At 40.5% G+C, this 144,179-nt stretch overlaps 5 protein-coding genes across 7 annotated transcripts in view; 3 read left to right on the forward strand and 2 right to left on the reverse strand.

Moving 5' to 3' along the window:
- The window catches only part of LOC143860459 (MLO-like protein 1), a 14,335-nt gene extending 12,212 nt beyond the window's left edge, over positions 1–2,123 (forward strand). Inside the window, exons 11-14 of the mRNA XM_077371125.1 lie at positions 328–537; positions 1,271–1,338; positions 1,436–1,496; positions 1,590–2,123. Coding sequence (XP_077227240.1) covers positions 328–537; positions 1,271–1,338; positions 1,436–1,496; positions 1,590–1,835 — 585 coding nt within the window. The 3' untranslated portion in view covers positions 1,836–2,123. The remainder of the gene's footprint in view (positions 1–327; positions 538–1,270; positions 1,339–1,435; positions 1,497–1,589) is intronic.
- A 22,896-nt stretch (positions 2,124–25,019) lies between these two features.
- On the reverse strand, positions 25,020–28,159 carry LOC143861281 (uncharacterized). The gene is made up of 3 exons (XM_077372221.1): positions 27,737–28,159; positions 25,758–26,882; positions 25,020–25,352 (listed from the first exon to the last, which is right to left on the reverse strand). The coding sequence occupies exons 1-3, from the start codon at positions 28,157–28,159 to the stop codon at positions 25,020–25,022; spliced, it is 1,881 nt and encodes a 626-aa protein (XP_077228336.1).
- Positions 28,160–53,181: 25,022 nt separating this feature from the next.
- On the forward strand, positions 53,182–70,144 carry LOC143860547 (guanosine nucleotide diphosphate dissociation inhibitor 1-like). Its single transcript, XM_077371237.1, has 13 exons — positions 53,182–53,384; positions 58,817–58,879; positions 58,998–59,081; positions 61,637–61,744; positions 61,849–62,021; positions 66,659–66,770; positions 68,223–68,303; positions 68,393–68,455; positions 68,600–68,701; positions 68,941–69,065; positions 69,233–69,443; positions 69,522–69,596; positions 69,880–70,144. The coding sequence occupies exons 1-13, from the start codon at positions 53,298–53,300 to the stop codon at positions 69,928–69,930; spliced, it is 1,335 nt and encodes a 444-aa protein (XP_077227352.1). The 5' UTR covers positions 53,182–53,297; the 3' UTR covers positions 69,931–70,144.
- A 2,721-nt stretch (positions 70,145–72,865) lies between these two features.
- Positions 72,866–101,312, reverse strand: DEG14 (Trypsin family protein with PDZ domain-containing protein). Of its 3 annotated transcripts, XM_077373075.1 has the most exons (12): positions 101,172–101,279; positions 100,772–100,844; positions 95,900–95,984; positions 95,519–95,626; positions 95,242–95,421; positions 95,018–95,145; positions 93,197–93,408; positions 92,649–92,730; positions 87,181–87,323; positions 73,796–73,916; positions 73,531–73,623; positions 72,866–73,300 (listed from the first exon to the last, which is right to left on the reverse strand). In XM_077373075.1, exons 3-12 carry the CDS (start codon positions 95,922–95,924, stop codon positions 73,184–73,186), a joined length of 1,209 nt encoding a protein of 402 aa, XP_077229190.1. In that variant the 5' UTR covers positions 95,925–95,984; positions 100,772–100,844; positions 101,172–101,279; the 3' UTR covers positions 72,866–73,183. The 3 variants fall into 3 exon arrangements, with proteins under 3 accessions (XP_077229190.1, XP_077229189.1, XP_077229191.1); XM_077373074.1 differs by lacking the exon at positions 95,900–95,984 and having other exon boundaries at positions 100,939–101,312; XM_077373076.1 differs by lacking the exon at positions 95,900–95,984 and having other exon boundaries at positions 101,172–101,251.
- A 20,104-nt stretch (positions 101,313–121,416) lies between these two features.
- LOC143862623 (acetolactate synthase 2, chloroplastic-like) lies at positions 121,417–137,898 on the forward strand. The gene is made up of 2 exons (XM_077373681.1): positions 121,417–121,980; positions 136,054–137,898. The coding sequence occupies exons 1-2, from the start codon at positions 121,462–121,464 to the stop codon at positions 137,482–137,484; spliced, it is 1,950 nt and encodes a 649-aa protein (XP_077229796.1). The 5' UTR covers positions 121,417–121,461; the 3' UTR covers positions 137,485–137,898.
- Positions 137,899–144,179: the final 6,281 nt, after the last annotated feature.

The raw sequence follows: 144,179 nt of genomic DNA on the forward strand, positions 1-144,179 counted from the left end.
ACATTAAAGGCTTCTTTTAACTTGTTTTTTTCCACCTGTTTACTATCCTTTATTGGTTTCAATTGCATCTTTCTTGCTATTCACATCATTTTTACAGCATCTATCACCAATGGATCCTACTAGGAAGTTGCAACCTATCACAACCTTGAGTAATGGATGCAGTGCATGCTTATTGGGATGCAATTAAAAGAGTGACACTAGATACTCCTATGCATGTGTATCCTATATTCATGTTAAGAGCATATTGTACAGACATTTACAGTATGTGTCATATATGACTTTTTTTTCAACAAACTGATTTTCGGCTTCACTGAACTAATTTTGCAGCTCCTACTTGCTGTGGGCACTAAGCTAGAGCATGTAATCACTCAGCTAGCTCATGACGTTGCTGAAAAACACACAGCAATAGAAGGGGATTTGGTAGTCCAGCCTTCAGATGATCACTTCTGGTTCGGTCGCCCCAAGATAGTCCTCTACTTGACCCAATTCATCCTCTTTCAAAATGCTTTTGAAATTGCATTTTTCTTCTGGATATTGGTAAGCAAGCATGCATGCCTTCTTTGGGATGATTGTTTTACGACATTTATATTGGTTTTTTTTCCCTGCTAGCTTACTCCTCGACTTGGCCATTAATTTGTTTCAGTTTGTTTGATATGAACTTATGTTCTCTTTGGACAGAGAGAAACTATGGGCCTCTCGATGCCCATCAAAATCAGCCCTAATTTAGAAATCAGATATTTTAAGTTTATTTTATCTTTGAATAGGGTTTTAAGGCCCTCTTTGGAAGCCATCAACTATATTATTTATGAAACCATTTTTTTAACTTCAAAATCATGTCGATATAAGATTGTATGCAAATTGCAAATAGTTTCTGAGGTATCCAAAGAGGCCATTAATCTTTTCCCAGAGAAAGAAACTAAGGGCCTCTTTGGATGCAACCAAAATTTGTTCTAATTAACAAGATTAAGTTAATTTAATCTTATTTGCAAATGGGACATTAAGGTCTCCTCGGAAGCCATTAGCTACATCAATTTCAAGATTATTATGACCATTATTTGCAAATAATTCGAAGGTACATATACGATCGTACCCAAATAATTTTACTGTTATCCAAATAGGCTCTAAAGCTTTTGTCACAAGTAGATAATTTTGTGGAAAAATCCCCTGCATCTTGATGTAATTGCAATTTAATGCTGTGAGATTGTAATAACTTAAAACGCTGGTCTTAAAAAATTGCTCCAAGCTACTCATTTAGATGTTTCCTGTACAGTTCACCTATGGCTTTGATTCCTGCATCATGGGACAAGTTCGTTATATCGTCCCAAGACTTATAATTGGGTATACCGCACTCACTTGTTTTTTATGTATGGATCGGTTAATCCTTCTGTTTTTTAATCCCTACTTACACCTTGGCGTTGTTTTTGCTGGTCTATAGGGCGATTATTCAGATACTCTGCAGTTACAGCACCCTTCCACTTTATGCCATTGTCACCCAGGTCAGTTACAGATCGACTTAAAGTTTTCTTTTGGCATTTGAGAATCAACGGGCTCTCTACTTATGGCAACTATTTTTTTTTTGTCTGATGAAGATGGGGAGTTCGTTCAAGAAGGCCATATTCGAAGAGCACGTTCAGGTGGGCCTTGTTGGCTGGGCACAGAAGGTAAAGAATAGGAGGGGTTCGAAAGCCAATTCCAATGGCCGGGATGGTTCCAGTGAGGTGGGATCGGTGACGGGAATTCAGTTGCAGAAGGTAGGGCAGAGAGAATCTTCGATGGAAGAGGGAATTGCTACAGATGATCAGTCAACAAACAGCTCTAAACGAGCAGTCCCGTGAGGTCTTGAACAGTAACTATGTTTTGATTCTGGCAAATATAAATTATTGAATGAACACAGTTACTCGATCATACTTTTGCAAGTGTGACAGATGGTTTAACTGAGAATTAAGCCCGTCCCATCTCGGAAAAGGGTCGGAAAATATACTGTTTTTGGTTTTGACATTTTCCTGAAAAGTTTATAGAAGCTTTGACAAAGAATTTGTAATTTTGTATAGAGTTCAACTCACACAAGTCAACATTTTGTAATTTAGCAAAGTAATCCTACCGTCAGCCTTCAACTCACACAAGTCAACATGCCTATACATTTCGATGGGGAGGAGAGAGGCTCCAACTAGCGGGATTTCTTTGTTGTTCGGCTTGGTACAACAAGAAGCACTCCCGTTGCACAAATATATCGAGTAAATGATGTCTGGCACTGCAGTTTAACAAATCATCATGGTCTTTCTTTACAATTTACAAAGAGAGCTAATAGCAAAGCAGAAATGAGAATTGAACTATTAAGAAAAGGATTAGTATTCAATCTTATGAATCCAAAATTAAACATCTGCATGGCTAAATAAGACAAAGGAAGTGATCAATCTGATCTCAAATCACATTTCTAATATATCAGAGGCTGCAAAGACCTGCACAGTGTAGCAAAATAGTAGCTTGGTATATCAAAGAGTTATATGGATTGATTGCTAGAATCAGCTCGTTGCAAGGTACTGAATGGGTCTCAGAACATCCATACAAGTTGCCCTGCAGGTTCACTTGGCTTCAACTCTCTTTTGTCTTTGTTTTTATTTCTCCTATGTACCATCAACAGCCTCTTTGTTCATAATTCATGTATATACTCCAATACCAGTGTTGCTTCCATAACTCTTCTGGCATTTCGTGGAACGGTATTGCCTCCTTCGTTAATAGGAAAGTGACAAACATAACCATGAACATTGCACTTGCTGCGAAGATGAAAATGATCATAGCAGCATTCATTTGACACATCATTGATAAGAAGGTTTGAGCTATGAGAAAGGTTGTTAAAGTAAATAACGCCTTTCTCCAACAGCTTAAGCTTTTGGAGAAGTTGGTAAGTTAACATGATATCAGAGTCAAAGGTCTCGAGTTCAAACCCCCATATAGAAAAAATCCACATGCGATAGTCGGCCCAAAGTGGGACCACATATACCGCGTGTTTGCCAAGTGAGCCACACATGCAGGGGAGTGTTAAAGTATAAAAGATAAATAACGCCTTTCTCCAACAACTTAAGCTTTTGGATAAGTTGGTAAGTTAACAAAGAACACATTAGATCTATTTGCAAGGTCATAACTCTCGGTTTTGTCTGGAACCAACCATCCTAGAGGCCCCCATGACCGTTAGAAGGAAACGAACCAGACCATCATATATGGGTATAACAGAACAAACAGGTCCTTTGTCAGCATAGAGTGCAAACAAGGCGGAATGCTTCCAATTGCAGTCTGCATCAAAGTTCGGAACCAAAATTTGATTGTGTGAGCTACAAGCCTACAACTATAGATTGTTTTTACACTGCCTTAATATATTAGGCTTCGCTTAAGATTCTCCTAAGAGTAGCTAAAGCGTTTATCTTTGTAGGCCTTGACCTTAGGGATGTGATGATCCCTTTCGGTATTGGTCCTATAATAATGCTAAATTGAAGGGTGCCCTTGGAAAAATCAGCTGTAAGGGCACGCCCATTAGATTCATGTAATCAAAATGCCTTTATAATTGCACTGAAACATGTCAAAGTAAAAGAATAATCAAAATGCCTTTACTCCAAAAGCTTAAGCTATTGGAGATGGTGTTATTTTATCTTCTATAACTCCCACTCACATGTGGCCCCTCTTTTTTAGGGTTGGCATACACTCGGCACATGCGGCCCCTCTTTTAGGTTTGGCCATTGCATGTGGATTTTGCTATCAAGGAGGTTTGAACCCAGGCATTTGCTGGAACGCGTACCTTGGCAATCGCAGATAAACTATCTATATACCTCAGCATTGATAGAAGTTTTATGTGACAGATAATTCGACGTTCAGTTAAGTTAAGTGCTCTGATACCATGTTAAACAACCAGTTTACTCCAAAAGCTTAAGCTATTGGAGAAAGTGTTATTTTATCTTTTATACTTTAACAGACATGCACACTATTGCCAACAAATAAGAGGTGAAAATTTCAGGAAAAAGTCTCACCTGAGCAATGCACCCCATGATGCAAGGTGTTAGGCCTAAAATCGGTAACAGATACGGCAGTGACGTAAGAGCTGAGCTGGAGAACCCGAGGAACCGAAGTAAATGAGCTGAGTCCTGCACAAGAGCACACGAGGTCAGAAGACCAACCTGGAGTCGTTACTTCGGACAGGCCCTTCGACACTCAAGTCAGTACGAGCAGGAGTGCAGAGCGAGTTTTTTAAGAGTGGTAGTTCAGAAGTTATTACCTCTCGATTTGAGCCTTGAAAGGCCTTTTATAGAAGGGGACCTGGGGTGGTTGGATTACCTACCCCAGGACAGGTGTCGGACCCTCTGTGGGTTTAGGTCCACCAACTATTTAGGCAATTACCAGATTACCCCTGCGCAGCAGTTGGGCTTGTGGTGGGCCCTCCTGGGGCCACGTGTCGACAACTCATTAGTTGCTGTTTTTTGTACCCCATCAGTTGCCCCCCAGCTCTCCAAGTCATTGTAGTGATTTGGGGAAGTGTGAGGAGTTGTATTCTTAAATGGTAGAATGAGCCGGTGTCCGGGATGGCTTGATGGAAAGTCTGTCCGGCTAAGCCGTCTGTCCGGCCTAAGAAATCATTCCGGAAAAATCTGTCCGGCTAAGCCGTCTGTCCGGCCTGGGAAATCTGTCCGGCCTACGAAATCTGTCTGAAAAATCTGTCCGGCTTAGGGAATCTGTCCGGCTAAGGCGTCTGTCCGGCCTAAGAAATCTGTCTGGAAAAATCTGTCCGGCTAAGCTGTCTGTCCAGCCTACGAAATCTGTCCGGAAAATCTGTCCGGCTAAGCCGTCTGTTCGGCTTAGGGAATCTGTCCGGAAAATCTGTTCAGCTTGGGCCGAGCAGATTTTTGTCGTGTAGCGAATGCGCCATATTCTGTCCGGCTTGGGACGGGCAGCCTTTTGTCGTTTAGCGAATGCGCCATATTCTGTCCGGCTTGGGCCAGGCAGATTTTTGTCTTTTAGCGAATGCGCCATATCCTGTCCGGCTTGGGATGGGCAGACTTTTGTCGTTTAGCGAATGCGCCATATTCTGTTCGGCTTGGGCCGGACAGACTTTTGTCGTTTAGCGAATGCGCCATATTTTGTCCGCCTTGGGCCGGGCAGATTTTTGTCTTTTAGCGAATGCGCCATATTCTGTCCGGCTTGGGCCAGGCATATTTTTATCTTTTAGCGAATGCGCCATATTCTGTCCGGCTTGGGCCGGGCAGATTTTTGTCGTTTAGTAAATGCGTCATATTCTGTCCGGCTTGGGCCCGGCAGATTTTTGTGTACGGTTTGGACCGGACACAACTACTCCAAAGGTATCCCGTGCTCAAGCAGTTTTAATAACCTGACCGTTTTCCGACTGTACTGTACGCGCGTTTTCCGCCTCGGCACGTGAGCCCTCCATTAATGAGAAACACGTGGCACCATACAAGGGCCCTCGAAGCGTGTGCCTTCCATAAATGCGAACCGCCTTAAGCCAAGGCCTATAAAAGGGGGTTTTCACTTTTCACATTTCACTTTCACTCTCTCTCTCTCTTTCTCTCCCTTTTTCTTTTTCTTTCTTGCTCCGCCTGTTCGGCTCTGATAGCCCCAGGCTGTGGTCGTTCGCGAGTTAGGAGCCTTTCTCTTCAGGCCGGTAATCCTTCTTTTAGTGTAGCTATTTGATTTCTTTCAGCGTTCTTTATGTCCAGTATTGCTTCAAGTTCTGAGTCCGGTTCTAGGTCTGATTCAGGGGAGTCCGGGTCCTCTAGTAGTTCGGCATCTAACTCGTCGGAGAGGACTCGAACTATTCTGACCGGAATTCCCGGCCCCTATATGGCAAGTCCTGAAGTTAGCATAGAGGTCATAGATAGTGGGGACGAGGTGATTTTGGATTTGAATAGTACTCCGCCCCCGACGGATAGTTACTTTCGAGCAGAGGCGAGCGTTGGTAGTGACGCCGCCGAGGCGTCCACAACATTCCCCCCGGGCCGGGCCGTTGAGGTCGTAGCTAGGGCCCAGATGGACGCCAATCCCCAATACAACGTTCAGGCTCTTTACGAGGAGAATATCCTTGATGAGTCCAGGCTGGGGGACATTAGGGATAGGTACTGTATTCCCCAAAGGTTTGGTCTGAGGGCCGCGATAGAGGGAGATAGGGCTTGCAATGTCAGCTCCGACGTCTGTATATATGACGAGTCGTTGAGGGCCGGGCTCAGGTTCCCTCTGCACCCATTCATCGTCGCGGTCCTTTAGTATTACGGGCTGGCTCCGGCTCAGGTCGCACCGAACTCATGGAGGACGCTGATCGGGTTTATATACCTTGTCCATGGCCGGCTTCAAAAAAGTTTGTCTGTGCCCTTGTTATGCATGTGTGCGCACCTGAAGAGGCACAAGGACGGGGGTTGGATTTACATTAGCCAGCGCCCTGAGGTGAAAATGATCACTGGTATTCAGTCCTCCATACATCTATGGAAGAACAGGTTCTTCTATGTCGAGGACAGGGAGTCCACCGAGCCCTGGCCAGTTCCTCTAAAATGGGACACCCTAGACACACTTGCGTTGAGCCGCAAACCGCTCCTTGAGGGCAAAGATATGAGAACGTTCGCCCTAGTCAGTGAGGAGCTACACCGGGAGGGCCTCATTCATTTTGCGGGATTCTCTGGGGAAGAGGTTCTGGTTGGGCTTAGCATTAGTACTGTGACCCCGGCACGTATGTGGCTAGTCTTGCTTTTAAACTCTTTTTTTCTCCTTTTTGCTCCTGACCGATTTTGTTCGTCCATGTTGACTTTCAGAGATGCAGACACAGTCCAAGCTGGAGAAGCTGAGGCAAGGAGCCTTTGGAAGGGCCCAGCAGGGCCAGAAAAGGAAACCCGCGGAAATCTCGAGTCCTGCCCCGACCCAGGACACACCGCCCCCAAAGGGCACGCCTTCAATGAAGCTGGTCGGCGCTTACGGCCAAGGAGCGGGGTCTTCTAAGTCGGAGGGAGCATCCACCGGAGCCCGCCCCCCGACGAAGTCTGGGGATAATGTTTTTCGGCCCAACTGGGCCGTTCAGAAGAGCGACACCAGCTTGGGTGAGAGCCGGGTAGCTGTGGAGATCGTCACTATGGGTCTACTGAACAGAGACAAGCTGCAGGTTCTAAACGAGCCTCCAGTTGCGGCCGACGAGGCCATCTTCTCTTCACTTTATCAGGTAAGATGGCCTGTATTATTATTACATATTATTATTATTATTATTATTATTATTATTATTTTAACGCTTGCCTGCAGATCGGACTGTATTATAATGACTTTTGGGAGAAGAGCCGGAAGTTTTCTGAGGCGATCACTAAGTCCGAGGAGGAGAGCGGCCAACTGATGCAGGAGGCAGCCGAGCTCCAAAGATCAATTGGGGAGAGGGACGTGGAGGTACAGCGGCTCAAAGATGACATGGCCGCCCAGAAGCAGAAGGCCGCTGAAGCCCTTAATGCACAGAGGGAAAGTGCCCGGGAGAGACAGACAGCGGCCGTCTGTGGACCCCGATCCGGAGAGGACGAGTGCGGCGAGGGACGCGAGGTCCCCACAGCAATCCTCTAAGATCTCCACAATGTGAAGGAGAGCTCTGCCAAGGAACTCTCGAAACAGATGCCACCCTCACAGCATAGCACGAGTGGCGATACAAAACGAATGAGATATGTCTTGATCCGGAACCGGGGTTCGAAACCGAGACATACCTATAATAACTCAGAGTCGCCATCCATGGATAGGCCATGGAACCCTAAAATCAAATCCTCTGTGCAATGGATAACCAGAAATATATATGGGTTCGTGCCTGGTTACGAATGGGGAAGGTCTGAGAGCACCCCCAATTCGCCCGAGTGCAAGCACTTGGTCTCTTATGCCATTTTCATTAACTCCAAAGAAGTTTGGGTAAAAATCATGTGAAATGGGAACAATCCTCAGGAATCGTCTACCTAAGCATGCATTTCCTGAGAATGGAGAAATAAACACGTAAAATGAAATGAAAAATGTGTCACCTAAGCAAAGCTAGGTTATGAGTGACATGCCTAATGGGTGTCTAAGTTTCTGGTGGACACGCACATGCAAGCTACAACCAAAGGTATAGTATCAGTACAAGAAAGTAAGAAAACATATCAAAACATGAGACACAAATCTATGCTATGTATGACGGGACAAGACAAGTCCTAACTCTAATGCAGGACTGGACTCGGACCAGAATGGCCATCCATCCTAGCTGCGCTACGTATCCCGGCCTCGGGAAGAATCGGAGCCCACGTAGTTCGATGCCCTATTCTAAATTATGATGCCTAAGACATCTAGCCCTCTATCCTAGACTCGATCTAAAAGACCGAACCAGTTATTAAAGCTTCTTGTATGATTATTAAAATTCCAGTGAATTGTGGATTTTAGGACACCCTATATGCCCTAACTAATGCAAGTTGATTAGCCTTAGGCTAATGCAGGTGGTTCCTACAATCCTATGTGTAACTAGGCTGTGCAACCTAATGAAAACCACGGGCTGACTATATGCCTAGTCTAGCCATCGGTTCAACTAAATGTCTAACCGATCGACTCGAGGCCTCCTAACTCTAGGGACACTCACACGACAGGACATACCATATCAATACAAATCAAGACAAACTCCTAACTCTAGAACACAACCTAAACAGCTAGGACATACTCCTAACTCTAGAGGAAGATCTTTTTGAAAATGGTTTGAATATTTTTGTAACTTTGAAAGATTTAAAATTTTTATTTTTAAAGGTTTGGCTGGACTTGGGATGTGGATCCCAAGCTGCACTACGTACCTCGTGGAAGAGGATCAAGCCAACGTAGTTCGAAACGAACTCTCTACCTATCAAACACTTACGTCAAATCAACTATGCTCTAATAATACTATTATAAGAGCAAATGAGTCAAAGACTCTCTAATGACAGTAACTGGAGAATAAATGAGTCAAAGACTCTCTAATAAAAGCGACTAAAGGATAAACGAGTCAAAGACTCTCTAATAAGAGCAACTGATAACACTGAAATGAGATAACGAAGTCAAAGACTCTCTAATAATACTGCAAATAAAACAGATGAGTCAAAGACTCTCTAAAAACGGAAACACGAGTCAAAGACTCCAATGACACCAACTAAAAGATAAATGAGTCAAAGACTCTCTAAAGGAAAAGAAACACGAGTCAAAGACTCCACTAACATTAACTAAAGGATTAATGAGTAAAGACTCTCTAAAAGAGATGAAAAACACGAGTCAAAGACTCCACTAACACCAACTAAAGGATATATGAGTCAAAGACTCTCTAAAGGAAAAGAAATACGAGTCAAAGACTCCACTAACACCAACTAAAGGATAAATGAGTCAAAGACTCTCTAAAAGAGATGAAAATACGAGTCAAAGACTCCACTAACACCAACTAAAGGATATATGAGTCAAAGACTCTCTAAAGGAAAAGAAATACGAGTCAAAGACTCCACTAACACCAACTAAAGGATAAATGAGTCAAAGACTCTCTAAAAGAGATGAAAATACGAGTCAAAGACTCCACTAACACCAACTAAAGGATATATGAGTCAAAGACTCTCTAAAGGAAAAGAAACACGAGTCAAAGACTCTACTAACACCAACTAAAGGCTAAATGAGTCAAAGACTCTCTAAAGGAAAAGAAACATGAGTCAAAGACTCTACTAACACCAACTAAAGGATAAATGAGTCAAAGACTCTCTAAAAGAGATGAAAACACGAGTCAAAGACTCTACTAACACCAACTAAAGGATATATGAGTCAAAGACTCTCTAAAGGAAAAGAAACACGAGTCAAAGACTCCACTAACACCAACTAAAGGATAAATGAGTCAAAGACTCTCTAAAGGAAATGAAAACACGAGTCAAATCAGATAATATAAGATTGAAAATCTGTGATCAAGATGAAATGAGATAGCATAAGATTGCTTTCAACGGATGGATCATGAATGACTAATCCTATGAGATCTTTGGAAATGAATGGGATTTACATCCTAACCCCAAAGGAAAAGTTTTTTAATCTTCGCACATTTTATCAGTGTTACCTGAAGGCATCAACCCTAACCATAATCTAGCGGAGTGGAGAGAGGATCTCGACTCATGACTTTGTTTGTGTACCTAGGACCGATCGTAGCCATTGGAAGATGGACTACGGCCTAATCTAGACACAAATGGGTAGGATATCCTAAACTAGGCTCACACACGTGATGCACATGTGTTCGTATACTACATGCATGTGTGGGTTAATCTAGGGGTAAGGCCAAGAGTTCCCTTAGCGCGAATCCATGTTCGATATACTGTACCAGTGTCCGGCGTATCAGTACGTGAACAAGAGATCCGTTTACGTACCATAAAGGTACTAGGCTAAGGGTGGAATGCTTCTCTAGCACAGAGGCACCAGGTGATGAAATCCCAGTCAACCATGCTAGATAACACTCCGGGTTCCTAAAATGGGACGTGTGTGCATGTGAGATGCAGGGGTTTAGATGAAAGTGATGTAAGTGTGTGCAATAAGTTCGCGCAATCTATGATGCCTTCAGGTTTTGTTAGATTAAGTTTGAGTAAATGTGATTTTATCAATGGATTTTATCAATTTTAATTTCGAATTTCGAATGTTGAAAATCACTTGGTAGTAATTAATTTCGAATTTTCAATGGATTGTATCAATTTTAAGCATATGAATGATTTTACAAGTGAAATTATTGCAAACGAATTCGAAATGAGTTGAAATTTCTACAGCAGCAAGATGGGAATGTATGTAGCTTAATAGATGAGTTTTGCAGATTTTTACATTAAATTCATATTTAATCTTGATTTAACAATTAAATGACCAGATTGCCAAATTAACACAGAAACTACAAGAAATAGACATATAAATTCTATGAAATTTCTACAGAAATAAGATATCAATAAAATGAGCATGCGATGAGAATTTCATAAATTATAAAGACTATTTACTACCGATTTCGGATTTTACAATTTTCATACCAGATTAAGAATTAACACTACATCCCATATGAAAACAGATCCAAATCACTCGAAAATTTTACAGTAACAAGAAATATGGAAGATAAGACTACTGTAAAAATTTTAAGAATTGTAAGGGTGATTTGATGTCAGTAACAAGTCTCACAAAATCTGATAATTTTCAAAGAAAGCATTAAATAATATACCAAATAAACTCCAAAAATCCTTAAAAATTCATGGTAAAATAAATCAGTACCATATTAATTTCCCACGAAATTGCATTAAATTTGGAATCTGTTTGGTATATAATTTAATTTTTCTTCGTCAAAAGATGTTTTTTTGAAGAGTTTTCTATTTTTAAAACACAATTTGCGGAAAAAATCAGAAAAATTCGGAAAAATACAGAAATATTTTGAGAAAAATGCACCTACCTGTGGTGAAGATCTTGCCGCCGCCGATCCGATCCGCCGTCTTTCGCTTTCTCTTAGAGGGAAGGATTGGGAGAGATAATGGAAGAAGAATATAGGGAAAGGGATTTGAGGGAGTGATTGGAAGAGATAATGGAAGAGAAAGAGATAATGGAAGGTAAATCTCCTTTTTTTCTCCCCTTTTTTATGGATGGGAAGGAAGATATATATAGGGAGAGAAAGAGAGAGAGAGAGATGTGTTGGTGGAGAGCTCATCATGTTGTCCCTCTTAGTGGAGAATCCATCATCATTCTTCTTAGTGGAGGGCCCATCATGTTTCTTAGTGGAGAATCCATCATCATTCTTCTTAGTGGAGGGCCCATCATGTTTCTTAGTGGAGAATCCATCATCATTCTTCTTAGTGGAGGGCCCATCATGTTTCTTAGTGGAGAATCCATCATTATTGTTCTTAGTGGAGGGCCCATCATGTTTCTTTAGTGGAGAATCCATCATTATTGTTCTTCATAAGAGGCCTCACAAGAGGCCCTACTGAGGCCCCACAATGTGGGCCCCACAACGCGGGCCCCACAACGTGGGCCCCACAATGTGGGCCCTCGGTTGATTCGAATTTTAAACAAATGTTCAATGCGGGCCCACCAAACGGGTCCAAATTCTCCCTCGCTTGGATTCTTATGAATAATCTCTCTCAACCTCTCACGGAAAAATGCGAAACATGGCGGAAATGATCGGATGGGATTTCTCCCAAGCATAGCGAACTTGGGTCCGGTCAAAATGGGGTGTCTACAGATGCCCCTCTTTGGCAGAGCGTGTGTAACACGCGAATGGCAAAGCTGAACAGACGACACATTTTGACTGACCCGAAACCAAAACAAAGCAAATTTTTGGGTTTTCAGTTTTAAAACGATATTCACAAAGATAAAACTCTACTAACAATAGGGAGATAGTCTCTCACCGACTCTTAACTCGGCAACTAAGACATCTCAAAGAGATAGTCTCTCCCTAATACTCATGACTCGACTAATTAATAAAAAACGAACGAACGATTACAAAAACACAAACATTTTTTCTTTTTCTTTTTTTTTTATATATCAGGCTAAGCCAAAGTAAACATAACAATTGCTCCAAGAGCACCAACCAAAGAAACAAGTTAATCACTTCAATCACTCAAAGAGCTTCCATTTTCTTTTTAAATTTTTTAGAAACCACATTGCAATTTGTCCAAGACAAGTATAATTCGAAACACTCAAAGAGTTTTTTTTTTTTTTTAGAAACCTGCAAAAATAGGCCAAAGACCAATGTATTGAAACTCGTCCAAAACAAGTTCAAAACCAAACACTCAAAGAGTTTTTCCTTTTTAGAAACCTGCAAAAATAGGCCAAAGACCAATGTATTGAAACTCGTCCAAAACAAGTTCAAAACCAAACACTCAAAGAGTTTCCTTTTTAGAAACCTGCAAAAATAGGCCAAAGACCAATGTATTGAAACTCGTCCAAAACAAGTTCAAAACCAAACACTCAAAGAGTTTTTTTTCTTTTTAGAAACCTGCAAAAATAGGCCAAAGACCAATGTATTGAAACTCGTCCAAAACAAGTTCAAAACCAAACACTCAAAGAGTTTTTCCTTTTTAGAAACCTGCAAAAATAGGCCAAAGACCAATGTATTGAAACTCGTCCAAAACAAGTTCAAAACCAAACACTCAAAGAGTTTTTTTTCTTTTTAGAAACCTACAAAAATAGGCCAAAGACCAATGTATTGAAACTCGTCCAAAACAAGTTCAAAACCAAACACTCAAAGAGTTTTTTTTTTTTTTTTTTTTTAAATCATGCCGATCAGTCAAAGACTCGACCAATTATTAGGGTAATCGAATATTCAAGCTAAACTCAAACTTCTAATACCCGAGGCGAGACTAAGTCTCAAGCCCAGCGATAGTTATACAGATCATTGCTGAAAATAAATCTGTGTAACTATCCGAGTAACTCTGACTCCTCTCTTTCAAGGTAGCGAATCACTCCGGATCATGCGGTTCTGCTAAACAGTTCCACGTAAATCCAAATTCGTAGGTCCTGCTAAACAGTCCCCTACAAACCTCTTCGCAGATACACATGACTCCTAACACGTTAGGAAGCTGCACATTGCGGGACGATGATTAGGTAAGTCACCACTTGACATTACACTACTAATCATCTGGGTACTAAGTACCAGAGGCGAGACTAAGTCTCAAGCCTAGCGATAGTTATACAGATCATTACTGAAAATAAATCTGTTTAACTATCCGAGTAACTCTGACTCCTCTCTTTCAAGGTAGCGAATCACTCCGGATCACGCGGTTCTGCTAAACAGTTCCACATAAACCCAAATTCGTAGGTCCTGCTAAACAGTCCCCTACAAACCTCTTCGCAGATACACATGACTCCTAACTCGTTAAGAAGCTGCACATTGCGGAACGATGATTAGGTAAGTCACTACTTGACATTACACTACTAATCATCGGGGTACTAAATACCCGGGAGAAGGAAGAAAAGACCAATCCGTGTAACACAGGATCGGAAATATTTTCCTTATTAAAACATTTCAAAAAGACCAAACCGTGTAACACAGGTTCGATAATTTCCATCTCTATTAAAATCTTTCAAAAGGACCAAACCGTGTAACACAGGTTCGGTAATTTCTATCTCTGTTAAAAACTTTCAAAACGACCAAACTGTGTAACACAGGTTCGGTAATTTCAAACTCTGTTAAAATCTTTCAAAAAGACCAAACCGCGTAACGCAAGTTCGGTAATTTCAAACTCTGTTAAAATCTTTCAAAAGGAATGAAGAATTTACCATCTTTGATCGATTTCACTAATGGGCCAGTCATCTCTTACCAAGAATAACTAGGAGCGCATGATCTTTGCTGAAAGCAAAACTCAAATAGATTGATGAGATTTTCAGGTGCTGACTCTCTTTAACAGGTGAGAAGCATTTTGATGAGGTTTGAAGGATGCAGGAGTAGATTTTATACTCCGCTGGGAATTAAAGTTTTTGAAACTGACTCCAAAAGAAACAATTGGATCAAGGAATTCAACTCAAAGAGCATGTTCAAGCTTCTCTGCTTTCTATTTGCTAAGAATAGATATCCCAGTTATCATTGTGTAATATCTTTTATGACGTAAGTCATAAAAGATGCCCCTAGTATGATGTGCTTCCATGACAAAGTCTTAAGAAGGCAAAAGCAAGGTAAGTAGAAAAAATTTGAGTTTGCATGGGTTCTTTCTTTGGTATAGTGGTAAAACCATCTCCACAAAGGCTGAATGTAAGAATTCTTCATTTTGCTCAGTGCTTGAGGCTTTGATGTTTCAGGCAGGTCTGAATAACAAATCTCTTGCCCTTCTTTGATTCTTAAACCAGGATCTACTCTAGATTTTTCTTTACATTTCGTAAGGTGTACACCCATTTTCTCCAGTGCCAAACACTTTTGATTCTAAAAGGAAACAATGATAAACAAGGAACAAACTCCTGAGGACTCTTTCAAAGAAGACACAGATTATTCAAGGGACTTGACTCACTTTCGATTCACCCTTAGATAAAATGTATTATTTTGTTATGGTAAGGTTAGCCACTCTTAGAGTACTCTCAAAAAAAATGTCAAGAAGTTCTAATTTCCTCCATCGGGATCTCCGTCATGGTTATACCCCTTCGGATTGCTCGGTTTTAATGCCCCTAGTTTAAAAAGATATTAAAGTAAGTCTTGTTGACACTACTCGGATTCCAGGATCTTACCCTATGTAGAGGTTGCTTCTCCGCCTCCTTGATTTCTCTTTTCGGAAGAAGTCAAAATTAATGTCTTCCAAGTTTTCAGTCTAAAAGACCACTTATCTCAACTTTTGCTTTCCAAGCTTTCAGTCTAAAAGACTACTTATCTCAACTTTTGCTTGTACTCAAACTTGGGAATTCTACGTAACTGATGAACTCCTTCTGCTTCTATTCAACTCAACTTTTCATGGGAAGTATTTGCCTCTGACTAGATTGTCTTTTCAAGTTTTCAATCCAGCAGACCACTACCCTTACTTTTTGGTAAGTCAATCCCTTTACTTGTTGACTTAGCAAGAAAAATGACTTTCACCTTTCTCTAGGCCGCCCTTTCGGGTTTTCAACCTAGCGGGTCTTCAGACTCTCATTCTTTTCTTTCTGTTTTTCTTTTCATTCGCCTCGAACCTTTGCTTGTTTCACCAGAAGGACTTTCTAGGTGAGCTTGGGTTCCAAAGGGTTGAATACCTAAGGTTCTAAAGATTTGGACCGAATCTGGTCTAGCCAGACTACCTACGTACCCCAAAAATGGAGGATCAGGTCCGCGTAGTTCGCTTTGGGATTTTTCAAAGAATGGTTTAGCATTTAGCTTCAAAATTTTCAAAGGGGATTTTATCCCAAGGTTTGACCGAACTTGAATTAATCAAGTTGCCTACGTACCCCTGAAGAGGTGGGGATCAGGTCCGACGTAGTTCGGGTGCATAAATGCCCCGGGTTTATAATGTGTTTGAAAAGAAGTTGTTTTAATTTTGCTTTTGGCCCAAAGGGTTTACAAATGGATTTTAAAACATTAGGATTTTGGCTATAAAAGCTCAAACGATCAAGGATGGCCTCCTGATGTATTTGATGTACAAGCCCTTTTGTTTAAGGTTCAAAGCCTTTGAAATTTTTTTTTTTTGAGGAGTCTGGTGGTTTTCTGGCAAAACTTCAACCACTGTGCTCCACTCCCGTCTCAAAGATCTTGAATTTATGCTCAAGATTCCACAACTCTGTCTGAAAATCTTCTCTCAATATCTCATCAGCTCCACAGGATGCCTGACGCTTATTTCTTTAAAATTTTATTCCTCAACTGGATGTCTAAAGCAGATGAAGTCTTGCTTTGATCAACGACAGGGCATTCCCCTGGTTTATCCTTATAGGATCAAGCAAAACTACCTCAAACCCCTCTAAACAGGTTTATCAATTCTTTGCGCTCCTTAGGAGATAAAGTTTTTCCAATCCATCCATCCCGAGTTTCGGATTTCGATACCACTATCAATGGCTTTGATTTCTTCTTTAAGTGGCTATGCTCGACGCTCTTCCTCTCGTTCGACCATCTTTCAGATCTCGAGGTGAATTTCGTCTGCATTCTCATCCGAGAAGGGGGTCTTTAGTTGTTTAAACATTAGATCTAAGAGTGAATCATAGAGTATCAAAGATACGAAATCAACAATTTTATTGAATTGAGGACTGTAAGTACATTGATGATTTTTGACACACCTCATTGGGCTCTTCATCAGTTCTGATAGAAAACAGAATACTGACTCCATATAAGAAAGATTGACAGACATGACTTCTTTTTTTTTTTTTAACATCCACATGACTGAACTTTTTCAACTTAGAGAGAAGAAAGTTGATGTACGCTCAAAGACAAATCTAAAGATACAGGACACTTCTTCAAAGGTAGTGAACTGACACTGAAAGCTTATAGGTGATACACCTTTCCTCATGATAATGATAACTATAAAGTTCAATCCCGGAGTAGAAATCCCAGAAAAAGCAACTCCACAAGGTCTTGGTTAAATGGGGCAACAAAAGGCTTATGTTGACAATGTGGGTAAAATAATAGACTGCCTAGATCAAGTATGATTGGAAATTGTCAGTCTTTAGAAAGAATGGCCTTTCGCTAAACACAGACTCTTGACTTGGAAGCACACACACTAGATCAATAGTCATGGGATAAAGATTCTGAACAAATAGAGAAAAGAGTAATCTTGAAATACACCAAAGGGTATTTTATTCTAAAAATCAAAGAAATACTGTCTATGAAGGTCAAAGCGAAATAGACAGTGATATTATGACCTACATCAACAGGGTTTCAATGAATTCTCAATCCACACCTTGAAGTCTCATTTGAGTATAACTGCTCTTCTTTTTGGGAATGAAAGAGTCAGGAACGATAAACATCCATAATCAAAATAAATTTCGATCTCAGCAATGATCATGCACTCAAAGAATACAGGTAAGATCAAACTTTTCCATTAATGATTTCGATATGATCCAAGGGTAAAAGATATATGATAGGTAAACATGGATCAAAAAATCAATGGCTCAGATAATAGACCATGGCCATAAGAATGACAAAAGTAGGGTCAAAGACCAGATCTAAAATCTGAATGATGGATATCAACAACTGTACGATCAATATGATCAGAAATGATAGACCATGGTCATAAGGACAGCAAAAGAGCCATCGGCCAGGTCTCAAGATAAAACAGGTAGACAAAGAAAAGGATCTAATCCCACTGAGTGATGTATATATGAGAATCAAGATAAGGCAGACTGACTCCAAAGGATAGCAATCATGCTTAACATGCTTTTGGATAAAATCCAGCAGCATAACGGCTATACGAGGAGGTCAAGGTCCAGACTAAGTAAACTGACTCTAAAGAGTAGCCGTCATGCTCAAAATGTTCTGGATAAAATCCGGCAGCATAACGACTATACAAGGGATCACCCTAGCTCAATCGAAAGGTATGAATAACGGTTACTAGAGAAGGGTGATCAACAGATGGACTAACCAAAGGTGAGAATATACAACAATGGGTCAAACCCTATAATCAACAGATCAAGGGCTAAACCCGGCCAAGGTAATGACGGTCAAAATCCACTGACTAGATCTAGATCTAAATTCGGAATGGATATAACCGACTGAAAGGAATAAGGAATCTCTGACTAAGAGGAGAACCATAATATACATAATCAGTATATATAAGTAAATACACATACACACAAATCCTAACCAGGGGCACCAGCCCTAATTCTAATCTAGCGGAGTCGAGAAAATCTCGACTCAAGACAGACTAATGAGTGTACTAGGACCGTACTGTAGTCATGTAAAATGAACTACCCTAGTCTACAAATGGGGCAAAGCTCCTAACTCTAGGCTTCACATGTGTAAGCAACACATGTTCGACCCTATATGAATGCAATATACACACGGGTACTCCCTAGTTGGGCTTCACTAGGTCAGTAAGTATATATATATAAAACAAAGTAGGGCTCCGGACTCAATCTAATGGGTGCTATGCATATGAAACATACTTAATATGTAGCGCTGGCGCATAGCTTGGAAATAGATTCAACAGTACCATCAGGATGTAATAACATCCCAGTCAGGCACGCATTGAATCTATCCCATGGAGCCAATAATGAAAAACAATGAAAAACAATAAAAGAAATAAAAAAATATGACAATGCATGATGTGCAGTGTGTGAATCCTTTGTTTTAATTACGCACCTACCTGGTGCCCCTGGATTCTAACGATTGAGTTCCCATTTAAAATGATTTTAGCTCAAATTTCTCCAAAGTTAATAAAAATGGCATTTTTAAAGAGTTAGGCAATGTTTCAAGAACTCCCCAGCAGAGTCGCCAGCCTGTGGACCCCGATCCGGAGAGGACGAGTGCGGCGAGGGACGCGAGGTCCCCACAGCAATCCTCTAAGATCTCCACAATGTGAAGGAGAGCTCTGCCAAGGAACTCTCGAAACAGATGCCACCCTCACAGCATAGCACGAGTGGCGATACAAAACGAATGAGATATGTCTTGATCCGGAACCGGGGTTCGAAACCGAGACATACCTATAATAACTCAGAGTCGCCATCCATGGATAGGCCATGGAACCCTAAAATCAAATCCTCTGTGCAATGGATAACCAGAAATATATATGGGTTCGTGCCTGGTTACGAATGGGGAAGGTCTGAGAGCACCCCCAATTCGCCCGAGTGCAAGCACTTGGTCTCTTATGCCATTTTCATTAACTCCAAAGAAGTTTGGGTAAAAATCATGTGAAATGGGAACAATCCTCAGGAATCGTCTACCTAAGCATGCATTTCCTGAGAATGGAGAAATAAACACGTAAAATGAAATGAAAAATGTGTCACCTAAGCAAAGCTAGGTTATGAGTGACATGCCTAATGGGTGTCTAAGTTTCTGGTGGACACGCACATGCAAGCTACAACCAAAGGTATAGTATCAGTACAAGAAAGTAAGAAAACATATCAAAACATGAGACACAAATCTATGCTATGTATGACGGGACAAGACAAGTCCTAACTCTAATGCAGGACTGGACTCGGACCAGAATGGCCATCCATCCTAGCTGCGCTACGTATCCCGGCCTCGGGAAGAATCGGAGCCCACGTAGTTCGATGCCCTATTCTAAATTATGATGCCTAAGACATCTAGCCCTCTATCCTAGACTCGATCTAAAAGACCGAACCAGTTATTAAAGCTTCTTGTATGATTATTAAAATTCCAGTGAATTGTGGATTTTAGGACACCCTATATGCCCTAACTAATGCAAGTTGATTAGCCTTAGGCTAATGCAGGTGGTTCCTACAATCCTATGTGTAACTAGGCTGTGCAACCTAATGAAAACCACGGGCTGACTATATGCCTAGTCTAGCCATCGGTTCAACTAAATGTCTAACCGATCGACTCGAGGCCTCCTAACTCTAGGGACACTCACACGACAGGACATACCATATCAATACAAATCAAGACAAACTCCTAACTCTAGAACACAACCTAAACAGCTAGGACATACTCCTAACTCTAGAGGAAGATCTTTTTGAAAATGGTTTGAATATTTTTGTAACTTTGAAAGATTTAAAATTTTTATTTTTAAAGGTTTGGCTGGACTTGGGATGTGGATCCCAAGCTGCACTACGTACCTCGTGGAAGAGGATCAAGCCAACGTAGTTCGAAACGAACTCTCTACCTATCAAACACTTACGTCAAATCAACTATGCTCTAATAATACTATTATAAGAGCAAATGAGTCAAAGACTCTCTAATGACAGTAACTGGAGAATAAATGAGTCAAAGACTCTCTAATAAAAGCGACTAAAGGATAAACGAGTCAAAGACTCTCTAATAAGAGCAACTGATAACACTGAAATGAGATAACGAAGTCAAAGACTCTCTAATAATACTGCAAATAAAACAGATGAGTCAAAGACTCTCTAAAAACGGAAACACGAGTCAAAGACTCCAATGACACCAACTAAAAGATAAATGAGTCAAAGACTCTCTAAAGGAAAAGAAACACGAGTCAAAGACTCCACTAACATTAACTAAAGGATTAATGAGTAAAGACTCTCTAAAAGAGATGAAAAACACGAGTCAAAGACTCCACTAACACCAACTAAAGGATATATGAGTCAAAGACTCTCTAAAGGAAAAGAAATACGAGTCAAAGACTCCACTAACACCAACTAAAGGATAAATGAGTCAAAGACTCTCTAAAAGAGATGAAAATACGAGTCAAAGACTCCACTAACACCAACTAAAGGATATATGAGTCAAAGACTCTCTAAAGGAAAAGAAATACGAGTCAAAGACTCCACTAACACCAACTAAAGGATAAATGAGTCAAAGACTCTCTAAAAGAGATGAAAATACGAGTCAAAGACTCCACTAACACCAACTAAAGGATATATGAGTCAAAGACTCTCTAAAGGAAAAGAAACACGAGTCAAAGACTCTACTAACACCAACTAAAGGCTAAATGAGTCAAAGACTCTCTAAAGGAAAAGAAACATGAGTCAAAGACTCTACTAACACCAACTAAAGGATAAATGAGTCAAAGACTCTCTAAAAGAGATGAAAACACGAGTCAAAGACTCTACTAACACCAACTAAAGGATATATGAGTCAAAGACTCTCTAAAGGAAAAGAAACACGAGTCAAAGACTCCACTAACACCAACTAAAGGATAAATGAGTCAAAGACTCTCTAAAGGAAATGAAAACACGAGTCAAATCAGATAATATAAGATTGAAAATCTGTGATCAAGATGAAATGAGATAGCATAAGATTGCTTTCAACGGATGGATCATGAATGACTAATCCTATGAGATCTTTGGAAATGAATGGGATTTACATCCTAACCCCAAAGGAAAAGTTTTTTAATCTTCGCACATTTTATCAGTGTTACCTGAAGGCATCAACCCTAACCATAATCTAGCGGAGTGGAGAGAGGATCTCGACTCATGACTTTGTTTGTGTACCTAGGACCGATCGTAGCCATTGGAAGATGGACTACGGCCTAATCTAGACACAAATGGGTAGGATATCCTAAACTAGGCTCACACACGTGATGCACATGTGTTCGTATACTACATGCATGTGTGGGTTAATCTAGGGGTAAGGCCAAGAGTTCCCTTAGCGCGAATCCATGTTCGATATACTGTACCAGTGTCCGGCGTATCAGTACGTGAACAAGAGATCCGTTTACGTACCATAAAGGTACTAGGCTAAGGGTGGAATGCTTCTCTAGCACAGAGGCACCAGGTGATGAAATCCCAGTCAACCATGCTAGATAACACTCCGGGTTCCTAAAATGGGACGTGTGTGCATGTGAGATGCAGGGGTTTAGATGAAAGTGATGTAAGTGTGTGCAATAAGTTCGCGCAATCTATGATGCCTTCAGGTTTTGTTAGATTAAGTTTGAGTAAATGTGATTTTATCAATGGATTTTATCAATTTTAATTTCGAATTTCGAATGTTGAAAATCACTTGGTAGTAATTAATTTCGAATTTTCAATGGATTGTATCAATTTTAAGCATATGAATGATTTTACAAGTGAAATTATTGCAAACGAATTCGAAATGAGTTGAAATTTCTACAGCAGCAAGATGGGAATGTATGTAGCTTAATAGATGAGTTTTGCAGATTTTTACATTAAATTCATATTTAATCTTGATTTAACAATTAAATGACCAGATTGCCAAATTAACACAGAAACTACAAGAAATAGACATATAAATTCTATGAAATTTCTACAGAAATAAGATATCAATAAAATGAGCATGCGATGAGAATTTCATAAATTATAAAGACTATTTACTACCGATTTCGGATTTTACAATTTTCAGACCAGATTAAGAATTAACACTACATCCCATATGAAAACAGATCCAAATCACTCGAAAATTTTACAGTAACAAGAAATATGGAAGATAAGACTACTGTAAAAATTTTAAGAATTGTAAGGGTGATTTGATGTCAGTAACAAGTCTCACAAAATCTGATAATTTTCAAAGAAAGCATTAAATAATATACCAAATAAACTCCAAAAATCCTTAAAAATTCATGGTAAAATAAATCAGTACCATATTAATTTCCCACGAAATTGCATTAAATTTGGAATCTGTTTGGTATATAATTTAATTTTTCTTCGTCAAAAGATGTTTTTTTGAAGAGTTTTCTATTTTTAAAACACAATTTGCGGAAAAAATCAGAAAAATTCGGAAAAATACAGAAATATTTTGAGAAAAATGCACCTACCTGTGGTGAAGATCTTGCCGCCGCCGATCCGATCCGCCGTCTTTCGCTTTCTCTTAGAGGGAAGGATTGGGAGAGATAATGGAAGAAGAATATAGGGAAAGGGATTTGAGGGAGTGATTGGAAGAGATAATGGAAGAGAAAGAGATAATGGAAGGTAAATCTCCTTTTTTTCTCCCCTTTTTTATGGATGGGAAGGAAGATATATATAGGGAGAGAAAGAGAGAGAGAGAGATGTGTTGGTGGAGAGCTCATCATGTTGTCCCTCTTAGTGGAGAATCCATCATCATTCTTCTTAGTGGAGGGCCCATCATGTTTCTTAGTGGAGAATCCATCATCATTCTTCTTAGTGGAGGGCCCATCATGTTTCTTAGTGGAGAATCCATCATCATTCTTCTTAGTGGAGGGCCCATCATGTTTCTTAGTGGAGAATCCATCATCATTCTTCTTAGTGGAGGGCCCATCATGTTTCTTAGTGGAGAATCCATCATTATTGTTCTTAGTGGAGGGCCCATCATGTTTCTTTAGTGGAGAATCCATCATTATTGTTCTTCATAAGAGGCCTCACAAGAGGCCCTACTGAGGCCCCACAATGTGGGCCCCACAACGCGGGCCCCACAACGTGGGCCCCACAACACGGGCCCCACAACGTGGGCCCCACAATGTGGGCCCTCGGTTGATTCGAATTTTAAACAAATGTCCAATGCGGGCCCACCAAACGGGTCCAAATTCTCCCTCGCTTGGATTCTTATGAATAATCTCTCTCAACCTCTCACGGAAAAATGCGAAACATGGCGGAAATGATCGGATGGGATTTCTCCCAAGCATAGCGAACTTGGGTCCGGTCAAAATGGGGTGTCTACACCGTCGAGGAGGCTGTGCGGAAGAAAGAGGATGAACTTATTAGTTTGTCCAGTGAATCCTACAAGCTGGGATTCTTTGATTGTCTTGAGCAGGACAAGGAATCCAACCCGGCTGTGGTCTTGACGGGTCTCGTCCTCCTTGATCCGCTGGTGGTTGGCGACGACGAGCAGGGCACTGCCGCTGCCGCAGAGGTCCCTGGGGCACATCCATCACGGGGTGTCTTGAGCTCCTCCTCTTTTCCCCTCTTGGGCACGACTTCCCGACACCTTTTTTTTAATGGCCCTTGGAGGTCTTACTTTTTGTAATGGCCCTTGGAGGTCCTATTTTTGTAATGGCCCTTCGAGGCCCTACCTTTTCATGAATAGAAATTACATTTTGCTGTCCACTTATGTCTGCCTCTGGCTGATACTGCTTGATTCTAATACTGTGGGCCAAAAATACTCCGGGCAGACATTTAACCTCCAATTGACCCGAGTCTTTGTAGAGGCGAACCGAGGTGAACCAAGCATCGAGTACCCAAGTTTTAGTGAACTGGGTTTCCAAGATGGTTTGGTTTTTCTGTCCGGGCCCGTTCCTGACCAGGAGTGCGCTCCCGGTCTTTGGGGAGGCGGGCTGGGACGAACCAAGCAGCGAGTACCCGAGTTTTAGTGAACTGGGTTTCCCAGATGGTTTGGTTTTTCTGTCCGGGCCCGTTCCTGACCAGGAGTGCGCTCCCGGTCTTCGTGGAGGCGGGCTGGGACGAACCAAGCAGCGAGTACCCAAGTTTTAGTGAACTGGGTTTCCAAGATGGTTTGGTTTTTCTGTCCGGGCCCTTTCCTGACCAGGAGTGCGCTCCCGGTCTTCGTGGAGGCGGGCTAGGACGAACCAAGCAGCGAGTACCCTAGTTTTAGTGAACTGGGTTTCCAAGATGGTTTGGTTTTTCTGTCCGGGCTAGTTCCTGACCAGGAGTGTGCTCCCGATCTTCGTGGAGGCGGGCTGGGACGAACCAAGCAGCGAGTACCCGAGTTTTAGTGAACTGGGTTTCCAAGTAGATTTGCTCGGAGATTTACAAAGAAACAATATCCTCTTTATCATTCATATTCGAGCGTTACAACTGCATTCGTTTTTACGCCAAGTGGCCGTCTATTGATACTATTTTCGGAGGTTCTTTGAATTCTAGGCGTGAGGTAGCAGGTGATCCCCAAGCGTCTCCAGTTTATAACTTCCCGGGCGAATCACCTCTCTTACTCGGTACGGCCCCTCCCAGGTCGGGGAGAGTTTTCCGACCTTCTTCGGTTGGGAGATAGCAGCTTTCCTTAGGACTAGATCCCCTGCTCGGAATTCCCTGGGGCGTATCTTCAAATCATGATAGTTGGACACTTTCTGTTTGTAGGCGGCGACCCTGATTCAGGACTCTTCCCGGGCTTCTTCCAGTAAGTCAAGATTTGCACGGAGCCCATCTCCGTTGAGTTGTTCATTGAAGTTGGTGACTCTGGGAGACGGGGCGCCCACATTTATGGGTATTACGGCCTCCGTCCCAAAGGACAAGTTAAATGGTGATTCCCCCGTTGATGTGCGCGGGGTGGTACGATATGCCCATAGGACATGATAAAGTTCATCTGCCCATCGACCAGCCTTTTTGTCCAGCCTCTTTTTGATCCCCTGAAGCAGAATTCTGTTCGTTACTTCTGTCTGTCCATTTGTCTGGGGGTGCGCTACTGAAGTGAATCTCTGTTCGATCTTCAAGTCAGAGCAGAATTTTCAAAAGTTTCGGCAGTCGAACTGTCTGCCGTTGTCCGTTATCAAGACGCGGGAAATCCCGAATCTGCAAACGACCGACTTCCAAAAGAAGGTCTGTACGTTTTGCTCTGTGATCTGAGCCAGAGGTTCGGCCTCCACCCACTTGGTAAAATAGTCAATGGCCACCACGACGAACTCACGTCTTCCGGAGGCTGGTGGAAAAAGGCCCAGGATGTCCATCCCCCATACTGCGAAAGGGAGTGGGCTAATGATCGGGGCCATGGATACAGCATGTTGGTGGATAGTGGGAGAGAACTTCTGGCATCTCTCGCACTTCTTGACCAGATCCAGGGCATCTTGCCTTAAGGTAGGCCAGTACAGGCCTCTCAGCAGCACTTTGATTGCCAGGGCCTTGCCCCCTAGGTGTTCCCCACAAATCCCTTCGTGCGTCTCTTGTAGGGCGTATGCGGCATTGCCTGGCCGGAGGCACTTTAGGTATGGGAGGGTGTACGACCTTTTATACAGGCTCTCATCATCGAGGGAAAATCGGGCTGCTCTCTGTACTACTTTGCAGGCTTCCCTCTTCGCTTCGGGAAGCTTCCCGCTACGTAGGTACTCGACGATTTCGTCCATCCAGCACGGCTCGCATTCGACTTGCATTACCTCGACGGCCTCATTCTCGATACTAGATTTCTGCAAAAACTCCATACATATACTTCCTAGAGTGGTGTAACCGGATGCTGCCAGCTTAGATAGCACGTCCGCCTTTGCATTTTCCGTTCTAGGAATCCTGACGACCTCGAAGTCTTTGAACTTACTAGCCAACTGGCGGACCTTGGAGAGATATTTAATCATGCGCTCGTCACGGGCTTCATAGACTCCTTGGATCTGGTTCGCAACCAACTGGGAGTCGCAGTATGCCTTCAGTCTTTGAGCGCTGGTCTGAACTGCTAGGTTCATTCCATCGAGGAGGGCCTCATATTCTGCCTCATTGTTGGACGCACGGAATCCGAACCTTAGGGCGTAATCCAGAGCGAAGTTGTCAGGCCCGGTAAGAATTAAACCGGCTCCACAGCCACCCTTGTTCGAAGATCCGTCCACGTACACTTCCCAAAGTGGCTCGATGAACGATGGATCTTGTTCTGCCGATACGGGGACGATTTCTGTGCTTACTGGTTCAGTCTCGGCTTCTGTTCGTTCCCCAGTTACCTTCTCCACAACCGGGGTTTGGACAGTTTCGGATTCGGTGCTCCGCTGGGGGATGGTGCATTCAGCCACGAAGTCTGCCAGCACTTGAGCTTTCATGGCTGGCCTAGGTAGGTACTGGATATCAAATTCGCTCAGCTCAACGGCCCATTTCACAAGACGCCCTGAGGTGTCCGGTCTGTGGAGAACTTGCCTGAGCGGCTGATCTGTCAGGACTTTTATTGTGTGGGCTTGAAAGTATGGCCTTAGTTTTCTGGCCGCCATGATCAGGGCGTACGCCAGTTTCTCAACCCGCTGGTACCTGGTCTCAACATCGTGCAGGACCTTGTTGACATAGTAGACCGGTTTCTATTGGTTGTGCTCTTCTCGAACTAGCACGGCTGCCAATGCCATGGGGCTTGCGGATAGGTACAGGAGGAGCTCCTCCCCCGGCTCTGGCTTTGTCAACAGCGGTGGAGAGGAAAGTACTGCTTCAACTCCTCGAATGCGGCTTGGCACTCCTCTGTCTAGGGTGTTGTCTTGATTTCTTTGACGGCGTTGAAGAAAGGCAGGCATCTCTCTGCAGACTTTGAGATGAAGCGCCCCAGCGCGGCCACCATCCCAGTTAGCCGTTGTACTTCTCTGATGGTTTTCGGTGGAGTGAGCTCCACCACGGCCTTGATCTTCTCTGGATTGGCCTCTATCCCTCTTTGGCTTACCATAAACCCCAAGAACTTTTCCGAGCTGACGCCGAAAGTGCACTTGCTAGGGTTGAGCTTCATGTTATGCTCTCTTAGGACTTGGAATGTTTCTCTTAGGTCGGAGACATGATCTTGCACACTTCGGCTTTTGACCAGCATATCGTCCACATAGACTTCCATGTTACGGCCGATCTGTTTCTGGAAAAGCTTATTGACGAGCCTTTGGTAAGTGGCCCCGGCATTCTTTAAGTCGAAGGGCATGACGCGGTAACAATATGTTCCATGATCTGTTATGAAGGAGGTCTTTGGTATATCCGATTCGTACATTCTGATTTTATTGTATCCGGAGAAGGCGTCCATAAAGCTTAGCAGTTCGTGACCTGCGGTGGCATCTATCAGCTGGTCGATTTTTGGGAGCGGGTAGCTGTCCTTAGGACAAGCTTTGTTCAAGTCGGTGAAATCAACGCAGGTCCTCCACTTCCCATTGGATTTCTTTACCAAGACCACGTTCGCCAGCCAGTCCGGATATTGAATTTCCCGAATAAAGTCAGCTCTCAAGAGCTTCTCCACTTCTTCCTTTATCGCCTGCCGCCTTTCAATGGTAAAATGTCTTCTTTTCTGTTTCATCGGCCTGCAGGTCGAATCAACACCAAGTCTGTGCGTGCTGACCTCCGGGTCTATGCCGGGCATGTCAGCGGGAGCCCATGCGAAGACGTCTGCATTGTCTTGAAGGAACTGGGTGAGGCTATGCCGGTAGTAACTGCCTAGAGAGGAGCTGATCTGAATGACTTTCTCATTATCGCCTTTGCACAGAGGGATGGAGATGAGGTCTTCGGCGGGCTGAGTCCCCTGGGCTTCGTTTCTCAGATCAAGTAGTTCAATCGGCAGCGATTCCCCCGCATTTTTGCCCTTGAGTGCCATGGCATAGCACTCCCTGGACTGTGGTTGATCTCCCCTGACTTCTCCCACGCCATTTGGCGTTATAAACTTCATCTTCTGGTGATATGCTGAAGCGACGGCGCTGATCAGATTCTGGCCGGGTCGTCCCAAGATAGCGTTATAGACCGAAGTGGCCCTCACTACTAGGAAGTTAACCATTGCGAAGGCTTGATAGAGTGGCTCTCCGACGAGGACTGGGAGTTCAATCTGTCCTTCCACTTTTACGACCTCCCCTGAGAAACCGAACAGATCGGAGTTCGCCGACCTTAAACGGTCGTCACCTATCATCATTTTCTTGAAAGCATGATAGTACAAGATATCTCCCGAACTCCCGTTGTCGACAAGGATTTTCTTCAATTCCCAGTTCGCGACGAGCATGTTAGTACCAGGGCGTCGTCGTGAGGCAGTATCAAGTTGTCGAGATCCGCATCTGAAAAGGAGATTTCATTCTCCGTCTTCATCTCTTTTGCTGCATGTGTGCACGGCGTTGACTCAGCGTGCATATGCCTTTCGAGCAGCAGATGATGTGCCTCCGGCTGCTGGCCCGCCCATAATCGTGTTGATGACCCCCTTGGGCTGGGATCGGCGCGCCTCTGGCTGTGGACTGGATGGCGGAGGAGATTGATCCCGCGCATGAGGTGGCTGTGACCGTCGAGGGCTCTGGCCCTGGAGACTCTTCTATCTCCGCTCTCTTCTGTGGCCGTCATCTTTGACATACTTTTTCAAGTATCCGCGACCAATCAGCTGCTCGATTTCTTCCTTGAGCTGCTAGCACTCGTCTGTGTCGTGCCCGTGGTCCCTGTGGAACCTACAATACTTCGACTTGTCTCTCTTATTCCCCTTGGAGATCATTCTGGTCGGCCACCCTACGAACTCTTCCCCTCTGATTGCGGCCAGTATGTGTCCAGGAAGTGTTGAGAGGGGTAAAGTTTTCTTCCCTCCTCTGGGGGGGCCTCTCCCTTCTGGGGGCCTTATCATCCCTACGCTGCTTGGTAGGGTTCTTTTCTTCGGAGTTTCTCCTCCGGTTTGAGTCTAAGGCTACTAGAGTCTCCTCCATGACTATATATTCCTTGGCCCCTGCCATCAGATCCGCCAGTGAGTGCGGGTTTTGGCTAGCGACTGGTCGGCGGAAGTTGTTGGATTTGGCGCCTATGAGGAGCGCATTCATAGCGGCCGGTGGATCCAAGTTTGGCACTTGAAGAGCCTCTCTGTTGAAACGGCTGACGAATGTTTTCAGAGGTTCATTATCCTCCTGTCGCAAGGCCATCAAGAATGCTGTTGTTTTCCTTAGCCTTTGGCTGCTGATGAAATGGCGGACCAAGTCGTCCCCAAAATCCTCAAAGTTGCTAATGAAGTTTGGCTTGATCCTTGAGTACCAGTTCCGGGCTGCCCCGGTCAGTGTGGTCGGGAATGCTCTGCAGAGGAATCCGTCAGAGGCGCCGTGGAGGAGCATCATAGTTCTGAACGTTTCCAGGTGGTCCACAGGGTCGGTGGTTCCGTCGTATTGCGGAACCGTCGACATTTTGAACCCTCTGGGTGCTGCCGCGTTCAGAACATTATTCGTGAACGGAGGTCTGCTCGAGTACGTCTTCACAGCGGGCCGGCCCTGATCTTTCGCCAGCTCTTCTATACGGTGATCTATTTCTTCTATTCTCCGTAGCATTGGGTCAGCCCTCCGGTTTGCTCGGTCCAACGACTTGTTTCTCTTCACCGACGAGCTCGCAGCAGAGCCGGACTAACTTTCCTGACTCCTTCGATGAGGCCGGGATTTTTCCTGCGGTGCGCGGTCTTCCTTGGCTCGGTGCCTTCGCGCGGAGCGGGACCGTGACCTCCAACGGTGGTGGGGCTCTGTGTGGGCATGCCTGGTTCTGGAGTGATGGACTCGCCTTGTGGAGTGGTGGGTCCGGTCTCCACTGGGGCGCGCTGGTTCTCCCCTGTGGGCATTCGACCTTTCCTGTACAGGTCGTGGAGCTTCTGGAGGGTGTTGGGGAGGCGCTTGGATCAGGCGTTGGTATTGACCGACAAGAGCTATCATTTGTTGAAAGAGAGCTTGAACTTGATCCGGAGTGGGCGCGGGATCGAGGTGTCCTGAATGAGCGTGGCTCTGCTCTGCTGTAGCAGAGGGAGCCACCACCTGGGAGGCGATTCGCTCGCTCCGAGTCCTGCGGGGTACTACGGCTTGGGTAGTTCGTGCAGTCGGTACCCGAGCACTCTTCTGCCCTGCCATTTTGTATAGGGGATTCGAACAGCTTTTAGTTCGGGGTCCCACGGATGACGCCAATCTGTTAGGCCTAAAATCGATCGGTAACAAATACGGTAGTGACGTAAGAGCTGAGCTGGAGGACCCGAGGAACCCCTGCACAAGAGCACATGAGGTCAGAAGACCAACCCGGAGACGTTACTTCGGACAGGCCCTTCGACACTCAAGTCAGTATGAGCAGGAGTGCAGAGCGAGTTTTTTAAGAGTGGTACTTCAGAAGCTATTACCCCTCGATCTGAGCCTTGAAAGGCCTTTTATAGAAGGGGACCTGGGGTGGTTGGATTACCTACCCCAGGATAGGTGTAGGACCCTCTGTGGGTTTAGGTCCACCCACTATTTAGGCAATTACCAGATTACCCCTGCGCAGCAGTTGGGCTTGTGGTGGGCCCTCCTGGGGCCACGTGTCGACAGCTCATTAGTTGCTGTTTTTTGTACCCCATGATCACAAGGCAAACGGAGAAAGATCCTCATAAACATTCCAACTCTTTCAGAATTTATGAAGATCAACTCGCCCCCAGAGCGTACGAGGTTAACAAATCCAAAGTAAGCCGCTAGCAAGAACGAGTCATTGGTGTTAAGCCCAAGCATCTTGAAGAAGACAGGTGCCTAGAGCATTATAGCATTCATCCCTGTCATTTGGCATAAGAATTGAATTATTGTGGCGATGATGAGCACAGGCGCAAAGGGTTGTTGCTCGAATTGTCGTCGACCCTCTTCTCTTGCTATCAGAACCTGCTCATTCTGCTTGCCAAGGCAATCGATCCGAGCCGAGGTGGCTGTGAATAACACAACAATTGATAGAATGATCGCGGGCAAGGCTGCAATGCCTAAGGATAGACTCCAATCGCGGGGGTGTTGGCGATTTGCAATGGTGTAATTAACTAAGTTGGCAATCAAAACTCCACTTGAAATGCCGATTCTGGAGGAAATGTGAGGATCTCCCTGCAATGCAAATTCCTTGTTATATCTACTTCTCAGATTTTGGCCATGCTATACATACATGTATGATGTACCATGTGGATGTCATACCACTATTTGCAAGTGAAAATATCTAGTGAAATCATATTTCCACCACTCTTTTCAGCATTTTCACCCCTTTTGTTTGAAAAATTCCTAAACATGGGATTTTTTCCATCACCTTTTGTTTGTCTTTTCCTATAAACTGGTCTTATTTTCTGAAAATGACAGACAAATGGGGTGAAAATGAATGAAGCAATGCGAGAAAAAAAAATAAAAAAATAATGAGGTTGATGAAAATGAAACAAAAATTGGCAATTAGGACAATTTAATTAATGAAAGCATTGGCCCATTCAATTATCCACGAAGCATCAATTACTTGGAAGGGAGAGATTGTTTAGGCCCTGTTCGTTTGAGATTATGAGAACCGATTGCGAGTCCCAAACATATTATTGGACTCAAAATTATGTAAAACTTTGAGTCCAATAATAGGTTTGGGAGCCACAATCAGTTCACATAATCTTAAACAAACATGTCCTTACTAATAGCATGCTATATTTACAAGACAATAATGCCCTTTGTAGAGAGTGAATATTGCGATACAAATATAACATGCTGTTACTTACTTTATACACTGATGTTCAGTTAATGTTGGTGACGATTCATCTCTTATTATTGGGGCTGTTCTCCATTTATTAAGAGAAGACAATAAAATCAATGAGAGAGAGAGAGAGAGTAGGTACCTGAGTAGCAAATGTAGCACCAAAGCTTTGAAGGATCCTCCCTATGATGAGCATGGCCAAATTCTAGGCTGCTTCAGTTAAGAAGGCACCCAAACCAAAAGAAAACACACGCAACAAAGATAGTCAGTCTTCTCTCTACCATATTTCCCGAAAGTCCATGTTGCCATGAAGCTCGATACAAACGTTGCGAGATAGAAAGAAGTGAAAAGTTGAAGGAATGCATTATCATAATTGAAAGAGTTTTAGCTTCCTTAGGATCGACATGGAAGAATCTATCCAAGAAATCATCCATGCCTGTCACCCCTCCTACATTGCAGTAACAATAATTATAGAAGTTCTAATTTTACACAATGGAGATACCATAGTTCAAAGAGATCGTTTCATCTCCGTCGCAACTAAGTGTGTCGCTCAAGATTAGCCCATTCACTCTTTCGTGGATGACAGAGATTAAAAAAACATGATTTGCCATTTACAAAAAAGTAAATGGGCGCGATGGAGGTGAAATAGCCTCTAGTTCAAAAACTTGAAAAGTCAAATTTGTTTTGGAACGAAACCAATTACTTATTAGAGAGATGAGGAATGGTATTCAAGAGAAGAACAAGGGTACTTTTAAGTGATCCTAATCCTGTAGCCAATGGACTGTTTGTGTGGACTATCGACATTGACTCTTGTTAACAATTAAATGTTTGATAGTGGTTAGGGAAGTTCAATAAGGGCATTGCATGTTTGGCAACTATGAAAAATCATTCTATAAAATATTCATTGGCCCAATGGTGAAAGACAAGCTAAGTAGGGGGGGGGGGGGGGGGAGGAGAGATTTGAGAGGGCCGGAGCAGAGAGAACTTGAGAAATCTCTAAAAACACTAAAAACACTGCATTACTCAAAATTGTTTTTTTCCCCCTATTTTCCAATGATTTTTCATGCTCCCCCACCCTGTTACGTCTCTCGCATTTTCCATCCCTCACAACTAGCCCTACAAATATTCCCGTAGGATAATTTTTTTCATGGTACCCAAACATACCCTAAGAGTGAATTTCAGGCTAAAAGCCTTGGATGGTGTGTCTTTCAATTGCTTTTCCCTAAAAACTGTTAAAATAACAGTGATAAAAGACATGGAACTTATGAAGAAGGTGATTGGGTCCAGTCACGGCCCCCAATTCTTGATCCCACAAGTCTTGACCTATTGTTTCAGTGACGTAAAAAGGCATCTAAAGCCTTGAATGTTCCATGTGGATCTCAGAGTGATGTGGGCCCAAGGGGTCTACACATGTGATGTGGGCCCGAGGAGTCTACACATGTGCATCTGGGTCCCAAATTGGGGCACTACATATTATTATACCTGACATATATCACATGCATGGAGATTAGGCACATGTACATGCTTGCTCATGTCTCATGTAAAGGGATGATGATGTGGGCATTGCATTAAGATTCGTGTAAAGTTGGAAATGTGCATGGGATGAGAGATGATGCCATGTGGCATGCATCTACACAGAAAAGGAGTTCCTCTAAAAGAGAGCTTGTTGACATGGGAGAGTACTCCCACTCCCATATTTGGATTAAGAGTGGAGGAAGATCTATTTTCCTTATTACTTAGGGAGGGAAATCACTACAACAACTAACATTATTTCATGGTAAAGGTGACCTAGATCCTATTTTGTAGGATCCTTCACTACTTTTGTATGTGCCTGCATGAAGAAAGAAAGACAGTTGGACATGGAGTTGGGAGTTGCCTAATTCAATCATGCAAGTTTCAAGAGAAAATAGAGGGAGAAGTTCTCTTGGAGGAGGGAGTATAGACTTCCTATTGTCCAGCTTGAGTTGAGAAAAATATCAGCTCCTAATTTATAGGCAGGGAAAACCTACAACTATACATGCGTATTTATTTAGAGGATTCTCCATAAAATTTGACATGGAAAAAAGATGCAAGATTCTATTCCGTAGTAGATACCTCTCCCACGAGGACAACGAGGCCAAGTTAAGTTGCATCAAAGAGGAGAGTATCCCTTCATTACTATCACTCTATCCAAGGAGGGCTGCTCCAAATACTGCAAATCTTGATCGAAGAACCACCCTAACCTCCGCCTCGTTTGAATAATCATCCCTGTGGGGCCCCGTCACATAGCAGAGACGAATCTAAAGGATGGAAGAGATTTGACCCAAGGCTATCCTTTGGTGTAAATGAACTCCGTCCTCACCAAGCCCTTAAATTACCACCCCTCCCCCCCCCTACACACGTGCACAATAGGTCGGCACACCTCCTCCCATCTTACCAAGTGGAGTTTGCGCTTGTTGTTTGACCCGCCCCAATGAAATTTTTGTTGGGTATATCATATAACCCATGTATGTTCTAATATAAGCCCAATAGGTAATGGACCAGGTGTAGTGGGCCCATTTGGGCTGGAGCCCATTAACCTCTTCTAACCCTAGTGTATCTCTATATATAGGGGCTGGAGGCAACAAACTTGGTATTCCAAATTAGATACCTTGGGTGTAATGCTTTAAGCATCCTTGCTTAAACCCTAATAACCCTAACAATCTTAAAGCATTATTGTTTTAGGGTTTCATCAACGCCCACAAAAGGAAGAAGACGGATTTCTCCCACAGCCTCCATCTCTTTCTTTCACTCGACAGAGACTGATGTTCTTGCGTTTTATTTTTGAGAGAGAGAAGCATACGAGAGATCAAAACCCTTACCCAACTCTCGTTACCAAAAAATAAAAACAGAGAACCCTCGTTGGAAAACAAGATTGTGGGTGTGCCTCTCTCTACTGTTTAAAACAAGGGGTGGCCAAATCGTCAATCGTTTGGAGAAGGGCACGAATTGGCCGTGGGTTATATTACTCGTCTGCCTTATTTTCTTTCTCGTGGTTTCAAGACAGAATCCAATATCACATAAACCGTTTTGGCCAAGATTGACTTTATCAAACGGTTTGAATATTGATGTTGGTGGGCGAAATCCTTGTGCCTCTCTATTTCAGAAATAGGAACAAGTGTGGGCCTTTTTTTCTCTCCAGCTTGTACATCAACGGCACCTTGATCTCTTTTTTCTAACATAGTCAGTGAGATAGGTTATGTTTCTTGGCCCACAAAGCAGAGAAGGGTGACTCGACCATCTTGTTTTTTTTTCACTCCCACAGTAGTTGTTTGGAAGTGGGTTTCTCTCCATAGAAATCTGGCAGTGGAAGCGAACCCTCTTTGACGTGGTTTTTTCTACAACCCTCTCTTAACCCACTTCTGTTGGACCTTGTATTGGGTTGAAAGTTCTTATGGCCTGCTCTTGATTGTGGCTTTGCATATCTTTCAACGCTTGTTGAATCCTCTTTGGGAGAACAACCGGTTGGCAGAGCGCACCTTTGGCCTTATTTTTGGAGCTCGGCTTTGACTTGGTTCTTGGATTCGGTTCTTGATTTTCGTCAATCAGGTGCACTCTTTCTAATTTTTAATTTCACCTAAATATTGCAATGGAAAAGATTTCTATGCCTTTTGAGATGGTCAAACTTCACTCCTTTGGTGGATCTGAGTTTACCTCATGGAAGCGAAAGACTCAATTCAGTCTAAAATACATGAACTGTTTTTACACTGTTTTGAGTACCTTTGCTGAGACGGATGAAGACGTTGATGAATCTCAATGGCTTAGGGATGAGGATTTCTGCAAAGACTACTTGTTGAATTGTCTTTCAGATCGTCTTGCAGAAACCTATAGTAAATTTAACACTGCTAAAGCAATATGGGACAACTTAGATGCTCAATTCAAGAAGGAGGAGGAATTGTCCAAGACCCATCTTGTGGACAAATTCATGGATTTCAAGTTTCAAGAAGACAAGGAAATCACTCCTCAAGTTACTGATCTAGAAAATTTGAGATCTAAGTTGAATAATGAAAAAATAGTTGTCTGTGATTCATTTCTTGTGGGTGCAATTATATACAAATTACCATCTGCATGGCATTCTTTCAAAACCGAGATGTATCGAAAAAAGGTGCAAGTGGGACTGGATGATCTCAAACGATTCATTCGAATCGAAGATGAGAATCGAGCTAGGAATAACTTGGAGATGGTTAGACAGCAACAGTCTGCTGCTAACTGTGGTACCCGGATCCCGCGAGAGGGGTGTGGGGCGCGAGCCGCCGCTCTCTCTCTCTTTTGGTCTCTCGTATCCACGCGATTGGCGTGTGCATTTTATTATTGATTTGAATTAATCTTTCCTGTGAACTTGGGATCACTAAGGCAATCCGAATTCCACACGAAAGAGACTGACAGAGTCGCCACCTAGATGTGGGATCTAGGACCCGTAATTAACCAGAAATCTAGACTCGCTACCTGGTTACGAGAATGGAAGGTATGGGGAGTTATCCACCACATGCACCATTCTTGCCCGATAATCGGTCTTCGATTCCAAAAGCTAACTCTTTTAAATTTATTTTAAATGGCTCATTCAACTCTATGTTAATGTGCGAACTAAGTGACATGCATCCTATGATCTAATTTCAATGTGAATCCTAAATGTGTATCTTGATTTATTAATTTGTCTGGATTCAATCTAAGTGAAAGTTCTCCTAAAATTCTAATTTCATGGAAAGTCCTAAGTGATTTGATTAAGCATTTACAAGAAAATTAATATACAAAACACCACAATTTGTTTGTGGTGCCGACTCGCGGGTGGTATGCCATCAGACATCCAAGCTGCCTACGTACCCAAGCCTCACTGGGATCAGAGTCGACGTAGTTCGGTGCACCTAAGCTAAGCTACTTATGCCTAACTCAACTAGGACACCGACCTAGACGGGATTGACTGTTTCAACAGTTTTAGGAGAAGTTATTTAATTCAAGTTGAGGATTTTATTATCTTAGGATTTCATCTAAGATGCTATATGATTCTCATCTAAATGCAAATGGTCCCTTAGACTAATGCAGGTTTGCCTACATCCTAGTTTACTAGGCTTGTCCTAGGGAAAGATTGGGTGACTAGTGTAACTAGACCTATGGCACGGTTGCTATACATAGCAAACGTCCGTGATGAGGCTGGACTCCTAACTCTAGGACTCCCTAAAACCTAAGACTCCCTAAAACTTAGGACACGACACGACACGACACCAGTGTTCCTAAATTGGGCTCTAAGGGTTCCTAAAGGAATTTTGAATCCACCGGCTCTTGGGAATCTCGAATTCTTTTGGGTTTGTGGAAACTTTTAGAGTTTTCTTGAAGCTTTTATTATCTGAAGGTATTTAGTGTGTTTGGTAGCTTTTAAAGTTGTTTATTTAGAAGGTTTTAGTTTCATTTGAAATTTTTAGTGGTCTTTTGGTTAATGGCTTTTAACGGATTTTTATCAGTGGATTTTAAATGGGTGAATTTTAGTTTTGTTAATTTTAGGTTGGATGTACTTTAGATTAATGTCTTTCGATTTTGGTTTGGAAAATGACGTTAACACAACCAAGTTTTGACAATTGCACAAATTCGACAAACCATTGACCATTAAAAGATCTGACAAATGCAGCCCACTAAAACTGTCGTAACTCTTTAACCGCTTGGCCAAATTCAACGTACAAACATGCGTTGGAAAGATCTTTTATAGGGCTACAACTTTGTAGTTCTCCATTGTTTGTAAATCTGTGATTTAGAGGTTCGAATTTGTGTTGCAAACAAAAGGACAGCAACATTAAACTGGAAATGCCTAAAGGTGTGCCGCAACCATTTTGGACTTAACTTTTTAACCGCTGCTGTCTGATCTAGCACGAATACTCGTTGGAAACGGCACGAAAATATCTACGACTTTGTAGTTAACCATTTCCCACGATTCTGTTGTTTAGAGGTCGAAAAATCTGTTTAAAGTCTAACAGCTAGCACTATGACGGGAATGATATTGGCACCCCCATGTTTTCTTTTGATAGTTCTTATTTTTTTAGTGATTAAAAGACGGTGAATATGAAAAATGGCTTGAATGGGCCTGAGATTAGATTCGAATGGGATGTTTGAAAAAGGGGTTGTTTTTATCTACTTGGCAAGGTGGGGTATGGATATTGGGTTCTTGAGATTGAGTGGGGGCTGTTGTTATCAAATTGGAGTGGGGGCTGTTGTTATCAATTGAAAGATGGAGGTTTTGTAAGCCAAATTAAATGGGTTTTGATAATTCATGTAAAATTCAAGTTTTCTTTCTTGTAAATGTTCAAAATTTTTAATGAATTGTTTTCCCAAAAGAAATCTAAATTCCCTAACAAGCCAATGATTTCAACATCCCATTGCAAATAGGTTCTAATGACCCTAACACATTAATCATATGTAGCATAAGTGAGAACATGACCAAGGCCAAACTAGTACAAAATTAAACATGACATCAACCAAAATATACGCAAAACAACACTCAATCCTACAAATATAGAAAAGAAAAGAAAATTCCAAAAGACATACCTTTTTGTAGACGATATTCCATGCAAACTTATGGAGAAGAGGGATTTGGTCTAGAGAGAGGGCTTGAATTTTCTAAGAGAGGGGTTCTCTCCTCTTTTCTTTTTTTTCCCCCTTTTCTTTGGTGAGATGAGAGGGTATTTATAGGAGAATGGGATAGGAGGTTAGGTGAGGTTAGGTGAGGTTAGGTAAGGTTAGGTGAGGTTAGGTGATGTTAGGTGAGGTTAGGTGAGGTTAGGTGAGGTTTGGATGGTTATGATGGGAGGAGAGGTTAGGTGAGGTTAGGTGAGGTTTGAATGGTTAGGATGAGATGAGAGGTTAGGTGGTTTTGGATGGTTAGACCCAGGTCATGATCTGCCATTGATCTAACGATTTACGGAAATCGGGTCTCGGAATGGAATCAGGGTCCGGGCTATGAAGTGACCCTAGCTTATTTTGTCCCGATTGATGATCCGTAAAGTCAGATCAAGATATTAATGACCTAAAACATATAAATCAATGATAGAGGGGGTTCTCACATGGATTTAACACACTAATTTATTTGTTGATTAAAACAAAACAAAATGGGGTGTCTACAGATGCCCCTCTTTGGTAGAGATGACGTAGTCATTGAATACCAAAGTTAAAAATGACAGAACCATTTTGCGTAGTTTTAATCGACAAAGGACTCTCTAGACACAACGCACCTTAACATAATGCAAAACCTTAGATGAAACCCTAGAACTTGAATAATAATAAAAACTCGATGCGGCGCCGTTCACAAACGGGCAATTAGAGAATGAGATATCATTTTCGAATGGATTCTGAAGGGAAAGGACAAAGATCGCTCTCAAACAGTTTTTAGAAGGAGATGAGACGCCGCTCACAAGCGGGTTCAACGAGGATAAGAAGCATTCCCAAATGGACTTGGATAATGAGGCACCGTTCACAAACGGCCTCAAGGAGGATAGAAAACCATTCACAAATGGACTCGAGAAAAGAGGCACCGTTCACAAACGGGCTCAAGGAGAAGACAAGACCATTCACAAATGGACTCGAGAAATGAGGCACCGTTCACAAACGGGCTCAAGGAGGAAGATACCATTCACAAATGGATTCGAGAAAAGAGGCACCGTTCACAAACGGGCTCAAGGAGAAGACAAGACCATTCACAAATGGACTCGAGAAATGAGGCACCATTCACAAACAGGCTCAAGGAGAAGACGAGACCATTCACAAATGGATTCGAGAAATGAGGCACCGTTCACAAACGGGCTCAAGGAGAAGACAAGACCATTCACAAATGGATTCGAGAAATGAGGCACCGTTCACAAACGGGCTCAAGGAGAAGACAAGACCATTCACAAATGGACTCGAGAAATGAGGCACCGTTCACAAACGGGCTCAAAGAGGACACGAGACCATTCACAAATGGACTCAGAAAATGAGGCACCGTTCACAAACGGGCTCAAGGAGAAGATGAGACCATTCACAAATGGACTCAGAGAATGAGACACCTGTTCACAAACGGGTTCGAAGAGAAGACGAGACCATTCACAAATGGACTCGAGAAATGAGGCACCGTTCACAAACGGGCTCGAAGAATTTAGGGATTTTTTTATGAACTTGAATTTGACGTAGGAATGGATTTTTATTTTTATTTTTTAATTAAGGATTTGGATTTGATAAATTTTTTTATTTTTGGAAAATGAGGTACCGTCCGCAAACGGGCTCAAGGAGAAGATGAGACCATTCACAAATGGCCTCGAGAAAAGAGGCACCGTTCACAAACGGGCTCAAAGAGGACATGAGACCATTCACAAATGGACTCAGAGAATGAGAAACCTGTTCACAAACGGGTTCAAGGAGAAGACGAGACCATCCCCAAATGGCCTCGAGAAAAGAGGCACCGTTCACAAACGGGCTCAAAGAGGGCATGAGATTTTTCATGAACTTGAATTTGACGTAAGATTGGATTTGTTTGAATCGGGGATTGGTTTTGATGAATTTTTTATTTTTGGGAAATGAGGTACCGTCCGCAAACGGGCTCAAGGAGAAGACGAGACCATTCACAAACGGCCTCGAGAAATGAGGCACCTTTCACAGAAGGGCTCAAAGAGGACATGAGATTTTTCATGAACTTGAATTTGACGTAAGATTGGATTTGTTTGAATCGGGGATTGGATTTGATGAATTTTTATTTTTGGGAAATGAGGTACCGTCCGCAAACGGGCTCAAGGAGAAGACGAGACCATTCACAAATGGGCTCGAGAAATGAGGCACCGTTCACAAACGGGCTCGACGACACAAGATAGCTTTGATTGATGAATTCAACAATGAAAAATTTAGAGATTTTTATGAATTTGAATTTGACGTAGGATTGGATTTTTTGAATTGGGGATTGGATTTGATGAATTTTTGATTTTTTGAGAAATGAGGCACCGTCCACAAACGGGCTCAAGGAGGACATGAGACCATTCATAAATGAACTCAGAAAATGAGGCACCGTTCACAAATGGGCTCAAGGAGAAGACGAAACCATTCACAAATGGACTCGAGAGATGAGGCACCGTTCACAAACGGGCTCAAGGAGAAGACGAGGCCATTTGCAAATGGGCTCGAGAAAAGAGGTACCGTTCACAAACGGGCTCGAAGAATTTAGAGATTTTCCATGAACTTGAATTTGACGTAAGATTGGATTTGATGAATTTTTTATTTTTTTGAACTCAATGAAATCGGGGATATTATGGATCGTGCCCGACAAAGATGTTGGAAACTAGGACTTTGACGAATGATGAAACGGCAAACCTTTGGAACGAAGAACCATTACTAGCAAGAATGGATTAGGAACATTTTTATGAAACTTCAACAAGATTTTTCTCAAAGAGACTGCTGGTCTTGTCTTCTGGGGATTTTGATAACTGAAACCTTGAACAAGACATTTGAGATTGGTAATTTAGAACAACGACTCTCTTGGATATTAACATGGAAAAGCGGGATCTGCTTCTTGACAGGTGTTTAGATAAACATTTCTTGACCAGGATAACTAACCGGAAGGGAATTATGAATTTGAATGGTTCATCTTTCTGAGAAATTGGCTCAACCACCATTGCATCTGAGGTTCTTCCAAGCTTAAGGTGCCTTCCTGGGGTATGATCTTTTTACGGAAGCTGGGCTTTCTGATGTTTCTACTTCTGAATTTTTCTGAGCTGATCTTCTTTGAAATGAAGTTGTTTGACTAAATTTTCGAGCTCTTTCAGGTATAATTGCAGGGAGCTGCCTAGGCCTGGCCTCCTTCACCAAGACAGTTACATCATTTGGACATAGGAACGACAATTGACTCTTTCTAAAGAGAAAACTTAGATGAAAGGCACTACTCAAAGGATTGAGCAGCCCTGAAGGAGTGAACTTAGAATAATAAAGATTGACTGACTATACTGACAAACATAGTGATGCTTCTGACTTAGTTAATGTTTTGTTTGGTAAGTCTATCCTTTCAAGGAATAGTTTTTCAATTGGTAAACACCGGACTTCTTCCTCGAAACAGTAATGCCTCAAGAATTTAATTACGACCCCTAAGATTGCTTAGCTTCAATGCCCCCAGTTTTGAGGATATCACTTGAATTTGCTTGAACTTCAGTTGATCTTCAGTCTTGATACCGGCTGTTGCCTTCTTATACTGATTCTCTTACCGTGACCAAGTCACCTCTTCAGGGTTTTTAACTTGGCGGACCGCGCTAGCCTTAACTTTTGCCTGAACCACCTTTCTAGGTTTTCGATCCAGCAGGCTATCCCCTTAGCTTTTGCCTAAGCCGCCCTTTCGGGTTTTCAACTTAGCAGGGGAATGATCTTAAATTTTGCCTAGACCGCCCTTTCAGGTTTTCAGTCTAGCAGATCTTCAAACTCCGTTATTTTTCTTATTCATCATCATTTCATTTTTTTATTGTATCTCAGGACCTAGCTCATTAGTTCTGAACACCAGAAGGACTTTTATAGGTAGGATAGGGCTTTTCAAAGAATGGCTTAAGGCTCAACAAAGATTTCGACCGAACCTGTGAACAGGTCGCCTACATATCCCAAGGTAGGAATCAGGTCGTGTGTAGTTCAGGGCGAATGCCCCTAGTTTGAAGATAAATTGTTTGATTTTTTTTTTCCTTTTTTCTTTTCTTTCTGGAACAATTAACTTCTCTTCTTTTGGAACTTGTCCCTCTCTTTTTTTTTTTTGAAAGGATTGAATTTCTTTTCCTTTTTGAATCGACCGAACTCGGTTCAACCGAGTTGCCTACGTACCCCAGTATAGGGATCAGGTCTCGCGTAGTTCGGGGAAATGCCCCAAGTTTGATGGGTTTTCAAGAAAATTTGATTTAGGCTCGAAGGGTTTGCAAATCGGTATTCTTTTGACATTGGGTTTTGATTTTGGGATTTAATCGGCCAAAGGAGGCCTTTCGATGTTCAGATTGGGAATCGATCTAGGTTACTAGAGTCCCTCTGGTACTGATTATTTTTTTTTTCTCTTTTTTTTTTTTTTTTTTCGCGGAGTTTGACGGCATTTCCAGGTAAGAGATAATGGATCTTCTTCTTTCAAGATTCTAATACGTGCTTTTGACTTTCATAGAGCGAAACTTGTTCTTTGACATCCTCCATCTATGGATTCGTACTCTCGATATCTGATGATCACTTTTCATTGTTTGCTTTTGAACTTTTCATCTTGAATTTGTTGGCTTTATGAATTTGAGAACCAAGGTCATTGATTGGAAATATGAAAGTTGTTTCCACTCTATGCCCCTTGTATAGCATATATCTTCTCACTTTCTTCATTTTCTTTGAGCTTTCCATCTATGTCTTGCCCCTGGTATCGGTTGTAGCTTTTCTAGACAATCTTCTTATTCTTGAAATAATTTTATCAATTCTTCACACTCTTTAGAGGGTAATGTATTTTCAATCGGCATTCACTGAATCAAAGTTTCAGTGCCAGTGTTTATCATTTCAATTTCATCTTTGAAAGGTTGGGATTGGCGCTCCTCCTCTCGTTCAAGTAATTGCTGTGACTCAAGTGGAGTTTCGTCAATTTTGTCCTCATTTGAGGAGGGAGTCTTATTTTAAGATCAGAAGCACACTTAAGAACAGACACAAGTGAACTTTTTGGAACTGACTGAAATTTTATTTAAAGAAAAGCTATTACATCAGACGACCTATCCTGAACATGCTCACGATTCACAACTCTAAATAAGAAAGAGAAACAGAAGATAACTTGCCTGGACTAGGCATTGACCTTTAACTGTAAGACCGGACTCAACAATTATACTGACCATGATGACTGACTCAACATAAAATAGTAAGTGACTAAAACTTTAACTGCTGCAACTGTTTGGCGTTGAAGGCTCGGCGAAGGCTGGTTCGTTCTGAACATCATCATGGCTGATACTTTCAATTTTGGACAATGATGACTGATTCGCATAGGGAAATGCCCCTAGCTCAATGATTCTGAGAGTGAACTCTGAAGGACTTAGCAAAATAATCTTGAAAAAAGGTAGCCCCTAGAGGAGGAACAGACCAGGGGTACAAGCAAGATTGGATTATCTGGACCAGGCATGATCAGATCATGAGAACGCATAATCGAAAGATTGTGAGATTCTGCATCTGCCAGTTAGGGGATGGCATGAAGATACGATCGAATCGTATGACAGAAGAACGAAAGACGCACGATCAAAAGATTAGATGAGATAGCATAAGATTGCTTTCAACGGATAGATCATGAATGACTAATCCTATGAGATCTTTGAAAATTATGGGATTTATATCCTAACCCAAAGGGAAATTTTTTTTTTTTTTTTTTTTTTCACATTTTATCAGTGTTACCTGAAGGCATCAACCCTAATCCTAATCTATCGGAGTGGAGAGAGAATCTCGACTCATGACTTTGTTCGTGTATCTAAGGACCGATCGTGACCATTGGAAGATGGACCACGGCCTAATCTAGACACCAATGGGTAGGATATCCTAAACTAGGCTCACACACATGATGCACATGTGTTCGTATACTACATGCATGTGTGGGTTAATCTAGGGGTAAGGCCAAGAGTTCCCTTAGCGCGAATCCCTGTTCGATATACTGTACCAGTGTCCGGCGTATCAGTACGTGAACAAGAGATCCGTTTACGTACCATAAAGGTACTAGGCTAAGGGTGGAATGCTTCTCTAGCACAGAGGCACCAGGTGATGAAATCCCAGTCAACCATGCTAGATAACACTCCGGGTTCCTAAAATAGGACGTGTGTGAATGTGAGATGCAAGGGTTTAGATGCAAGTGATGTAAGTGTGTGCAATAAGTTTGCGCAATCTATGATGCCTTCAGGTTTTGTTAAATTAAGTTCGAGTAAAATGTGATGAGAGAAAATAAAACAAGACAAACTAATCTAACAAGTATAGAGTTTTTATGAGCCAGTTAAATTAAATTCAAATGAATTATCTTTTGAAATTTTAATGAAGTTAGGTGGTCCCCAGCAGAGTCGCCAGACTGTGGTACCCGGATCCCGCGAGAGGGGTGTGGGGCGCGAGCCGCCGCTCTCTCTCTCTTTTGGTCTCTCGTATCCACGCGATTGGCGTGTGCATTTTATTATTGATTTGAATTAATCTTTCCTGTGAACTTGGGATCACTAAGGCAATCCGAATTCCACACGAAAGAGACTGACAGAGTCGCCACCTAGATGTGGGATCTAGGACCCGTAATTAACCAGAAATCTAGACTCGCTACCTGGTTACGAGAATGGAAGGTATGGGGAGTTATCCACCACATGCACCATTCTTGCCCGATAATCGGTCTTCGATTCCAAAAGCTAACTCTTTTAAATTTATTTTAAATGGCTCATTCAACTCTATGTTAATGTGCGAACTAAGTGACATGCATCCTATGATCTAATTTCAATGTGAATCCTAAATGTGTATCTTGATTTATTAATTTGTCTGGATTCAATCTAAGTGAAAGTTCTCCTAAAATTCTAATTTCATGGAAAGTCCTAAGTGATTTGATTAAGCATTTACAAGAAAATTAATATACAAAACACCACAATTTGTTTGTGGTGCCGACTCGCGGGTGGTATGCCATCAGACATCCAAGCTGCCTACGTACCCAAGCCTCACTGGGATCAGAGTCGACGTAGTTCGGTGCACCTAAGCTAAGCTACTTATGCCTAACTCAACTAGGACACCGACCTAGACGGGATTGACTGTTTCAACAGTTTTAGGAGAAGTTATTTAATTCAAGTTGAGGATTTTATTATCTTAGGATTTCATCTAAGATGCTATATGATTCTCATCTAAATGCAAATGGTCCCTTAGACTAATGCAGGTTTGCCTACATCCTAGTTTACTAGGCTTGTCCTAGGGAAAGATTGGGTGACTAGTGTAACTAGACCTATGGCACGGTTGCTATACATAGCAAACGTCCGTGATGAGGCTGGACTCCTAACTCTAGGACTCCCTAAAACCTAAGACTCCCTAAAACTTAGGACACGACACGACACGACACCAGTGTTCCTAAATTGGGCTCTAAGGGTTCCTAAAGGAATTTTGAATCCACCGGCTCTTGGGAATCTCGAATTCTTTTGGGTTTGTGGAAACTTTTAGAGTTTTCTTGAAGCTTTTATTATCTGAAGGTATTTAGTGTGTTTGGTAGCTTTTAAAGTTGTTTATTTAGAAGGTTTTAGTTTCATTTGAAATTTTTAGTGGTCTTTTGGTTAATGGCTTTTAACGGATTTTTATCAGTGGATTTTAAATGGGTGAATTTTAGTTTTGTTAATTTTAGGTTGGATGTACTTTAGATTAATGTCTTTCGATTTTGGTTTGGAAAATGACGTTAACACAACCAAGTTTTGACAATTGCACAAATTCGACAAACCATTGACCATTAAAAGATCTGACAAATGCAGCCCACTAAAACTGTCGTAACTCTTTAACCGCTTGGCCAAATTCAACGTACAAACATGCGTTGGAAAGATCTTTTATAGGGCTACAACTTTGTAGTTCTCCATTGTTTGTAAATCTGTGATTTAGAGGTTCGAATTTGTGTTGCAAACAAAAGGACAGCAACATTAAACTGGAAATGCCTAAAGGTGTGCCGCAACCATTTTGGACTTAACTTTTTAACCGCTGCTGTCTGATCTAGCACGAATACTCGTTGGAAACGGCACGAAAATATCTACGACTTTGTAGTTAACCATTTCCCACGATTCTGTTGTTTAGAGGTCGAAAAATCTGTTTAAAGTCTAACAGCTAGCACTATGACGGGAATGATATTGGCACCCCCATGTTTTCTTTTGATAGTTCTTATTTTTTTAGTGATTAAAAGACGGTGAATATGAAAAATGGCTTGAATGGGCCTGAGATTAGATTCGAATGGGATGTTTGAAAAAGGGGTTGTTTTTATCTACTTGGCAAGGTGGGGTATGGATATTGGGTTCTTGAGATTGAGTGGGGGCTGTTGTTATCAAATTGGAGTGGGGGCTGTTGTTATCAATTGAAAGATGGAGGTTTTGTAAGCCAAATTAAATGGGTTTTGATAATTCATGTAAAATTCAAGTTTTCTTTCTTGTAAATGTTCAAAATTTTTAATGAATTGTTTTCCCAAAAGAAATCTAAATTCCCTAACAAGCCAATGATTTCAACATCCCATTGCAAATAGGTTCTAATGACCCTAACACATTAATCATATGTAGCATAAGTGAGAACATGACCAAGGCCAAACTAGTACAAAATTAAACATGACATCAACCAAAATATACGCAAAACAACACTCAATCCTACAAATATAGAAAAGAAAAGAAAATTCCAAAAGACATACCTTTTTGTAGACGATATTCCATGCAAACTTATGGAGAAGAGGGATTTGGTCTAGAGAGAGGGCTTGAATTTTCTAAGAGAGGGGTTCTCTCCTCTTTTCTTTTTTTTCCCCCTTTTCTTTGGTGAGATGAGAGGGTATTTATAGGAGAATGGGATAGGAGGTTAGGTGAGGTTAGGTGAGGTTAGGTAAGGTTAGGTGAGGTTAGGTGATGTTAGGTGAGGTTAGGTGAGGTTAGGTGAGGTTTGGATGGTTATGATGGGAGGAGAGGTTAGGTGAGGTTAGGTGAGGTTTGAATGGTTAGGATGAGAGGAGAGGTTAGGTGGTTTTGGATGGTTAGACCCAGGTCATGATCTGCCATTGATCTAACGATTTACGGAAATCGGGTCTCGGAATGGAATCAGGGTCCGGGCTATGAAGTGACCCTAGCTTATTTTGTCCCGATTGATGATCCGTAAAGTCAGATCAAGATATTAATGACCTAAAACATATAAATCAATGATAGAGGGGGTTCTCACATGGATTTAACACACTAATTTATTTGTTGATTAAAACAAAACAAAATGGGGTGTCTACACTAACGCGGTAACATATCCCAAGAAATTTCCTCGGAAATCCAAGTCACCTAAAAGTGACCATCCCAAGTTGGAGGCCAAAAAGACTATCTTTCAGAAAAAGAAGGGCAAGTGCCACAACTGTGGGAAATGGGGTCATTTTGCTGCAGAGTGTAAACAACCTAAGAAGGCTAAATCTGACACACCACAAAAGGAAGCTCATATGATGGTGGGCAGTGCTGCGCCTAAGAGCTTTATTGCCATGTTAGGCAATGGTAAGGCCAGTACTTCTTCAGACTGGTGGTTAGATACAGGAGCCACCTGCCATGTTTGCAACTCGAAGAAACTACTTACGGATGCTGTTGGTGTGAAAGAGACCGTTACAGTGGCTAGTGGAGCTGAGGCAAAAGTGACTCACACTGGAACTGCGAACCTGGTCCTTTCTTCAGGTAAAATACTAACTTTAAAAAATGTTAAAGTAGTTCCTGCTATTCAAAAGAATTTAATTTCTATTAGTCTTTTAGACAATGCTGGCATGTGTTCATCTTTTTTGGGTGGTAGAGTAACTTTAACTGTTAACTCTTATTATTTTGGCTGTGCTTTCTTAATCGATGGTATGTATAGACTGAGTTTAGCAAATGAAACCGTTAGTCAGGTTAGTTCCACTTTGATTGATCCTAAGTTGTTACACACTAGATTGGGACATGTGAACTATAGAAAAATGGTAAAACTTGCTAACACTTATAATATACCATTAGATACATCGATTAGATTTGACAGGTGTGAAGTGTGTGCACAAACCAAGATCACTAGAAAACCCTTTCGTTCGGTTTCTAGGAGCACACACCTTCTTGAGTTAATTCATTCTGACCTCTGTGACTTTAAAAGTTTCACTACTCGAGGTGGTCGGAAGTATTTAATCACTTTTATAGACGATTTTTCTAGATTTTGTCATATTTATCTCCTAAAATCGAAAGATGAAGCTTTTGATAAATTTAAAATTTTCAAGAATCGTGTTGAAAATCAATTGAACTTGAAAATTAAGCGATTTAGGAGTGATAGAGGAGGAGAATACACTTTGACAGAGTTCAAGGAATTCTGTGCCTCTCAGGGCATAATACTTGAAACTACTGCTCCTTACTCACCTCAATCTAATGGCATAGTTGAACGTAAGAACCGGACATTAACTGAAATGTTAAACTCTATGTTATTGACAGCTGGCATGCCTACTAGCTATTGGGGAGAAGCAGTTTTAACTGTAAATCACATCCTGAATAGAGTACACCACTCTAAGTTGACCACTACTCCTTATGAGTTATGGCATAAACATCCTTGTAGATATGACACTCTTAAGACTTGGGGCTGTATTGCTTATGTGAGGATACAAGACCCTAGGAGACCTAAGGTAGGACCTAGAACAAACACTTGTGTTTATCTAGGTGGTGCAGAAGATAGTGCTGCTGATCGGTTTTTGGATCTATCTACCAATTTGGTTATAGAATCTAGAGATGCAGTATTCTTTGAGAATAAATTTCTCAGAGATCATGGTTTGAACCTACCTGGCGATACTGAAATGGTTACAGAATCGCATGTAGAGTTTGAACATAATACTTCTGACACCTGTCCTACACTGATTTCTACATCAGAACCTTTAAGAGTTTCTACAAGAGATAGAGTACCCAAGAACTTTGGTGAGGACTTTGTGACCTACCATGTAGAGAATGATCCATCAACCTATAAGGAAGCGATGAGATCTAGGGACTCTTTGTTGTGGGCAGAAGCCATTGATGATGAAATGAGCTCTCTGCTACAAAATCAAACTTGGCAGCTAGTCGATTTGCCAAAAGGGGCTAAGACTGTGGGCTGTAAGTGGATTTTGAAGAAGAAACTTAATCCTGACGGATCCATAGCTCGGTATAAAGCACGTTTAGTAGCTAAGGGCTATACTCAAGTCAGTGGGATAGACTACTTTGATGTTTACTCACCGGTCTGTCATTTGGCAACGATAAGAATTCTTCTTGCTTTGGCTTCTATTGAGAAGTATGTTGTGCATCAAATGGATGTAAAAACGGCTTTCCTTAATGGAGACCTCACAGAAGAAATCTACATGAACCAACCTGAAGGGTTTGTCATGGAAGGTTTCGAGAACAGAGTTTGTAAGTTACACAAATCTTTGTATGGTCTTAAACAAGCACCTAAATTGTGGCATCAAAAATTTGACAAGGTAGTAAAGAGCTTTGGTTTTCAGACCAGTTACTCAGATAAATGCCTTTACTATCGTTCTGTGTCGAATAAGGTTGCGATTATTTGTTTGTATGTAGACGATATGTTGATTCTTGGTTCCGATCTCTCTGCAGTGAGTGACGTGAAAACCACTTTGGCTCAAGAATTCGACATGAAAGATCTTGGTGTGGTTGACACCATTCTTGGTATGAAAGTAAGTTTTGAAAGGCAAGGGATTACTCTTAGCCAAGCCCATTATCTTGAAAAACTACTTTCTACATGGGGATACAGTGAGTGTAAACCGATTGAGACACCATTTGATTATACCAAGAAGCTGATCTCTAATGAAGGAGACAGTGTGAATCAGTTAGATTATTCTAAACTGATTGGTAGTCTCATGTATGCTATGAGTTGCACTAGACCAGACATAGCCTTTACAGTTGGCATGCTGAGTCGTTTCACTAGTAATCCTGGCCATGAGCACTGGGATGCCCTTATGAGGCTGATGAGATACCTTAAGGGTACTCAAGGATATGCTCTATGTTATACTGGCCATCCTCCTATCCTGGAAGGGTATTCTGATGCATCATGGGGATCAGAATTAGGAGACAGTAAATCTACCAGTGGTTATGTTTTTACACTGGGTGGAGCCGCTGTTGCATGGAAGTCAAAGAGACAGACTTGTATTGCTCTGTCATCTATGGAATCGGAACTTTATGCTTTAGCTTCTACAGGAGATGAAGCAGAGTGGATAAGAGATCTGATCCTGGACATTCCATTGACCCATTTAAAGATTAACTCTTTAAGTTTGTTCTGTGATAATCAAGCTACAATTACGATTGTGAAAAACTCACTCTTTAATGGTAAGAGGAGACATGTCAGGCTGAAACATGCCACGCTGAATTATCTTCTAGAACAAGGTATTATCACTTTGGTTGATGTGAGATCGAAGGATAATATGGCCGATGCTCTTACGAAGGGACTGAACAAAGATCGAATATTCAAAACTGTGGGGGAGATGGGGTTAAAGACTGTGTAGACGTGTCTTAACCTACATTCATATTATTTTGAATTTTTCGAATCTCCCTATCTTGGCCAAGATAAGCACTTGATATGTTTCAATGATGTTTACAGTTATCTTTATGTCATTCCACATTTGATGACATGTCCTTCTTGGGAAAGGTTGTTTCATTCCAAACTTGATGATACAGCTTAACTCAATTTGGATATGATGCCTGTAACATTCCAAATGGAAACATGGAATGGTTCTTTGTAAAGAAACTGTTTAGGTCTGGTTCTTGATTGAAACTTGACATTGATGCTTATTGATATTGATATTTACTTTTCAGCCATTATGAAATTGTACTAAGTTCTTCTGGTAGAACTAGATACTTTTAGTAAAATACACAAATGATTGGATTCATTTTTTAATGAAATTCATATTTGATAATTTACAGGAATTGGCGAAATTGGAGGAGATTGCCTCAATTTGGATCTTGATGAGGATGACTTACTTGATGAGTGAATCCTTATAGTGCAGTGGAACTATTATTTTCTTTTCCGTTGATTAAATAGTTCACCTACATATAAAACTGCTTATGTTTGAGTTTAGATTATTTCTAAAACTCTTGGTTATTCTTTAAAGTATTTTTGTTTTCAGTTGGATTACAAATCTTTATTGATATGGTGATATGGATGATTCAATAATTTTGTTTGGACATCACATTATCTATCTATTGGATTGTGCTATATGTAGAACATAGGAGGAGATTGTTGGGTATATCATATAACCCATGTATGTTCTAATATAAGCCCAATAGGTAATGGACCAGGTGTAGTGGGCCCATTTGGGCTGGAGCCCATTAACCTCTTCTAACCCTAGTGTATCTCTATATATAGGGGCTGGAGGCAACAAACTTGGTATTCCAAATTAGATACCTTGGGTGTAATGCTTTAAGCATCCTTGCTTAAACCCTAATAACCCTAACAATTTTCTCATAATCTGCTCAATCTTCTGGATGACATCAATAGGGCACTTGAAAATGGAAAGCTTGAAAACCATAATATTAGCCAAAACCACTTTAATGAGGATAATTCCGCCGCCCTAACGACTCCACAATCGGATCTCAATCTCTAGTTAGTGCGGCCAATACAAAGAGGAAATTATCTATCGAGCCCCCAAGGATGCCGGCCAAACCCTCAGGCACTTGATTATAGATATGAATTCCTAGCAGCCTTGACTTGGAAATGTTGGACTTGTGCCAGGATGGATTTTAGCATTACCATTTAGCACTATACTCACATCTGGAACACTAAATATTAATGTATCATCCGCGAATTGAATGTGCGATACCTCCGATTGAGCCGTGCCACCCTTGTAGAGCCTCCTATGATTCCTTGATTTCTACCTTCCTCCATCGATCTGTTTAAGGTCAATGATAAAAATAAGGGCGGGCCGGGATATAGAGGATCTCCCTACATTAGCCTTCTCTCTTCACCGTGTCCACCACAGGTTTAATAACGATTTTTAGCTATTTAAGATCTAACACGAGTCCCACAAGAAAGACAGCTCCAGATCGTCCACTGTATTTGGGAAGTGTCTATCTACCCTAGATTGATCAAGTGCCACGTGTATTATGATCATAATCGGTACGTGCTAGTAAGAATGGACACTTAGGATAATCAAACGGTAGAGTTCAAGCCTAGGATGGGACCCAGTTGGCAATGTACGGTGGATATTTAGGGGCCCACAAATTAAGTAGTTGGTGCGGCTCTAGTCCCATTTTTCCACTTTCTTTGGTCAACCACTCTTCTTTTGTGTCATCCTTTGTGACTTTGTCTATCTGCTTAAAACTATGGCACATGATTTTTTTCGCCCCATTGTACGATAATACGCCCCCCTTGTCAACGTGAATCGAATGCAGAGCTAGCGACGTCAAATCACGTTACAAAGGGGGGGGGGGCGTATTATCCTACAGAGCTAGCGAAAAAAATCGTCGCCCAAAACTATTCTTTTGTGCCCACTTAGTCTATTTGCTTAAAACTATTCCCTCTGTCTCTGTCTCTCTCACTCTCTAACAAAGCTTGAAACCCTTGTTTTTCCATATCTGAATCTCTCTCATTTCCCTTTCTCTAGCTAGATTTTCTCAATCTATCAATCTACCATGGATGAAGAATACGATGTGATAGTCCTTGGAACAGGGCTCAAAGAATGCATCCTTAGTGGCCTACTCTCAGTCGATGGCCTCAAGGTCTTTCCCATTTTTCTTTTTTTCCTTTTTTTTCCCTGTTATTTATCTCTATATTGATGATTTAATGATGATCTATAAATGTTTTAAGATTCCTTCATTTTTTATTGTTTGTGATCATTACTGATCTTGAAGGTTTAATTAGAGAGTATGATGATTACTGAAAATCCCCCAATTCTTTCATTTAAAATCTGGAATTTGCAGTTTAGGGTTTTATTCTGACCGATTTTAAATCACGCATTTTTGTAATGGGTATTGATGTTTTTGTGTTGAACTTTAATTGCGTAGTGGTTTTTGGTAGTAATATGTTCTGATAGCGATATTCGGATCGCTGAATGTGTAAATTTTCCCATTATTGCTGATTTTTTTTTTTCACTATTGTTGAGTCTGATAATCTCACATTTGGAAGTGTTTTCTGCAAGTGCTATCCAATTTTTCAATCTAATTGACTTTTAATCGTGCATTTTGTACTGAGCGTTCGTGGTTTCGTCTTTAGTTTGAAATGGTTGTTCGAGATTTATTTGTATTGAAGGTACACCACAAGCTTATCTGGTTTTTCCCTGTTACTGGCCATGCTCATTAGACAATATAGTACAATAAGCTCCAAATATGATATTTTGAAGTGGTTTCTGAAATATGTAATTAACTTTTTTAATTTCAATTGCCTGTAATTCATGTTTTTTTTTAGGATCAATTGATTTGTGATGTAGGATTTTGTTCTCTTATTCTCCTATTTTTCATTTGTTCGTGAACTTCTCTAAGTAGTAGCTACGAATCATGCAGTTTATAGTGAATATGATGATTTTGAGTAGAACCCAAAATGGTTATTCAAGTTCTGCCTGTGATAAATCTTGATCTTGACAGTCTGTTCACAGCATATATATGATTTTCTAATTCTCTTCTATTTTCATATTGTCTTCCCTAGAATGATGAATAAGATGACACTGACCTAAGCCTATGAGCTTGCATTTTGAAGCTCTTCTGAAATGGGTAGTCTTGGTTTCATCTTAAATTAACTACAAATTGCCTGATGCTGAAAGTTGATGATTCCATTCATATAGATCGTAAAGGGCATTTGAGCTTTGTCCACGGTCAGTCTTGATCTCATGATCTGATGATGATGATATTGATGATATATATATATATATATATATATATATATATATATATATGAGAAAAGTGTAGCTACACATACGTGTAGCTAACTTAGCTACACCAACGGCTTAAAATACATTGGGCCCCACATTGTTTGGGTGATGCAAACCATTCATTTGATGGGCCCTCACATAGATAGGGTGTGCCAAAAAAATCAGCTCCATAGGATCATCCCAACCTTAGTTATAAATTCCGTTCCGGTCGCCGTTCCGTTTTGGCTACTGGAATGGAACGTTCCGGTGTTCCGGCCGTTTCGTTCAGCGTTCCGGTCGAAACTTTCCGTTCCGGTTGAAAAAAATAGTTAAAAATATGAAAAAAATCCTTAAAAATTAGAAATTGTTAGAAAAATATAAGAAACACTTAAATGAACTAAAAGACATATTTATTACTTAAAAACCAAAGTTTAATAACAAAAAGACAAAAAATGCCCTCCTAACAACTACAAAACGATCACAAAATGAGGGCAAATATGTAAAATACACTCCCCAACAGCCATAAATGAATTTATGTAATTTTTTGGATTTTTTTTTTTTTTTAATTTTTTTGGAAAAAGACGAAAAATGCCCTCCCAACAACTATAAAACGGTCATAAAACGAGGGCAAATCTGTAAAATACACTCCCCAACCGCCTTAATGGCATTTTTGTAATTTTATTTTTTTTTATTTTATTTTTTTTTTGAATTTTTCCGCATTTCCGGCCTGAACAGTGAATTCCGGCCATTCCGACCGGAATGACCGGAACGGACCGGAATTCCGGCCGGAACGGAAAATATGCCCATTCCGTTCCGGAACCGGAATTCCGGTCCGTTCCGGCCGGAACGGAACGGAATTTATATCTATGATCCCAACCCTACGATTTGTGGAGGCAAAATTGGACGTGTAAAAACCTTCACAAATCTATCCATTTTTGCCTTCACAGTTTGAAGGGTTGGGATTATCCTATGGAGCTGATTTTTTTGGCACACCCTATCAAATGAATGGTTTGGATCACCCAAATAATGTGGGCCCACTGTATTTTAAGCCGTCGGTGTAGCTAAGTTAGCTACACGTATGTGTAGCTTCACTTAACTCTCTCTCTCTCTCTCTCTCTCTCTCTATATATATATATATATATATATATATATATTTATATAGAGAGAGAGAGAGAGAGAGAGAGAGAACATTTCCTACACACTTGTGTAGGTAAGTTACCTACACACTACCTTAAAATAAAGTGAGGACCCACATTGTTTGGGTGATCCAAACCATTCATTTGAATGGTCCTCACATAGATAGGGTGTCCACAAAAAATCAGATCCCTAGGATCATCCTAACCATTCAAACTATTGAGGCAAAAAATGGACTAATTTGTGAAGGTTTATACACGTCCATTTTACCTCCACAAATCGTAGGGTTGGGATGATCCTATGGATCTGATTTTTTGTGGACACCCTATCTATGTGAGGACCATTCAAATGAATTGTTTGGATCACCCAAACAATGTGGGCCCCCACTGTATTTTAAGGTAGTGTGTAGGTTACTTACCTACACAAGTGTGTAGGAAATGTTCTCTAATATATATATATATATATATATATATGAGAAAACTATTGGCGCACCATTTTTTTGGTGAGCTTAAGTTGTTATAACGCCTCCCATTCGTTTAAATGTTTGGGTCCCGCTAAAGCGCACCGATGGGAGGCGTTATAACAACTTAAGCGCACCAACACCTCTCTCTCTCTCTCTCTCTCTCTCTCTCTCTCTCTATCTATATATATATATATATATATATATATATATATATATATATATATATTGCCCCTTTCATTCTGCTTTTTCCCCTTTTCAATTATGAGGATTGGAGCAAATCTTGCTTTTTGAAGTGTGAACTGCTTATTTTGTTTTGGGTTGGGTAGCTCAGCGATTAGATTAACATTGAGATAAGCCCTAAATCTCACATTAGGAAGTGTTTTCTGCAACTGTTACCCCGTTTTTCAATCTGGTTGACCTCATATAATGTATTTTTTACCGACTATCGTTGGTTTCATCTTTAATTTGAAATGGTTGTTCGAGTCTTCGAGATTTATTTGTCTCTGCAGGAACGCCACAAGCTTATATAATTTTTTATAGTGTTATGCTGCTCTTATCTGTTATTGACCATGATCATTAGACAGTATAGTACAATAAGCTCCAAATCTGATATTTTGAAGTGGTTTCTGAAATATGTAATAACTTTCTTAATTTGAATGGACTGTAATTCATGCTGTTTTAGGTTCAATTGATTTTTGTTGCAGATGGAGAATATTTGCTCTCCTTTTCTCCTATTTTTGGTTATTCAAGTTCTTCTTGTGATAATTCTTGATCTGGACAGTCTGTTCACAACATATATGATTTTCTGATCCCTTCTATTTTCATATTGTAGTATGATGAATATGATAGCACTGAAATCAGCCTAAGAACTTACATTTTGAAGTTCTTCTAAAATTGGTAGTCTTGGTTTCATCTAAAATTGGTTACAAATTGCCTGATACTGAAAGTCGATGATTCCATGCTTATAGATTTTGGGTTTGGTAGCTCAGCTTTGATTTAAACTGTCTGCAATCTGTGATGTTTCTGCCAAAAGGCTTGTAGCGTAGACAGTGTGAACTGCTTGTTTCGTTTTGGAGAATGTGGGTCGGTGTAATGATACTTTTTTTAATGAATTTTGACTATGACAGTTACCTAAAACACTCCACAAGAATATCCTATTCATGATGCTGAATCCCTCTTAAGATTGCAATAGGATGCATTTTTATGTAAATAACATTAGGATTCGTTTGGGTTCTAAGTAACTTTGGCCCTTCCATAGTGTTATAGTTTGTTGAAACTTCTGCTTGGAATTGGTTTCTATGCTTATGTTGCTTAAGTATTACTTGATAATCAGAACAATAGATTAAGGATTCCGTAGTCGGGAGAACAAGATGATTTTTTTCAGAACACTCAGATTTAGTGTACAAATGGCTTATTTTCTACTTATGGCATTAATAGTTGCACAAATCTTCTACTTATGGCACTGCTCCTTCTTTGGTTCTAAATATACGTTACCCACTTCCTATTGTTTCTAGCATCATGCATCTTGCTATGACTTGCTGATAGCGAATGGCCTCATGGGCTTATAGAGATCACTGTAATACAATAAGAAATGTTAGGATGTCAATTTTGCTTCACCATGACTGCATGGAATCTTCGGAACGGTAAGAACTTTTAGTTGCTGGCTAGTTTGCAGTAAGACAAGCTGTCACACACGTCTTTGATTCATTTCATGAAGAACTTGTACTTTCTAATTCTAGTTAAATAAGTGAGAGGTTGGAGTTTGAACTTTGAACATATAGTATGATCACTGTCATACAGCAGAAACACATGTTGTCTCCCAAAGTGTCTATGACTTTTAGTTAAAAATACTACCTTGTTATAATTTTGTTCCATTCCGAAACGAAATTCTGGGAACATTCCATTTCAATAAGGAAACCGGAACAAAAAACTGCACCAGAACGTACTGGCCCATGTTTCCATTAACTCCGGCTATTTCTGGATGTTCTGGTTCTTCCAGCTGTTCCTGTTAATACTTCCTTTTTTTTTTTAGGGAGATGATTTTTTCGCCCCTCCTGTAGGATTATGCGCCCTCTTTTAACTTGAATTGTGGGCAGATTTAACGCTTTTTGACGTCAAATCACGTTAAAAGGGGGGCGCATAATCCTACAGTTGGGGTGAAAAAATCATCGCCCTATTTTTATTTGTAACATTCTCCTAGAAAAGTTAAATGACCTTAAAGGCCTATTCGATTGAAAAGCCATCTCCAATCAAATGTGGGGTTTAACAATATCAAAAACCTCTCTTTATATGGATTATGTAGGTTATGCTTACATTATGTTGACTTTCAATATTCTTTGCAAGATTTTAATAAATGCTAGGCTTAATAAACTGTTTTTGCTATTGGTCTTCTCATATTTCTTTACTTTTTGTTCCATTTTTTTTAATGGTATTTTGTTCCACTTTTTTTTAAAGAAATCTTAAAATTTATGTCGCATCTTTTCCGAAACGGGCAGAACACTAATATTCCAGTCCAAAAGAAAATTGTAATGGAATGACCATTCAAAAAAGAAAAAGAAAAATGGAATGCCCACCGGGATGGAATTGACGACTAAGAGTAGTACTACATTTTTTCAGTCATCACCTATTACTGCCTTTCATATAACCCTGCTTACTTTCCATGTTTCTACTTTTTAGTCCACACCTGTGCTGATTCATAGTATATGGTACAGGTTCTGCACATGGACAGGAATGATTATTATGGAGGGGAGTCAACGTCACTCAATCTAATTCAGGTACCAGTTATGGAAGCGACCTGTAAATTCTCATAAGCATGATGATGGGACTTGGGGATATTGTTTATAGCTTTGTAATGCTGTCTTTTTTACTTTCTCAAGCATTTTCTGCTTGCAGCTTTGGAAAAGGTTTAAGGGAAGCGACAAACCTCCAGCACATTTGGGCTCTAGCAGAGATTACAATGTTGACATGATCCCAAAGGTTATCGTCTTTTTCAATTATGACCTGTTTGCTTTTTTATGAGGTGCACATACTCATTTTGACACAGAAGCGTTACTTCACCTTATATAAATCCTTTAAATGCCAAGAATTCTCTCTTACGAAGAGTTGTCCTTCAGTTAATTGTAATTGGCATTCAAAGTGGTCAGAGTCTAATCATTAACATATTGTGATGGCATGAAGTCTGTAACATAGAAATAATGCTCAAATGGATGCCGGTTCACTCATTTAATAGACATAATTTATGTAACAAGGAAATAATGCTCAACTGGATGCCACATTTAGTTCACGCATTTAATAGACATAATTGATGCAGTAGCCAGTTTTCAAAGACTCCAATATTCAATAGTGTTCTTGGAGATCATAGGCATTGGTTGGCAAGTAGTACGTCATGCTGCTTACTTCTTTCTTTTTGAAGTTCCAAAGATAAGGAAGTTGATATCATTTAACTGTCAACTTACCAACTTCTCCAAAAGCTTAAGCTGTTGGAGAAAGGCGTTATTTATCTTTTATACTTTAACATTAACATTTGCCAATGGCATGAAGTCTGGAACAAGGAAATAATGCTCAAATGGTGTTCACATTTAGTTCATGCATTTAATAGACCTAATTGACACAGTAACCATTTTTCAAAGAGTCTCCACTGTCCTGTCCAATTCCAGCTCTTCTATTGCTCGGCTAATAGTGAGGCGGATTGCTTAGCTAGGGACCGGTGAATAGGACACCATTGGAGATTTTTTATTTCCTTCCCCCATGATTTTATTATTGTTTTTTTATTTATTTCCCTCATTGCTGTTGTAATTTTCACTTAACCATCTCGGTCTTGTGGTTGTTTCTCTATTAATATATCTCTTATCAGTTCAAAAAATATATATAGATCCTTATGTTTTGTAAATATTACATTTTTTTATTGGTTGCAATTTCATTAAAATAAAGGTGCAAGACCGAGAAAGTCAGCCCCAAAGATACAAAGATAAGACAAAAAACAAGTCACGGGGAAAGGAAGTCAAACATTTCTATCCCCCTCCTACCTGCACCACCTTTTGCTAAGCTATCTGCATGATGAAATTATCCCCTCCCTTTGTCCTTAAAAAATATAAATTGTCATTTCGATGTAAATGACGCAAATAGTTGGGTCTGCAAAGGTAGAAAAACATTTAAGATTGTTTAACTTGTCAACGTGCTTTGTGGACCCATCCTAGTTGAATCAAAGGTGAGCCCACTTTTCATTTCAATGTGAAGTCACGGGAATTTCAAATTTCAAATCCTAAGCATCATACAAATGATGAGTCTCTGACTAAGCACAAAAAGTGGATTTTTTATTTTTTATTTTTTATTTTGCAATCTATTTTACTTCGCATTTCATTTCATGAATGTAGAGAATGATATTTGGTAGGCAACATCATTGGACAGCATAGCAAAGTAATCGTATCTTATGAATAGGATATCAGATTAACATGGGACCAATACCATTTTGTAACTCTATGTGCTATTGACATAGATTTGGGGTCCTTGGAAGGATGAAAGGTCGTTGTACTTATACTTCATTACACTATACTTCTTTATTGACTTTAATGTTCCAAACATGTGCGACAACGCATGTCACTGGGTGATGATGCGATTAAGCCATTATGGGTGGATTTCTTGCTTATGTGATGGTTTCTAATTTTCTATGCATGTATTTGTACTTATTGTAGTATTTTTCAAAGTTTCATCTTAAAATTTCATCATTTCCATATGTTTCCATACGTTTCTGTGATTCTACAAGATTTCCACCGAAATTTCCAATTGGAATCAAAATATTTCCGGTTCCATGCTAATCGAAACTGAAACCAAAATTTAAAGTTGTTTGCATGGGATTTTCTATGATGGAGGCATGGCATGCAAGAAGCTACAGACCACCACTAGATGATATGTTTTTTTAATAAAATGAGGAAAGAATCATACATGAAAAAGCAGTATGGTAATAATTTCAAAAAAAAAGAAGAAAAAATGAGAAAGGGAATGGATGTTGTTTTTTCCAAAAACGAGTTGTAGAAGAGGGAAAGAGGAAGTAGAGAGAAAGATGAGTATGTTGTCTTTGCATGTAACATTCACCATATTATTATAGTTTAAAGTCATTCTGTGCATTCTTTGTCCTTTGAGAGGCCCTAATGTCCTTGTTTCTAGGAAAATGTTTAAAATATTATTGGTAAATTAATAAGATGGATTCAGGGGTGTCCAGAGCTTATTGTATGGAACGGACATGTTGGTATTGATCAGTGAATAGTACATGGCATATACAGCTTGGCTTGGTAGGTGTGGAACAAAATGAAAGTTTGACAGTAAAAAAATTATACTTCTCAATCTGCCATCTGGACATATTTGTTTTTTTTTGTATGTTACTCTTTAGAACCAATAAAATATTCTTTTGTTGTCCAGCTATTATTAGAAGGCGAGTTCTTTCTTTCATTTTTATTTTTTTTGAATGATAGTTCTTTCTTACATATTTTTTTCTATTATGCTGAAATATTTTTGAATAATGTTCAAATGACCAGTTCATGATGGCAAATGGTACTCTGGTACGAGTCCTTATTCACACGGACGTTACAAAATATCTGTACTTTAAGGCTGTGGATGGGAGTTATGTCTTTAATAAAGGAAAGGTATCCTTGTTGCTATTAATTACCATTTATTTGCATTGCTTGGATTTCGGTATGCTTGGTTTTAGGTGGTTTTTTACGCCTTGATTTTCTAACCATTACAACAGGTTCACAAGGTTCCAGCTACTGACATAGAGGCACTCAAATCTCCATTGATGGGCCTATTTGAAAAGCGTCGGGCTCGCAAATTCTTCATCTATGTCCAAGATTATGTAGAAAATGATCCCAAGACACATGAAGGAATGGACCTTACAAGAGTGACAGCAAGAGACCTTATTGCGTATAGTACTTATCTTGTATCTCTTACATATGTTTGTTCATAGTGAGGATGCTTTATTCTGTTAACAGAATAGGCTCGTGCATGATGTATCTCATGTTGTCGTGGAATCTTTACTTTCCTATCATTTTGTGAACTGCGTAGGTTATAATCCATACATGCTCAATCAAAGGTGATCCATCAAAGAAATATGTCAAACTTCTAGTTGAGAAAATTTTGATGGTAGACTGATGCCAGGGTAGTCCTTTGAGATATTACCATTCAAAAAAATGTCCTTTGAGATATTGTTTCTTCTGCTCTTTCTTTAATTCACATTCAGGCCTGGGCTGGCCAGTCCTATTGCTACTCTCAAAGTCAGCTGCTCCTTTAAGATCCCATTGAAATATGATCAAGGATTGTAGGCATATGATTCCGGAAATTGGGGGTCGATTTGGTGTGATATTTTGAAATCGGCCACCAATTTCTTGAAAAGTATCCGGCTTAGGGTGGGTAGTGGAGAGAAAATTTGCTTTTGGCAAAACAACTGGTGGGAGTCTACTCTAACCCTTTTAATGGTGGATTTCCCCATGCTTTTCAGAATTGCATCTAAGAAAGTGAGCAATATGGCGACGGATTTTAGCAGGCTTATTGGGTCTGCGGATTGGAATATTCAATTCCATAGATGTTTCTTTTATCGAGAAATTGACTTTGTTAGCACATTCATCTCTAGACTTGATTAGAGAGGTTTGGAACTTGGAAGTTGGTCCTTTGAGGAGGAGGGGGGGAGGGGGGGTGTTGTTCTTGGTTTGTTCTTTTCATTGCAATTTGATTCTGCAGATGAGTTTGTCTGTGGCATGAAGAGCCTGAAATCCTTGTGCACCTCATAGGCTAATGCTTTCGATTCGGCTGTGCATTTAGATAAGATTCTCACTGTAGACCACCTTCGTAGTCACCGGGTAGACCACCTTCGTAGTCACCTGGTAGACCACCTTCGTGGTCACCGAATGATCATTGTTAATAATTGTGCAGTGTGTTCTGTTGACGGGGAATATGTTGACCACATCTTGTACTATGGTTTGGAAGTTGGTCCTTTGAGGGGTGGTTCTTGGTTCTTTCTTTTTAATGCAATTTGATTCTGCAGTTGAGTTTGTCTATATGGCTCAAAGAGCTTGAAATCCTGTGCTCCTCATTGGGTTAATGCTTTTGGTTCGGCTGCGCATTTAGGAAATATTCTCATTGTAGACCACCTTCGTAGCGCAGTATGATTATTTTTAATCATTGTGCATTATTTTTGGATGACGGTTATCACATCCTGTACTACGATTATATGCGAGAGACTTGGTATTTCATTTTTGGCCTGTTCGATGTGAGTTGGGTTCTTCTAGTTCATATTTTTGATTTGATTTAGTGGTGGGACTTTGCTCCATGGTCTGACAGGGAGACAGTCCTCTGGAATTTAGTTCGTTTTCGGTGCCTTCATTTTATAGGTCTTGGGAGGAGACTCGTGTCAGCAGCTGCAGTAGGGATCATCTGAAACCTAGATGGATTCCTCTATTGAGATACTTAAGTTTAACTTTGAGGGCTCAAGTTTGGGTAATCCGAGCCCGGCTGGGGTTGATGGGTTGCTCAGAAGATCTAGCAATGAAGTTAGATGTGCTTTCTCTGGTCCTATTGGTGAGACTAATTACGATGAGGTTGAGGTTCAAATGTTGTTGAGGGGAATTCGTCTTGTTGACAGTTTTCAGCTAGATAGTCTTTTGGTTGAGGGTGATCCCCTTTACGTGATTCGTTGGGTTGGAGATGGTGGTAGATATCCGCGGAGGTTCAAAGATGCCATTGAGAAGATTCTTGGCACAATTGAGGCTCATTCCACGGTCTTCTAGTATATTCACCGTTCAGCCGAGGGCGAGGCAGACCTTCTTACTCAGTCTGGGGTTGATAGTGAGTCCATGAGGTTTTTGAGACTTTCGATCGCCTTCCTCCACTAAGGCCCTTATTGTTTATTTGTTTTTTGTTTTTTCCATTTTCTTTTCCTTTGTTTCTCCTTTCCTGAGTTGTATGTTGACAACCTCAATCATGCTTTTTTGGATCCTTGTAATATATTTTGCACCACCATTCAAAAAAAAGACGTAAATGGGGTAGTTTTTTCTATAAAAAGAAGGCATAGATTCAGAGGGTTTGCTTGCTTGCTTAAAGGAAAAAGAGGGATGGAGTTGGCAATGTGGTGACGGTGGCTTCTATTTGTGCCGCCAACTAGCTGGTTATTTGTGGAAATGGGAAAGCAAGTGACTACCATATCCATATCAACATAAATGCTACATGTATCAGTTTTGATTTTGGTGCATGTGGACAAGATATATGGCTAGAAAAGCATAAAAATTAAGCCCTCCAACTCTCGCCTATCAAACAAAAACAAGAGATGTCAGACCTAAGAATCGTCACTAGATGGGACATCAACATCCTTGACTTTTTGGCAGATTTTGTCTTATTCATTTAATTCATTTGAGATGGCTGTTCTATCTATGCAAAAGCTAGCCGTGAAATGGCTTTCCTCGAAATTGCCTAGCAAATCCCTACTAATATATTATATCTACTAATATATTATATCATAATAAACTTATGGGTCCACCATTCAAGAAAAAAAAAAACTTAAGGGTCCATGGAGGAAAAAAGGAAAGATTCTTTAGAATGTATCTCTTCTAACTACAATCTGAGTGTTGTGGAAAGAGAGAAATGCTCGTGTATTTAAAGGACATACCAAGAGGTCTTCTTTCCTTTACAACAATGTGATAGCCCTTACAATATCTTGGGCAAAGGCCCTGTCATGCTTCAGGTTTCTGTCTGCCTATGATTTATGGAATGGATGGAAGGAGGTTTGCTATAGCTTAGAACAGGGACCCAAGATTGTGCAAGATTTGGAGCCTCCTGCCCAGGTTTGCTGAAGGTGAACTTTGACTTATCTAGCATGGGAAATCCAGGACCATACGGAATTGGGGTAGTACTAAGAGATGAGACTGGATCAGTTAGGTGGGAATTTGCAAGACCAGGGGATGCAGATTCAAGTGAAGCAGAAGTGTGTGCAGCCCATCAATGAACAAAACTTCTTGAGAATGGAGACATGGATTAAGTGTTGGTGGAAGGGGACTCTCTCAATGTGATATGATGGCTTAGAGCTACCCATACTTATCCGTTGAGATTTGCTACATGCTTCGATGAGATTCAAGATAGGGTGGGCAAAACGAATATCTCTTTCCAGTATATTAGGTCGGCTAATGGTGTTGCCCAGGTTAGCTAGGAATGGCGTCTCGAGAGAGGGTTGGAGTTGTTTGATTTCCTCCCTCCTTGAATCCTTTATTCTCCTTCCCATCCCCTTTGGGGGCTTTCTCATGTATTCTCTTCTTTTTCTCTATTGCTTGTATCGACCATCTCGGCCTTTTCTTGCTTTTAATGAAATCTTCTACCATTCAAAATAAATAAATTAACTTATGGTTTTGGTTTCATTATGCATTACGATTTAGTGTGGATGGACACAAACATTCCTGTCGTTTCATGTCGGTTCCGGTAGAAATTTAAAACTATGTTCCCATCATAGATGAGTGGGGATGTTGATTTAATTTGCAACCACCAGGTCGTATAATGGGCCCTGATTCCATGTTGAACATATATCATCTACTTGATCATGACCTAAAAATGGCATCTTTTTTGTCAGGACCTGACCAATGGGTTAGGATAATTAAATCACAGTAGAATGGCTCACTAGAGCAGCAAACCTGATCATCATGCACTTGCCATGCTTTTGGTTGGCCAAGAGGCCCAAGACTCTCCTTCTGTTATCTAATAATACGTTTAATTTTCTTTTCCGTACAGTCCTTGGCACCCAGGGGGCAGTTCCTTATGCGACATGATGACTGTTTTTATTGAAAGTTCCTGACCTATCAGTTTTATGTGCTTATATTATAGTATGGGCGATTAATTGAACTACTTTCATCTCAGTCACTGCTCTCTGGGCAGTTTTTGTCTGTTGCTTCTAGCAAACCAGTTGCGAAGTTACAGTCCTGGTATCTTTTTTCTTATTGGTGGAGTGTAATTATGCTAAAAAGAAGAGCTAAAAATTCAGTACATAAGCTAAGGAATGTGACCCTAAAGTCCTAAACCCAATACCCAAAGGAGCAGATACACAGATTCTATTGTTTGCTAAAGATACTGTCTTTTACTACTCATCAATATCTTTTTATATTTTAGTGAGACATTTGGCATGCAAACTTCGAAGGAATTTGCTCTGCAACTTAAGCCATGGTGAATCAGTTATAGAATATACTTCTGCTTTGTTGTATATAATGCGAAGAAAAGATGTATTTCCTTGCTTATTGTCCTATAAAACCTTCTGTTGAATAATCACCATGCTTCATGATTTTGCTTTTCAGGAGTCAAGCACAATTTTCGTTTGTCTTCAAGTTTTCGCATCGAATGTTAAATTATCATTTAAAAAAAGAACAAATATTAAGCTATCAAATGTATCAGCAGCCAATTTCTATGTGGCATATGATCCATCTTTTTTTACCAGAAAGTATGGTCCTGATGACAACACAGTGGACTTCATAGGGCATGCATTGGCACTTCATAGAGATGACCATTATCTCTCTCTCTCTCTCTTTTACCAGAAAGTATGGTCTTGACGACAACACGGTGGACTTCATCGGCCATTCATTGGCACTTCATAGAGACGATCGTTATCTAGATGAACCTGCGCTGGATACCGTGAAGAGAATCAAGGTAGGAGACCATCTGAATTCTTGAATTCCATTTTTTATTCTGCTCTCACATGAAGGCTTTAAGGCTCTATTTTGGTTTTTTGTTTTCATTTTATAACTTTTTTCTATAAACCTAATTCTTTATGTTCTGTAACTTACACAATCTGATCCAGTAGTAGTTTCGAATGATTATAACTGGGCTGAGTTGCACATGCTGGGCGGAGTCAATTCAGTTACTTTCAAATCCAAATTGTAAAGACCCCAAGGGACTCGAAGGACGCACCAAAATTGTATGGGTTCAATTAATTTTCATACGAAGCCCATATATTGCCCAATTCATGCATTTGTAAGCCAACTTTTATGCTGTTTGGGTTTCACAAAAGAGGGCAACTAAACTACCATATTTTCGTGTTCGGATTTGAGTTCCTGTTGTGTTATTTCTTAAAATCTGATTATCATTTAAAAAAAGTATTATTTCTTGCTTCTCTTTTTTTGAATTGATTATTTCGTGCTTTTCTTTTTCTGTCTGTATTTGTTCTTTTGCTTTTGTAAGTATACTGTATACATATTAGCCGACTCACAAATGAAATGGATATTTCGGTACTAAATATCAAGTTAACACTTAACGTTTCTTTTTGTTATCCTTTGCTTTTTCTTTTTTTCCTTATTTTAGATTTCTAAAAGGGTAACAACAGACTGCCTGAGTCATAATGCTAGTTGACTTGGTATTTTTTTTGGCTGAGTCGGCACTTGATACCATAATGACAAATTTTTCTCAAGTGTTTGCAAATCTCCTGGTATTTTTGCAATATTTAAAAAACAATATTTTATCTTGATATATTTAAAAAAATGAGATGCTTTTCCCAAAATTTTCTGATGTATTTGTGATTGTCACGATGTTATTTTTACAAGATTGTCCTAATATTTGTCTGTTAATTTTTTTTTAAAGGGGATTGATATTGACAGCCATAAATTTAGGCATTTTGCACCTTACCAATTTGTCTCGTTTTGATCATTTTACTGTTTTGTGTATAGGGCAAAGCGACATGGTTGTCAGTGCCTAAATTTAAGGGATCCCTCCTGCTAATATTCCATTTTTAATGGCCTTTTAATATTCTGTTTATTCTTATATTTTTATATTTTTCATTTTTTTTTCTTAGGATTTTCCCAATGATGTCATGATGACATAAACTCAAAATCTAAAATTCTCTTTAAAAATTCCCAAGAACAATATTTTCACTGCCCAGTACGAAATTTTGGTCCTTCATAGGTTCTCTGCGGCACATTCATAGCTCATTTAATGAAGTGCTTTTCGAATAGCTAAAACTCTAATAGGCAAAAATGGTGATTGTTCTTGAGATTATCACTTCTTTTGAAGCAGCTGGAGGCAAGCTGTTTAGTATTGATATGCTATTTCTGAGTTCTTGCAATTATTTCTATCACTAATCTTGTTGGCCTTGGTTCCTTCCTATAGCTTTATTCAGAGTCTCTTGCACGCTTTCAAGGTGGATCACCATACATTTATCCATTATATGGCTTAGGAGAGCTCCCGCAGGTCTGTTTTATTGTTGCATCAATTCTGAAGAGTGAAATATGTAAAAGTTTGTCACTTACCTTGAGTTCATTTGTTGAGAAAATCTTCAGGCATTTGCACGGCTCAGTGCTGTTTATGGTGGCACATACATGTTGAATAAACCAGAGTGCAAGGTATTTTTTTATAGTGCTCAACATGTTCTCTTGTGGTCTTCTCTGATTCATCTAGGAGGGTTGAAAGTTAAGAGATTCATGTGAATTGGCTGAGTGTTATGTGAAATCTAGATTTTCATTAGGGATGCTTTGCTCAAATGTCAGGTCAAATTCAATGAAGAAGGGAAAGCTTGTGGTGTGACATCAGAAGGAGAAACTGCTACATGCAAGAAGGTTGTCTGTGATCCTTCCTATTTGCAAAACAAGGTAATGGTTTTCATTTACATGTGCTCATTTCCATGTTTCCAGAGAACATAGTGATTTTGTGAAATATGGGACATTGGTCTTAATACTAGGAACCTGTTCATCGATAGTCAATATGGTTGGCCAAGTTTTGAGTAATTTAAAGTATTAACGTATAGCTTAACGCAAGCTTTAGTTGTCTAAATGGAGTACTGAAGCATTACACTAAATCCTTAATTGGAGGTTTTCAATATTTGTAACAGGTTAGAAAGGTCGGCAGAGTTGCAAGGGCGATTTGTATTATGAGCCATCCTATCCCAAACACCAATGATTCTCCATCAGTGCAGGTTATTCTTCCTCAGAAACAGCTTGGACGCCAGTCAGACATGTGAGTTTTCTTAAATTTTCTGACGATGATGAAATATCTGAACCCAAGTCTTGTGAACCAGTTATAAGAATTTAAAAGCCTACAAATTTCATTTCTATTAACACCCGTGAAAATTTGAGTTATAATCAGCATATGATAGGGTTGCTACTGTTGATGAATTTGAGCAGGTATCTTCTCTGTTGTTCATATTCACATAATGTTGCTCCGAAAGGCAAATTCATCGCATTTGTCTCTACGGAAGCCGAAACCAATCACCCTGAGACTGAACTAAAGCCAGGAATTGATCTTCTGGGACCAGTTGATGAGATATTTTTTGACATTTACGACAGATACATGCCTGTCAACGAACCATCTCTGGATAATTGTTTTATATCAACGGTGAGTCCCCTTGAGCTCGTCTTTCCCTTGACAGATCATCAAGAAGACATTTAGTGACAAAATCTTGGCAATTTACAGAGTTATGATGCCACGACACACTTCGAGTCGACTGTCACAGATGTTCTTAACATGTATACAATGATCACTGGAAAGGTAAAGTAAATTTGTTATTATTTTTTTGGTACAAGACGCAAATCTAGTTAGGCCAATTTAGCCAATTCTGGTGAATAAAATATGGAACTTGGTTATCTTTCAACCCTGGTGATTTTGGGCTTTTGTTCTTTAGTTCCTTTCTTTCTTTTCCCCCTGTATCTTTTGGGTTGACTATCTTAGTCGCCCTTTCTTTTTTCAATAAAAAGTTATGTTACCGTTCAAAAAAAAAATTGCCTTTATGTTGTTGGGTTTATGCAGTGCTGATGAGATTGTTTATGAGCAGGTTGTTGATCTTAGCGTGGATCTAAGCGCTGCCAGTGCTGCTGAAGAATGAGATGTTATCTGGAGATGAAATTTGAGCTTTTGCTTATTTGTAATAATATAAGATGCCCATGTTGGTGAAATAATGAAACAATAGATTGGGGTGAGTATTTGCATTGATAATTTCTGACTCATATTCTTCTTGCTTGTTGAATTTCTTTTACATTCTTTTGCCCTTTTTTTTTCTCTCTTGAGTTAACTAATAGAAAGTAAGCATCATATTTTCATCCCAGGTCTTGAAGAAACTTTTTTTCTCATTTTATTTTTCAATATTAAGGCGAAGAATGTTCAGTGAAGTGTCTTCTGCCATGAGAGAGAGAGAGAGAGAGAGAGACCATAGCATACTTATACGCATTGACCGCTCCTAATCCATTAAGATTAGCTATGTTGGCTGATATTTTGAGCTAAAATAAGAGCCCGTTTGGATACCTCATATTTTGTATTTGGATTTGGAATTTGAGTTTTGTAGAGAGAGAGAGAGAGAGGGAATGGAGTACTCCCTAGTGGAGGGGAGAGGTTGAGGAGCAAAGAGGTGAACGAAACTGACAGATCTGAGGATTTCCAATTTCTTATTTCCACTCAGTTTGCTTTTTTTTCACTGTCAGTCGCTAATTTGGAATTGAAGGATTTGATCCAAATTCTTCTGGGCATCCAAACGGGCCCTTAGGGTATTTATATATAGGTTCGACATGTATGTACAAGTACTTAAAAAATAGTGGGGTCCACATTAGTCAATCATTTAAAATTATTCATTTATTGGGGTTTTAACTTAAGAGGCCATCCCCTGAAAATAATCTCCATCGGATGATTCTAAACCCCCTCAGATCTATAGAGGTTTCTACACTGGCTTGCGACCCTCCAGTTTTGTTAATGTGCCGTCCTGAGGATTGATTGTTAAAACATCATATGGAGATGATTTTTGGGGCCTGGCCTACTCAAGTTGGATCCCTACAAACGAATAGTTTTTATCCGACACATTGGATAAGAACTCACTAGAAGGATCATCATGCCACATTTCAGTCTTATCTTTCATGTTTGATGCGTTTCCACATCCTTATGGGCAATCCTTCTTGCATTTACACTAGGCTTTAGAGTCCTCCAAATCTCAAAGGTGTACCACAATGTAGCAAACATCGAAACTGCCCCATGTATAAACGTGTCAGCGCGCGCACTGGAGGGTCGAACGCCCCATGTATGAACACGTCATTGCACCGAAGCGTCTCCTCAAGACTATTTTTGGATGCCACACATGAAAGGCATCCTCGGGCAATTTCCAAGCAAAAAAAAATCACTTTTCTTCAACTTATGGTGCTTGGTTGCCAATGTAACATTGAAATCTCTAGAAAGTACTAGACAAGAAACAGTTGTAATAATTGCATGTCTGGTGACGTGACATCATAGCCATTTCCATATGGAACAAACCAAAAGGGGAAAAATTTCATAGGTGATCTCTCTCTCTCTCTCTCTCTCTCTCTCTCTCTCTCTCTCTCTCTCTCTCTCTCTCGCCAAAGAATGCTTTAATCTCCCAGAGAATGCCTAAGCATCCAAACAGAGCTCAAGGAGAGAAGTAATCAAAAGTCCCATTCATCACTGCACCATTTACATAAGATGCAAAACAACAATAACTTGGAAAGAAACTACATTTGATGGTGATAGTTGACAGCATTCCTTTTCAATTGGGTCACGACTCTTAAGACTAATATCGTTTAATGACACCTGCTTGAGACTGGGAAGGGCCTAACAAAACTTGAGAAAAGTACTTTGAAAAAAAAAATTGACATTTATTATTCTAAAAAGTGCCAAATAAGGGACAAGTTTTCCCCTAACAGGCTACTATAGTACCATCCCCTACATACATTAGGATTAGCTTACATATCCGTTATATACTATCCATCCCCATTCCCCATTACATTACCCAATAGCTTAAATTGTATCGGATCCAACAAAAAGTGCCACATTTGAGGGCCCCACCAAGTCATGATACGTGCCGCCATGCCATGTAGACTTCTCCACCTCATTCCAGCCAATGATTTCGATTTTCAAAAATCCCGCCCGAAGACCTAGAGCTATTGTGCACCCCTAATTGTGCACGACAGCCATTTATTCTATCGTACGCCACTGAATCCGACGACCTCCATTAGCGTGGGCCACCAAGCTCTGACCTCAAGCTACCTTCCACGATCTTGAATTAGAAACCCACAGCCTCCTATAACCAGATCCGGCGACCCCATTGATATATCCGTTAAAGCACGGCCACAATCTTCACAGCCTCCAGATCCGGCAACTCACGGGCCTCCCACGACCTCCACGGCCTCCTATGGCCTCAACGGACTTCCAGATCCGGCAACCTCATTGCTATATCCGGCAACCCACGGGCTCCCACGACCTCCACGGCCTTCCAGATCCAACCTGCAGCCTTCCAAATCCGGCCTCATCGGCCTAAAAAATTCGGCGATCATTCGGCAATCATGGCACTCCCAAGAAATCAAAATCCTCTCCGGCATAACATCAAATAACTGGCGAGCCATACCTATTTCGTCAACCAGATGGTATGCTGGCTCAAAACGCTTGCAAATCCCATACAAATGGACAAGCGCATAATGCATGAACAGGTCAGCATCAAATCCAAGTATAATTGTTATAGAATTAGCAGACAAAAAACCACATAAAACCACCTTCAAGCACAAAATAGCTTATCCATTCGTAACCCATAAAATCCAGTGCAAACCCACTTGGGTTTTCTCTCTGAAATCCCAAAACAGAGAGATCTACGAAAGAGAGAGGGTTCACAGCACAAAAGGGGGCAGAGATTACAAAGAAAGTAGGAGAAAAGCAAATGGAGAGAGAGAGAGAGAGCCTTGTCTCTTCTCTTTCAAAAAAACAAACCAGATGAGAGTTAATAGAGACCCGGCGGACGGCTAGTGATCTGGCCATCTGCCGGAGAGCGGTTGAGAGAAGTATTTATTCGATAGATAAAAATGAATTACAATATAACTTCCAAGAAATTTGTCATCAAACAGAAAGAAAGGCCATTGCTTTGCAATGCAAACTGCAAGGAGAATACATGCTCCTTTCTAGAGTTTTATCAGTCAAAAAATTGGCGTACCCTTTGCAACAAGGCACCCCATCTCTCTGTGGGATCACTGCAATTTTCGACATTTTAATTTTCAAAATTGGCTCCACCCTTTTGGGTCACTCCTTGTGATGGAAGAATGCATAGAGACGATTAGTATGAATGTAATAAAAGAAAAGGAAGCATTTGGCATTTACATGTCTGGATTTGCTTCCTCTGGCACTACAGTCAGTGTCACCAATTTATTGTTTGCTCGTTTCACAAGCACTTTTAGGGGCATCCCAACTTTGTCCCCCATTATATCAATGACCTGCCACCAACCAACATAGTAATGAGGACCTTAAAACTCCAGCTTGACCTACACTTGTGGGACGTTTAAGCATAGATGGAAATGCAGACCACATGGATAATAAAATGGGAAGAAAATCTGATGTGCTAGGTAAAACACATAAAACGCCACTATATTTAAGTTATATTCCCATGCAATTCTGTGTGCATGAAGTACATAACCCAGCAAATTGACACTAGTAATAGTAATACCTCCTTGATGCTTCCAACAGGCTTTCCCTCAAATTCAATGACAACATCACCCGGGCGGAATCCAGAACGGTCAGCTGGGGATCCCGGGGTTACCTAGTTGACAGTTGATAACAATCACATATTTTAAGACACACACAAGTGCACAAAAATGTGTACAATTAGAGTACATGCAAAACAAGCCAAATCGTGTTTACATGTGCATGATAGGGTAGCATCCATCAATACATGCATTCATGGGTGTAGACTGATCAGTTGTAGGGCTTACCATAGGAACAAGAACCCCTTTGCTTACATTGGGGAATGAAAGGTCCCTTTCCTTAAGCTGAGAGATAATCATGTCATTGAGATCAAGCATTTTCAATCCAAGCCAAGGCCGAACAACTCTCCTGCATGGTCATAGATTCTAACATTAATTATCTGAACAAAATCTCAACAGGCAATGTTTAAGTTACAAATTATTAAGCAAAGACAAGTGACAAGCACGTCAATAATTCAAAGAAAAGAGCATATAGAACTGCTTTAGCTTTGAGGCAATCACTGCTCCTCCTGCAAACTTTCTACTACTCTTTTTTCTCCAATAAATTTTCAATATCATTTACGAAATAGGGAGATTTCCCAAAGGGCATCCACCAAAATTAAGTTTAGTATAATGAGGCGGCATCGGAACCACCGGCTCTCATTTCTCCTACAAATATTACTAACCCTACATAATTCTTTGATTCTTCTCTTCCCATATAGTCCACACGAATAATAATCTAGGATAATCCTTCAAAAGTGGGATTTGGATATTCATCCAAACCAAAAAATATATTGTGTCTCACATACACATCGAACGTCTCAGTTTCTGAGCCCCAAACAGTTTTCTACATGGTAAAGGGAGCTAATAGACTGAGGACATACCCAGGAAATCCCGAAAGCTCCAATCGCTCTTACCCACAGATGGTATGAATATGGGCAATGCAGCATGAGATGATCTAATGTTTCCTCATTTTGCTGACAGATGACGCACATACTTGATGCTGAATTGCCTTTTCTTTAGGCAATCACAGGTATTTATCTTCCTTTGGATCAACGTCCACCCAAAAGCAACCACCCTCAGGGGTGCTAGAGATTTCCAGATTCGCCTAATCGGTGATTGATGTCCAGGATTTAAAACCGTAAAGAAAGATTTTGCAGTGAAGTCCCCATTAGATGCCGGGATCCAAATTCGCTCATCTTCCTTAAATTGTGAACAATATGTCGACTCCAAAGTCAAAAGAAGCCTCCTTAGATCCTGGATTTCCTCCTCCTTGAGGTTCTGACGTAAGCGAATATCCCAGAAGCCTCTGCCTCCCTGACCTTCTCGAACTAGATAATCTAAGACCGTTGCTTCAGGGGATATGGCAATTCTGAATAATCTTGGGAATTCCATGCTTAGCAATGATTGACCACACCAATGATCTAACCAGAATCGTATATTTGTGCCTTTACTCAATTTGTAGCGTATTCCTTGTTCGAAATCCTCCTTGACAGAGCAGATAGATTTCCAAGCTCCCGATCCCTTCCCTCCCGATGGTTTTTTAACATTCCAGCCCCCCCCCCCCCATTCTGATCCATATTTCAGCCCTGTTACCCGTTGCCACAGCGCCGATTTCTCCACACCATACCTCCATAACCATTTTTCCAGTAATGATTTATTTCGCATTCTGAGTTTACCAATCCCCAGACCCCCATTCTGTTTGGGTCCCATTGGGCAGCCGACGATATGCCAAATCCTAAGGGTAAACCTAGGTAAGATACAAGGAAGGTCCCAGCACTACACTCAATTAGCGTTGCCAATCTTTGAACCTCGATCTGGTCCATGTTAATTCCCAGGAGCATACTTTTTGCTGAAATTGATTTTAAGACCCGAGGTAACCTCAAACCACTTAAATATCTTTATGATATCATTGCCTGGGAGTTGTTTTGCAGGAAGAGTAGTGTGTCGTCCATGAATTGGAGATGAGTTATTTCTTCGCCTGAAGGCCCATATTGCAGCCCGCGGATTAGGCCTATTTGGTTCGCTCTCGTCAGCATCTGACTGAGGGCCTCGACCACCATTATGAACAGATATGGTGCTAATGGGTCCCCCTGACGGATACCCCTTGACACCTTGAAGTATCTCTCCGCTGAACCATTGATGATGATTGAGAAAGAGTTAAATGCTATAAGCGATCTAACCCATTGCCTCCATTTTGGACCAAATACCATCTTTTCTTGCATAAAATCTAGGACATCCCAATCTACATGATCGTAGGCCTTTTCTATGTCTATTTTAAATACTAACCCCGAACATCCACTTCCCTTCACCGAGTCAATAAGTTCATTGGCAATTAGAACACCATCCAAAATTTGCCTCGATTCAACGAAGGCTCCTTGGAAGTGGGATATAATATCCCTCATGATATTTTTCACTCTTCTTGCGAGTAGCTTAGCTGCAATTTTGGGAATGTTATGCATGAGGCTAATGGGACGAAAGTCCTTGATCCCAATAACGCCTTCTTTTTTAGGGACTAGTGCAATGAAGGTTGCTTTTGCTGCTGCCTCACTGATAATGCCCCTATGCTGGAATTCTTGGAAAAAAGCCATAATGTCACCCTTAAGGATGTTCCAAAAGTGTTGAAAAAATGCCATCGGAAAACCATCCGGGCCCGGGGCTCTGTCTATGAAATTCCGATCCAGCATTATTCTATGGCTATGAGTAATGCATTTGAATTGAAAGCCCTGCATCTTCGGTCGCCACTCCAGGGGCCTTGTGTATAGCACCGAGTAGAATTCCACAATTTTAGATTTGATAAGGTTTGGGTCTTCAATTATTGAATCTCCGTGCCTAAAGCAATTAATCGAATTGATTCGCCTTCGTGAGTTGGCTGTTTTGTGGAAAAACTTCGAGTTCATGTCTCCTGCTTTAAGCCACAAGGCGCATGATTTTTGTCTCCATCGGATCTCTTCTCTTCGTAGGATCATCTCGTTTTCCTCCAAAAGTTTTAAACGATCTGATTCTTCCTCCGCTGATAGTGGGCCCTCCTCCTCTCTGTTCTCTAGAGTGACCAAGCTATTCGAAATCTCCTCCCTCCTTCGAGTGGTATCTTCATCAACCACCTTTTGCCATTCTTTAATTTTAAGTTTGAGTCCCTTCAATATTTGGAATAGGACATATCCTTTCCAGCCTCTGATTTTGATTTCTTCCCAACATAACTTGACCTTGTCTTCAAAGCCTGGTACCTCCAGCAGATCCAGGTCAAACCTAAACGGTCGTGGCCCCCCAGAGAAATTAGAGATTTTCAGGATGATTGCGTTGTGGTCAGACAGGTAACCTTGGGAGCGCCTTCTGAGAAATTAGAGGGAAGCATCCTCCCATTCTCGAATGATAAGGGCACGGTCAATTCTGGTCATTACAAGTCGATCCTGATTGTTAGACCAGGTAAACCTCGCTCCATGCAGTGGGAGGTCTATCAGTTCATGCTCTTGAATAAAATTTGAGAAATTCCTCATGCTAGTAGTAATTCTAGTATGTGTATTCTTCTCTGATGGGAATCTGATCATGTTAGTCACTCCCAAGTATCCACGCACCCTGCCAAGATTTTCGAGCATTCATCAGGTCATACCAAAGTTCTCGTCTCTCTGAAGCTCTAACCAGTCCATACTCCATACACAACCGTAAGCATCCATTTTTCATTCCAATCAGGAGAGGAAAAGATGATCGAGATCAAGAATCTTCCCATCTTGACTTCCTCCCGACGGAATCTACCTTCTCTCCAAATTACTATGATCCCACCTGCTATACCCACGGCATCCTTTGCTATCCATTCTCGCTGATTTCTGCCCCATGTCTTATTAATGATGATATATGTCACCCACATTAGCTTGGATTCAATGATGGCCACTAAGTCTAGCCAATTCTGGTAAATAAAATTTTTCACCGCCTGTAACTTTCTATTTTCCCTTAATCCCCTAATGTTCTAGAAGCCTATCTTCATTGGGAGCGAGGATGAATACTCCCAATGACTTCACAGTCCTCTCAGGCGAGGACTCCTCTCCGTCCTTGAATCCGCGAAGGGCCCGCCTCCCCAAGGCAAAGAGTATATATTGTAAACTTCCGTGGGGTTTTAGACCTGTCTTAGAGCAGGGGTTCTCAAACTGGATATGTGTACTTCCAGAAGTTCCCTTAGGAGGTTTCTCACCGAGGGCTTGGCTGAGAATTTTCCTTTTCTTCACCGACGTCCATATGAGAATTCATCCCTTTGCGATCAATCCTAAAGATCCAGATTGCTTCAATCCTTGTTTTAGGATTCCCAGGGCTTGGTCAACCTTTTTTTTGCAATCTTGGCGATAAGAGGGGCAGGAAAGTCAATTTTTGTCCTATTGCCTTATCCGTTAAGTCAGCACGTATCTTCGTGATGATGTATGGCCTGGTGACTTTCGGAAATGAGTCTAACAGAGGCCTTTGAAATTTGAAATCTCCCTCTGAGCGCAGAAATGATGCTTGGGACCAGTATCGTCCAAATTCCAGACACGTGGCTGCAGGGGGCAACAATCGTCTTTCCAGCCGTTGCTGAGTCGCTGGAATATGCCGATCCAATTTCCGGTGACTTCCCCCACCTCTTCTGGTCCTAGACTTGCACCGGAGAATATTCCTCCAGTCAGGCACGAGGTTTGGGATTCTTCTCCTAGGATTCTAATTTCCCCTCGATCCTCTTCCCTAGCCACCGATTGGGGGTCAGCAACCTCAACGCTTATTTTGAAGCAGCTATCGCGAACCCATAGGTCGACACACGATCTTGAGATTTTCCACACTGGAGCGAAGATTCTTGCCGACGCAAAACTCATACAATCCTCGTGATGCCCTTTCATATATGTTTCAAGGACTGTACCAAATAGCTTCCCCAGAGCTTCCACCATTGATGTAGCCCACGCGTGAAGTGGGATTCCTAGTAATCTAACCCAAATTGCTTTAGCTCCTTGCCGGTAACCCGAATTCCATTCTCTAAGAGAAAGTAAATAATGGCCATAAGCTTTTCCCCCCAATTGCTTTAGTTTAGTCGCCATGTTTTCGTCCTCAAACATAAACAGGACTTCATTAGAAGCGAGAATGGATGGTTTAGGTAAAGTGGGGAGATCCCAGAACCATTTAGCCCAACCCCATAGATCTTCTAGGTTCCACACAGGTTGCTTTAGTTTTCCAATCAGGCATGATTTTAAGATCTGTTGCCTTTTATCGACTTTCTTTCCAGCTACCAGGATCGCTGGTACTCCATTCCTCACAATAACTAAGGTTTCCCAAGAGTCTGGCCAGATCTTCTCCTCCTCCGCGTTTCAGGTTTGAAGGGCTTCGTTCATAGGTTTAAATGGTACAATAGGCAGACCACTTTTTCCACCTTACATCTTCTACAAACCTTGCGCCATTTAAAATTTTGATAGTTGCATACTATACATCCCCAATCCCCTCGTCTGAAATATCCCTCAGTTTGGCCTATGATGCCTTTTTGTGATACCTTTTTTTCTCTCCGTCCTTTTGTTTCTTCTTTCCGCCATTACCTTAAAAGTGAAGGAATCGTGAAGGGCTTGGGCCCTACAAAGTCGAGGAGGAGCAAGAAGGGCTTGGGCCCTCAAGTCACCGGAAGAGAAGCGTTAGAGAGAGATGAGAGGGGAGCTTTCACCCGAAGAGAAGCTTTTCGGAAAGAGAGAGTTCGTATTTGATTCAGTAACTACATCTAAACCATAAAAGTCCTAGATTATATGATATTGAAGAGAGAAACTAATCTATGGGCAAGATTTTTTTTCTAAAAAGTGCTTCCTTAAAAAGAAAAGGAGGTGTAGCATGTTTAAGGAAAATCTCCAAGACGGACGCACTTCTTTAATCACTGAATTGTCACCATGGCATCGCCTTACCACCAAAATTCTTATGAGCTGGTGAAATCTGGCAATTTGATGTCGGCAATGGGACCTTAAATTATCATAACTAACAAGTGAGCACATGATGTTTTATTGGAGAAATATTATATTCCCGTGACTGAAAAGATGAGAAATACAGCATTCCTCACCAAAAAATTACATTAATACAATTAACCCCTAAGCTCGCTAATTTATCATTATTTGTGTCATCTTCACGATAAAGATGGGAAAAACACGTCTCCAAATAAAAAGAGCAATAGGCCTCAATCTCTCGAAAAATATAAGGAAATTCTCCACGAAGGATGCACTTCTTTAATCACTGAATTGTAACCATTGCATCGCCTTACCACAAAGATTCTTACGAGTAAGTGAAATCTGGACGGTTAGATGTTGACAATGGGACCTTGAATTATGATAACCAACAAGTGAGCACATGATGTTTTATTGGAGAAATATGATATTCCCATGACTCTCCTGTGCTTCCAAATAACAAATTTCCCCAAAGGAAATGGTTGTAGATCAGAGCACCATGAGCTCGACCAAGAAACATCTTTAATAGCAAGTGCACGAGGTAGAGGAAATAGAATTACTGCTTTGCAGTTGGGTGGGGATCCCAAGGAGGAAAAGGATGTTATTATGAAGGAAATTATGGAGTTCTACAAGGGCTTATTATCTGAGGGAGGTGAATGCCTCATACGGTGGAATTCGGTACATTAGCCGACCTGGAATGAGAATTCCTTCAGAAGCCATTTGATGAAGAGGACGGACCGAGCCCCGGTCTAGATGGTTTCTGCATGACCTTCTTCCATAGTTGTTGTGAATGAGTAAAGGAGAATATCATGGGATTCTTTAAAGAATTCTATGAGGGATTAGTCATGGACGGGAGCACGGGGGCCATGACTAATCTAGTGGAGAGTCTATATAAAGCCCTAGCCAAAGTACTAGAAGATCGGCTCAAAAAGGTGTTACCCAAGATTATTTCACATAACCAGTCAGCATTGATGGTGTGTTAATTGCAGGTGAAGCGGTGGATTACTACCTAAAGAATGTGCCGAAAGGCGTAGTGTACAAGCTGTATATGAAAAAGGCATATGACAGAGTAGAGTGGGACTACTTGGATTATCTAAGGTGAAAGCTGGAGAGCATAGATAATGAGATGTGCATCGTCAGCATGGTTCTCGATTCTAATTACTGGATCCCCAAAAGGCTTCTTCAGATCAACCAGAGGGCTAAGATAGAGAGATATCCTCTCTCCTTTACTTTTTCCGATAGTACCCGAGACACTTACTAGAATGATTGATAAAGGAAGAATGAATGGGCTGATTGATGGGTTTAAAATTGGGGAGCATGAGGTAGTAGTTACATGCATACAATTTGTGGATGAGTTTAAAATTGGGGAGAATGAGGTAGTAGTTACATGCATACAATTTGTGGATGATACCTCGTGTTCAATGAGGCAAAAAATGATGAGTTTTAAAGCTAAAGGTCATCCTTCGTTGCTATGAAATACTAATTGGGCAAAGGTCAAACTTTCGCAAATCAAGCTTGATTGGAGTTAATACATCAGAAGAAGAGACTGCCAGCCCGGTTGGGTTACTTGGGTGTACTGTGGACCACTTCCAACGTTGCATCTCGGTGTTCCTCTATACAAGTGGAGACCTCACATGAGACTATGGGACCTGATAGATGAAAGAGTGGAAAGAAGGCTAGACACTTGGGAGCGAAATCTAGATTCTCTAGGAGGCAGAATTACTCTCATAAAAACGGTCTTGGTGAATATTCCAATTTATCATCTCTCTGTCTTTAAATGCCCTATAAGCGTAATCTCTCTTGTTAACATCTTACGATTTACGACTTGAATCTTACGATTCAAATCGATTCGGGGGTTGAACAATTCAAATCGGACGAAGAATCTTTTTGTGTAAAAATCTTACGATCCAAGTACGATTCGGCTTTGAATCATGCGATTTTTACGATTCTGTCTGTTTTGGATTTTGAGAACTGATTGTGATTTCAAAATGAAAATAATTTCAAAATGCTTTGTTTATTGCTGACATTTCTTTGTATGATGATTATTATAGATTTGAGTATGTGCTTTGTTTACTGTTGTGATAAATTATATAATGATTTATTATATGATGAAAATATTTGTTACCTTTTCAAAAAAAGAAAATTATATGATGAAAATAGTTTGTGCTTTGTTGAGTAATTTATTGTGCAATGAATACGGTTTGTGCTTCGGATTACTAATCATGGAATTTTATATTTAATTTAATAGTTTCGAATGGAAAATAGATAATTACTCATTTTATTCGTAGTTTTTACCTTTTTATATTTTTAAATATTTTTTCTCATTTTTATATATAAATCTGAAAAATCTTACGATTTACGATTCGAACCCTGTTACGATTTACAATTCGATTCCGATTTTCAGAACCTTGAGTGTGATCAAACAAATCGAGCAATCCAGAGTAGATTCTATGGGGAGGACCAAACCATAAGAAGATGCCACTAGTAAGGTGGGAAGAGGTGCCTAAACCTATCAGGGGGGGGAGGGGGGGGGGGGGGGGGTTCTATATAATTGAGGTACGGAGAGGAGAGGAACCAGTGATCTTTGGCAATGTTGGAGATAGATTTGTGTTGTTAGAGAACAAGTACAGGTGCAGACTCCTAGATGGAATCCCCCTGATCATGGGAATTAAGTCTATCCAGAGCTGCCCGGTGTTGGTGGACTACTAAGGTCTTATAGGGGGGTGACCAGATGGGCTTTTTCGGGCCCAATAGGGATCACTGATTCCAATGAAGCTGAAGTGGGGGTGGTTATATAGGGATTTAGGTTGGTTGAGAGTAAAGATTTGAGAAGCTTAATTGTGGAGGGGATTCTCTTAACGTCATAAGATGTTGGACGGTAGCCATACTCATCTGTGGAGATTCACGCATGCCATTGGGGGGATTTTGGATCGAGCGACGGATCATAATATCTCCATTCGTCATGTTAGGAGATCGGCAAATGTTAGGAGATCGGCAAATAGCGAAGCGGATAGACTTGCTAGAATGAGAGCTGAGAGAGAGAGAATGGCAATTTTCGACTACCATCTTAAACAGAGATTGGTACCATATTACTAGTTAGCGCGTCAAAAAAGATAATAGGATCAGAGAATTCTCAATGTCAACAGGGAGGCCAGTTGATTACTCCTCAGCAATACACGAACCATCAGCTACTTATCATTTTTATAGTGCACCTAGAACCAAAGATTGAGAGCATTGGAGGTTGACTTCAGGGTGAAGCTCTGGGTGAAAGCCATTTTTACCAAACGAGGTACCCTCTAAATCGGTCTTTATGGTTGTTCTAGCAGGAATCAAGATCAGGCTTATGCAGCTCTCTGGAGCTACAAGGACAACCATGTTGATACCTTAGCAGAACATGAGGATAATTGAATCCAAACTCAAATTGTTGCAATATATTTTATCAGGTACAACCATGGTTTGAAATTTTGGACCCAGCCGAAACTGAAATTTGGTAAAGGAATAAGAATTTAATATTTTTTATTAAATTTCGCTGAAATTGACGAAATTTCTGAAATTTCGGCCGAAATTTATTTCAGCAATTTCGGATTTCGGCCTTTTCGGTTTTAGTGTTGACCGAAATCCGAAATTTCGGATTGCGGTCGAAATTTCAAACCATGGGTACAACTTTATAACACTGAAATTAATGGCTCCCAAAGTGCAAAAGATGGAAATTCCTGAAAATCAAATAGAGGCCGGTCTGAACAGATCTGACGTGACGACCCTTGGTTGGTCCAATTCCACCCCCTCCTTGGCCAAGCTATTGGCCAACGCATTCGCAGATCTACGCCTGTGAGTCATTCTACGAGTCACTCCCTAGGGTGACTCCTTGTCCCCCTGCGGTACTCTTTATTCTGGGTTATTAATAAAATTGTTACCTCTTAAAAAAAAACTTTACAACACTAAAGATGGTAAACTAATAGAACACATGAAAATACCCCTCCCAGAAGAGCAGCATGCATTTCCGAACCTAAACCTAAACGATTTAGAGACTGATAGAGGGGCCAGAGTGTGATTATATGGTTTGACTGATAGAGGGGTATACCAAAGATCAATCAAAAGCATAATCCTTCATCGGTGCAGTGGACCGTTTGGTAAGTCATGACAAGCTCTTTGTGGCTCGGTAATGCAGGTCAGGGCACGGAAGAGATGTCAAGGGGTTACTGGTGTTGACCTGTGTTAAATTTTGAAGAGAATATTTTCTATTATTCTTGGATACATTACAAAGAGCCCAAAGAGTGTTTATATAGAACACTCATGGGATAAACATAAAAAGAGATACTGATAAGAAAGGAAAGAGATAAACATAATCTAATCTAATTACCTATTCAAATCAGTATGCCTAAACTATGCCTAATCAATCTAAGATCTTGAGAGATCTGATTTTATTCTCTAACATGCCCCCTCAAACATATATGGATTGAAAATCGATATACGTTTGATTACAATAAAATTCCCCAAATAAGATATCCCAAATTAAGAAATGTAGTTTGAATCCTCCAGTTGATTCACCCAATTGAAAGTGGATGAGAAATGTCCGCCAATGGTGATAATTGATATCTGTTGCCAAATGTAATTACGATGATTGATGCCGTAGATGTGTCGCTTGAAAGATGAGTCACAATGGACTGGATGGACCTCAACCCTCGATGGGCGAGTTCTTCACGGGTCGATTTTAGAATACCGATCCTTGTAGGAAAGGGTCACTATGGACCAATGCTCAATGGGCAAGAACATGGGTCGGCTTTAGATACCAGATACCGATCCTCATGGAAGAGAATTACACTCTCGGGCACGCACTTCAATGAAGTACCTCAACCGAAAGGATTGGATATTTCAGGCACGCACCTTAAGAAAGGCACCTCAACTGAAATAGGAAAAGAAGAATTGAAAAAATCAGAATATGGGAGAAAAGAGATGCGAGATGAGTGACAACGAAGGACTCAAGGTAAACTTTAGTGACATCAGGAAAGACATGACAACAAGCAACTCTTGTGCAAGACAAATGAAGGGGCTGCAGTTATCAACATGGGGATATGTTCTTCACATAGGATAGAGGAAGGGGAGCAAAAAAAAGATAATTGGGTAAAGATGGAAGGATGTGCCATTATCAAAATCAAAAGATGGGTTTGGAATAAAACTGTAGGAAACTTTTCTCAGATGGCAATATTTTCAAACATTAGGTTATGTATTGGATACGCAACCCAAAAAAAGAGGGAAAAGAGAAGTTCTCTTATGCGAAATGGAGAAAGTAAAAATTGCCATTTTTGCAGACCAAAGGAGTAGCAAGTTGAGGATAGGTGGCTGGTTCGGCTGTGCTTTCACAAGCGAAAACTTTCAGCCTGGTGCCATGGTGCTTGTTTGTGAAGGAGAAGAGATTGCATATGCCCGGCATGTCAACTAGAAACCCGTAAGGGCTGGGATTCACTGTGTCAATGGATATTTAGAAATGACAACAAAAGTTTCCGGGAAATGGAATTTGCAGTTTGTATTAACCTCAAAGAGAACAAGGAGAGAGCGGCTTTGGGCTACGGTTTGGAGGCCGAACAAGAAATGCAAAGGCACATTGAACGAACAATCCCGTGGGGATGGTGGACAGCGGTGATTTCTGATTGTTCGAGAAGAGATTGGAAGAGAGCAAGGAAATAGAAGAGAGAGAAAAAACTAAGGGCTTATTGTGACCGGGCGGACGGCCGGCGGCCGTCCGCCGGAGAACGAAGCTTGATGGATTGTGCTAGGTCCGATCGACCTACTTTGATACCATGATAAATTCTGATATTTCACTAAATCTTGGATACATTACAAAGAGCCCAAAGAGTGTTTATATAGAACACTCATGGGATAAACATAGAAAGAGATACTGATAAGAACGGAAAGAGATAAACATAATCTAATCTAATTACCTATTCAAATCAGTATGCCTAAACTATGCCTAATCAATCTAAGATCTTGAGAGATCTGATTTTATTCTTTAACAACCTGTTTTAATCGGCAAACCAAAGTATGCTAGGCACAATTCACTCATCCACATGCGATATTCAAAGTCTAATCAGCCGGGCTTAGGAATTCCACCTCTTCAGATTGAAATAAAAGAGCACAGAATGGCATTCATAAATCTGTTATCGCTGAGGAAATTGTGGTGTTTCTCAACTGAACTTAACAGAATAAATGCTCACATGCAACTGTTTTCGATTGTGCCATCAAATGAGGCTCTCGGTTGGTCGCAATTTACCTGTCAAGTTAGACCCAATTAGGTTACAGACACATAAGCATGAATGTAGAAAGTTACCAAACTACAATCTTATTAACTTCTATTTGAGTGCTCAATGGCTTATTCCAATTGAGTAGAAAAGCTCAAAGAAACATCCAGGTCTGCTCCTAGAAATAGGCTTGTTTGCATAATGTACATGCATGGACAATTTCCTCTATTGAAATGAGGAATATTCTCATTCCAGCAAGGTCACATATATCTAGACTAAGACATTCTAGGCAATGCAAGCAGCAAACCCATGGAAGCAAACTAAAGTCTGAAGTTTTGGGTTGCAACATATATCAACGAGATTTTCTCAGACCTAGTTAATCTTCTGGTGGATCGGATTTCACTTGCTACAAATGACTTGTTTAAAGCCAAATCTGAATGAAGATAAGAGGTGGCACCCACTCCCCATGGGCTGGATCAAACTAGACTTTGATGATAGCTCAAAAGGTAACCCAGGACAAACGAACATTGAAGGTATTTTCCATAACTCTAATGGAACCAAATTGTTATAATTTTCTAGCCGGTGGTGGGTGTGTAATTCCAATGAGTCAGAAGAAACAAGAAAGAACACTTCTGTGGGGATTGAGCTGGTATGCAAAATCAATGAATGGACCTCTAATCAGCGAAGGTGACTCTTCTGATGTCAATGCATGGGCGTCAAGTAGGCCGAAACCGAAATTTCAATCCTTGGCTATGATGCTCAAAATTGGAGCAGCTGCTCCGGGAATGGTGGGAAGGATCCTAATGCATCTTAGATTTCTTCACAAATTCTAGCACAGCGGTGTCTGGATCAAGGCTTTGCTAGAAATAGAACAGAATGAGAGGATGCACTGGATGATGATGAATGGTTCGAGAGGCTGCTTGTTCTCACTGTGTAGGGAGTCTTCTTCAATGTCTCTTTGTGCCCTATCTCCTTTCTCCGAAACCGACCCACATAATTGTTGGTTATCTTGAGGAGGAAGCCCATTCATGTACAGATTTCTTGAAGGATATCGACAGAGGTGCAATTGATAATATTCACGATCCTGCCACTTCTGTAGATTACTGGAGGTTACCCATTCAAAAAAAAAAAGTAGTGGACAGGTGACACCTGAGAAGGTTATTACTAGACCCATGTGAAACTAATCTGCACATTAATGCCATCAGTTGAGACATATTAAAATCACTATGAGTAAAATTTCATAACAACAGGTCTTTGACATTATGTACTGCAAAAAAACATAATCAGATGTGAAAATATCCTCGTAAATAATTAATAGATAAAAGCTCTAGTCAGGAAGAAAAGAAACAATGTAACCATTAAGAGAAAACTATTCAAAAGAATTTTTATTTTTTTTTAATTAACTGTTTAATATAATATAGTGGAGATGAAACAAGAAAAGGTTGAATTAATGCAGGGGCATAAAGCATACCCATTTTTCTTGAAGTGATCTATAATTTTAGCAACTGAGTCAATTGGTACAGCAAAGCTCAAACCATCAGCAGCCAAAATCTTCATAATATTAACTCCTACGACTTCACCATCGAGATTAACAAGGGGTCCCCCAGAGTTCCCCTGTGGCACAAAAGAAGAAAAAGGTAACGCTAAACAAATAGCTATAAAAACCATATAAAAGGTTGGAGGATTGCTAAACTGAAGGGCACCCATGCAAAAAAAAAAAGACGCAAGGATGCCCCCATTCGATCCATGTCATCAAAGTGCATTTATAATAGCACTGAAAAATGTAAAAGTAATGCAAGAATTAATGAGATTTGATGATGTGGATCCAATGGGGCGCCCTTGCGGCTGGTTTTTGAAAGGACGCCCTTCAGTTTAGCATTCCTCAAAAGGTTGGGACATTCACTAGATCTCCTTAGCAAAAATACCTATAAGGAGTGGAATAATAGTTACTCGACATGCTAATATTCACACTGTAATCCGGACACATGGCCGTTGACAGATTCCTCAAAAAATCCCACTTCAAATAAGAGTAGAAAGCTCTAACTCCTACAAAGTTAAATGAAAGAAATTTTTTCAATCAAATTAAATGCTAGGTGGATGAAAGTGAAGTTTTCTGGCATCACTTTAACCCTTAGGAGACTAAACTGATTTAGTAGTCTAATCCGAAGGGAAGCCTGCTGTAGTCCAGATTGTTGAGAAATAAGTTGATCCCTAGTCAAACTGTTACCGCCTGAAAATAATCCCATTATGAATGTTGTTAGCTAATACCAACCATAAACTGCTAGGGCCTGGAGGCAGCAAATAAACTCTCTTGGAGAAATGCTTCAGACAGCAGCAGTGTGGTCACCCAATGTTTCAGCAACCATAATTAGGAAACTCTCTTCCTTTTCTTGGGTAGGTAATCTTGAATAAAAATCTAACAAATGACCTTATGGTTTCCGCATAGAGAACTATCAATTGAGTGAGGCTCGACCAATCTCTAGAAAACTCGTGACAAACAAATATAAAAGGAAGAAAAGAAGATGAATTTTAATAATTTTGTTCTCAAGTGTTGCAATGGTGGCTACTTTCTATGACAAATCCTATTTTGGAAGAGAGGGCTTCACCTCATGGCCTATGATTACTAGAGATTCATATTCAGAAACCAGTGCAGGAGATATGGCACATTGCATTTTCCAAATACAAGACGCAGATATAGATACAGGCTATGTTGCATGGATTCTTTGCCCTCCTATGCCGAATCCATGTCGACACGTCTCCACATGCGAATCAGCCATGGATTCACGTGGGACACACCCGGATTCTTGTCATAGCCGTGTCCCGCACAAATCTTGTTTTTTTCGGGCGAATCCGATTCATCGTTGTTTCTTTTTAAAAGCGAATCATGTATATTTTCCCTTTAAATATGTTTTCTTATCTTTTTTTATATGAAAGCACAACCCATGCACTTTTAATAAAAACCCTAGCACCTCGACCCTCGAGCATCGACTCCCTTTCCTCCCTCGACTCTCTTAATACAGAACTCGCAACAACCTTCTACCCTCAAATTTTTCATGAATATATACACATGCATATACATACATATATATAAAGGGAAAATAGAGGGCAAGCCTTGGCACAACGGTAAGGTTGCTCCATTGTGACATGGTGGTCACGGGTTCGAGTCGCGTAAACAGCCTCTCTGCAAAGTAGGGGTAAGGCTGCGACGCTGCGTACATCTTGCCCTCCCCAGAATATATATATATATATATATATATATATATATATATATATATATATATATATACTGGACCACCCTTTTATATACACTTGCACACACACACACACACACACACAAACACACACACACACACACACACATATATATATATATATGAGGAATTCTAGACTGAAGGGAGCCCTTGCAAAAAAGAGGTGAAAGGGCTCTCCTATTGGCTGCACATCACCATCATGCATTAATAACGGCTGAAAAGTCAACCATGATGGTGATGTGCAGCCAATGGGGGAGCCCTTTCACCTCTTTTTTGCAAGGGCTCCCTTCAGTCTAGACTTCCTCTATATATATATATATATATATGAGAAAAGGGTTGCTGCGCTCGAGCACACAGTGGGATGGGGCCATTGGGGGGGTGATCCTAACCATTCATTTGGAAGGCCCCATCATGGATGGGTGGCCTTCCAAAAATCAGCTCCATTGGATCACCAATGGGTGTCCATTTGTGGGGCCAAAAATGGACAGATACTGTTTGTCCACAAATCTGTGAATTTTTGGCCCCACAAATGGACGCCCTAAGGTGATCCAATGGAGCTGATTTTTGGTGGACACCCTACCCATGAAAGGGCCCATCAAATGAATGATTTGGATCCCACCCAAAATGTGGCCCCACCCTGTTTCTGTGCTCGAGCGCAACAACTCTATCCTATATATATATATATATATATATATATATATATATATATTCAAATTTTTAATTTTGAAAATGTTATTTCGTTTAAAAATTACTGAATCCGAATCCTACTTTTGGCGGCTTGCCGAATCCGTGTCGGATCCCGACACTCGAATCCGAATCCATGCAACATAGGATACAGGTATCCCATCCATGATATGGCATAAGAAGAACACAAGTTAAAAACTCATGTAAATTTAACTTAGAAAGACGAATTGATAATGTATTGACAATGAAAGAAGACCCGTTACACTCGAATTTTAAATTGCAAATATATAAATCTAGCAAACAAGTAGCATTATAGTTAATCCAAAGGGAATACCCATGTAGTATCTGCTATAAGTATAAGTATCGTATCATGTCGAACACAACAATTGGGCCTGTCGCAAATGACGATCCTAGAAGGCGAATAGAAAGACTAGTGAAAGCGTGGCCTTTCTTTTGTTGGAATGCCCATGATTCAATTATTTATTTTTTGCCTCAGCAATTTTACAGTATTTATGGTTGCTCTTACTTTTCATGTTTATCTCTGATTATTTCACTAATTTTCCTCCCTTTATTTTTAATAAGGACCTACACTCTTACAATTCTACTATGGGGACAACACAATCCCATGAACAAGTTTTTAAAATTTGGTTTCAGTTTCGATCAGAATGGAAATTGAAACGTTTCGGTCTCCGTGGGAAATTTCAGTATAAATCATACAAAACTACAGAAATGTATGAAAGCATGTACAAATAATGGACATTTAAGATGAAACATCAGGAAGTACAGGAATAAACCCAAATAAATACTAAAAAATCATCACATGAGGAAAAAAACCACGCATTATGATTTAAAAACTTCAAAAACCTAGTGACATTCATTGTCACATGTCTAATAATTCAGTTCATCCCACATTTGACATGTAATTCATATAAATAATACATTGACCACATTTCACATGCAAATTATATATGCATAATTATTTAAGATGTACTGATATAGTATACCACTAATACACTTACGGTTTTGGTTTCGTTATGTGTTTCAATTTTGATGTGTTTTAGTGGGGATGGAAACAGAAAATTTTCAGTCTTTTCGTATCGATTTCAGTGAAAATTTAAAACAATGCTTATAAAAACTAGGACAGTTCCATTCTACACAATAGAATGCTCATCTCTCACATAACTAGTTGCCTGAAAGTACATTCTCTCTGGGTGGAATATTTCTTTCATTTTTCGACATACTGGAAATCGCTTCATCTAGAAAGCCTCTTTGAACATGAAAATCATTATATACCTCTTTGATCATGAATATCATTATCTACCATTGCATTATAAATCAATCGGGCCAGAAAGAATGGGTTTGAATTTGACCCATTTGAACTTCCATGGCCCTGAATGGGCTGAACATAACTTTGAAGAGCTAATAGTCTTTGAAAACACAAGTGTGACATCCAAATGGATGATTACAAAGAAAGCAATCTCGAGCAACCTTTTAGTGATTGTAATCTACATATGTAAGAAATTGCTCAGACAATTTGAAATTCCACAGTTGAAGTGACCAGCCATTCAACCACGACACATATTCTGCTGGATGCTCAGCGTCTTGCTGAGAAAGGGCTGAAAACCAAGGTTTTAAAGCTTGGTTTCAGTTTCAATTTCTGTCGCCACGGAAAAGAAAACGACTCAGTCTTAGTTGGAAATTTTAAATTTTGTTTTCAGTTTCGATTTCTGTCGCCACGGAAACGAAAATGATTCGTTTTGGTTGGAAATTTCGGTGAAAATTCAATAATATCACGGAACATATGCAAATAATAGAATTTTAAGATGAAACTTCAGGAATGCTAGAATAAGAACAAATATACACTTAGAGACCATCACATAAGCAAGACAATCATCTATAATGGTAAAACCTAGAGACATGCGTTGTCGCGTAATTCAATACATAGTACATTTCACACGCAATTCATACATGTGTGTGTATGTAACACATACTAATAAAGTATATCAATACCCTTACGGTTTAGGTTTAGGTTTAGGTATGCGTTTCAGTGGAGATGAAAACGGAAACATTTCTATTGTCGGTTTTGGTTGAAATTTAAAACTATGCAGAAAGCCACTCAACTCAATTGCTTTGAGGTAGTCATAGCACTATTTCTTTTCTTTTGGTTCAGACTGGTGAAATATTCGCATGTGCAACAAAAAACCTAAGAGGGATTACCAAAGCTAGACTCCAAGTAAGGATCAAACCAATGATGTACATTGAAAAGAATTCACAATATCAGTATAACTTTGTGTAATTGGCAATAGGCCATTCATTCAACCTCAACCAAAGTTCAAAGGTGCTCGTCTCGTCTTTTAAATGGCCTAGATTCATGGTTGAAATTTTATCCCAAAAATGTGATGGTCCTCTGCTTCCTTGTCTTGTTCAAACCCTATGAAAATAGTTTCCAGACTATTTGCAGAACAAATACTAATCATTTCAACAATCAAATGAGCTCAATGCTGATGTTGGCAAATTAGACAAAACAAACACAATCCAGTGGCTTGTATCCGGCACAATTTTCCACAAAGTCCTGAACTGCTTCATATATACACAAAGTAAGCATCTTTGATTTTACTCATTAAGGGTCGAAGTATATCCATTTCCTTGGTAATTAATTACTATCCAAATATTAGGAAACCAAAAATATGTTGCCTCATAACCTAGAAAATTCAAGACAAAACACAGCAAAATAACATAGCAGCACTGCATTACTTCAGTGTCAATTGGCACATTTATTGAATTGCTTTGTATGAAATCTCTTAACAAATTAGAACGTTCTGAGAAAAAATAAGCATCCAATATTCAATATAAAAATCATTAGAAACTCTTAAACATTAAAATATAACCAATAAAACGTAAACATCACGCCCAATAAAGAAAAATTAAACCCAAGTTGTAATCGACATAGAATACATGAATAACAAGTTCAGGTTTACCACGCAAAAGGAACGGGTAATCGTACCTCATTGATTGCGCAATCAGTCTGTAGATACTCCCTCCGCATTCCTCCAAGGCCTAAATCGCTGCTTTTGCGGTCAACACAGCTACATTGAGAAAACAAAATGAAAACAGAAAACTTTCAGTAGTGGGCCATTGGCATCAAACATCCCCCCCCCCCCCCCCCCCCCCGGGCGGGTAGACTTGGACTCGCTCAAAAGTCTATGGAGACGAATTATGAACAACTGCATCACCTACCCAATTACTGCCTACGTAAATATATCATAAACAGGATGGATGTGGGCCCCAGCTTGACCTAAAATCTAACCAGATCGACCGAAACAACATTGATCAGATGGATAGATCAACCGATCAGACTGACAATCGCAATTGAATGTGGACACACATGTGTAACAGACCTGTCTGAATAGGATCATTCGACTTTAAGAAATGGAAGATGAAATTATCCATAAACATTCACAAGAGAAGCAGGGAAGCTTTAAATTTATCACTTAGAAAATATTTTTTCCTCTAGACGGAGGTGAAAGCAAAAAATTCCCTATAAGTAATTACCTCACAATACCAGCCGTAATTGTATTTTGCAAAGAAAGTGGACAGCCCAAAGCGACCACCCAGTCCCCAGGATGAAGCTTGTATGAAGACCCAAGTTTTGCTGCTGGCAATGGAGTTTTTGATTTGATCTTCACAACAGCAATGTCAGACTGAAAATCAGCATTGACCACAGTACCCTCAAATGTTCGACCATCTTGCAAAGTCACATCAACCTGTCATTTTATTGATTTCTAATATGAACATATCAGGAAGGTCTGGAAAGCTATGGTATACATAATTCAGCAGCACACGGTTCATATTTAAAACACGAGTAAAGAAAGGACTATTCATTCTCATCCACAAGATAGACAATCTTTTGCCATGTGGGAATAACTGGTAGAATATTGGATTCCCTCCACTCAACTATGGGGTTTAAAATGGTGGGGAGGTGGTATTCGATAGAAATAGGCAACGAGTTAAATGAACACTCATTCCTAGCGAGACAGATGAAGTAGAAGCATCATTTGATGCCTTTGGATCAAATCAGAGTTAAAGAAGAGAAAGCAAACTACACTTTATAGAAACCACTAGAGTCCCCTCCTCCAAACCAGGGAACCAAAGTTAGGGACAACAAAGAGAGCAGGAGCAGTAGTGGCGTGGGAAAGAAAAGTAAGTGGGTGGGTGTGTGGGGGAAGGGGAAGAACATCACTGGCATTGCAAGAAGGAAGAAGGGTGGTTTTGGCAAGGATGGGGCAGAGAGCTAGCTCCACGAGGGTTCATGACAGAGGTCATGTGGCATGAAATGGGTGGAAACAATGCTGGAGACCATGGGTATTCCAACTAGATGGCATCCAAATCAACACAAATAAAATTTAAAATTAAAAAAAAAAAAAATATATATATATATATATATATATATATATAGAGAGAGAGAGAGAGAGAGAGAGAGAGAGAGAAAACGGTTCCTACACATATGTGTAGATAAGTTCTCTACACACTAGCTTAAAAAACAGTGGGGGCCACATTATTTGGGTGATCCAAACCATTCATTTTTAAGGCCCTCACATAGATAGGGTGTCCACAAAAAATCAGATCCATAGGAACATCCTAACCATTCGAACTGTGGAGGCAAAAAATGGACTAATTTGTGAAGGTTTAAAGACATCCATTTTACCTCCACAAATCGTAGGGTTGGGATGATGCTATGGATCTGATTTTTTGTAGACACCCTATCTATGTGAGGGCCTTTAAAATGGATGGCTTAGATCACCCAAACAATGTGGGCCTCCATTGTATTTTATGCTAGTGTGTAGAGAACTCTCTACACATGTGTAGGAACCGTTTTCTCATATATATATATATATATATATATTGGTGAAAATTTTGAGGGTGGAGGGTCGAGACATTAGGGTTTTTATTAAGCGAGTTGAAGAAGAAGAAGGGTGAAGGGGGTCGATATTCGAGGGTGGAGGGTTGACGAACTAGGTTTTTTATTAAGAGAGGACGGACTGTGCTTTTATTTTTTTTTTAAAAGTTAAGAAGAAAACGTGTTTAAAGGAAAAATATACAGTATTCACATTTTAAAAGAGACAACGGATTCGCCTGGAAAAAAAGGGATCTGTGCGGGATACAGCTACGACAAGAATCCATGTGAATCCATGTCCGGTTCGCGTGTTGAAACTTGTCGATTCGGATTCGGCATAGGTGGGGCAAAGAATCCATGCAACACAGTCGTAAAACCTCCACATTACAAAGAGACGAGGATATAAAAAAATGCATAGCAAAACTATGCTGAAAGTATAAAGGAAGAAATTCGAATGAATATTCTATGCCAGTACGAACCTTTCCCTTGGAAACACTTCTTGTGCTTTGAAAATCTACAACAACATGGGCACAAGTTAAGATTGTACCATCAGAATCAATGATTGTTCCAGAGCCTATACTCTTCCCCAGGGTCATTCCATGAAATCCTGAAAAAGAATTTAAATAATTGCCCTAAAAAAATTCAAGAGCTTAAAATGAATGAGAAATATACTTTCAGTAAAATAGCTTTAAAGAAAAATCACCTTGTGTGACGGATAGATTGACAACAGCAGGACCAACCATAGCTGCAGCTGTGGCAATGGAATTTCTACCGAAACACCCAGGACAACATTTAGCATTATCCCCAGAGTCTCCAGAAGTTTCCTTTGTCAAATCAGTTGATGGAAAAGAACCAGTTCTGGAAAATTGTAATGGGAGATGCCCTAAATTGCATGTGAAAAAAAAAAAGATTATGTATCTCTAATGAAAATAAGCAACCTGAAAGATATGCAACATTGCAGATCTTAAAAAGTTTCAAACCTGAAGTTACAAACTGATGCCACATAGATACCAGAGGACGTTCCTGCAAAGACCGCCATGGCTGCAACAATAACTCACGCAATGGTGGGGATACTGACACGGTTGTTTCTGAAAATTTATTCAATACAAAGCACAAATTATTGTAGAGAAAAAGCAAAAAGAAATTGCATCCTATGGGTTTGGCAGGAGGAAAATCCTAGAAATAAACATTTGGAAGATGGTGATGAAAAACTTCAACATTTTCAAAACAAAAGATATCAGAATTAATAACCATCCTGAACGTCAGGCTTGTGGGTGCCAAACAATAAACTAAACATTTCAAAATTTAGAAAATAATAAAAACTAAAAAATCAAACCCATAAATTTAACAAAGGGCATAACCTAATGAGATGCATTTGCGGTGCATTATGATGCAGCATGCCTACATTGCTCATGTGCTCCGACTATGAACTATTAGACCATCAACCTGGTCGGCCCCACGTGACCAAAATCAAAACTGGTCAGCCAAAAGTCCAAAACTAGTGAAAATCCAAGATGGAGCCCACCTTTTGCAACAAAGGAACCCACATCATAATACAGTTACTGATCAACATGAATCAGCAATGGATAGTTCCCATTTAACCAAACAAAGGAGAATAAAAATAATCACAATCCTTGAAGAGATAAGCACGTAAATGTCAAAATTTTCAATCAGCATTCAAATAAAATGTCAACAGTTTCAATCCAATTACTATGTTATAAACATCACAATAAGTAGAGTCCCAAGCCTAAACCTTAACAGATACACATCGAAACTTCAAATCTAGAAAAATAAAAGAAGTGTTGGAATATGTAACTTGCCTAAGGGCATTTAGGACTTTGTACATCCCTTTATGTTTTAGTATAAAGATATGAGTCAGGGGGAGATAACCCTAACTCATCCTATTTTCTCTGTCTAAACTTTCGTCTAACATGGTATCAGAGCCTTAAGGTTTTCTGATCCCTAGGGTTCTCTATCAGCCTCCATCTTCTCCACCACCCCTCTCGCTACGAAACCCAACTCCGGGCCAAGTTTCATCCGATGTATACCAGCACGCAGTCTTTTTCCTCTCGAGAAGGAGTCGTTCCCTCCGAGCCGAAGGCACCAGGCTCCCCTTCCACCACGAGTCCTGTACCCCCGCGCAGCAACCCCCAAAACATTTTCCAAGAACGAGGATTTGCCCCCCCCCCCCCCCCAAATTTTCCAGGAAAATATTTTCCCACCAAATCGGAAATCTTTTTCCAGGACCGAGGATCTGCACCCCCCCAAAATTTTTCAGGAAAATATTTTCTCGCCAACTTGGAAAACCTTTTCCAGGACCAAGGATCTGCAACCCCCAAAATTTTCCAAGAAAATATTTCCTGACCCCCCACAAAATCACTTTCCTGGAAATAAATTTCCAGGGCTGTGTTTCGCCTCGCACCAGAATTTTTTTTTCCAGCCCCCAATTAGTATGTTTGTCGGTAAGCCTCACACCCCAAGTTTTTCAACCCCCATATAAGCCCTCCCACTCTTTTCTACTTGTTATTATGTGTTAGATCTTCATCTCTTACTCTTACCCTACTTTGATTCTAGTTTGTCTTGGCGGCTCCCCTCTATGCCTCATGGCTTCCCTCTTGTCAAGCTTCGTCGATGCCTGTCATTCTTAGAGCCGCGTCTAACTTTCTTGGCGTATCCTAGTTTGCCCTCCTATTTTGTTATCTCCTGCTATTCGTCTTGGTTTGGATTGTCTGTTTCTTTCTTGCTTGTTGTTATGGAGGAGATGCTTGACAATCCTTCCACAGGAGTGGCTCCTGGTGTTCGTCCGACACCCTCTTTGGCGTCTTCTTCGTCATCATCTCTCTCTGTGGATGGATCATTCCCACATATCACTACTGTTAAGTTGGATGGGGCAAACTACGTTACTTGGAAAGCAGCCGTCGAGAAGTATCTTATTGCCCCTATCACTGGTGTTGGTCATATCTCCCCTCATCCTGCTCTTACCTTATCTTCTGTTTTATGTGTACCAAAATCACCATTTAGTTTACTTTCAGTGAGTCAAATTACTAAATCTCTTCACTGTTCTGTCTCATTTTTCTCATCTTACTGTTTATTTCAGGATCTCTCGACTGAGAAGACGATTGAAACGGGTCGTGAAGTAGATGGACTCTATCGTCTTGACTGTCGGCCGCCTACTGTCTTACATAGCTCTGTGGATACATTTCAGTGGCATTGTCGCCTGGGGCATCCTTCACTTCAGCGGCTGCAGCAGACTTCTCTGGTTCCCGGACCTTTTCTAGTTTTCAGTGCGAGTCCTGTGAACTCGGGAAGCACCGTCGTGTGTCGTTTCCGTCCCGGATCATTAGTCGAGTGTCTAGTCCATTCTGATGTATGGGGACCCTCTAGGGTCGCGTCTACTACTGGCTTTCGGTATTTTATTGTGTTTATTGATGACTTCTCACGCATGACCTGGTTATATTTACTGAAGAGTCGATCCGACGTGTTCTTTGCTTTTCGCACATTTCATTCTGAAATTAAGAATCAATATAATTGCAATATTAAATGTCTTCAACTGACAATGCTAGAGAATATTTTTCTGATACTAATGGCTTTCAATCCTATCTCTCCCAACATGGGATTTTACATCAGTCTTCATGTGCGTACACCTCTCAAAAGAATGGTGTTGCTGAGAGGAAACTTCGTTATTTGCTTGAAGTAGGTCGCACTCTTCTTTTTCAGATGAGTCTTCCTAAGGCATACTGGAGTGATGCCCTTCTCACGGAGTGTTTCTTAGCAAATCGCCTTCCTTCCTCTGTCTTAGAGGGTGCCTCTTCTTTCGAGATTTTATCTCCTAGTAAGGAACAATTTCCTCTGACACCTCGTGTATTTGGATGCGTTTGTTTTGTTCATCACCTTGGACCTGGCCGTGACAAACTCGATCCCCGGTCTGAGCGTTGTGTCTTTCTGGGGTATTCCCGTACGCAGAAAGGCTATCGTTGCTATAGCCCTCGTCTGCGTCGCTGGTTTGTCTCAACCGATGTTACGTTCTTTGAGTTTGAGGCATTCTTCCAACATGGCGCGGCATCTTTCACCCCTTCTCTCGAGTCCGAGGTCTCGCTTCCCTTACCAGATCTACCTGGTTCTCTTCCGTCATCTCCTATTTCCGTGCGGCCAGCTTCTGCAGTTTCTACTTCTTCTGCCACGTTGGAGAAGCCAGCTCCACCTAAAATTACACAGTAGTATCAGCGGCGCCAAGTTACAGATAGGTCTCTTCTACCTCCTCTCGCACAATCATCTTCTGAGCCGATGATCCCTCTCTCCAGCTCTCAGGTATCTTCTCTTCCCCCTTCCTCTGTTGTTTCTGATTCTCCTATTGCATCTCGTACGAGATCCCGTTCCACTGCACATCCTATTTCGAATTTTATTTCTTATGATAAGCTCACCAGTACCTTCCAGAGCTTTGTTTCCTCCTTGTCTTCTATCTCTTTACCACAGTCAGTGGCTGAGGCTCTTGACCATCCTGGCCGGCGTGATGCTATGAACCTAGAAATGGGCGCTCTTCATAGTAATGATACATGGGATCTGGTTTCCCTACCCGCTGGTGCCCGTCCTGTTGGTTGTCGGTGGGTTTTCTCCATCAAATACCTTCCTGATGGTACTGTCGAGCGCTTAAAAGCACGGTTAGTCGCGAAAGGATACACTCAGACTTTTAGTGTTGACTACACTGAGACATTCAGTCCCGTTGTGAAAATTCCCTCTGTCCATGTGTTCCTGTCTCTTGCTGTTAATCATAGCTGGCCCCTTCATCAGCTGGATGTGAAGAATGCCTTCCTCCATGGTGACCTGACTGAGGAGGTGTATATGGAGCAACCACCAGGGTTTGTTGCTCAGGGGGAGACTTCCTCCTACGTGTGTCGCCTACGCAAGTAACTCTATGGCCTCAAACAATCTCCGCGTTCGTGGTTTGGGAGATTCAGTGAGGCAGTCATGCGCTTTGGCATGAAACAATACGCAGTGGATCACTCAGTCTTCAGTTATCACTCTTCAGCTGGGTGTATTTTGTTGATAGCTTATGTGGATGACATAATTATCACAGGGAGCAATTCACAAGGTATACAACGTTTGAAAACCTTCTTGCAAAAGGAATTCTCTACTAAGGATTTGGGTCAGCTCAGGTATTTCTTGGGGATAGAGGTTGCTCATTCTTCTAGAGGCTTGTTCCTATCACAGAGAAAGTATGTCTTGGACTTGCTAAAAGAAACAGGCAATCTTGGAGTTAAACCAGCTTCTGCACCCATGGATTATAATGTGAAACTCGTTCCAGAAGAAGGAGAGTTGTTGGAGGATCCTGGCAGGTATCGCAGGCTTGTCAGTAAACTTATATATCTCACGGTTACTCGGCCAGATATTTCATATGCTGTTAGAGTTGTCAGTCAGTATATTAGCTCTCCACGTACTTCTCACTGGGCTGCAGTGACACAGATTCTCAAGTATTTGAAAGGGGCTCTAGGGAAGGGATTGATGTTCAAAAGACATGGCCGTATGAAAGTTGAAGGCTTCTCTGATGCAGATTGGGCTGAATCCCTAGCAGATACACGGTCCACCACTGGGTATTGTACATTTGTAGGTGGCAATCTTGTTTCATGGAAGAGTAAGAAGCAGGATATTATAGCTAAGTCCAGTGCAGAGGCTGAATACAGGGCAATGGCACAGACAAGCACGGAACTTATTTGGCTACGTTCACTTCTTTCTGAAATTGGCTTCATTTCATCTTCTCCTTCGCAGCTTTATTGCGACAACAAAGCTGCAGTATACATTACCAACAATCCAGTCTTCCATGAGCGCACCAAGCATATTGAAATGGATTGTCATTTTATCCGTCAAAGAATCCAGAAAGTGAGATTTGCACTGTGTTTACTCGGTCAGGAGACCAATTAGCTGATATGTTTCCAAAGCCCTTAAATAAGTCAAGATTGAGTGATATATGTCACAAGCTAGGAATGTATGATATCTACATTCCAGCTTGAGGGGGAGTGTTGGAATATGTAACTTGCCTAAGGGCATTTAGGATTTTGTACATCCCTTTATGTTTTAGTATAAAGATATGAGTCAGGGGAGATAACCCTAACTCATCGTATTTTCACTGTCTAAACTTTCGTCTGACAAGAAGAACAAAATAGAAACTAATGAAATAGAAGAAGATGAAAAAAATTGCTCAAAACAAATCATCCATGAGAAGAAGAAAACAGGAATACCATTATCGGATTCGCGATTGTTCCACAATATCACACCGGCGCTGACTGTAGCCAATGCTAATACCCTTCGTCTCTGAGAATTTATCAATCAAAGCGATTCAATCAATTAAAACCGCAATTCAAATAAGATTTTCATGTAATTGGAGAGAAAGAGAGTATGTGCTTACGAGCAAACGGATCATGGCCGTGGTGATTTGCGTTTTAACTGAGGGGAGAGAGAGAGAGAGAGAGAGAGAGAGAGAGAGAGAGAGCGAGATAGGGTTTCTGGTGAGCCTCTGTTCTATCTCTAGTTGCGAATGATCTTGTCATTCAAACAAACAAGCATTTCTGTTGCGGTTTTTTAGAGAATTCTTGAATTCAGATATTCAATATGAAGAAGAAGAAGGGGAAGAGATTGAACCTAGAAACCCTAAAAATCGCAGGACGAAAGTGCGCTTTGACGGTCGGAGGTTGCCAAACAGCCAAATGGGACTTTGAGAAACTTCGGGAACTAGACGAGTCCTGGTGGCGTGGAGAGGCGCTAAAGCTTTTACTTGTGTCTCAATTTTCCTAATAAAAAGGGAAATGCTATCCGTATTTTTATGAGGGCACTCCTCACTTTATTAAAAGTACGGTATGGCTCGCACGATGATCCAAACCGTCCATTAGATGGGCCACAGCCTAAATAGGTTGTGCCCCAAAAATTATTTCCATAGGTTTGTCTAACCCTCCGATCTATGGAGGGTTCGGATCAACCCTCTAACATTCAGATCAGAGGGCTAGGATCAACCTATGGATATGATTTTTGGGGCACAACCTATTTAGGTTGTGGTCCATCTAATGGACGGTTTGGATCATCCTATGGTGAAGTCCATACCATACTTTTAATAAAGTGTGGAGTGCCCTCATCAAAATAAAGTAGTACTGATAACATTTCCCAATAAAAATACATTTGTAACTATATTTTATGACAAAATGCCCCTTTGTCTTTAACAAAATAATAAACATATCCCTATTTTGGTATACTTGGCAAAAACCTACCCAGTTTTTCTTTTCTTTTCTTCCGTTTTTTGGTCCATTGTTTGGTTGCACCCCACCAAGTAGTAAATAGGGAGGAGACAAATATTGGATTTACTTGGACCTTACTCTGTTTGATTGCCACGTGCCTGGCATCCTCAAGGATGACCTAAGGAAAAAAATGTTTTTTTGGTAATTTTATGGTGTTTGGTTGCTAATTTAGCATCACAATCCTAAGGCAGTGTTCACTTGCCTTCCCGCACTACCCCGAGATAGGAAAAACCCGGTTTTTTTCCCGAGAATCGTGTTTTCACGTGTTCTTTTGGATTGACGAGAAAGCGTATTTATAGGACGTGGAAAAACGTAAAAAAGACGTGGAAAACCACATTTTCTCGCATAGACGGGATTTGTTTTCCGCCCAAAACGGTGGGATTTTGTTTCATTTTCCCACAGGAAAGTCAAATTAGTCGGGGTCTCTTTTTTCTCTCACTCTCACGTGTAGCCGAACCAGCGAGCAGAGAGAACGACGAACCAGTCGTCTTCTCCGGCTCCTCTCCGGCGGTACATCCCACTCCCTCACCTCTCTCTCTCTCTCTCTCTCTCTCTCTCTCTCTCTCTCTCTCTCTCTGATTTCTAGGGTTTATTTTTTTAAGGCATCCTCTCTGGCTTCTCTCAAGCTCCTTCTCCGGCAAGGTACCCCCACTCCCTTTTCTGATTTTTTTTTCAGATCTAGGGTTGGTTTTTGGGGTTTTTCTCACATTGTTCAAATCTGGGTTCGGATTTCTGGGGTATTTGCAATGGGGAGAGAGTTATTTTGATCTTTTTACTAATTTTCATCTTTTGGGTTTTTCTCACATTGATCTTTTGACTAATTTCATCTTTTTTTGGGTGTTTTTTGGTGGTTAAAACTGGGTTCGGATTTCAATGGTTCAGATTGTTTGGTTTTTTGCAACGGAGTTGCAAATTAGGGGTTATATCACTGATTTGTTATTTCTTGGGTGTTTTTGTACATTTGTATTCTGAATTTTGGGGTATTTGCAATGGGGTTGCAGATTTTGGGTTTGTTCACTAATTTTCAACTTTTTTTTGGTCTTTTTTGTACAATAGGGTTCGCATTGTTTGGTTTTTTGCAATGGAGTTGCAGATTATGGGTTATTGGACTAATTTTTAGGATTCTTGTTTTTTTTTTCCATTGGTGGTTCTGATATAATGGCTTCTTTGTTGGGTGTGTGATGATATGTGGGTGGATGAGTGTTGGTGATATGTGGGTGGATGGGTGTTGTACATTTCTGTGGGTGGCTTGGGTGTTGGGTTCTGATATAATGGCTTGGTTGTGGGTGGATGGGTGTTGGTGATATGTGGGTAGATAGGTGTTGTACATTTTGGTATGGTTTTCATCCAAAATCCTAGCTTGTTTTGTTGGTTTAGGGTACTAATTTGATCTTTTACAACTTGTTTTGTAGAGCTTTTTTATTTTTTTCTGCTTTTCTTGTGTGATCTCGGTTATAATGTCTTAGTGGTTTGGTGTTGCTCATATAGGGCTACCATCAATTATCATGCCTCGAGAACCACCAAATAGGAGGACATTGATTATTCGAGCTGTAGCTCTAGTAATGGCTGCGGTAGCTACAGTGACGGCTAGGGTTAGACTTTACGTTGAAGAAAATATGACAAGGGGCAATTATGAAAGTGGGTACGAAACTCGTAGGACATTTGTTACACGTGTTACGAATGCAGATAATCATTGTATTGCGCTTCTGCGAATGGATGTTCGGTGCTTCCGCAGCTTCGTCGTGATATTTAGAAACACGGTCCTGCTTGAAAACACAATACAATGTTGTGTTGAGGAACAAGTAGCGATTTTCTTACAAGTAATTGTCCACAGCCAAAGGAACCGTACTATTAGAGCATCCATTAGACGGTTAGGGGCGACTGTTTCGAAGTATTTCAACAAGGTTCTATGTGCTGTGCTCAAACTTCAAGAGTTGTTCATATTACCTCCATCAAGGGACACACCACATCACATTGCTGACAACCCGAATTTTATGCCGTACTTTAAGGTATCGTTTATCACCTATGTAGTAGCATGTAAGTTGCATAACAAGTTACTCATATGTCAGCACTGACGGGGGACATTTTAAATGTTCATATTGTAGGATTGCATTGGTGCAATTGACGGGATACACATTCAAGCAACAGTACCCGAGGATCTGAAACCTAGATTTATTTGTCGTAAGGGATGGTCCTCTCAAAATGTGCTAGCTGTATGTGACTTCAACCTGAAGTTTACTTACGTGTTAGCTAGGTGGGAAGGGTCAGCATCAGACTCTAGGGTCTTAGCATCTATTTTATCAAAGCCGAATGGGATTCCTTGTTTAACAGGTACTATTGAGTTTGTCTTTTACTCCGTACCACTATTGTTGTTCTTGGTTATGAAACTTATATATATCCCTTCGTGTGTCTGTAGGAAAGTTTTACTTTGCTGATGGTGGGTACCCATGCCTGAGAAATTTTATAAGTCCTATCCGAGGCATTGGTTACCACCTAAACGACATTAGAGGGCGCAGACCTCGAACTGCAGATGAGTTGTACAATCAAAGGCATTCATCAGCAAAGAATGTAATCGAGCGGACTTTCGGTATCTTGAAGAAGCGATTCAACATAATTAATACGCCACCCATGTACCCATTCGAACGACAGGTCGACATAGTGTTAGCTTGTTGTTGCGTCCACAATCACATAAGGAGGGAGATGGCGAACGATACATACATTCCGATTGTAGACAATGAGTTGGGGCTAACTGTAGCGGAGGAGGAGGATGAAGAAGAAGACGATTGTTTTCTTACTTAGGGCTGTTCATTCGGTTTAAACCGAACCGAAATTGGAAAAAATAACCGAATCGAAATATTTCAGTTCCTATAAAATGCTAACTGAAACTGATAACTGATGCAATGGTAACCTAAATGAACCGAAACCGAATAATAGTTTCGGTGTTTCGGTTATAACCGAAATGCATTTTGCCATTTTTTTTAGGCATTTCGCCCAAGGAATGAACTCATTTCAAAATTCAAATGGAGGCCCTGTTCGTTCAAAGGAATGAACTCATTTTCTGAAAGAGGAGGAGATCCCGCCGGAGAAGGAGGAGATCGGAGATCCCGTGAGGAGAGTCGGAGTCGTCGGACGGAAGCCTTGTTTCTCTTCTCTGACTCTCAAGGGCGAAAATAAAAAGTAGAAAAGTAGAAACCCCTTGAAACCCAAAGAGAAACGTGAAGAGGGAGAAAAAAATAGATATTTTTTAGGGGAGAGGGAGAAAAAACAAAAGAGAAACATGTAGAGGTTTCCTTCACTTCATTACACTGACACTTTCTCATCACTGCGGTGGGGCCCACAATCCATGCATCATTATGATATTTGTCTCTCTCTTACACAGTTTTTATGTATATATACCCATACAGAGCTCTCTTTCTCGCTCTCTCTCTCACACACACACAGTTTTTATGTATATATACCATACACAGTTTTGTGTGCTATACATAAAAACTATCGGTTTTCGGTTTAACCGAAATTTTTAAATAGGAAAATCGAAACCAAAACCGATAACCGAAATTCTGATATTTTTAAAACCGAAACCGAACCGCAATCCCTACTAACCGAACTGAAATAACCGACCGACTTCGGTTCGGTCGGTTATTTCGGTTATAACCGATTTATGCACACCCCTATTCTTACTAGGGCTGAAGATGTGAGAGCGGACGGTCTACTTCGAACAAGAATTATGAATCATATGTGGAATTATTTTCAAGCACAACGACGTGGTCGTCATTAGGATGACATGTTTTTGGGTTGTAATAATTTTATGACTATTTCGATTAGACTTCTGCAACTGTGTTTCATCATATGTTGTTTGATTGTATTAGGATTTGGAATTTTTTTGGGTTGTAATAGTAATCTGTTAGATGATATATTGTTGTAATTGATTATTTGGATATTTTTCTACTATGTTTCATTGTATTCTATTTGATGATATATTGTTTCACAATGTTGTAGATATAATGTAATCAACTTCAGTAGAGAAGAGAAAGAAAAATAACTCCTGGAACGATGATATGGATAGGCATCTCATAGTAGCCATGCAGCATCAGATTGCCGAGGGCCATAAGGCCCCTAATGGTTTTAAAGATACTGCGTACAGTGGCGCAGCGCAGGAGCTTACTGCTGTCCTTAAAAAGCAAATCACAAAGGAGCACGTTAAGAACCGTTTGAAGACGATGAAAACCAACTATTGGTTTCTTAACACTATCGTCAACCTGAGCGGATTTGGCTGGGATCACAGTTGAAAAAAATATCCGTTGAACACCAAGTGAATAATGACTATTTGGTGGTAATTATAAGTCGTCATAATTCCTTCATTATTTTCACCACAATTTGGTCATAATCCTTACAACGCCTCGTTTTGTTTTCAGAGGAATCCTGATAATTTATGCTTCTTTAATAACCGTTGGGAGCTATATGAGGAGATGAAAGAAGTGTTCGGAGAAGATTATGCCACTGGAGAGTTCGCTAAGGACAAACATGCCCCTTCTCAGGACACACAGGATGTGGAGGGGCTTTTCTCATCGAGCCAGGCAGTAGGGCTCGATGATATGTTCGACGGTACGACCCCTGCTTTTACTCCTCCCCCAGCTCCTCGTGCTTCCAGGTCACGTCATTCATCCCCAGTCAAAGACACCAGCACGGGCTTTAGTGACTCATCGCCACTGAAAGCCCCATCATCAGGTAGTAAGGGGAAGAGGAAGAGGCGAACAAGTGGTGGACAACTTTCATCTGATATGACTTACTTATCAGATAGTATTAGGATGGTTGTTGAGGCCATCATTACGACCGGTGAGGTCCATAGCCTTGCTGAATTGAAAGTTGTTTGTGATGAGCACCTCGCTTAGGGCCTATACGTACCTGCACAAAAATCACAAGGATGCTGAATTCTTCCTTTCCCTTTCCGAGGAAGACGAGTGGCTGTGATGGGCGATATTGTGGCGCGTTTGGTGTAGGTTGTTATTGTTTGGGGACCTTTTTTGGTAATCATACAATCGTATTATATGATCATAGTATGACTCTGCTAGTTTTTTGCACCTTTATTTTGGACTTGTTTTGGAGGACTTGTTATGTTGTTGTTGGACTTGTTTTGATGTGGTTTATGTTCTTGAGCTTTATTATGATGTTGTTTACTTTGTTGGACCGCTTATCGTACGTGTTTGTCCAATTTTTTTGGTCATTTCGTTTATGTTGTTGGACTTATTTTGGAGGAGTTCTTATGTTGATTTGGTTTATGTTGTTGGACTAGTCTCAATGAGATATTTCGTGTTTCTTGGAATTATTTTGTTGGACTTGTCTATGTTGGTACTTTTTAATACTTTATTTTCTATATTCTTGTAGTATTAGAGCAATATGTGGACTCTAGACATGGACATGACTTTACTAGCTGCCATGACGAATCAAATAACAGAATGAAATAGAGGGATGAATGGATTCAATGTCATGGCATTTAACAATGCCCTCATACATGTCAACAATGCCCATAATCTGAACCTAAACATATCCCAAATCAAAAAGAGGTTCAAAATATTAAAAAAGAACTACAAACAAGTCAGGCATTGTTGGAACACGGTGGGTTTGTTTGGGATTCAACGAGTAAGATGATTTTTGTATGCAATAAACTGGGCGCATCACATATTATGGTACGTATGTCCATGTAGTATGTTTATGTTTTGTTCTATTACAATTCATACATCTCTTACTCATGTTTTCCATCCAGTCTCACCCTGAAGTTTTAAGTGTGTTAGCACAACGACATGACTTGTATAACGAATGCATTGTAGTCGTTGGGGACGATTATGCAACTGGACAGTGGGCCCGTTCAAGAGGACGGAGTGACTAGGTTACTGATTATCTAACTGGGCAGTGCAATCTGTAGTCCAGTTCCGTTACTGTTTATTTAGAATTTATGGATCCAATGTTGCTTTTCGTATTGTTATTGCTCTTATTCTGTTTATGGCTCTTAGCCATGTAAACTTAAAGAGCAATACTTTGTTTATGTAGACTCTATATGAATTCAGTAGTGTTGATTATTGGTTATTTGGTTATTTTTATTTGCATTTCTGCAGGTTAATGGCAAAAAACAAGTTTTATGTGGGTTTTAAGGGAAGACAGGTGGGCGTAATGACAGTTGGCAATACTGTCATCTTCAAGTTAACGGGTTTAGTGGAGCGTGCTTTCGTTTGTATGGGAGTAGGGAGGAGGCAGAAACTGAACTTACTACGTTTTTACATGGCATTAGTGGGCCCAACAAAGATAGGAAAGAAGAGATCAACATTCCTACGCCCCAAGCTTCAACCATCTCTTCTGTGACGAGTTCTTCTTCCAGTTAGGTTTTATTGTGGTGTTTCTGTTTAGGCTTTTCAATTTGTAGGCCTGTAAGTATGTCAGACTATGAAATATGGTTTAATGTGACTTTTCTGTTTAGCTTTCCCAATACAGTTTAATTGGCAAGTGAACAGGCTTAGGAAACCTTTTCTCTTGATTTCTCATATTTTTCTGCGCAAGTGAACAGGCGCAGGATTCCTTTTCCTGCACAGTTTCTTTTCCTTTCATTTCCTTTCTGTCACGTCAGATTCCTTTCCTTTCCTTTCCCTAGAAAACAAGTGAATGGACCCTAAAGATTAATAGACAAGATTCAAAGGTAATTATTGCTTGTCTGGTGACATGGCACCTTTGTTCCACTATTTATACCTTCCATGCCAAATTTCTTCAAAAAGGAGGAATTTGGCAAGTAGAATTTTGCTTTTTCGCTCTCTTCCCTCTCTCTCTTCTCTTTCTATATAACACCCTGTCCTATTACTCTATGAGGTTGGCAACCAAACACTGCTTATCACTATTGTACCAGGTAAATCCTAGGTAGATCAAACACTATAAACGTTTGTCTCTTTTCTATTGACTACGTAAGAGAATAACGGTAAGTCGTGTTTGGTTGTCAACCTCGTAGAGTAGTGATAGGAGTGTCATTGCCAATATAAAGAAAATAGAGATGGTAAAGTGTAACGACCCGATTCCGTCAAGTCGCTACGAGCAAAAGAACAACGCAAAAATCATGGAAAATTTTCTTTTTTTATATAATCAACAGCCACGACAAAAATCTTATTCCAAATTAAATAAGTCTACCATAACAAGAGGTCCTTTCAATACTCATACTCCAAATGAAAGGTAAAGTTTTAATCACTAAAGTTCAAACCAAAGAAAGTCCCGACAAAATAAAAATAGAAAATAACGCAAGACGTCATAGCGCAATAATCCATGAAGCGAACTCTCCGATCACACGATCCCTTATCCCATGGTTTCTTCGTTTGCAAACGCTCCGCCATCTAACGCCTCAACCCCTGTGGTGGAGGAAACAACGTTAGAGCAGGGTCCTCCAGAGACCGAGCAGAGTAAAATGAACAATATAAAAGGGCATGCAATAATAATTCAAATCTTTAACAATCATCTAGAAGCAATAATAAATAACTGGAGAATAAATCTACACCATCTATATCAGTATAAACATGAATGAATGACAATAATGAATGATATGTTATATGTTCATCGAATATGTAAAATGAGACAACCCTTTCCCCAAGTACATCCGGCTTTTTCCCCAGTTTACTTTTCTGTCAGTTCTTTTCTGACTTTCTCTTTTTTGCCGGTGTCCTTGCCGCACGACTACCCACTACCCCTGTCTAAAGGTAGTGGCGTTATGGACTCGAATTTCGGTCTCGCATTTAATGCCGAGCCGTTTCGGGGATACTATCCCTTTGGATGGTTTGCCAATGAAAGGCTGTACACGCTTCTCGCGTTGGCCTTTGGACCTTAGGTCCCAGGATGATCCCACCACACCCTTAATTTCCCCTTCACTCTCCCCCATGTAGGATATGCAATTAGGGACTTTAAGGTACGTTACCTTTGCCTTCTTTTCCTGCATCCTTTCACATAAAGGTTAGAAACAATTTATTATTTATTCCATCTCTAAAATATCACCATTCGTAAGGAAAAATCTTCATAATTCAAAATATCTTTGTTGATAAAATGTCGATGTATTATGTTCTCATCATCTTCAAATTTCATAACATACTCATAAAATCATCATCAAAAATCTTATAGACACGTAGAAAGCAATCATCAAGTTTTCTTTGTAGCATATCATGTAGAAATAAATCGTCAAAGTTTTCTTTATAGTACGATGATACTTCTAGGTACTTTGTTAATTATCATCCCAATGCATGACAGATTTATGATCATCCATTTTTACTTTGCGAGTCCTAATTATGATTAAAATCGATTCCTTGTTAAATCCATCTAAACTTTTGACTCCCTCGAGTTATCCTCAAAATCTTCCTTTTCAGGTGATCTTAGGCGTAAAAGTTTTAACCCTTCCTTCCGATATTGATAAAAAATTTACCTCTAAGTTCCTTAGCTCCATTGATCGTACGCTCTTACTGATCCAAAATTCTGACGTATTATGCACTGCCTTGTAAACGTTACTAACTTTCTAATTTAGGTAGACATTCTACCCTAATGATCCCTTTTTCCCATAATCCAGGTTTTTAACAGAAATCCTAACTAAATATAGCTTTAGATTGTAACATGGATAATAATTTTAAGAAAATATATAAGTAAATTTCTGACCTTCAGTCGCTCCATCCTGTACCTCAGTGTCATCGTTGACTAGGGCGAAGAAACGCCTCTCAGTTCCCGGTGGTGCGTTCTTATCTTGGGCCAGAGGACGGTACTGATTTCCTCTTCCTTGGTGTTGCTGCGCTGGTTGTTGTTGTGGCGGAGGTGGGCGGTTATGAATATAAGTCGGTGCCTTAGGGAAGTCCCTCCTCCTGTGATTAGGGTCTCCGCAGTTAAAACATACTGCCATGGTCCTCCAGCATTGCCCAGCGTGGATCTTTCCACAGTGAGGGCACAAGGTCTTTGATGGTGGACCACCATCCGTTCTCGGCTTTTTGGGTGGAGGTTGTTGACTTCTGCTAGCAATCGACTGAGATCTAGCTACTTGCATAGATTTTTCGCAGTCTTCTGCCACCTCTGCCTTCTCACATGCCTCGGCCAACGCCCGTGATCCAAGATTAATAATACTCGCCCTGATGGAAGGGCGAAGGCCGTTGATAAATTTTCGGACTCTATCAAATTCAGTGGCTGCGTAGCCGGGTGCAAAGCGTGAAAGTTCTCTAAATTTGGCTCCATACTGAGTCACGGACAAGACTCCTTGTTTTAGATCAGCAAATTATCCAGCCAAATGATCCTTGATGCGCGTAGAAAAGATTTTCTCGTTGAAACGGGATTTGAACTGTCCCCAAGTCCCAGACATGATCGCGGGATAGTTCTGGACTACATTCCTCCACCATACACCCGCCTCTCCCTTCAGCAGGAAGGAGGCAAGACGTATCATTTGCACGTCGGTGCACTTTAGTACAGTAAAGATCCCTTCCATTTCTGTAAGCCAATGGTCTGCAGTTAAGGGGTCGCCTGTCCCATTGAACTCGGATGGTTGGTAATCTCGGAACTGACGGTGCACCTGCGAGGCATTGTCAAGGGGTCTCGGCTCCTGATGAGTCCCAAGGCTGGCTGCAATAGCCTGAAGAGCAGCTTGATTAGCCTCTTGATTTGTCCTGAGGATTTCAGCCAGTAATTGCAGACCGTCTTGATTATGAGCCGGAGTTGGGCTCTGAGTATTGTTGTTAGGTGCAGGAGCTTGATTAGCATTGCCAGTTCTCTTCCTCCTTGGATACATCTATAAATATAAAAACAACTTGGAATGAGAAGAAAACTATGGGTTAGAATGAAATCTCTTTATTTCTCAACTAAAATTTCAAGGTACCATGAAGTCTCTAATCATGTGCTTACTTACTAAAGTTTTTAGAGTAGTTCTCCTATCTCGTTCGAATTCTCGGTTGACCTTAAAGGTGTGACATATCATATGTCACCTATTAGCTATCTAACCCAAATTAACGACTCAACCCACAAGCACCAGGTTCTCCGTAAACCCGGGCTCTGATACCACAACTGTAACGACCCGATTCCGTCAAGTCGCTACGAGAAAAAGAACAACGCAAAAATCATGGAAAATTTTCTTTTTTTATATAATCAACAGCCACAATAAAAATCTTATTCCAAATTAAATAAGTCTACTAACACGGGGGGTGCAAAAGACCTTTTTTCTAAGGCCGTAGATACCACTGAATACGCGATGACCAGGGAAGGGCAAGCAAGCGGTTGATAAGATGGATAAGAAACGTAGATCCCCTCCGCTTCCTTCCCCTCTTTCGGCCACGAAAGAAAAAGAAAAAGAAGGGCATGAACAGCCTTAACAGCAGTATCAGACACCTGATCCCGACTCTGGGTACTTAACCAATACGCCGCGTCGGCTCTTCGACTTGAGGACCGCATCCGCACGCCACGGGATTTTGTACCCATTGACTTTCGTCTCTGTCTCCATGATGAAGATCCCAAGCCGATCTGATTGTGAACTCCCCCCGCGGATCTGGCTTCCGGATCACCAAAGTCTGGAATTTATATGGTTCTGTTTATTCATCTTTTCAGAATTTGGAATTAAACAACTCATTTGTTAAAATCAGCCCTAAGAGAATTTTCTTGGACCAAATAATAAATGGGATCTACAATTGGTCATATAATCGTGGTCAAATTCTCATCAGTTCGAGTCAAGGGGATAGCTCCCTGGCCTCTAATTTCCATATAAAGGACACGACAGGAATAAAGGCCCTCTTTAACTTCCATTCTGATCGAGTCATTCTTTTCCCCTCCCCTAGTTTATTAGTAACAAAACGGATTCTTCCGATGTATAAAATAAAAATTCCAATGGCTTTTGCTACTATGACCTTCCCAACCACCATAACAAGAGGTCCTTTCAATACTCATACTCCAAATGAAAGGTAAAGTTTTAATCACTAAAGTTCAAACTAAAGAAAGTCCCGACAAAATAAAAATAGAAAATGACGCAAGACGTCATAGCGCAATAATCCATGAAGCGAACTCTCTGATCACATGATCCCTTATGCCATGGTTTCTTCGTTTGCAAACGTTCCGCCATCTAACGCCTCAACCCCTGTGGTGGAGGAAACAACGTTAGAGCAGGGTCCTCCAGACACCGAGCGGAGTAAAAGGAACAATATAAAAGGGCATGCAATAATAATTCAGATCTTTAGCAATCATCCAGAAGCAATAATAAATAACTGGAGAATAAATCTACGCCATCTATATCAGTATAGACAGGAATGAATGACAATAATGAATGATATGTTATATGTTCATCGAATATGTAAAATGAGACAGCACTTTCCCGAGGTACATCCGGCTTTTTCCCTAGTTTACTTTTCTGTCAGTTTTTTTCTGACTTTCTCCTTTTTGCCGGTGTCCTTGCCGCACGACTACCCACTACCCCTGTCTAAAGGTAGTGGCGTTATGGACTCGAATTTCGGTCTCGTATTTAATGCCGAGCCGTTTCGGGGATACTATCCTTTGGATGGTTTGCCAACGAAAGGCTGTACACGCTTCTCGCGTTGGCCTTTGGACCTTAGGTCACAGGATGATACCACCACACCCTTAATTTCCCCTTCACTCTCCCCCATGTAGGATATGCAATTAGGGACTTTAAGGTACGTTACCTTTGCCTTCTTTTCCTGCATCCTTTCACATAAAGGTTAGAAACAATTTATTATTTATTTCATTTCAAGTAAACAAGTATAATGAGCTATACAGTTATCACAAAGAAAATAGTATACGTAAGATTACTTTGCATGAAACAAGTTATATTGAAACCATTACAACACAAGGTCTAGCTGTCACCTGCCTTAACTTACGAATGGAGAAGAATGGACGGCTTCTGATAGGTAGTAGAGTGTGATAGTCCTAGAGTCAAGTGATAGAACATAATAGTGTCAATTTTTTTTTCTTATGTTTAAGTTTTCAAAAATACGTACAGGTACTACGTTGAGGCCCTATCTTAGGTGAAACCCATGCACATAGACATACCATTGCTGCCTTATCTTTGGATAGGAAGGATATATACCCGGAGAAGACTCTTGCTGCCCTGTTCTGGGGCGTAAAACTTATGCACAGAAAAGCCTACTACTGTCCTGTTTGAGGGCATGAACTCATACACAGAAACACGACTGCTGCCCTGTTTGAGGGCATAAAACTCACACACAGATAACATCATTGCTGCCCTGTTTGAGGGCATAAAACACCACACAAAAACACATGACTGCTGTCCTGTTTTGAGGGCATAAAACTTGCACACAAAAATAGAACACTGCTGTCCCGTTTTTAGAATATAAAATACGCATATGAATGACGTAGAACCTGTCCAGTTTTAACACACGAAAACATGCATATATGTGACTCTAAATCTTTCCAGTTTTGATACATAGAAACATACATATAACGGTCTTTAAATCTGTCCAATTTTAATATATAATAAAAATGCATATAACTGATCTTAAATCTGCCTCGTTTTGATACGTAAAAACACCTATCAACCGTACACAAATCTGATTCGTTTTGGGACCGAGGAAACACATGTCAACAGGGTACAAATCTGGTCCGTTTTGGGACCAAGGAAACACATGTCAACAGGGTACAAATCTGGTCCGTTTTGGGACCAAGGAAACACATGTCAACAGGGTACAAATCTAGACTGTTTTGGGACCTATAGAACATACATTAACTGGGTATAAATCTAGTCCGTTTTTGGAACCGACAACAACACACAAAATAACACTTAATTTGGCCCATTTTGGGACCAAGAAGAACACACAAAAGCAGTGTTAAATATGGTCCGTTTTGGGACCAAGAAAACACTATAAGACAAGGAAAGTAATAAGGGTACTTACTTGGATGGATCTAGGGTATAAGGAGAATCAAGTGTAAAGCTCTTCCTCTTCTTCTTCTTCTTCTTCTTTCTTTTCCTTCTTTCTTCCTCTCTCTCTCTCACTTGGGCGTCCAGAAATTTGGACGTGGGAGAGAGCCCAAGTTTCTTATATTCTTCTCTTCCTTGTTGTAGTTTTGGTTGCTTTCCTAAATTTGAATTGCAGGATCCCTTGAATCTTTCAACTAATCTATTCAATATAGTTACTTAGCCTTTAAGTAACTCAATCACATCCTTGATTTCCCAATGGACCACAAAATATAGACAATATATAAAAGAGAATGAATGAGATATGGCAGTTGCTCACGATCAAATCCCTTGATTTTCCAATGAGTTGGGCGTCCCACCATTGTTGGGATTTGATTGCTCGTATTCCAAAATCATAAGATCTTAGCTTTTAAGAAATCTGCTATAATTTAGAGATTTTGAATTTTATATAAGTAAATCTACCATACCAAAAGAGGCGTACAAGATTCCTTTCAAAGTGGATATCAAATCTCCAAAAAGAAAAGAATCTTTCACTTCCCAACATTCCTAACTTATTTATCATACAATCATTGTTACTTACCCTAATTATATATATATATATATAATTAGTAGTTTTGAAATGCTTTTACTAATTAAAAGCAAAGTATACAAATTCAATGGATTATTGAAAAAATTTTAGGTGGACCCACACCATATGCACGTTTTCCCATACAATGGAAAACGTGGGTTTCTTCCCATCACTTTTAATACAAAGAAATTTTCCACGTTTTAAGTGATATTTTCCACGGAAATTACTTTTACAACAGGACTTATTTTCTTCTCTCAATTTGAGAATTTAGATATAACTTTCAATAGCCATAGATTCTAAGATCTACGGATCAAAACAAATTAAAGGGAAAAGAGTGATTATAACTAAGATCTAGGGTTGATCATTGATGGATCGTTGATCCCCACCCTTGAAAATAGATTCACTGATCCAATGGTCTAAATCTTAGAGTTTTGAAAGAAGAATAATCGCAGTCATTACATAAAGAAAGAGAAAGAGAGAGGCATCATTCGCTATTATTGGAAACTACGTGTCGGCAATATTGGCAAACAACGGTATTAGAAAGCTTATTAATAGAAACATCGTGGTCGGCAATGTTTATAACAACAACATTGGAAAGCTAGGCAATATTGGAAGGCTTTGATTTCACACGTTTGGAATCAACAGTAGTAGAAAGCCATATCATACAATATTGTTGTTTCAAAATGTGTGAAATCAAAGCCTCCCAATATTGTTGTTACCAATATTGTCTAGCTTTCCAGTGTCTTTGTTGCCAGTATACCGAACGCGTTGTTTCCACTAATATGCTTTCCAATATTGTTATTGCCAATATTACCTAACGCGTTGTTTCCACTAATAAGCTTTCCAATATTGTTGTTGCCAATATTACCGAACGCGTTGTTTCCACTAATAGGCTTTACAATATTGTTGTTTCCAATATTACCTAACACATGGTTTCCAATAATATTCTCGAGAAATCTAACAGATGTGTAATGATTAACCAGTTGACATCTATGGGGATTTCAATGCTCTATATTGGTAACCTGACAAGGAGTTATGTTGACGCGGCAAACCCATATGCCAATCAAAACCCCCAAGTCATCCCTACTTTTGTCGGAGAATCAATTTCAACTTACATAACCAAAAAAGAAGAAAAAAGCATGAGGACTTCGGATCACAATCCAAAATACAGGAATAATTTAAAGAGCGTCTAATATGTGTGTTTTAACAAATGAGGCAATGGTTGATAGCTGTCTTCAAGCAATCTCTCTGACACATGCATGCGTGCACATGAAAAAAACATCATTAATTATATATAAATATGCGATGTAAACACTATCTATCACGATAAACTTTAAAAGAAACATTAAGGCTCTGTTCACTTGTTTTCCCTGGAAAGGAAAAGAAAATGTTTCCCGGGAATCTGACGTGGCATTAGGAAAAGAAATCCAGGGAATCTGTGCAGGAAAAGGTTTCCTTGGACTGCTTCTGGACTGCTCACTTGCGCAGGAAAAGTTTTCCAGGGAAACTGTTTGCCCTTCTTTTTGCACTAATTTTCTCGGGAAACGAAATCCGAGTGTTTTTGGTCGGAAATGAAATCCCTAAGGCTCTGTTCACTTCTTTTCCCCGGAAAGGAAAGGAAAGAATTTCGTTTTCCTTTCGTTTGCAGGTGACATGGCAGAAGGAAAAGGAATCCAGGGAAACTATCAGGCTCTGTTCACTTCTTTTCCTTGGTGTTGTTTTCCCCGGAAAACAACCTTTTTTCCCCTGACAAGACCTTGACAAGACAGAATTTTTGTGCTCACTTATTTTCCAGGGAAAAATATTATCAGATGTGGAATTTCTTATTTAAAAGCTGAAAATGACATGGAAATTGACTTTTTTCCTGTTTCACGAGATTTGGTTTCTGATTAAATATATCGGAAAGAGGCTTTCCAAGGAAAACGAAACCTTTTCCTTGACAGTTTCCCTGGATTCCTTTTCCTTCTGCCATGTCACCTGGAAAGGAAAGGAAAATGAAATCCTTTCCTTTCCTTTCCGGGGAAAAGAAGTGAACAGACACTCAAGAAAAGATTTCGTTTTCCTTGGAAAGCCTCTTTCCGATATATTTAATCGGAAACCAAATATCGAGTAACAGGGAAAAAGTCAATTTCCACGTCATTTTCAGCTTTTAAATAAGAAATTCCACATATGATAATATTTTTCCCTGGAAAAGAAGTGAACACAGAAATTCTGTCTTGTCAAGGTCTTGTCAGGGAAAAAAAAGGTTGTTTTCCAGCGAAAACAGCACCAGGGAAAAGAAGTGAACAGAGCCTAAGGGGGAATGGGCTTTTCCATGTCATTTTTTGACTTATTGTAGAAATTCCACATGTGCAATTCTATTTTTTTGGGAAAGCAAGTGAACACCAGAATTCTGTCTTGTCAAGGAAAAAAGAGGTTGTTTTCCAGGGATTTGCTTTCCCATGAACACAAGTGAATAGAGCCTAAAGGATTTTGTTTTGGTATCTATAGAGATGGTCATTCTTTAACCATCGCTATAAATACAAACTTAGCGTCGGTTAAAACTACTTGACTGTATATTTTAATAATCATCGACACATATTATATCCGTCACTAATTATAGCTTAATGGCGACAGTTTTTTTTTTTGAAATGACGACAGATATTATAAGCGTCGCTAGTTATGGTTTTATAGCAACGAATATTATTTTTTCTTGTAGTCGGCAAAACAATGTTCAGATCCGTAAACCTGAGTGTAGAAATCATGCGACTTTTACAAATGCCATAACCTAAGGAAAACAATCACAAGAAATTAAATAAGAAGACAAAGTCATTAGATGGTTGAAGAATACACAAACATGTGCCTTAGTCTGAGGTCTTTTAACAGCATCCAAGAAGCACAAAAAATACACTATTGAAAGAGTTGGCTATATTGCAGGTCTCATAGAAGACCACTCCGGCCAAGTTAACAGAAATCTTCGAAGAAATATTTTCCGTAGATTACGAATTCCTAATGTCACATCCATTCCTTTTAAAAAATAAAAGCCAACCAGAGGAAAACTTGATAACGCTTTTGATTATACAAACTGGAGGTTTGTTCATAGAATCCAAACATCAGAGGTAAGAGTGGCTATAAAAAATATGAAATTAGGTAAGGCTAGGGGGCCTAATGATATTCTTATCAAGACTTGGAGATGCTTGGGTGATGTGACTTTGGTTTTGGTTAATTGGATTATTTAACAATATTTTAAAGACTAATAAGATGCCTGATGAGTGGAGGAAGAGTACATAAGTACATATTTATAAGAATAAAGGGGGGGTATTCATAGTTGCACCAATTACCGGGGAATTAAGCTAATGAGCCACACCATGAAGCTTTGGGAGAGGGTAATTGAGCATAGACTAAGAAAATAGACTAAAGTGTCAGAGAATCAGTTTGGCTTCATGCCCGGACGATTGACAATGAAAGCTATCTTCTTGATTAGGTGGTTAATGGAGAGGTTTGGAGAAAATAAAAAGGACTTTCATTTGGTTTTCATTGATTTGGAGAAAGCGTATGATAGGGTTCCCAAGAGTGTTGTGTAGTGGGTCCTTGAAAGGAAAAAAGTGCCTACTAAATATGTTGATGTGATTAAGGATATGTACGATGGAGCAGTAACTAGTGTCAGAACCACAAATTGTACGTCTAGTGAGTTTCCAATTACAATAGGACTGCACCAAGGATCAGCTCTAAGCCCTTATCTTTTTACGCTAGTTATGGATGAGCTTACGGAGGGTATCCAGGATGAGGTGACGTGGTGTATGTTATTTGCAGATGACATAGTATTAATCGACGAAACCAAAGAAGGAGTAAATGCTAAGTTAGAGTTATGGAGAAGTACTTTGGAATCCAAAGGTTTTAGACTGAGTAGGACTAAGACTGAGTATATGGAGTACAACTTTAGTAATGTAAGGAGGCGGGACGAGAATGTAGTAAATATGACTGGACATAAGGTACCTAAGAGGGATATCTTTCGCTATCATGGTTCAATTCTATGTAAGGAAGGAAAGATTGAAGAGGAAGGTAACCAAAGAATAAGAGCAGGCTGGTTGAAGTGGAAGCTTGCCTCAGGAGTTCTGTGCGATCGTAAAATCCCTACCAAGTTGAGGGGAAAGTTTTATAAAATAGTTGTGAAGCCAACCATGTTGTACGACTCAGAATGTTGGTAAGATGAGTACAGCGGAGATGCGAATGCTTAGATGGATGTGAGGCCACACAAGGTTAGATAGAATAAAAAATGAAGACATTCGTAAAAAGGTGGGGGTGACACCAATTGAGAAGAAGATGATAGAGCACCGCTTACGATGGTTCGGACATATCCAACGTAGGCCTTTCGATGCTCCGGTGAGAAGGCGACTCGTGCCAAATTGATGGAGTAAAAAGAAGTAGAGGCAGACCGAAAACAACTTGGGTAGAAACAATGAGAAAAGGCTTGATAGCTAGGTACATAATAGATAACATGACCTTGGATAGGATAGAATGGAAGAAAATGAGGCGGGTGGATTGCTTTCACCTTCTTCATGAAATTATTCTAAAGGATTCATTTAGCCGACCCCAGCTAGTTTGGGACAAAGGCTTTGTTGAGTTGAGTTGAGTCAACCAAAGGAAAACACTCTTCTCCAACTTCTATTCATCTCCTTTCTTTTACAACATCACACAAAAAATAAAGAAAAAGAAAAGAAAAGCCTTTTCAAGGATCCTTCCTCTCACTTCTCTCTCACGAAAAAAGTCATAAGAAGAAAATCTCACTTCTCCTCTTCTTCCCCCTCTCCTCGCATCTTCCTTCATTTTCTTTTAACAAATTGAGATCAGTAGAGGTCAAAAGCCCTACACATATACATTTTTCATCTATTTGTTTATAAACTCAAACTAGTGCAACACATCGGATCGCGCCTTCATCTTGGTTTTTATACCCGCTTCTATATCTGTTCACAATAGATCTACATCAGGGGAGATCTAACATCAGTGACTATATATCTCATTTATAATTTTATATTTTACTTGTTATATTAATTAGATTCGTACTTAAATCACAAGTAGGTCACCTCATCAGCAACTATTATAATTTATCGATTTAAATAGCTATTTTCTTTTGATCCTTCCTCAATATACAATTTATTTCATCATTGTATGCATGCTTAATTATTTTTAAATCTTTTGAACCTAGAAACTAAAACTAGTCAAAATCCAACTTTAACACTTAAGACTCAAATTTAAAAATTTAAAACCCTCTTAGATTCAAGTTCATAATTTTGAAATCCTCTATCTACAACATTGAAATTTAAATCTTTAAACTTTTAAGCTTTCAAAAAGTTGGTAAATGAAGAACAATTTTTTAAAGGTGACTAATATTGATAATCGATGCAGACACACTTGGTGATTTATGTTTTAAGTAGTCCAAAAAGCTCTTAGCAGCCTTTGAGGGATGGTTAAACCGTATAACGATAAGGTGAGTTTGCTCCGATTATCAAAACATGTTCTCATCGATATCCAATGTCTTTAGAAAACATTTTTTTTATAATTTTAAATCACTGTTAACAATTCACGTAAATAAATCCCACTAGAGAATTCTATGCAGTGTCACTATCAAACTCCTTTAAAAATTCTTTTATGCTAAACAATACCGATTGTTTCTATGGTGACTCAGGGTGTGTTTGGCTATGATTTTGATTATGCTTTCTTCATTCACATTCAGATTCATGATTATGTTTTTTATTCCTATTCTAATACTTAAGGAATAGAATAATCATGTTTGATAACTGACATAATTAATCATGAACTATATGAAGCCATTATATTTAGATTCTAACCCTTTTTTGCTTTAATGAATGATACTATGAGATTCATTCGTATATTATCATGAGATTTGATGGTGATAAACCTTTATTGACGGGCTAAGCAAAGTCAATTCGTCGTCGTTGAGATGCAGTAACCTAAAAGTCAGATCCTAACCCTCGAATATACTTTGTGTAAAATGAACGGCTCAGAAAGTAACAAAAATAAAGTAATTGAAACCTTAACAAATCGAAGGGCTAGGATCATCTCAACCTCCACACGATGATCCTAACCTCTCAATATAAACCACATCTTTCCCTTCTCTTCAAAACCCTTCATTTGCAGCAACTTCCTCAAGCCTCTCCAATGGCCTTTACTACATCAACAAATTTCTACCTCTCAATCCCCTCCTTCTCTTCCAAAACCCTTAAACCCAATTTCAAAATCCCCCTCCCAAATTACCCAAAACCCACCTCTCCTCATTCCTTCTCCATCACTAACACCCTCTCACCCTCTCCCAATCCCACCACTACAACTCTCCCCTCTCTTCCCAATCCCTTCACTTCCAGATTTGCCCCTAATGAACCCAGAAAAGGCGCTGACATCCTCGTTGAAGCCCTAGAAAGGGAAGGCGTGACTGATGTTTACGCCTACCCAGGTGGGGCCTCCATGGAAATCCACCAAGCTCTAACGCGCTCCAGTTCCATTAGAAACATTCTCTGCCGCCATGAACAAGGCGAGATCTTTGCTGCAGAGGGTTACGCTCGCGTCACTGGACGCCCTGGAGTCTGCATTGCCACCTCTGGCCCCGGCGCCACTAACCTTGTCAGTGGCCTTGCTGATGCCTTGCTTGACAGCATCCCCATTGTTGCCATCACTGGCCAGGTATTACAATTGTTTTCCCCATGTTTAGGATGTTTCCATAGTTGATAGTACAATAGGTTTCACTTATTTTTTTTGTTAGCATTTATGTGGGGTCTTTCTATTGAAGCATGTACACTGCATCCATGAAAAAAACTTTTGGAAAAATCTGCCGGGCATGTATGATTTGACCGTGCACAAATTAACGTAACGGAAAAGTGAAATAAACACAGGCCACAAGATGAATACTAAGATTTCGTGGTTCGGCCAAGCCTACACCCACGAGCGAGAAACACGATCTTCGACTATGAGAAACACTATATGCCAGAACTACAATGGATTAAACTCAAACCCACAATCCTGCAATCATTTCCTTGCTTCACTCAAACCAAGACCTTAAAAGAGTAACCCGATAGAAACCCACAAGGGAAAACCCAAGAAAAACCCCAATAGCTCTCTCTCCCCCTTTCTCTCCATCCTCTTCTGTTGAGAAAAATCCGCCAGGCAAATCAATCCGATCGCTCACAAATTAAACGGAAAAGTAAAACAACACAAGCAGGCCACAAGATGAACACCAAGATTTTACGTGGTTCGGCCAAGCCTACTCCACGGGCGAGAAACACGATCTTCCACTATGAGAAAACTAATATGCAAGGATTACAATGGATTAAACCAAAACCCACAAACCTGCAACCCTTTCCTTGCTTCTCAAACCCAAGATCGCACCCAAGAGATAATCCGAGAAAAAACCCACGAGAAAGCCCAAGAAGAAACCCCAAGAGAAAAAAAAACATATTTCTCCTCTCTGTCTCTCTCTCTCTCTTCCTTTCTTTCTCTCTCTTCTCTTGATTTTGCAGCCAGACTCCCACGAGAGCCTCTCGTTTTTTTCCTTCTTATATATCCTATAGGTTTTTAGTAAACCTAAAAGAATACACTTTCTATTTTGCCTTGCCTTCCCACCCAAGCAACGATGATGGGAAATAAGGCAACTTTCCCAACAATCTCCACCTTGGCTTATTTTCCAGCCGCCTGAAGATTTTTCGTTGATGTCACCGTCGGTCCGCTATTACTGTAAACCACCATTGGCCTTTTGAAGTACCAGCTACACACCTTCGAATCAATCCTGGTTCTGACTCCTCCTGACTCGATTAACACGGCCAATGCACATGTGTAGCTGCCAACCTGTTGACTCATCTAGTCAACCTTGGAGAGGTATCTCGATCCATCCTCCCCAACGTAGGTACTGTCACCTTCTCACCATCGTCTGCAACCAGGAAACCTGTCTCTGCACCAACTGCGAAAGAGACCCTACGTGTGCGCACACCATTACCTTGTTTCCAACTAGCCATCGAGATCTTAGGAACACTAGTCACCTTGTCTCCGACCAGACGATATTATCCGCCACACTTCTCTCCTTTCATCAGAACATACACTCATGTGTGATTTTCATGGCTCCACCTGCAGCTGAATGCCTGCAACCCCCCGGAGTCCAACCGGCCAAGAGATGCTAGATTCCTTTGCATCTTTAGGACATACGCCTCTGGACCCCGATCCGAGAGAGGCGGGGGATGAGCCCCCACGAATAGTCTCTCTGGAATCATCCACGTGAATGGAGAGCTCTACCAAGGAACTCTCGAAAGAAGAATGCCTCTCACAGCATGAGTGGCGATGTAAGGTGAGATACCTCTCGATTCGGGGACCAGCCAAGATTCGAGGTGTATCTTAAACGAAGAAGAGTCGCCATCCAAGGAATTGGGCCCTGGATCCCATACTATGCTCTGTTGCAACGGATAACCACAGCTATAAAATAAGGTTCGTGCCTGGTTACGAATTTGGAAGGTCCGAAGAGCACCTCATCCGCCCAAGTGCAAACACTTGGTTTCTTATGCCATTTACTTATTGATTTTGAAGAGTTTTGGGTGAAAGTCATGTGAAATGGGAACACATATCTCCGAGAAGACGTCTACCTAATCATGCATGTCTCTGAGATGATAAGTAAGCACACATAAAAGAAATGAAATAAGTGTCACCTAAGAATAGCTAGGTTATGAGTGTCATACCTAATTGGTGTCTAAGTTCTGGTGTGCAAGCACATGCATGCTACAACTAAAGGTATAGGGTCTGTACATGAAAGTAAGAAAGCACAACAAAACACATAACACAAATCAACTCTATACACGACTTGACAAGACGAATCCTAAAACTCTAATGCAATACTTGACTCGGACCAGAATGACCATCCACCCTGGCTGCTCTACGTATCCCGGCCTCGGGAAGAATCAGAATCAACGTAGTTCGATGACCTATTCTAAACTACGATGCCTAACCATCTAGAACCGCTATCCTAGACTCGATTCACTAGACTCGACTGATTTTTAAAGCTTTTTTATACAATTGCTTAAGTTCACGTGAATTGTAATATTTAGGACTCTCTATATGTCCTAACTAATGCAAGTTGATTAGCCTTAAGCTAATACAGGTGGGCCCTATATCCTATGTGTAGCTAGGCTGTGCATCCTAAAGAAAACCATGGGCTGACTATATGCTTCCTAGTCTAGCCATCGGTTCGATTAAATGTCTAACCGACCAGGACTCGAGGCCTCCTAACTCTAGGGACACTCACACGACAAGACACAGCATATCAACACAAATAGGACAGCCTCGTAACTCTAAAACACCCCAAACATCTAAGACAGACTCCTAACTCTAGGGAAGATCGTTTTGAAAAATATTTGATTTTTAAGAGTTTTTCACTTTTTAGGGTTTTGAAATGTTTATTTTTTAAAGGTTTGAAATGTTTATTTTGAAAGGTTTGGCTGGACTTGGGACAAGAATCCCAAGTTGCACTACGTACCCTGTGGAAAGGGATCAAGCCAACATAGTTCGGATTCAGACTCTCCTAAATACTCTCTTAATGACTCAAGATTTTTTAGATTTTTAGTTTTTTAGATGTTTTTCAAGTGTTTTTGACACAAGAGGACAAAATCCTATCATCATAAAGGTAGGATAGACTCCTAATATCCCGCAAAAATTGGATAGCATCCTATGCTTTGCGGGGGAATAGAATCACAACTCTGTAAGGGTTGGACAGCATCCTATACCTTACAGGGGTTGGATAAAATCACATGACTTGATGAGAGGTTGGATAGAATCCTAACCCCTAACATGATAGGCCAGACTCCTGAAAGATTGACTCTCTAACTAAAGACAGACTCTTTAGCTAAAGACTGACTCATATACGAAAGGGACTGACTCCTAGTGCACAATCCTAAGAGGGGAGTGCTAATGAGACTAGGTTAGTCTCCTAAAAGAAGAAGAGATAAAGAAGGGTGATAGTGAGACTGGGCAAGTCTCTTAAACACCGAGGTGGGCTCCAAGTAAACTTATCATTACCCCTGCAATGATAGAACAGGGATATGAGCAACTGACAGACCGAGTTGATCTTCTACTAATAAGGGTATTTTTCTTGTGAAACTTGGATAGATTCTCTAAGGGGTAGGCTCTAAACAAGGCTTGTCTCCAAGAGAGGTGTGCCTTACGAGACATAGTGTGCCTTCTAGTGAGGCTCTGGTTTCAAGGCTCTTATCTAAAAGACTGAGTTAGTCTTATCGCTACCCAAACAAGTCATGACACAAAAGCTCTAAAAAAAAAATGTAGGTAGACAATAAAGTTGTGTTTAACAACTAGACCTAAGAAATGATAGAGGTATACACATAATGAAACAAGATAAGTAGCAATTAACCTGAGCCTCTTACCTCAAATGCATAATAAATGAATTCTTATAACCAATAAAAGAAATAAAGAATGACACTAAAGGAAATTTAAAAGGCAGACATTAGAATATGATCATATCAAGAAGTCTGTTATTGAAATGAAATAACTATTTTGATGTATATCTTAATGTAAGGAATTTAATGATCATTTAAAAAAAAAACAAAAAAACAAAGCCTATATCACCATTTGGCAATCTTATCTGTATCACAATATTGACTAAAATTTATACTAATACTACTATACGATTATCTGTATCAATTTTACAAATGACATAAGTACAAACATATCAAACCATGATCTTGATGAATATAAGACAAAAATTGATGGAAGTATACCATTACATCAACAGAACCACACAAATGTCTACCTCTCTAAGTCGATGGCATCTTCATAAACAAATTAAGAAGAAAAAAATAAACATAAGCAGTTTATGCAGAGACACGAATAATTACTACCTTATTCATACAATTCCCCTGTTCATAAAACGTGAAATTGATCGGTTTATTATAATAAACTTACTCAAAGAATAAGCATCCAAAATCTAGCCATACTATACCCATGTCTTACTTATATATACATGAATATAATATGAGGGGGCGTACAAAATGAAATGGCAGGGGAAACTATACAATATTACATCATCACCAGGTTACTTTATTTGTTGCTAAACTCAAAAAAAAAAAAAAAATGTCACAAAGAATATATCAATAGTTTAAATCATATGACTGCCAAAATACGACCACAATAGAATAGCTACTTTGATTAGGCAGCATTTCACATCTAACCTAATTAGTATCTTAATGTCCCAATCAATAAACCAAACCTATAACAAATGATGTTCTAACATTTCATGTGCATATGAATACCAAGCAAAAAGAAAACTCGTCCATAGTTCCAAATCTTCTTTATCTATGAGATTAGGCTGAATGCAAGTCAATTTGTGATCACTGAAAGATAAGGTATAGATTTCAATGGAGGATTCTTCTTCCAAACTTGAAATCTTTTCTGATCTTTTGCAAACCCCAGAATTAATAGGAATCATAGAGAAATAAGGAGTAAGAATGATATAGTAGTGGAATATAAAGACGTTTTTACAGTTTAAGAGAGTTAATATAGAAGATAGTGATGGTAAGAGGAAGATGGGAGCTGAAAAATTAGTTTTCGACAGTGAAGGTTGGGTTAGGTCGAAGCTATCATTTTACTACTACAACAATGCATAATTTTTATGTTTAGAACAAATAACACTAATGTTAACATGAATTGATCCCAAAAACATCAAATAAACCTGTGTACTCAGGCACAATTCATAGATCACACTTGAAACCAATTAACTTATAACTTTAGCCCATTAATCTAAATTCCACAACTGAAGCAAGCTTATCTTTCCCTCATATGTATTTTACTAATTATGCAAATACATGAATTTCCATTATAATTTTTCAAATCTCGTTTTTTTTTACAAAAACCTATATATCATGTCACTGCCTACATGCTTACAAAAACCAATTAACTTAAAACTTTAGCCCATTAATCTAAATTCCACAACTGAAGCAAGCTTATCTTTCCCTCATGTATTTTACTAATTATGCAAATACATGAATTTCCATTATAATTTTTCAAATCCCGTTTTTTTTTTTTTTTTACAAAAACCTATATATCATGTCACTGTCTACATGCTTTAATCTTGAACAGAACCTCATCAGGAACAACACTCTAAAATAAATTTCAGATGAATACAATTTCTTCAAAGAAACTGATCGATTTTATGTTTTCATAAAAAATAAACAAAACTTATATCTAAAAAAAAAAAATCAATCAATCAAACAAACTGAATTCATGCCATTTAATCAATAATCAAAGCATCTCAATAAAGAAATTAGAGAATGTGGAAAGAAAATTACCAAAACAATAGTCTCAGATCACCTTCTGGCTTCTGCTGAAATTCCTTGACAAAGAACTGAATGTATTGATGATGAGTCCACCAAATAACTTGAGATCAAACTTAGAAAAGCTTGACAAAGATGAAAATCTCATAAACGAAGCTTGAGTTCATCATTATTGAAGATGATTGATTTTTTATACAGAATTAGATCAGATCTAAAAGTATTAAGATGAACTAATCCCTAATTAGTCACAAAATAAGACAGATCCGAACATACACCTCTTGGATCTAAGGTTTTATAGCAAGAATCGAGGATTCTAAGCTCAGATCTGATTTTTTCTTTTGTTATTTCTCTTTTGCCGATGATGAGAATTGGCCAGAAAAGATATTGCCGGAAAAGATCAATCGGAGAAGATGAAATGTCAACGAGTACAGATCTAACAGAGGAGGAAAGAGATGAGCTTGCTGTCAACGAGGACTAGTCAGAATCCAGCCGGAATCCGGCAAGAATTTAGTCGGAGAAGATGAAGCGATGATCGGAGAAGAAGATTTGCTAAGGTTTCGATCAAGATCCCCTTTCTCTCACTTAAATCCTCAGAGTTTCTCTCTCTTGAATTAGGGAAAAAGGAAAACCAGAGATTATTCTTCTTGAAAATGATTTAAACTCATATTTATAGAAAATCTGAGGTGCCGATATTGGCACGATTAATTTGATGGGCGCGCGGTTGCGCAAATTTTGATAGGCGCACGACACAATCGTGTCCTATCCGGATTTGGATTTGTACCGCTCAAGATAATTCACCCCCCTTTTCTGCATTTGCACTACGACACTTCTTCGGTTCGTTCGCTAGGCAAACGCACTCCGATTGCGACGAAATTTCGCAGGGACCTTGGTGGGGCCCTAACCTAGCTTAGGGTGAAGTTTGAGACCCTAATTCATTCATTTAATAGGGTTTTGCACAAATTTGGAGGGTTTAGGGCACGGTCAAAATGGGGTGTCTACAACGCCACACCACCCAAAGTACGAATCACTGCATCAAACATCTTGATCTTCACCGTCCCAACTCCCGTGACGTCATAAGTTGACCCGTCACCCAAGGACATTACACCCGCCCTTGTCTCCTGGAACGTATCAAAATATTCCCTTATAGAGCATACATGAACAGAGGACCCTGAATCTAAAATCCACTCATCATGAGGAGAAGTGTGATTACTTGTGGAGACTGTGAGAACGTCACCATGCTCATCTGTTATTGCCACCGCCGTATTCGTAGCACCATTGTCCACTTGGTCAACTCGGTTAAGACAATTCCGCTTTGTGTGGCCAGATTCCTTGCAACGGTAATATTACACACCCTTTCTGTCGATCCTGGATCTTGACCTGCCTTTTCCTGATCCCCTGTCAGACGACCTTTCTCTTTGATTCCCACCATGAACAACCAACCCATGCTCTTCACTTACATCAAGAACATATTTCTTTCGCATCTCATTCGATAAGAGCGACACCGTGACTTCCTCTAGCTTTATTGTATCCTTACCATACAACAAAGTCGTCACCAGGTTGTCATACGAATCAGGAAGCGAAGTAAGAAGCAAAAGGGCCTTGTCTTCTTCCTTCAACTTTTTGTCAACCTTGTGGAGCTGATCCACAAGCTCGTTGAACACCGTGATGTGTTCCATAAGATCCCCGCCTTCCTGCATCTTCAGCACATACAATTGCTGCTTTAGATAGAACCGGTTGGCCAAGCTTTTTGACATGTAAAGCTTTTCCAACTTCTTACATAATTTAGGCGCATCTTCTTCTTTTATAACATTAAACATAACGCTATCTGCCAGACATAGTTGAATCATGCTGACCACCTTCAACTCAATGTCTTCCCACTCGGCATCTGTCATCTTCTCCAGCTTCCCATCCTATGCCTTCAACGTCGTAGCCAAGCCTTGTTAAACTAGGATGTCCTTTACCCTCGTCTGCCATGGGGTGAAACTGCCTTTTCCGTCAAATCTATCGATATTGAACTGAGTAGAACTTGATTTTACCGCTCCACCTCGAACGAGAATATTTCTTGGACAATCTTTCTACTCCAAAAGATCCAACCACAATACCCGCTATCACTCCACCTAGTCTCGACGATCGCTCCAACCACAGCTCTGATACCACTTGTTGAGAAAAATCCGCAGGGCAAATCAATCCGATTGCGCACAAATTATACGGAAAAGTAAAACAACACAAGCAAGTCACAAGATGGACACTAAGATTTTACGTGGTTCGGCCAGGCCTACTCCGCGGGCGAGAAACACGATCTTCCACTATGAGAAAAACAATATACAAGGATTACAATGGATTGAACTTGCAACTCTCTACTTGCTTCTCAAACCCAAGATTGCACCCAAGAGATAATCCGAGAAAAACCCCACGAGAAAGCCCCAAGAAGAAACCCAAAGAGAAAAAAACCTATTTCCTCTTTGTCTCTCTCCCTCTTCCTTTCTTTCTCTCTCTTCTCTTGATTTTGCAGCCAGACGCCCACGAGAGCCTCTTGTTTTTTTTTTCTTATATATCTCCTATAGGTTTTTAGAAAACCTAAAAGAATACACTTTCTATTTTGCCTTGCCTTCCCACCCAAGCAACGGTGATGGGAAATAAGGCAACTTTCCCAACATCTTTCCTCCCTCCCTCTCTCTCCCTCCTCTCTGCAGCCGGCACAAAAGAGAAACCCTCGCCCAAGAGTCCTAGCTGTGCCACACACTGATTGCTTGACATGAGGGCTTTATACTTAAGGTTTTCCAAGCACCTTGTTGAGAGAAAGAATTAGAGAAGAGAAAGTGAGTTAGAGAGATGATCTCCCCCTCACTAATATATTTATTAATAATGGAGCAGCATAATTACATCTATGCCCTCAGGCTTATTACATATATCCAACTATATCTAACACTCCCCCTCAAGCTAGAATGTAGATATTATAATTCCTAGCTTGCTACAAATATCATTCAACTTTGACTTAGGCAAGGATTTCGTAAATATGTCAGCTAACTGGTCCACAGATCGAGCAAAAGAAACCTTATCTCTCCTTTATGAATTTTCTGACGAATAAAGTGACAATCCACCTCTATATGCTTGGTTCTCTCATGGAAAACAGGATTGGTGGCTATGTGAATTGCAGCTTTATTATCACAATAAAGCTGAGCTGAAGAAGAACAAGGAAAACCAATCTCCGCCGTGAGGGAACGTAACCAAAGGAGCTCCCTACTAGTATAGGACATAGCTCGATATTCTGCCTCAGCACTTGACTTCGAAACAACTTCTTACTTTTTACTTTTCCAAGACACCAGATTGCCCCCAACAAATGTACAGTAGCCAGTGGTTGATCTCTTATCTGCTGGAGATCCTGCCCAATCTGCATCACAATAGCTTTCTATTCTTACATGTCCATTTTTCTTGAATGGTAGCCCTTTCCCTGGTGCTCTTTTCAAACAATGAAGAATCTCAACTACTGCCGCCCAGTGAGAAGTACGAGGAGCACTCATGAACTGACTGACTACTCCAACTGCCTAGGAGATATCTGAGCGAGTAACTGTAAGATATATGAGTTTGCCAACTAGTCGTCTATATCTGCCAGGGTCTTCCAACAGATCTCCTTCCTCTAGAATAAGCTTCACACTAGGATCCATAGGCATATATATAGGCTTTACTCTAAGATTTTTTGTTTCTTCCAGTAGATCTAACACATATTTTCTCTGTGATAGAGATATTCCTTGAGAAGAATAGGCCACCTCTATCCTTAGAAAGTATCTAAGTCGACCTAAATCCTTTGTAGCAAACTCTGTATGTAAGAAACTCTTCAACCTTTGAATTCCTCCTGAGTTGTTTCCTGTAATAATGATGTCATTAACATACACAATCAGAAGGATGCACCCTGCAGAGGATTTATGACTGAATACCGAATGGTCTACTGCACACTGTCTAAGACCAAAGCGAATAACGGCCTCACTAAATCGACCAAACCATGCTCTTGGAGACTGTTTCAAGCCATATAAGGATTTCTTAAGGCGACAAACAGATGACATCTCCCCCTGAGCAGCATACCCTGGAGGCTGCTCCATGTAAACCTCCTCCTGTAGATCGCCATGCAAAAAGACATTCTTCACATCAAGTTGATGCAGAGGCCAACCATGATTAGCTGCCATGGATAAGATGACACGAACTGAAGGAATCTTGGCTACAGGGGAGAAAGTCTCATGATAGTCAACCCCAAAGGTCTGAGTGTACCCCTTAGCAACCGGTCGAGTCCCAGCTGGAAGAGAAACAAGTTCCCATGTTCGGTTGGATCGAAGTGCCCCCATTTCCAGATCCATAGCAGCGCCAGCCAGGATGTTCAAGAGCCTCCTGTAATGATTTTGGTAACTCTATAGAGGACAAGGAAGAAACAAAGGCTTGAAAAGAAGGCGTTAGTCTATCATAAGAAACAAACTGAGAAATAGGATGGGCTGTAGAATGAGACCTAGTACGAGAAGCAATGGGAGAATCAGAAGTAATGGCAGATGATGGTAAAGAAGATACCTCAGTAGGCATGAGTGGGACCTCGACTGTAGCAGACGATGGATGATGAGAAGGAGGTGGAGGCCTCGTCTTCTGCACTCGTCGCTGATATTCTTTTGTAACGGGTGGGCGAACCACTGGAACTGAAGAAGAGGGTGCTGGTTTTGAGTGTGGCGCAAGCTGGAGTGGTACCTGTACAGGGTCAGCAAGCGAATAAACAAGGGTACCTCATCCGGGATGGAACTAGGAGCAGGAGTCGAAGGCCCGAAAAAAGGTTCTGATTCAAAGAATGTTACGTCGTTGGAGACAAACCTCGTCATAAACGAGGACTATAGCAGCGATAACTTTTCTGAGTCCTAGAATAACCCAAAAAGACAACGCTCTGACCGAGAATCAAGTTTGCCCCTACTAGGTCCAAGAAGGGGAACGAAACAGACACACCCAAAGACGCGAGGGAGGAGAGGAAACGGCTCCTGTTGAGGATACAACAGACGAAAAGGAGATGAACCACGAAGGACAGAAGATGGGAGACGATTTGCAAGAAAACATGACGTCAACACTGCCTCTCCCCAAAAAGATTTAGGGACTCGCATTTGAAACAAGAGCGTGCGAGTAACTTCAAGTAGGTATCTCAATTTTCTTTCTACGACACAATTTTGCTGCGACGTGTAGGCACACGAAGATTGATGAATAATTCCATGACCTGTAAGATAATCCTCAAAACCATGTGTAGAAGAGAAATATTCGCGAGCATTATCAGTACGGAGACATTTGATATTGCAATTTAACTGGTTATTTATTTCAACATGAAATTTCTGAAAAGCACTGAAGACCTGTGAGCGGTCTTTCAACAAATAGATTCATGTCATTCGTGAATAATCATCAATAAAAACAATGAAATACCTAAAACCATTATTGGACGCGACCCTAGAGGGCCCCATACATCAGAATGAACTAAACTAAAAGGACTATCGACACGACAGAGGACTCGGGAAGGAAAGGACACCCGGTGAAGCTTCCCAAGTTCACACGACTCGCACTGAAATGGAGAAATAGAAGATGAAACATAAGACGTCTGCTGAAGGTGCTGAAAGGACGGATGACCAAGACGGCAGTGCCACTGAAATGCATCGACGGATGTATGCAGAACTGTAGGAGAACGACTGCAGTAAAGGCGGTAGAGATCATCCACCTCTCGACCCGATCCAATCGTCTTCCCAGTCGAAAGATCATGAAAAACACAATACGATGGATAAAATGAGATGGAGCACTGAAGATTTTTCGTTAATTGGCTAACAAACAATAAGCTAAAAGAAGATTTTGGAATACATAAAACAAATGATAAAGAAATATTAGGTGAAGGACAAATTGTGCCAATATCAGTGATGGTGGAAGTGGACCCATCAGCAAGAGTAATGGTCTGAGTTCCTGTCGGAATGGAATTAAAAGAAGCAAGCTGAGAAGAGTTACCAGTAATGTGATTGGAGGCTCCCGAGTCAATAATTCAAAACCCGGAGCTAGAAAGTAAGGTCGTGGGTGAGCTACCTTGCTGACCAAACCCAGCAGTATGATGGGAGGCATTCTGTCTGAATCGCTGCAGCTCCTCATAATCTGATCTCGTGAATTTGAAAAGTTCATCAACATAAATAGAGACAGGCAAATATGTCACCCTGTCAAACGGATCGGTCACAGTGAGATGAGCTGACTGGCCTGTGCGAAGCTCTGGATGTAGTGTGTAACATGTCTCAATTTGGTGGCCATCCCTATGACAATGAGTACAATAAGGATGACCACGGCCAGCACCAACCCTGCCACCGCCACGGCCACGAGCCCGAGTAGAGTAGCCACCTCCTCTAGGTGGTCGAGACCCACCAAAACTGTCAGAAGAAACTAGAGCTGCACTCTCAGACGGAAGGCTGGGAGATGGATCATCAAGACACTGTTGTGCTCGTAAATAAGTCTCCCGTAATGAGGGAATAGTGCCCGAGCCAAGGACCTGCTGACGGAAGGAAGCAAACTCAGGGCCTAAGCTCTCAAGATAGTGAACAACCCGGATCTGCTCTCGCTGGCGGCGAAGAACATTGATATCAGACGTGAGGGGTAAGTAGATGTCAAGCTGCTGACATAAGGACAAAAACTGGCCATAATGAGTCTCCAAGGACAGATCACCACGGCGAAGACTCATCCACTCAGAGTAAGCAGAGCAAATACGTCGGAGATTCTCAACCCCAGAGTAAGTCAGCGGTATGATCCTAAATCTCCTTCGTTGTGGGAAGGAGAATCATCGTGGATGAAATGGCAGGCGTCATGCTCTGCAATAGAAGACTGCGAATCAAGGCATCTTCCATTTCCCAACGGGTGAAGGATGGGTCCGTACGTGGAGGGGGGTCCTGACGAAGAAAACTGACCTTACCTCTCCCAAGGAGATAGGTTTCAATTGCAACTTTCCAGGGGGGGGGGTCCTGACGAAGAAAACTGATCTTACCTCTCCCAAGGAGATAGGTCTCAATTGCAACTTTCCAGGGGGGGTCCTGACGAAGAAAACTGACCTTACCTCTCCCAAGGAGATAGGTCTCAATTGCAACTTTCCAGGGAAGGTAGTTAGTTCTATCAAATTTGGTAATATTCAACTATGGATATGAACCCTCCACAGGTGCCAAGGTAGGGTGAGACGATGAAGAAGGAACCGACGGTGTGGTAGAAGCATGAGTCTCAGTGGTCATGCCAAGAGATGGATCAATGATGACAGGAGGTTCCATCCAGACAACAAAGATCAAGAAACAAAGAAACCACAACCAAGGGCTCCAACGAGGAGACGTAGAGAAGATGAATAAGAACTAACTAATCCACCAGGAAGCTCATAGAAAAAGCACAAGAAAGGACCAAGTGCATAGAGAGACCCATATAGAGACTAGGAAGATGCCGAAGACGTAGTAAGAAGAGAAAAATCTAACACATCAAAGAAAGAGGGTAAGAAATAAGGCTTTTAACAAAGAAATCCAGACACTGCTTGGGTTTGTATGGGAGGCGCGAGTGGGTTTGAGGGCGGGGGGGGGGGGGGGGGGCAAAACGCTGAACTGCTTGGGTTTGCAGGGGGCGCGAGTGGGTTTGAGGGGGGGGCAAAACGCGGAACATGCTTGGGTTTCAAGGGGCGCGAGTGGGTTTGAGGGGGGGGTGCAAAAAGATGAAATCTGTTTTAGATATGGGGAAGGTTAGGCTTAGGTTTAGGGCGTGGGAGAGATGAAGATGAGAATGAGGAAGGGGTTAGGGAGAGATAAAGATGAGGATGTGGAAAGGGGTTAGGGTTGAGGAATGGAGAAGATGGAGGCTAAGGGGTTTCCCTAGGGCTATGATAGCATGTTGAGAGAAAGAATTAGAGAAGAGAAAGTGAGTTAGAGAGATGATCTCCCCCTCACTAATATATTTATTAATAATGGAGAAGCATAATTACATCTATGCCCTCAGGCCTATTACATATATCCAATTATATCCAACACACCCAAAAGAGCGATGTTTCTATTTTGTCTTTTTGCCTTCCCACCCAAGCAACACCCATGGTGGTGGGAAATAAGGCAACTTTCCCAACAAAAACAAAGGAATGCTCTTAAATCATGTATGACAAATCCAATTCCTAACCCAATAAAAAGAACAGAGAGCTCAAATCTTTCCCAGATTGCATTGTCTTCGATTGATGCTTAGCTTTAATATTGTAGATATTACTTGGTTGGTCAGTAACTGAGTTTAAAAGCATATCATATACATACTGCTAGCTATAATACAAATTATATGAGAAGTGTATCATGAAAGTAAACTTTGAAATATATCACCTGAGTTGGAGGCCATGTTTATTTTCTCCATTTTTTCCTACTCTAGTATTTTTCTTCTCTATTTTTTGTTTTGATAGGTTCCTCGCCGCATGATTGGCACTGATGCCTTCCAAGAAACCCCCATTGTGGAGGTCACTCGCTCCATCACCAAGCACAATTACCTTGTTCTAGACATCGAAGATATCCCGCGGATTGTCCACGAAGCTTTCTTCCTCGCCCACTCCGGCCGCCCTGGGCCTGTCCTCATTGACGTCCCCAAAGACATCCAGCAACAGCTCGCTGTGCCCAAATGGAACCGACCCATGAAGCTCCAAGGCTACATCTCCCGGCTCCCAAAACGCCCCGAGGTATCTCAACTCGAACAGATCTTACGCCTTGTTTCCGAATCGAAGAAACCTGTATTGTATGTTGGTGGTGGGTGTTTGAATTCCAGCTCTGAGCTGAGGCGCTTTGTCGAGCTCACCGGCATCCCTGTCGCGAGTACTCTGATGGGTCTTGGAGCATATCCATGTCCAGACAACTTGTCATTGAAAATGCTTGGAATGCACGGGACTGTCTATGCGAATTATGCAGTGGAAAAATCGGATTTGCTGCTCGCATTTGGTGTCCGCTTCGATGATCGCGTGACAGGTAAATTGGAGGCGTTCGCGAGTCGGGCGAAGATTGTTCATATAGATATTGACCCGGCAGAGATTGGGAAGAACAAGCAGCCCCATGTTTCAATCTGTGCTGATTTGAAGTTGGCGTTGGAAGGGATAAATGAGTTGTTGGAGGAGAGGATGGGAACTACGCAGAAGCTAGATTTTTCGGCTTGGAGGGAAGAACTAATGGAACAAAAGAAAAAGTTCCCATTGACTTATAAGACCTTTGGAGAAGCTATCCCTCCTCAAGAAGCTATTAAGGTTTTGGATGAGCTTACAAACGGCGAAGCGATCATAACCACAGGCGTCGGGCAGCACCAGATGTGGGCTGCTCAGTGGTATGGGTATAAGAGCCCACGCCAGTGGGCTACTTCTAGCGGTTTGGGTGCGATGGGTTTCGGGCTGCCCGCTGCGATTGGGGCTGCTGTGGCTTCCCCTGGTACGACTGTTGTTGACATTGATGGTGATGGAAGCTTCATTATGAATGTTCAGGAATTGGCAACTGTGAGGGTAGAGAACCTGCCTGTAAAGATTATGGTCTTGAACAACCAGCATTTGGGTATGGTTGTTCAATGGGAGGATCGGTTTTATAAGGCAAATCGGGCTCATACGTACTTGGGGAACCCAGAGAAGGACAATGAAATATTCCCGAATTTGTTGAAGTTTGCGGAAGCTTGTGACATACCTGCTGCCCGCGTGACGAAGAGAGGTGAGCTGAGGGAAGCAATCCAGAAGATGTTGGAAACTCCGGGACCTTACTTGTTGGATGTCATTGTGCCTCATCAAGAGCATGTGCTGCCAATGATTCCGAGTGGGGGGGTTTTCAAAGATGTGATCATGGAGGGCGATGGGAGAAGAACATATTGATCATCTTGAGACAGGTAGTCCTGTTTTTTAGGAGTTGTTTATACTCTTAATTCCCAAGTCCGATGGAAAATTACATGTTTTTTTTTCCTGTTGGCTGAGTTAGGTGTTTTACGCAATGTATTTGTTCACATTGCTGAACTGTTTTAGTTTGGTTGTTGTTGCTTAATTATCTTTTGTGGTTTTCTAGTAGATAAGGTCACTTTAGACAGAGCAAAACCTTTTAGAATAGTCTTAATGCCTTAACGGAGTACCCCTACCCCTACCAGTTAAGTTACCGAGTGGATGATCTGCAATTTTCACCTGTAATTTATTAGCTTCTGTGGTAATACCTACAATTTTTTTCCTTTATTATGTAAACAAATGTAAACATTTCAGCGCCTTTGAGTCGTGATAAGTAATCATATGTTTTTCCAATAGCATGTCTCATAAAAGAACGGTTGGGATTGGTTGTTGAATTCTTTTCTTGAAAAAACTGTGTATTCATAAATTGTGTATGTCTGTTAATGACTTAAATGTTGATTTTGTTGCACACCAGATAATGATACTTATTTTTAGAATTGTGTATTGTTGAATTCTTATGTTGTATTGTACGACGATGCATGATTTATGCATATGCTGGTTAGAATTCTTAGGATGCATGCTAATGCAGCACAGTCTGTTGTGGAGTTACTGGTATTATTTTTTTACCTTCATGTCAATAGTTGGTTTATTGGAGAAGTCAGCAAGAGAAACCGGTGAGAATGTTACAGACGACAGAACAGTAGAGGAAAAAAATAAGATGGTGGTCATGGAACCCAGTACGACTTTAGCATACAATGGTTATGCTATGATTGTTTGATTTCATGTTAAGTGGATATCATTTGCAAGTAGTATTTTTGTGGTTTATTTCATTCTAACTAACAATGTGTTGGAGTGATTGTTGTGTCTTTACCTTTGGAAATCATGGTTGATCTTTTGAGGGGATGGATGACCCACACCCACAAATATGCTCAATTACATGGAGGTCATGGTACGGTTAGACTTGCTAAGCAGCCTTACGTGTCCCTCGTGGACAAGCTTGTCTTTTGCAGTGTCAGGACATGGGTGCTTAGCAAGTTTTTCGGTCCTGGTAGACTATTTTCTAATTTTACTGCAGACGTTTTGAGTTGCAAATACAGCTCCTGATGCTGTTGCTGAATTTCTGGTTTGGAATTTGTATATTTTCCAGATTAGGGTACACATGGTAACTTGCTTTAGAGAAGTTAGTATTTTGGACAATAATGCATTTTAGACATGATGCCTATAAAAATAATGAAATTTTAGAGCAGCGCTTATACAAAAAATCTTGGACTTGCGTCTTTCATAACTTGCACAAGTAGACTTCAGGTAATCCTCAGGCTAAAAAAAAATATAACACTTTTCTTATACTTTATGGTGCTTTGGTTCCAATTTAGTATCAAAATCCCTAACAACTACCGGACGAGACATGTTTGGTGACATGGCATCACTAGGATTTCCATATGAAATAACTCAAAAAAGAAGAAATTTCTTAGGTAATTCTCCTTTCCTCCCTCTCCCTCTCCTGTAAACTTGCATTCAGACATAATAAAGCACATGGCTTTACATGGCTTTACCAGGGGTTTACTTGCATCCAAAATCTTGCCTCCCTTCATGGACTTTACTTGCCCAAAGAATGCTTAAGTATCCATACAGAGCCTTAGTGAAGTTAGTGTTCTGAACCATAATGCATTTTGATATAATGCCTATTGCTCTGTTTGGTTATTTATTTTTGAGAAAAATATGGGGAATGATTTGCCAAAGGTTGTTTGGTCGCCATTTTAGCAATTTTGGGGTCTTTGACCACCGGGGTTGTCGGGAGCCGGTCGGGTGATGTGGCGCCCTTTAAATTCGCTCCCCAAATTTTACCAAAACGTAGAAATTTGAGGAGAAAATCTCGGGGAGATAGAGTTGAGAAGACATCTGGGAGACCTCCCACAAATCTTAAGCAGCCAAACAACCTTCCCTACATCCTCTCCTAATCTACCCGTTGACTGATCTTCTTTTGATCTGCTTTTGATCTCCCGTTGACTTCTTCTTCTCCTAATCTCCCACCTATCCACAAGCAACCAAACAGAGCATATAAAAGAATGAAATTTTAGGGAAGAACGTATCCAAAATGTTTATCAAAGCATATCAAGAATGTCTTTGACTTGCATCTTTGGTGGCCCTTTTGCAATTATAACTCTCAGTTTTTTCACCATTTTAGTAGTGGATATTTTTTGATCTGTGTAAGCATTGATGAGTTAGTGTGTCGTGAAGGTTAGGTATCAAAGAAAATTACAGCAGTGAGCGAGGGTGGTTTGGAAATGGATTTCCAGGAAGAATTTTAAAAATGAGGGATTTGGATGTATTTTTTATCTTTGCATAGAGTGTTTGAAGATGTTGTTTCTTGCATGAGTGTAATACAAGGATTCAGGGAAAGTTTGCCTAGAGTGTTCCAGATAAGGGGCATGTTTGCCTCAAAAGAAAAGGAAAACTAGGGGAGCATAGAAATTCAGCCATTGACCCTATTTCTTTGTTGGAGGAAAAAATTGCATTTGACAAGGGAAACAATGATGTTGGTGATGGGGTAGAGGGTGCATTCCAGTCCAAGTAGACACGATATTCTCTGAAATGAAACTCGAATGCCCAGAGCATATCTCCCGCAAGTTGAGCTGCGGATATCGAACTTTTGCCAGACTTTTATGGATTTTTTTGTGTGGGTGAGTGGGTGTTGCATGCATAACATTTAGAGAAAAGTTGATGGCTCAAGAGCTACAGTACCAATTCAATGAATGGTAAGAGCAGTATTATCCCCAATTCAAACTCTTCTATTACCTTTATATGGAGCAGAGTCCCTGAAAGCAGTAGTGCTGCCTGTCATATGATTCATGGCTCCCTGTCAGAGAGAGAATCTATCCTTATGGCTCCAATCCAAGCTGATGTTGAAGTTATCAGTAGAAGCATTCATGAAGGCTAGATTGTTGCGCATAGGGCATCAAACAACAAGATGGTCAGATTCGCTACAAAGTTGGCACAAACAATGTAGAAGCTCCTTTACAAATAGGGCCATTTGGATGATTTTCAAGTATCCCACAAGATAATGATTAAGAGGGAGACCAGGAAGAGTCATGACTAGTCTAGTTGGAATTGGCGACCACCCTTACTAATAGGGCCTGCCCTCTGCCACGATGGCCACATCCTCTAAAGGGTGGGATTATTGCTAACTTGGGCTATAAGCTGAGACTCTTTCTTATTTAGTTATATCAATAGTAGAATGTTTCCACTCAACTCCGCCTCCTCATCACTCATCAGCCGGGCTTAGAAGAGAGGAAGAAGAGGAATGGAGAGGATGGAGTGTCTCCACTAGGGAGCTTCTCATCTAAATGATGTATTTATAGGCCCATCTAGGGCAACATGAGTATAAAGATAATAACACCCCTCAGCATACATATAATGACTAAACTACCCTAATACACTACTCAACACTCCCCCTCAAGCTGGAGTGTATATACTATTGAACTCCAGCTTGCTCCAAAGGAGACTAGAACAGCCAACTAAAAATAACAAAAAGTACAATAAGCTCATACACATATCTAGCTTGATATAACAATCTTCAAGCTGGTGTGGTGAATACATAATGAAAAGCATAATAAAAAGTAATAAGAATCATAGTGAACAACATCCAGATCAACAACCATAAAAAAGGAGCAGCTCCCCATGAAGTAGCATAATGGCGAGAGCGATCAAACAGGGCCTTCCCCTAAATGAGAGTACAACGAATAAATCCACATATCAATGAGCAATGGCACCGCAATGACGGTGCCATTGCAGGAACCGGCAACGGTCTAGCGAGCAAAATAGGCACACCAAATATGCGTACATGAGCAAAATAGGGAACACCTGCTAAGCAGCACAATGCCAATAGCATTAGATAAACAACGATGAGGAAACCATCGGTGACAAGGTCGATGGGGAAATCGCCGCCTGGAGATAAGAAGAAGATGAACCAATTATGGGGAAACCATCGTCTGGAAACAAGGTCGACGATATGAACATCCTCGCCTGAAGATAAGAAGATAGAGATGAAGAAGATAGCCAGCCAACAATGGGGAAACTATCATCTCAATAGAAGGTCGACGGCATGAACATCGTCGCCTGAAGAGAGCCAACCAACGATGGGGACACTATCCGGACACCATTGTCTGGAAAGAAAGTCGACGGCATGAACATCGTCGCTTGAAGAGGGGTTGACGGGGAAACCGTCTCCTGAAGAGAACCAATCAACGATGGGGACACTATCGTCTGGAAAGAAAGTTGACGGCATGAACATCGTCGCCTGAAGAGAGCCGACCAATGATGGGGATACCATCGCCCGGTAAAAATAAGGCATAAAGCCGGATAATGCGTAAAACTACGCCAAGAACACGAAGAGCAAACAATGAACAATGCGAAGAAGAGACCAAACAACTGAAGAAACAACAATACTACTCCCCATCGGGCGAGACATGAGCCCGGAGATGACAACACTTAGAAAAGTCGACAAGGAGAGAAGAGGAAAGAAGACAACAAGACAAGTCGACAAGAAGACAACACTAACACCCCTCCTTAAGAGAAGACAACTAAAGAAGAACTACATGGCAACATGACTATCAAAACTCCCCCTCAAGTTGAAGGTCGAACACCTTCAATTTGCAGCAAAAATAAGACAATCAAGGTACCGCATTTCTCTTGGACCCTGACTTGCAACACTGTTTTTCTACTGTACTTAATGGTCGCTCTGTACGTCATTGGTTTACTAGTTAAGGATCTTACGAAACCGAGAGTAGTTTAGTTTATCTTGAAGTATTGGTTTACTAGTTAATGGTCTTGCAAAACAAAGATTTGTTTGGTTTATCCAGATCCTCTTCTAACTGTAAAATATAAAATTGTTTTACAACAAATCTCACAAAACTGATCGGATTTATGCGCAGAGATTGAAATATAATGTACAGAAGCAAACACATAATCACACACATGATTCACGTGGTTCCGCAAAGATAAATAATATAAGGATTACAAATGACTCAACTCAATCCCGTGTTCGTAACCCACTCCTCTCAACCCAAAGATCATATTGTTGGATTTTTTTTTTAAAATTATTTTTTAAAATAAAGGATGAGTTCTTTCAAAGAGACTTCTTTTTGTCAAATGATATTTACATTTTGAACACACTTTCATTGTGAAAAGGCATTTTGATTATTCAGGAATTATTTTTAAATGAAAGAGTATTTTCATTTAAAAAAAGAGGAAAAGGATTGTACGCTCGAGCGTACCAAGCTTATGGTACGCTCGAGTGCCCAAATCACATGGATCACACATTTTTTGTGTTGATCCAAAGCATTCATTTGCAAGGCCCTATCATAGATAGGGTGTGTACCAAAAATTAGCTCCATTGAATCATCCTAACCCCTCCAAAAGTGGAGGGCAAAATTGGGCAGATTTGTGGTCTATCCATTTTGCCCTCCACAAATGGATGGGTTAGGATGATCCTATGGAGCTGATTTTTGGTACACACCCCATCTATGTAAGGGCCTTTCAAATGAATGCTTTGGATCATCCTAACAAAGTGGGCCCACATGTGATTGGGCACTCGAGCGTACCATAAGCGTACAATCCTTTCCCTCTTAAAAAAACATGTCTTCATATTTTTGTATCTTCTATAAAAGAAGGCTTAAGCCATGTTCGCCCAGGATTATTGCAACCGATTGTGAGTGTCAAACCGATTATTGGACTCAAATTTAAACATATTTTTCAGTTCAATAATTAGTTTGGCACGCACAATCGGTTTTGAGTGTCAAACTGATTATAATTTAGGGTCTCATTTTCAAAAAGATTCTCTCCTCTTTCAATCCTCTTTTTTCTCCAAGTACCGGCATACTGATTATCTTGAACTCAAGGGGGTGCAGACGTGTCCTTGTTCTTGGCATAAACATTGTATCTTTGGCACTTATAGCCATGGTAGCCACCTACATAAGTGGCAAAACTAAAGTCTTAAAGTGTCAGCTTGCCTTGCCTACCTCCCAATTGTCTAACTCTCTCTATTCTCTCTCTGTGTTTCTTACTTTGATAACTAGTGTCACCACCGTTTCATCATTCACCATACCAATTTGGCCCAACACATATACCCTCTTCTCTCATGCCCCGAGTGATGAATGAAAGCCGCCCCCTCTTGCATACACGAACCTTTCTATAGTTCTCTTGCCCTCCAGTCATAATCAAAGAGAAAAACCTCCTCTTCTATGCCCCGTGAGTTATCTTTTTTTCTCTCTTTGCAGTTTAACATAGAGATTTTATATATCTAGGTTTCCCCAAATCTAAAAGCCACCTGCACTCATAGTCAAGCTAGGAAATAATAAAAGAGAATAACAAAGTTATGTAACATCCTAACATTAAAAAATAGAACCCCCGTGCACCTAACATTAAAACATTGGAATCCCAAACATGAACAATCACCACTTGACTTATTTCTCAACCACCTTGCATCTCCACTTTCTTGGTATTTTTTCATTTTATTTGTTGCGGAGCCAGTTTGAATTTCTCCATGAAATCTCATTATATTCCTAATTTGGAAAAATAAAATAGCCTTTACTTGCCAATAATGTAATCATATTTAGTGTAAGGAATTTAACCGGGTA

Source organism: Tasmannia lanceolata, unplaced genomic scaffold (genome assembly GCF_043159265.1).
Source record: "Tasmannia lanceolata isolate RefF3 unplaced genomic scaffold, GAP_Taslan_0.1 ptg000037l, whole genome shotgun sequence".
Lineage (NCBI taxonomy): Eukaryota > Viridiplantae > Streptophyta > Magnoliopsida > Canellales > Winteraceae > Tasmannia > Tasmannia lanceolata.

Bases quoted from the DNA above. Each gene is read 5' to 3' on its own strand.
- LOC143861281 (XM_077372221.1), bottom strand. From the start codon at position 28,159: ATGGCACTCAAGGGCAAAAATGCGGGGGAATCGCTGCCGATTGAACTA. The intron at 26,883-27,736 runs GTAAAGAAATCC...TATGTCAACAAG, and splicing joins GGCTGGCGAACGTGGTCTTG to GTCCTGCACGATGTTGAGAC. The intron at 25,353-25,757 runs GCAATCAAAGTG...TCTGACTTGAAG, and splicing joins ACCTAGGGGGCAAGGCCCTG to ATCGAACAGAGATTCACTTC.
- DEG14 (XM_077373074.1), bottom strand. The intron at 92,731-93,196 runs GTAATTACTTAT...TTCTCAATGTAG, and splicing joins ATTACGGCTGGTATTGTGAG to CTGTGTTGACCGCAAAAGCA. The intron at 73,917-87,180 runs GTATGCTTTATG...ATGACCATGCAG, and splicing joins GATCACTTCAAGAAAAATGG to GAGAGTTGTTCGGCCTTGGC.
- LOC143862623 (XM_077373681.1), top strand. From the start codon at position 121,462: ATGGCCTTTACTACATCAACAAATTTCTACCTCTCAATCCCCTCCTTC. The intron at 121,981-136,053 runs GTATTACAATTG...TTGTTTTGATAG, and splicing joins TTGTTGCCATCACTGGCCAG to GTTCCTCGCCGCATGATTGG.
- LOC143860547 (XM_077371237.1), top strand. From the start codon at position 53,298: ATGGATGAAGAATACGATGTGATAGTCCTTGGAACAGGGCTCAAAGAA. The intron at 58,880-58,997 runs GTACCAGTTATG...TTCTGCTTGCAG, and splicing joins CGTCACTCAATCTAATTCAG to CTTTGGAAAAGGTTTAAGGG. The intron at 66,771-68,222 runs GTAGGAGACCAT...TCCTTCCTATAG, and splicing joins ATACCGTGAAGAGAATCAAG to CTTTATTCAGAGTCTCTTGC.